At 40.4% G+C, this 110613-nt stretch overlaps 2 protein-coding genes across 3 annotated transcripts; both read right to left on the reverse strand.

Annotated features, from left to right (window-relative positions):
- Positions 1-21019: 21019 nt before the first annotated feature.
- Positions 21020-26804, reverse strand: CFL2 (cofilin 2). The gene is given in 5 exon segments (XM_050897500.1): positions 21020-24613; positions 24705-24781; positions 24882-25125; positions 25128-25188; positions 26722-26804. Coding segments are annotated over 5 exon segments (498 nt in total). The 5' UTR covers positions 26725-26804; the 3' UTR covers positions 21020-24500.
- Positions 26805-40895: 14091 nt separating this feature from the next.
- On the reverse strand, positions 40896-106048 carry BAZ1A (bromodomain adjacent to zinc finger domain 1A). Of its 2 annotated transcripts, XM_050897004.1 has the most exons (26): positions 105821-106048; positions 98266-98544; positions 86361-86504; positions 80205-80306; positions 78907-78994; positions 76910-77044; positions 76140-76242; positions 73266-73432; positions 72339-72434; positions 70319-70457; positions 69716-69862; positions 67207-67302; positions 66854-67078; positions 66024-66189; positions 65638-65751; positions 64317-64441; positions 62090-62698; positions 59003-59166; positions 58662-58816; positions 56184-56332; positions 48040-48287; positions 47702-47928; positions 45942-46426; positions 44661-44806; positions 42471-42558; positions 40896-41912 (listed from the first exon to the last, which is right to left on the reverse strand). In XM_050897004.1, exons 1-26 carry the CDS (start codon positions 105931-105933, stop codon positions 41722-41724), a joined length of 4701 nt encoding a protein of 1566 aa, XP_050752961.1. In that variant the 5' UTR covers positions 105934-106048; the 3' UTR covers positions 40896-41721. The 2 variants fall into 2 exon arrangements, with proteins under 2 accessions (XP_050752961.1, XP_050752962.1); XM_050897005.1 differs by lacking the exon at positions 67207-67302.
- Positions 106049-110613: the final 4565 nt, after the last annotated feature.

Here is a 110613-nt window from a genome sequence, read left to right on the forward strand (position 1 = left end):
GCCGCCTCGGTTTTCGCCTTTGCTCCGTGGGTGTACGCTGGCCCGTGCTGCAGGAGCAGCGCTTCCGGGGGTTACTGGCGACCTGCGAGACCCTGGCGCTCAAAGTGCGTCCACGCTTCGATGGTGAATGTTCCCCGTGCGCGGCGTGCAGAAGCGAGACTGGCTTTGTTCATGCGTTCAAAACTCGAATGCTTGGCACGCTGGGAGCAAGTGTGCAAAACCTTTGAAAATGTGCGTAACAGGCGGAACTCTGCTGCCATCCCTGACCTTTATTCATAACCAATCGCGTTCATGCTGTCCTGCTCATCTTTCCATCATTTCTGTGAGAGATGGGCTTTGCAGAACCAGCCCTTCACCACATGCATTTTTTACAAGCGCATGTGTGAAGCAGGCTATGCAATTAACACGGTGCTAGAAATTAAGTGGCTTATAATATGCCTTTGATTTATGGGCAGTTATGTGACTAAGATTGATGACTGCCTTTCATTCGGACTAAGAAATGGAGCCGTTAAATGCCCCTTTGTCTAATGACAGTGGAAAACATCAGTATCCGCAGACTAAACCGAATACAAGTGGAGAGGGTAGGGAGTCCATGCCTGGGACTGCATTTTTCTGTGAATAGGGGCTAGAACAGCCAAGAAACAGCCTCAGGGTGGGGTTTCATGATCAGCATAAACCGATGTAAGTGTGTGCCGTTGCTGAGAGAGGGTGGCAGGTGTGGAAATTAGCACTCCCATGGGCGTACAGTCAGTCAGATGACGGCATTGATCCAGCTGCAAATTAATCTTGCAACAAATGATTATTTTCCATCTGAGTCAGCTCCATAATCCAGCCAAGCCCATAGTTACACAAGCACTAGTGGGACAGGACCACCGCTTGCCACAGTAGCACCATGGATTTAGACAGGACTAAGCCGATCAGGAAACTACACCTTGAGAAATGCTACTACTGCAGCCCCAAGATAAGTGAAGAGAAAGCTTTTTGAGCTCTGTACTGCTTAGAGGTGTGCTTTGGAATTCAGAAATGGAAATTGTGTCTTGGAAATTGTTCGTAGTATGGCTGTGGAAAAGGCCTTTGAATATGCATTTTGTAAATAATTAAAAAAGCCTGTTCTTTACACAATTTTCATGTACACAGTCTGTTTCTGTCTTGATACAGACACATGCAACATCATCCAAAGTACTGACTTACTACTCGGGTCAAGAGAAGTAAAAATATTTTACAAGATACTGAGAAAGAGTATGTGACCTCTGTTTAAACAGCGACCTTGTCATGCTGAAGGGGTAAAGACAAAGTCACACAGGAAACTGATTTCTGGGGGTTCACCTGCATGTGTTAGCATCCTGTTCCATGCACAGCCTGGGCTTAGTACCATACTACCACTCTACCTAGCAAACATCTATTTTTCTGGAAAAACTAAAATTAGTGACAGAACAAGCTTTTTTTTTTTAATGTTTATTATTTATTGTTAATACATTTTTGTAGGACCAAAGAACCCAAGTCAAAGAGTTGAGAAAAGGCTTCACAAGTAATGAAGACACAATTCCCGCTTCCAAGGGGCAGCTAAGTAGTCCAACTGACTGGCATGAATCCGGCAGGATGACCATCTCAGATGCATCTACAAAAAATAAGGTTATATGGCTTTCCAGTGTGGCTCTGGGAGCAGTTCAGTCACATTTTGGATGGCACAGAGGCTCTTGAGGGACATATTTGAAAACAACAGCAGTACTGCGGCTCTAAAGGTGCTCTGTACCAAATGATACCGAAACTGCTAAGCAGCAATACTATCCATGATACTAATCTTTCGTCCTGCCCTGATCAACTTATCCCAGCTCCATGTCCTGCCCTACTTTTGTTCCCATGCTCCTCCCCGCTGGCAGAGCAATGCTTGCTGCGTGCTGTTCCTGCTTCAGCGGCTGAGAGACAGTTCATATATGCCATGGGCACATCCTAGCTCGTAGGTGGGAGAAGTGCACTACCTCTTCTCAGTGCTCTTCTGTCAAGACTCAGTTTAATAAGCCTGCTCTGAGGCTGCAGGATCACGTTCAGTTTCCTCTAACAGCTGAGCTCACCCCACCCAAGGAGTTTCCATCTTGGCTGTTTGCACATTCTCCTCTATGTCTACATAACAATAATAAACCAGATCGATGAACTAAATATAACCCGGCAAGAGTGAAATTACACGTTGTAACTGAGGCAATCTGACAGCCGTTTGGTACCATCGCATTCCTCCCCTCCTTCTCCACACACCTGGCTGTCTACACCAACTCTGGTCGTCAGCAGGCCCTGACTCCAGTCAACCTGTCTCACCAGCAGAAAAATTACACAGGATAAAGGAAGGGAAAACGGTTTTGATGGGTTAGTGGCATTGACTCTGACAAGCTGTATGGATGGCCCAGAGGAGGATGCAGGAGTTTGAAGCCAGAAAAAAGGAAAGTCTTGGGCCTCTCAAACGACATCTTGCGAAATTATTCCCTTTACCAACAGCATCTCACTTTTGCTCAAGGACACGCTCTGACTCACTCAGCTACTCATTTTTTGTCTCATTTTTCCTCCCTTTTTTCCTCATTTTTTCTTTGCAGCTACAGTGTTTTATTTTGTCTCATTTTTAGCTGCTAAACTCTTGAGGCAAGGATCATCATCATTATTCTGAGTTTACAGAGCCATAAGTAGAAAGAGGGACCGATCCTGCACCAATTAGGGGAAAACTGCTGCATTATTGTAATCCATAGGTCTTCAGATTTTTTAAAAACTTTCCCCTGCAAAGACTCATAATGTCAGTAGATGGTGCTATGTACATATTTTTAGGAATGCTTTTCGGCCGAGGTTTACCCAACCAATAACATTTGCTTTGTGTTTGAGTGTGATATCCCTGGAAAGCTAGAAGCCTCACAACTTCAGAAATATTTGGCTTTTATCAGGAAACCACTGCAGAGATTTAAAGGCTTTCCACTCCATGGCATCATGTCATATAGTACTACCTGTACTGTATGACTAATCATGGAGTGATTCAATGAATGCAGGCGTTTGATGTCTGCAAGTGCTGTAGTTCTGATACTTCATTAGCTGATACATGTTTCTAAAAAGTGTGAGGAACTATTCTTCATGCACTTTTCTCTTTTGAGAAGTCTCTCGACTTCCCTCTCTAAACCTAATTGCTCTCAGTTTCCTTCAAACAACCTCATGTATTGTTCATGTGGAGCTCAAATACAACATCTTGCAGACAAACTGTGGTCATCAGGACCAGCTTTCCTGTATCTCAGTGCTAGATTGATTCCTCCTTTCATTTCATCTTTGAGATGAAAATATTTTATTCCCTTACATACTTGATTTGAATTTTCTCTACTGTTGCTAACTGAAACTGTATTAAGGAACCACATCATTAAAGCTATATTGCAAGGCTTTTTTGTGGCAGAGCAGATAATTACATTTGAAAAAGATGAATCAATATCTACCTTTTATTTCTGTGGAAAACTAGAGCTTTTAAGTGTAATGTTTTCAGAAGGTTAAGGCTGAAGGAGAAAAAGGCTTCAAAATCTTATTATAAAACCAGTCTAAAAAGCTCAGTTAGCAATAGAGGCTTTTTACCTGTTATGGAGATATAGATCACTTTACAGCGAATGATGACTATCAAACTGATCATATTCCTTTAGGAACACAAAGAGGACGTGAGCTGTAGGATTAAAAGAATAGAGAGGGAAAAAAATGTATAATATTCTAGACAAGAAAGCGAAATACAGCTTAGTACAGTATGTGCCTAGTAACTTCTAGCCACTCTGAAGAACAAAAATTTCCATCAGAAAAAAAAAAATCTGTTTCTCAGTGTGGAATAGACTTCTGTGAATTCCGAAGCATAATGGGGCCATATGCAAATAATAAGGATGTGTGGGTTTCTATTCAGGCTGCAGGGACCCTGAAAAGGCTCACTCTGCAGTTTTAAAAATCCTGGCCTCCTTGTGCCAGATGCTGACTATATGTATGCATATACATTGTAATGCAAGTCAGCACACTTCTTCCGTAGCAAAGAATCAGATTTTTTCTTTTTGCCTTTTTAAAATTCATTTACATGGCATTATAGACACATTCTGTCTTTGTCTGCCATGAATGACTTAATGCCCGTATACAGCTACACCAATGCAGAAAGTTGATCTAAAGCCTCATTTTTCACCAGTGCCATGAACTAATGCCAAGAAGCTATAAGGGGAAGAATATATTATCCAGTAAACAGAGGTAAAAATCACTTATTCTGAGCTCTGAACCTTTTGAAGGTTTTTCTCTTCTTTGGATTGCATACTGTTATTAACCTAATCGTCATATTTCTATAACAGATTGTAGGCAATCATTGCTCTACACAAATACTTCATTGCAAACGGATGCACAAGGAGACTGCATCTCCCGTAGCTCCTGTAGGATTGTCTAGGAAAGAGCCTATGAAGAAACTCTCTCCTTCCCTGGCACACAGGGATGCATAGAAATGTTTATAAATAAAATCACAGACTGATTAGCATTTCAGCTGCCTACTCTGGACTTAAAGCCATTGAACTCATCTCTTTTCCTAAACTTCAGTCCCTTCTCCTTTTTAAACCAGCTGAAACACGGAGCACTTCAGAGAATATTCTGAGAGAATCCTTTTTTATCACTCTTCCCAATTCTTAATATGTCTTTCTTTAAAAGAAAGCCAGAATTTCTGGCCTCACCTTTGCTCCAGACTACGGGTTTTACTTGCACCAAGTACTGGCACAAAATTCTTTAAATTATTGTAACAGAATTTATTATTATAACAGAAACAGAAAAACCTTTTTGTTGACATCACAGCTGAAACCAGGGAGATTCTTTTCCCATGTTGCTTCTCAGGTTTTTAACTTTAGAGCTGCCTGGTTTAATCCCTGGGTTGTGGAGGGCAATAGGAATGCTTTGGCATGTATCAGCCTCACAGTAGAGTCTTAACACTATCAATCAGTAACTGCAATGGTAGGAGCATTATGGGAGACTTCTCCGAAGCAGTTTTATTACTCTTTTCACGTCAGATGTTGACAAGTCTGAGGTAAAAATACCAGGCGGCCATTTACAGTAGTGCTTTCATCAGGGCTAGCACTGATGATTCTTGTCAGGGCTAGGGAATAGTAAAATAGATTCAGAAAATACCCTCAGTATAAATAAGGCCTTGTTGATGAAAGTGTGACCAAGAAGGCTAAAAAGCAGATTTGCTAACACTGACCTCATACACATCATTCCTCAAAGGCCAGCTCTGCCCCAGCAGGGCAGCACCAGGCGGGGCAGACAAAGCAGCTCTTGTCATGTCTTGTCACTGGTACAATAATGGGTATCAGGAAGGACTGCACAATGCTGCTTATTTTGCCAGAGCAGACTGAATGACACTTTCTGCCTAATTCAGGAGATACCTATTGTTGGGGACTATTAGTCATTATTCTTTGTCTTTTGCTCCCTGTTATCTTATTTCCTTTTCTCCTAATACTTTTTTGTTTGCTTTTCAATTATTTTTCCCTTTTTTTTAATATTTAGCATTTTTCCTTCCTAATCTGTCATTCCCCTTCCAACCTGTCTCTTCCTTTCTCTTTGGTGGACCACCCCGTTCAGTGCCCCAATTTCCTTTGGTCTTGCCTGAGGGCAACTGTCTGTTCTCTCTCTCCAGCTCATCGCAAAGTGACACCTCTCCCCTGACTCCCAAGCCTTCAGGTCCTCTCTGTAATCAGTCCCAGCTCATTCCACTTTTGTCTCTTTTTACATTCAGTCTTCTGTTCTCCTAATGTACTCCTCACTGGCTTCTTGCTCACTTGAATTTCATTGTTGCTCTCTTTCATGTCTGGCAGGTAGCCACTTCTGAGTTCTCCCCTGAAAACCTTGGATGTCTCCTCGCACGTCCTGTGAACGCCAGTAGTATTAGAGCATCACTTGCAGCATGAGAGAATGTGAGGACCACTAACCTGGTCTGCTTGAGGCAACATTCACAAGCTTGCCAAACAATAACCGGGTATCCTTTGTCTTCCTACACATATCAGGTGAGCCTTAGCTGACCAGCATCCTGAAGACTTTCTGACCAAAGGAGTCTCATTCAAAATGATCAAAGATAAGTCAAGAAAAAAAACCAAACCATGTTATTTGTGATATATGTTTACCAAAGAAAAAGCTGAGTTTGATAGATGCCATCAACCAGCATTAAAACAACAATCAGCTGAGGCATTATTTAATGGCCAGGGGCAGCTCTTCAAACACGGTGATGTCTGACTCAAAACCAAAGCTGCTTCCATCTCCAGGTGAATCTGTTGTGACACTCATATTACAGCACAGCTGCATGGGAGCAGCCACCCTAAGACACATCCCATGTTTCATTCACAGTCTCAAATGCCTGCTTGCCCAGTGGCCCAGCCAAAAAAAAAATAAATTCTATGCTGCGTCCAAATGTGTTCCTTTCTATATAGTATCTTCAGGGCCAGAGGCCTTAGGACTGACTTGAGGAATAGTCAGAAAAAAAAAAATAAAACAGGCCACATCATAGACGTTGGCTGGCCAAGCATGTCACCCTCTTGGTTCTCTTTTCCTGACTTAACAGCTATGGAGATGCAGATGCTTGTTAATTTTAAATCGTGTTCGATAGCCAGTTGCAATAAGAGGCATGGGTTAAGATGCAGCTGCACAGAGCACTCACCATTAGGCTTCACTGCAGTTTTACTTCCAGCTGCCTGCTTTTGAGTTAACATCTCCTGAGACAGCTTGGCTTGACTGATGGTGCTCACTGCAAAACAGCCAAGATGTGCAGGGCAATTGTAATAGCTGCACTGAATAACTGATTCCCACAGTGTGACTGCCAGCGCTTGAGCTGCAGCCCATGCTTCCAGACAGGCCATTTCTGTCTGGTTCATCACACTGTCTCTCTGGATCTGGAGATGCTGAACGTGAAACAACCATAGAGCGCAGTTTGGATTAAGCCCATGAAAGGCCATGCTGCTGCTGGAGGGGAAGTCACACCTCCCCCTGTACCCCTACTCCCTCTGCTGTCCCAGCGCTCCCTCAGTGCAGCCCCAGGGGCAGACAGATGAGGGAGCTGCCCCAATTTACCTATTTTCCTTGCAGGATCAGTTTCCTCACTTGAGCCAGCACGACAGGAACATAGGGAGAGTATGAAGGGTAGCACCCCGCTTTTCAGCAGCAGTGCAGTTTTAGATTGGCTTAAACCAATCAGGAAACCTCTTGTGGCATTACTAATGAATTATTTCAACCTGCACTTCAGCAAAGATGATCCCACAGGTACACTACAATAAAGCACCCTGCTGTGAAAACCCAGTGGGCACACCAGGAAAAATTCATGTGGCTCCTGCTATAGTGTTTTAGAGTGGTGCGGTGGTTTTCACTGATGGACAGGATGTGCCACCGGGCAAACGCACAGAGCCTGTCTCAGCGCAAATGCAGCTGGCATAGCTTGCATCACAACAGAGGTCTGCACAGAGCATGCGTGGCTGCAGATAACAAAAGCACTTGTCCATCAGCCTCTAGCCAGCACAACTTGATGAAGTTGACCAGGCCAGGCTGGAACGAAGGCTAATGGAATAGCATTTGGATCTCCATTAGCACTTCATTGAGTTGCAATAGTCCCATGGTCAAGGCAAAGCTAATATGATACTATGAGAGGTTTTATCTTTGTAGGCAGAAATTAGAACTGTAATTCAGTATTTGAGAGCAAACAAGCCTTGTGTTGCAACGTGGGGAGCTGAAGCATTCGGTGTTTGAGACACTGACCTGTACTGCATGTGGTCAGAAAGAGAGATACTTGTAATGTTCATGAGCAGGTCCAGGATCAGCTCTTCAGAGAAGACCTGAGCACTGTTACAGGATCAGGTCTTCAGAGAAGAACCAAGCAGTGTTACAGAAGCTTTTTGTCCCAGCTGGTCAATGTATGGTGGAGGGAAGAAAGGAAAGCACTGGGGGTTTGACTTTGTTTTTTCTTTTTCCACACCCGTGCCTTTTGACTTACGGATTTTTGCACCTGAGTAGGTGGATCTGATGGTGAACAGGTGAACCAGCCTCACTGAGTATTTTACACGTGGCCAAAGGGAATGCTGGGCCACATGGGTGGCTCTGCAAATGGGAACTGAGCAATGGGAACCAGCCTAGAAAATGCTTTTTCTAGTCCTCCCGCTGGGATCAAGCTCTGTCCTTCCCAAGACACAAAACCAAATCTGGAACATTAGTTTGGGTTTGGGAAGGTCAGCTGTGTTATCGTAACTGCTGTGTTCAGATCTGTCCACAATTATCACAGCAACTGTGACATGTAGGGCCAAATCCTGCTGATACATGGAATAACATGGGCACCAAAAGTTCTTCTATTAGGGCAGTGTTTGACTCCATGCAAAAGGCAGGGGGTTCAGTGTCCCGTTCATTGCTGCTGAGTTCCCAGGCGTCCCTGTTAGCTCTCTGCCCCTGTGGTAGACACTGTACAAGTTCACAAAGCAATACATACCAGGAGCGGAGCAGGGAGCCGTGCCTCAGGACTGGTGAGGCATCCTCATCCAGGCCAGGGAAAAAAAGGGAATAAATTCAGACCCTCCTCTGGAGTGGGTTCCTTGTACTTTGTGCACTAGGCTGTTACAGACAGCTTTGGCACTGAAAGTATAAGGACCTGCAGAATGGAGCTACAAAAGAAACACAGACCCTTAATAATCTTTATTTCTGAGAATTGTTTCAGGGAGATTACCCACATGAGCAAGACAGTCAGGAATGCACCTCCTTCCACTCAGCTGTTCTGCTAGTGCAAATCAATGTTTTTCCATTAAAGTCAGTGGAGCTTTGCTGATTACATGAAGGCAAGATCATTATGTCCAATTTATTGGCTCTAGTCATTTGATAATACTCTACAATGGGAAATCTTTTACCTCTGCTTCTTTTAGAAAACACAAAGGACCCATACAGTTTCAGACCATTATAATTTGCTCTAGTCCCACCTTCTCAAAAAAATTCCTTTTGTTATTTCTCACTTGAGGGGGCAGCTCTGACTAAGTGGCTGAACAAAACCTTCAGATTTACCAAACCTGCAAGGCAGCTCATTTCCCACCGTTTAAGGCAATGCTATTCTTGGAATTTGCACTTCGAAATCTCCCCACCCAGAGAATCAGTGCTTTAGGACAAAGGTAGGCACCAGCGTAAAGCCCAATTGCAAATGCACCAAATAAAAGTTTTAGGTTAAATTTTGCCTTTCACATCTCACAGAAAAAGAGTTTCTTTGCTGTATTTCTTATTTTACATCTCCATATAATCACTCAACTGTAGCACTGAAGACTGCGGAGTTCCAGTAATACATCCTGGCAATGGATTCCCCCTCCAGTCTGGGCTGACCTTTCTTAGCTCTGGACTTCATGTAATCCTGTCTCCCAGTCATACAGTCACAAAATCAGCTCTGAGTCACCAACAGCTAAGACTTTTGCTTAATCATGACTACTTTATCTTAGAATGTACCTTAATTTCTGGTCCACAAAACACCCCAGTGTGCTGTAGTGGTACAATACTGTATCACATCCTGCAAGCACAACAGAATTGCGTTACACCAAGTCTGTACCTGTGGGACAAGCTTGTGGGAAAGGACAGCAAAAAGTGTCATACTGGTGATTCATTAGGTGATGCTCTTCCCTCTGCAACGATTCTGAACCAATGCCCTAAGGTACACGGGGCTCTGATTTCCACATGAATCATAAAATGTTTTGGCTGCTTGAGATGTGATTGTGTGTGACATGCGTAATCTTTGCGATGAGCTAAAGCAAGTAACAAGAGCAAGTAAGGTTCAATCAGGTTCACTAAGGCTCTTTGTTAAAGCTACACATTTTCAGCTCAAGTCCCCTCCTAGCATTCTAGCAATTCTTCTAACCCCCTCCTCTTTGGGTGACCTGCAGTTCACATCTGGTTCTGAATCTAGAACACAACAATGCTGAAATCTATTTTAAGGTTGTGCAACGTCACAGCTTAGTCTGAAGTGCTGCCACCTATTGATTCATATGGGGCAACAAGGCTATCGTGGGGCTCCACAGTAAGGTAACAGCATGCCCCATAGTTGAAAGTTGGCTAAATGACGCTTATAGAATTTGTGAATGCCACCCACAATAAAGTTTATAGCTGTTTCATTGTTTTCATATTTCCCCTCTTTCGTACATTTCTGAGACGCTGTTTTGTAATTATTAATAGAATATTAGAAAATCACTTAATTTGTTCTAATTCTTAGCATTTTTATTTTGAATGAAGTACCAAATATTTGGGGCTTAATTTATTAACAATAAAAGTGAGATACCGATCTCTTAATATTCATTTTTAGATATATTCAGGAAACGGAATAAGTGAACTAGGCAGCTGCCAAAGCATGTACGCCTGAGCTGAATAATGATCAGGATTTTATGACACATTTGGAAGGGAAACGTAATAAAAGATAAAGAGGGATACGGAAGTGGGATAAAAATACCCACTTATCATTGATAAATTATTCTAGACTTGTTTGATATATTTATTTGATAAAATGATTGCCTGTTCTTTACAGAGATACACAGTAGACCTAATCTTGCTGGACTCCTGAATGTATTTTGTATAACATTAATTAAGATGAAAATCAAGACTAACATATGAACTGTAAAGCATATAAGAAACTGACTGAAGAGGAATCTTCCGTCAGGAGAAAGGAGAATTATTAATGGAGTTCCCTAGATTCACCCTGGGAACAATCTTATTTAATCTTCTCATTAATGACCTTGGCACAAAAAATAGGAAGTAAATGAGCTAATGAAATCTGCTGACGACACAAAACTGGAAGGTACTACTTATACAGAAGAGGACTGGAGTATCGTGCAGGAAGACCTTCATGACCTTGAGGACTGCAGTAACAAATAGGATGGAATTTCGTAGTGAATAATGCAAAGTGATGATCTTAGGGGCCAAAAGAAATTTCTATAAGCGTGAGGGAAGAGCAGAGGAGGAGAAAGAAGTAGATGTATCAGTCACATGATATATATCTGACTTTAATGGAAGAAGGCATAGGATCCTACAAGGCAGAGAAAGCAATGCATTAATATCTTCATAACATGTAGTGATAAGGCCTGGTCAAACATGTTCAGAAAAGATAGATTCAAACTGGACCAGGTACTAAGAGGTGCTGCTAGGACAATTAAGGGGATCAAGAAGGCTATCTTAACAGAAATATCTTGGTGTGAACAAATAAAAGAAGAGAATATAACATCAGGGGATAAAAAAAGGGAAAGGGAAGGCTATTCAAAGTAAAGAACAATACAGGTACAAAATAAAATGCCTAAGAATATATTTAGGCTGCAATTAAAATAAGGTTTCAAAACATCAAAGCAGGATTCTCAACATCATCTCCATCATAGTAGTAGAAAGAAAAAAATAAATTAATTTTAAGGTGAACTTGCTAAATTTGGGGGGAAAAAAGGCGGGGGGGGGGCTATATGGCTTGATAGCTGGCAATAGCAGATAGTTAGAATGAAAGCCCCATTGGTTGGCATCAGATTCTCCATTCCCTGTCAGCCGGATTTGCATAGAAAAATGATGTGCAAACTTTCACGTGCCCAGCATGGAGTCCTGACCTGTACCACAACTGCTTACTGCAGGTTTGGAGCTCTGTGATCAGACTCGCAGACATTTCAGGTGCTGTGGAACATCATATGGCCAGAATATGGGTAGGGGAAGTCTATGTTCCTTCGGCTGTGGCAGCCCTATGCTTCAGCAATGCACAAGACCAAACAATTCCCACTTGAGAAAAAGTGAACAAAATAGCTTTGACCTGTTCAGTGAGTCCACTCTGCAAGCCCTGGCAACACGGGTAGTGCTGTATTTGTAGCAGGAACTGATTTTTACAGAAGTAGCTTACAGGGACACCTCTCTCACTGCCCAGACTATGAGCGTGTGGAAATATTTCTTGGCATCTCATCATTGGAGCTTAGGCTGAGAAAAACGCATTCACCTCTGATCAAAGACAGTGATCGAGAGATGATTTCTGGAGGAAGTAAATTAAACACACAATGATGTTATGCCATAAAAATAAAGAATTCTTCTGACAACTGAAACTGATTCTTCAAAAAAACCCCACCAGGCTTATTAAAGAGAAGTACTAAACAGACAAACATCAGTGAGGCCTGTGTTAGATGTGGAGATGTTCATGTTATAATCTCTAAGAGCTGAATCTACGAAGTGCAAAGTGAGCTGGACGTGATGATACATCATCAGCACAATGATACAGACATCACCATGTCTGATTTCTACATGTCTGCTCCCTAATCACTAACTAGTGACTTCTTCATATAAAACATTTGTACAGTTCTGGAGGCAGAAATGAGGCAAACAAGACCCTAACCAGAAACCAGTGTTCTTCAAGATGTAAAGTTCTGCTGCCTTCAGTGTGAGGGTGACTGTGTGTAAAGCACTTGAGAGGGTGACGTTTGTACCTTGGCAGCGTCAAAGGATGAGTCTTGGCCATCAGGCCAGGCTGACACACAGGAGTACCAGTGAAACCCCTAACCTGCAGTTCAAACAGAGACTGGAGTTCACAGACCTGGTTAGGGCACTAATATGTGAATCAGAATCATAACTAGTCAAGAGAAAGGTGAATTCAGGCTTCTTCCATAATGGGTGGATTTTCTAATAGTTTTTCTTATGGTTTTGTATAAAAAATGAAGGGGACTCACCCATTTTCTAATTAATATGGCAATAAGACTGGGCTGTGGAATGTTTGTGCTGAATCCAGTGCTGTCAGTGTATGCTAGTCACATTTAAAGTACCCTTACTACACTGGGCCACCGGGGAGACTCAGACAGGAGAGCCCAGCTTCTGCCTTACAAACGGGCCTTGATGTCAATGCTGTTTTCTGAACTTAAATTCACAAAAATGAGGTGCGCTTCTGTGCACATACAGAACACAAGGAGACAGTACGTGGGTGCTGATCCAAAAAGGTCATAATAGATATAAATGGCCACATGATAAAACAACAGCATTTATCATTGCACTTCATGCATTTAAAAAGTGAGTGCTATTAGGTTAAATTAATAATGCATATCTAAAATAACCTTTTGATTAAAAGAATCATGGCTGCATTTCTTGTATATATTGAGACCCATCACATTTCAGTCTGGACTATATTATCTTTGTTGTCTGAAACTGCAAAACTGTGATGCATGCTCTGAAATATGCATAATGCTGGTAAAACATTTCTCTTCATCTACTGTACACCCAGAGCATTCCCCTGCTGCCATTAACATCACACCATACTGTTCTAATGATTCCAGACACTAATGAACTTGTAATAAGCATTTCTAACTTCCACTGATTTTAATGGAGCTACCCCTGATTATGCCTGGATTACATCAATCCTGACAAAAAAAACCCAACTTCGTATATACTTGACACATGCATGCACCGGTTGAATTCCAAATACACATCAGGTGAGCTATTTTGCCTGTTACTCTTGTTTTCTGACTAGTCTGTAGTGAACTCATAATTTACTTTTCCACTCAAAACACCACTAGATACAATTCACCTGGAATGCTAACAGAGAGCTGAAGTTGAGCAAACAAAGTTTGTCTCACTAACTAAATGAACAAAGCAAAACCCAAACTCTCTAGAAGTGCTGGCCCTTGGGTATTCACAGCTCTGTGCCGTGCTGTACATGGAGCATGCTTGCCTACACCCTTAGGAATACTATGGCATGGCAGGACTCCCAGTCTCTGAAAGGCTTGTAGTCAGGACTTCAGAATCTGAGGAATTCAGTTAATTCATATCATGGATCTTCATGGGGGAAGGGTGGCCAGAACACTGTTAAAAGGAGTGAAGAGAGGAAGCGAGAGCTGGAGTCAGGCATGCACATGTCTGATGTAGTGTAACTCCAAGTTTCACCTTAAGTTAAACATTAAAATGCCTTTACATGTCTTGTGCGGCATTATCAGCAGCTGAGATTTGATGGACCAAATTTCACCGCTGCTGTATATATGGTCAGGAGTCAGAGTGCTGAAGAATATGCTGTTTAAAGTATGTACATGACAAGAAGATGAGATGCAAGTGATCATCGGGCTTTCCAGATTTTTGCCTGAGATTTGCCAGCAGAGACAGATATGACTGTGTCACGATCGTTCTCTACCTACCAGAGACCTAAACATCTGATGCTTCTAATCTATGTTAAATATATTATAAGCGTACATATCTGCTGTGTAATATACAGACAGAGAACGTCCAATTCTTCCTGGAAGAGCTGGACTTACTGTACAAGATGTATGTAATACAATAGCCCGGCGTTGCCTGGAAATGCACAGAGCAACACGCAGGAGCACAGCGGCTGTCATGAACACAAAGTAAGTTTGGCTCCTCCACAGACACCCTGCATACCATATACTGAACGACCAAGACCCAGGCAATTCTCAGAAACATCTGAAACATTTCAGGCATCGTGCCTTTCTAAACAAGGGAAAAAATAACCTTTCCCAAAATAAGTGAGAAGTGTAGATTCCTAAATTCACTGCCTAGCGAAGCAGGGTTAAGCAGCAGTAGAGAAAAGGGGGAGCATTCAACCCAGATTCTGCAGGAATCCCCTTCTCATCCCACACGTGTCATTAGATTGTCTTCGCTATGTTGTCGAACAGCACCCTCAGATGGCCCTACTTCATATATCTCTTCATCACAGACTTTTTTCCTTTTCTTTTTAAGATCAGGAAAAGGAAGTAAATCCTCACAGCAATGCTGTCAGTTTCTAGTGCTCGAGACTGCAGAGAAAAGCTTGAGGAGGTGAATTAAGCATAATACAAGGTTTCAGAAAAGGAAGTAGATTAAAACTCTTAAAAGATATTATATTAATATAACTTCTCATTATACAAAAGGCTACTTCTTGCCTTTTTTTAATTTTCTGAACACATAAAGTTGGTAATATGGCCTGTAATCCTTGTGGCAGTTTTCTATACATTTGATAATACAGAGATTTTCTTGATTTGACTATGGCGTCTTAACCAATGAGCCATGCAATTAACTTGCAGCTTTCTACGTTGATACACAGTTTATTTCACACTATTTCTACAGCTTCAGTTTTCAATATACCATAAATTCATGCATCCATAGCATCTCCCCACGTTGTAAGTACTGTAAGTACTTACCACTTTTGTGGAAGTTAACAGCTGAAACCAGATGCTTTAATGACTGCAAAAAAGGACAGCTCAGGCTTCTGGCACCGAGGAAAGCATAAAATAACCCAATACGGCAATTTCCCATCTAAATGGTGGAGCCTGGATTTCAGAGTAAAACTCCATGAGTGGAATGGAACTGTTCAAACATCTCGAGAGATTATTTCAAACTCTTTGCCACTTTGGTAAACTGTAGCCAAGTTTACTCTTCGAACAATTTCTTCATAAGGCTACATACTTTTAACAAGAGAAACCAGTAAATGGATCAAAAGTGGTTTGGTTTTTTTTCTTGTTTGCTCTATGTTTACGATAAAGACTAAAGCACACTGCTATTAGGATGGAACAGGACCAGAGGAGAATCAGAGCTAGCAGGGAGCGAAAAGGACGGTGATGAGAGGAGGTGAAACCGAGGTAACTGAGATAAATGGGAGGACTGGAGGAAGTGGGTGAGCAATTTCTGCATGTAGGCCAGAAGGGGGGGAAATGCTTTGGAGGAGAAGGGACACAGAAAGCAAGTCAAAAAGGGAGGGGAAAGCCTCAATTTTGTCATTTTCCGCTTTAAGGAAACAAAGACACAGAAGGACACTTACACCTGTTCAAAGGGAACAAAATGTTACTGTCTATGAAAATGACAAATTCTGATCTGAGAATATTTTTTTTTCCTTTTGCATACAGCATGACTTGTAACTTCACTACCATTAAATGCATTTAGTGTCAGTGATAACAGATACTATGGCACCACAACACCCTTTCTATGCACTCTGTCACACTGTGCCCAACAGATGGAAAAGCAAGTCTGATAACATTATAGCAATTCCCCAAAATAGATTAAGTGAACTGGTTGCTTCTATAACATTCACTTTAATTTTCAGCCCCTTAAAAGATGTTGAAGAACTGCATTTCCACTAATTATGAATCATCTTTTTAAAAACATAACATACGTGAAAACATTGAAACATTCATCACAGGTATAAATATTCTATTCTATATTTATCTGGAGAGCTCCAAGTTTGTAACAATGGAAAATGATCTCAAACTAATATCATAAAGTAGCTAGAATATTCATCTCTCAAATGCTGGTGCAAGGTTGATGAGATGGTCTATGATTATTTCAGGATTAAGCACTACTTATTTGTGTTGTTATTACAAAATAATCTCATTCCCACTGAGTGCTCCTAAATACTCTCAGCAAACCCATTCGTTCCTTTTCCTTAACTGTGATCCCATCCCTGTAGAAAGAAATAGCTCCATAAAACTGGGTCAAGCAAAGAGTTTATCTTTCCTACAGTAACTGTATATTTTATACACATATTATATACGTAATACCTCCTTCCTTTGATAACAATTTAATCCAGTCCATATTAGACTGAAACACGATGCAGTGTGGGGAAAGTGAGAACACCAAAACCCAGTAACTAACAAAACAGAAAGAACAAAACTTTGTGGGCAACTTACAGCATAAAAAACTTGTTAGCAGAGAAAAATATAAGCTTTAAAAAGTTACTAATTTTTTTTCCCCAAATATGCCCTTTGGTAATTAAAAGTTTTCATCTCATAGCTCAAAAACTTGTGCATGTTCATATTAATACTGTAAAATGTGACTTACAAAAATCCTATGTTCTTGTCTGTTAACCACTGAACGTGATCCAAACACTACTTTAAGAAGAAACTGAGAGGATCTGTATTTGCACACAACGTAAGATGCTGATGCAAAGAGAAATAACTCTTCTCATCTTCCCACAGTTTGCTATTACAGCAGAAAGACTGGTTATTAACACCATTTCTACAAAAAAAGGAAGAGGTAAAAGCAGGAAATTCCAGGTTCCTTAAGTATCTAGACAAAAAATACCTAAAACACAAACATGAAAATATGTTATTCCATTTCTGGATATTAATTAGTAAACCTTTGGAAAAATCTTATCCTCACTGTTTTCCAAAGAAAACAGCTGTTAAATTAAAGTAAGATTCTGAATTACTATCGGTGTTAAATATATTTTTATGTATCGTTATTACTTTGTGCACAGGATAACTGCAGATAAACAGAGAGTCATGTGCTTCTTGAATCTGGTGTGCGCAAAGCTGTTACTGGAAATATCTTGACTTTGTATTTCACTATTAGAGCAACAGCAGTCCTACTGTTCCTGAAGATGTCTTGAGCTATCAGTCACTCTGACTTCTGAAGTAGGGTAGCGCAGTAACGTATGATTCCTGAAAGAGAAGTTCTAGATTAGGCATAGCCTCGTGATGTTACAGAGATGTTGCAGGGACGGAGCTAGAGTGCCAGATACTCGGACTCTCACCACAGCTCTTTTCTGGAGTCTACCAAGACATGTGCACAAGTCAACTTTGACAAGATCACGTTTTGTACCTGCTGCAACAGCCACAATAGCTGAAAACAATTATGATGCCCGCATGTAATTCCGGTGCTGTATTTTGGCCTTATGCTGCACAGTGCTATGAGAAGCATTCTCTTCTCCCTTCTGGTAATCAGGAAAAAATAAAATTCATAGCTGAGATGGTTGACTGTATTACCGTAAGAAAAAGCTATAATTGCAGTCTGTCCATTCTATTCAGAATGAAAAAGGAGGTGAAATGCTTTAGACATTGATACCACAGTAATCTCAACGTATCCCAGGATAGGAAATTTATCCAGCTATGCAAGAAAGCACAGCAAACTGCTCTGATGTGGATGCTCCAACACTTCTTCAACCCTATCATGAAGATTCATGGCAGGTGTGTTCAGTCAGGAGCACACTTGAAGACCATTTGATTTTTAAGAGAGTTGTCATCCTCCTTGCAAAACTGAGACCCGGCTATAGAAATAAAATTGATTTAAATTATTACTAATTTTGACGATAATGACTTTTAAATGTTGTTTATGCTGTGTTGTGAGCATTATATTGGCAATGCTGAACTCCAGCCAGTTAAAATTGTAATGGAGTTGAAGTGACTGAATTAAAATAATAATGAGACCCAAGCAACTACCAGAATTATCAGAAGGTTATATATCTAAATATAGCTTGTCCTGGAGATACTTCCAACCGTTGCACCTGTCGAAGTAAATCTATAAAACTGGGTAGAATCAAAGCCAGGTGTTTTTGTCAGAACAGGTAAAAAAATTTTTAGAAAAAGTGGTTATCACTGTGACCCTGATAGCTGTTTCACTCAGCCTTACGAGTTCAGCCAGCTTGTAAAGTCTGTATCTGAGAAAAATTAAGACATTCTTTTCTGTTTCCACCAATTTTCTGGGTTGGGCTGTTGCACACAAACCTGAATGGGCTGACAGTATGACCCAACAGTCAGAGATGGCATGCAGGGCCAAACATGTTCAGTGGCCACGTAGGCTAATGCCACGCATTTGTTTCCTATGGGTGTTCTACAAGATGCCTTTCTACTTTAGTCACGCAGAATAAATATTGTTTAGGAATTCTGGTTACTTGGAAGGAGAGTTCTGGGAACTGATTTTGAAGTATGGATGCAGAGAAATAATGCAACACTACAAAGGGAATTCACCAACGCAGAAGAATAAAAACCTTCAGGTGACAGATTCTGCATCAGTATAGTCAACGAAGAGCTAAAATTATGCTACTGCTTCTTAAAAGAATTTATGCAGGCAATGAATTCTGTGGACTGGGAAGTATTTCATCTCTAAGTCACGCTTAAATAACAGGGCTAAGACTCTAAAATATGACCATAAATTATATTTGTCACTTGCATTCACCTAATTAAGAACTATACCCGTTCATCCTCACTCCCAATGTAACAGCTTAATTATTGTATTTGGTGTAATCAAAAAGTACACATTTTTAAAGGGTTGTTCAAATGCAGCTTAGGTGCATCACCTATATGATACTGCTAACCAAGAGCCCCATTATAGCACGGCTTCGTGTTTGTAGGAGGAAAACAAATTTCACCGATACAGAGCTGTATGTTCACATTTCATTGCTTAGAAGCATTGAGACATGTTCAGGCAGAGCAAAAGATAACATAAGCTCAGTCTTTACAGCTGCAAGCTCATGCTGAAATTAAAAGGAAACTAAATCCTCTGCTGTAACCCTTCGCCTACCCCCTCCCCTTCCCCCCCCCCCGATGTACAGGTCTCTATGAAAAACTGCTTCTTCTAAACCTTCCTCTGCTTCGCTGCACCTTGTTTGCTATATGGACATTCAATTTTCTGTTGAAACAGCCAAAATGGAAGAAAAGCTTAGTTCTCACATTAGCCTTAATAGAAGGTCACAGATGAAAGCAGTGCTGCCACTAAGAGGAAGCAGACACAAATAAGGCTCTCTAAACTGGTTCTCAAAATCACATCTCTTTTTTCAAGCCAATGTATACCCTGCAGCTGTGCTCACCAGAGAGTAACTGATGCTTTTAACTTTCTGCATAACAGAAAAGCTTTTGAGGAGCATAATATTACAGCATTTAGTTTTTCTAAATCAAATCCCTACAATCACAAACAAGAGGGGGGGGGAAATAGATACCAAAAGGTACAAGTGGAGATTGTCCGTAAAGCTTTACAGAAGATGGCGGACAGATGGTAGGGATTTGCAGTGACACAGCTGTTTTTAAAAATAAAAGAGGTGGAAGAGGAGAGGCACGATTACAGCTACACACACATTCCTCAGCCTGTTCACACAAGAATAAAAATTAAGCTAGCAGCGGGAAATTGAAGGTTTAATTTTTTTTTTTTAATAATCTGAATTGACATTTAGAAACTTTTTAAAATAATCAGCAGCACCTTCAAGTTTCTTTTCCAATCATTAGTTTTCTAAGTAACTACGAAGTAAAGCTGACAACAGAAATATTAACCTACAATGAGATACTAAAAAGACAATGTCAAAATTACTTTCAGTGCCTCCAAATAGCACACGTTTTTGCCGCAAGCTTTACAATACAAAAAGACAATTCTATCAAATCACCAAATAAAATAAATTATGTTACCTGTTTGAATTTCCTATGAAAGGCTTTAATTTTTCACTTTAGTATTTTTTTTCAGATGTTATTAGTAGATTGCATAGATAGGCAATGCAAGGAATAGTAAGATGTGGGGGGGTTATTGTAGATTTAACAGCATGGGAGGTGAGGCAGGGAAATGCCCAAATTCAACAGGGTATCAAGCACTGGATATGAATACAGTAAGAACAGAATATCTTTAAACTAAGCAGTAATTTGTATAAAAATATTTCATTTCATAAAGAGACCTTTCACTCATTTTTAATGCCTACTCTTATATATGTCCTTTACAGCCACATAGAAAGCTTATGTTAGGTAAACACTAAAAAGATTTGTTAATCTACAGTGTAAAAGCCTGTCTCCTCCAGAGAATCCAAGGAAGCTGTTTGACAGCTTTGTTTACAAAATTAACTCTCTTCCAGTTAAGCTATTCCTAGATCCAAGAAATTTTACATTAAGAGGAGAGATACCACTGATACCAAACAGATAATCATTCTTCATGGAGTCACCCTTTTCACACTGCATCACCTCACTTTCTTCTGAGTATTAAAAATGACTTGTCAGTGTAAACATACTTTTTGCTACCTTTTTTAAAAAAAAAAAAAATATCTAATTTTCTGAACATATGAGCTGGGACCCAACACAAGAAAAAGATTATCCAGCGCCAACCCACTAAAAACTTCTTTATACCTATCTCCAGAGCCACCGGTGCTGGCTTTTGCTACAGCTGGGTATTGAGCCGAATGGGCTGTAGGTGAAATCCATTACAAAAACGCACGTATTCCACGCATTTACTCCACGCTCTCTCCTTTCTCAGTGTCTGGGCTGCTCTCAATCCAAAGACAACAGCAAAGCGATTAGTGTAAGTGCTGCCTAGCACACAAACAAACTCAACATCTGAAGACATTTAAATTAATTTTATTTATACCAGGTTTTCAAAATCAGAAATATTTCAAAGAAATTCAATACTTAATAGACAGGTGCTACATTGATGATCGTTCATCCACCATTAGTGCCATGTTTTCACTCTACAATCATTAACTCGCCACCACAAACTAAGGGGAACTTACAGAAGTTTATAAATAATAGCCAGACATGAAAATTTGGTTTATACTGGAATTGGCATAAGAGAGTAAAGCTTATTATCAAATTGTGGCAATTGCTGTATTCCATCACTCGTTCTGAGGGAATGGTACAGCAGAAAAAGACTCTTCCACTTAGAGAAACACTTTGGGTTCTAAATGAACATACTCAAAATCCATTTAATGATCTGACTAGGAGTGATTCTTACACTCAAGTCTGTATAAATTTAAGCTTTGCATTTCTAAAATCGCCACAAGCATAAACCTCACCTACGCACCCTAGTCTTGGACTGATTTCTTTTTTTGGAGAAATCAAACCCGTATGTCTATACCTCTTCCAGGATTTACCAAATCAAACAAAACAACTGCTGAAGTTTTTTTTTTTAGAAGAAAAATGCCATTTCTGCACAAGCTACTCTCATGGAAATTTTATTTAACATTTCTTTATCAATCAAATAACTGAAGCCAAGATACCCAAGTCACGTCTACACGGAGATACACAGAAGATATTCAACTCGAGAGGATTTTCCTCTACTTCTTGATCACAATGAGGCCCTCACCATTTTGCATAATGACAGAAAACAACAGCTGACAAACCATTTTGGAACAGATGCCAGCTGCCTCTCATTTGTTTTATAATTCAAACAGCAACAGTTCTGTAGCACTTTATTGTTTTTTTTTTTTTAAAAGCAAGCCATCTGAATTGGACCTCACATCAGTCAGTCAGTCAGTCATTTCAAGAACAAACTGAAGGCAGGCTGATCCTTTTGGATCCAAAACTTGTTTTGGTATGAATCTTACATAAATGCAGTTTGTGCTTCAATTTTATATCTACTTGGACTGAGTGAATTTACACCTAAGCTAGTTTAAAAAAAAAAAAAAGTAACCTTTAATACTCAACTTAGAAGCCACAGACATCTTTCCAGACTGTTTGCAGCAGAGACAAACAATAAATTTAAACACGATACTGCTTAAAAAAGTTTACTGTCTAAAATGAAATTCAAATGGTTTATTAAAATTTAACATTTTCAGTTTTGGCTTTTTCTAAAGAAAACATTTATACTTTGTGAAAAATCAGTTAAAAGATCATTTCATTATACTGCACTGAACTCAAGTCAAACATAAAGCACAAAGTAGATCTTTACATTAAACTGGGCTTTGCACACAACATGAATAATCAGAAATAGACTATTTTAAGGAATAAAAAGATATTTTTTTTTTAATCTAGACAACATGCATACCATCAGTTACTTCTCAACCTTAAAAGGTACCTGAAAGGAGAGTTTTGTAAAACAAAACCAAGACTCATTAATACACTTAGTAAGTCAGTGGTCATCATGCCTTTTTAGTTAAATTCTAGCAAAGTTTAGTCTACATAGAACAGCTAACACAATGAGGTGTGCAAGTCATAGGGATAGCCAGAAGCCTGAAACAAAGTCTTAAAGTTCTACAGGCCAAGAGAGCCTAAAGACAGTACCACTAGGTTATTTAAACTACTAAAAAAAAAAAAAACCAAAAAAACCAGAAAAAATATTTTAATTATTATTTGCTTCCTTGTTGAAAAAGGGCTATGGACTGAACATAGAGCGCCCGTATTTAAAAGCCCCCCAGTTCTACTCTACCAACGTTTTAAAACAAGGTAATGATAAAGAGCATTCCTTCTCGCAGCATGTACAGTTCAGCTGCAAGTGGCTGCCTAACAGCGCTCCTTTATGCATACCAGGAGAATCATGTCCAGTTTTGCCATTTGTGGGTAACGATGACAAGATACAAAAGCATGTGTTTGCCATAAATAGCTCTGGCTAACGGAGGATTGCTCACACAGAGCAGATCAAATTCTCTATAAGGAGAGCACTATTTGGCTCCCAGCCAAAACATGTCCCCGATGCAAGCCTCGGTAGTGGCAAACACTTTCCAGTTCTATTTACATAGAAGCTAACAAGTAGAACGGTTCATTTAGGCTATTTCTTGTACCAAGTCCGTCTTAACTGCAACGCTCAAGAAACAAAAATTATTTACCAGCTTCATATTCTGCATATAACTGCCATTACACATCATCCTACCGAAAAAGACGGCGAGCTGTAAGATGTTGTGCAAGGTTTTACTCTGACATGTAGAACTTTAAGAACATTCAGGTACGAAACACGCTGCATGGTTAATAATGTCGTATTTGTACGTTTCGGACACAAGTGTTTCATGGAACTAATGGTCTCTAGTAGTGGTAGCTTCTTTACTTTAACAGTAAACTAGGATCAGGTCCTTTATCGAATGATCAGAACAGAGCCACGAAGTATTGTAAAGCAGTGCCTAAATCATGATTAGGAATGAAAAACTTGCATTATTTAAGATGAGATTAATGATTGTTTATCTTTACAATACTTTCCACAGAAGTTATTTGAAATATGCTTAAATTAAACATACTTAAAAACTGTATTTTCCAATGAAAACAAGGCAACGTTCTGTAATAAGCCACAAGTTTTATTGCAACGTGGCCAGTTTTTGATCTCAAAAAACAATGTTCCATTTAAGGCTCTTTTTAATACAGAAATTGCCACCATGACCGATGTTTTACAAAACTTTAGTGTTTCAAGACTCACATGGTAAACAGATAACTTCTACTCCTGTTCAGTAGTGTACATTCAATGGAAAACAAAAGGCATCATAACAGCTACTTCATTTATAAAGATATGCATGTAACAGGAATGAAACTGAGGTACTACAATAATTTGATGACACAGTTACAGCAACTTAATTGGCATTCCTTTGGGGGGGGGGGCAGGTCAAACATATTACAAAAAAGTGCTTTAAATGCATAGTGTTGTGTGCTGCCATGTCACAAAAATAGGCTTGTCAAGGCAGGTGAGGTGTATGAATGCACAAGAGCCTCATGGAACTGCAACCAAGTGCAACTGTAAGTAATACTGTATAGAGTCTACCATCCGACCAGTGGACAATACTTTCAAGGCATTCAATTAGCTTACCCTTTGCTGTCTGCTAGACTATTCACATTAACTATCACATTCATTGTACATGTTGCAAGGAATGCCTGCAACGCCAGTTTTGGCTAAGAGTATGACGTGAAAGCATTCCTTGGATCCTACATAAAACTACCAGGATTAAACAGTCTAATGGCAATCACTGGTAGACTGCTTAACAATGACATCTCCTTCAGGGGCATTAGGGAAGGGACTTTTTTTTTTTTTGAGGAGGAGGGAAAGGGACGGGGAGACTAATACTATTCCAATTGAACGAGCTGCAGAAATGGAAGCTCCTTAGATCCAGATGGCACTTGTCTGTCTTTTTATAAGGGTTTTCCTTCAAGTGAAACTACCACGTTGCCTCCCAATTTCTCTCCAAGTGTTGAACGGTCCTTAATATCATCCAAACCATTTACTTGCCACTCATGTTTAATACCTGAAAGACAGACGGACAACAATGTACTTGTGAGAACCTCAACATCTAAACGGCACCATAATTAATGAGCAAAACCTTTTTAGGTCCGTACCTGTAAATTTCTTTTTAATGGCATCTTTAGAGCTTGCGTAGATCATCTTGCTTTTTAAAGGTGCACTTTCAGGAGCCCTTTAAAGGAAAGAAGAAAACCACAACAAAACAGTTATTCAGTCATCCAGTGTTAACTCCAGAATATTCAATTTTAACAGCAAGCTTTGCTTTTACACACCAGAATATAAATACCAGGTCTTCTTTCTTAGATTCCTTTGTCTCGTATGTGGCATCATACAAAGCGTATCGGCAATCATTCAAAGGTAGCAACTTCACAAAGGCTGTATAGGGGTCCTCCACAGTATCTCCAATGTCACCAACCAATATCTGCTTTGACTCCTCTACAATTATTTGTTTTTTGTCATCACTTAAGCAGAAGAGAACAGCTTTCTTTCTTTTTTTAATCTCTTCTGGGTTGAAGATTTCCTTACTTTCATGTCATTAAAAACCTTTATGACTTCATCATTCACTGTTACTCCAGAAGCCTGTAAAATGAGATCAAAGGAACAACAAAAATTAACACTCACTAGAAAAGATGATAGCCCACAGCGCTAGATAAAGACGTCTGCCTGCCCCTGTAAGAATAAAAATACTATACTCAACCTGAACACACTATGAATTAGTAATCTTTGCAGGACTGGAGCAGAAAATGTAAGGGAGGTATAAATTCTATACTCTCTTGTTGCAGATCTCAGCATCTTCAGCTGTGATTCTGGAGAGCAGTTTATACAACTAGGCACACAACTGTACTACTCAAGCAGTTTTCCATTACCCTATCATGCATTTGGCTTATTTGGGGGGAGGGGGAGAGCGGGGGGAGGGGTGGGAACTGAACATAGGAGAGGAGTTTGTAGTTTTGGGTTGGGATGGGGGGGGGGGGTGTGTTTTGTTCGAGGTTTTTTTTTAGTGGAACAAACGCTACAGCAGCAGCTCACATCCAGCACTGTCATGACTCTCATTTTGTTGGGTGATGTAAGGCTCTACAAGCAGCACAAATGTTTTCTGCATTGTGTCAGCTCCAACACCGCGCTTTAAAAACTGAATTTTACTTCGTACTGCTGGACGAGTATTATTTGATTGCTCTTCCTTCATACAAAAATACCAGTTACAATGTGTACAGCTCCCCCCCATAAGGCTCGCAAGCCGTTCAAAACCCGAATCTAAAACAGCAAGAAAACAAAACACTGACAGGGCAAACGGGGAGCTCACGGCAAAAAGAAAATAATTTAGCAAACCCCACTGCGAGCGAGCGAGCGAGCGAGCTAAACCCATCTGCAGCGCCCTTGCTCTCGGTCCAACAATTACATCTGAAGAGGCGGCCGCTGCCAGAGCAGGCTGTTTGGGGAAGGCAGGTGCACGGCTCGCTGGGAGCCGCCGGCTTTGTCCCCGAGGGAGCCCGCCTGCCCCCTTTCCCCGCTTTGTTCGCGGGGACGGCGTTCGCCTCCGGGGAACGGGCGTCCCGCCGCCCCGCGTCCTCCAGCCCTGCTCTCGGCCACGCTCGCTCCGGCCCCAGCGGCACCGGCGCCTCCAGCCGATCGCTCCCCCGCCGGCCGGGGACGCTCCTCGGGCCCGAGCCCCGGGCGGGCCGCAGCACCGGCTCCCCCGAGGGGGCGCCGGCAGCCCCTCTCCCCGCGCCCGCCGGCGGCGGCCGGCCCCCCGCCCCTCACACACACACACACACACACACACACACACAGACGGGCACTCGCACGCCCGGGCGATGCCGCAGGGAGCGCTACACCGCCCGCCCGGCCCCAACCGCCGGCCCCCGGCCCCGCCGCGGCCACCGCGGCCCGCCCCGCCGCCCGCTCCTGCCCCGCGGCCGCTCCCACCGCCCCTTCCCCCCGCACCCGGCTAAAATTAGACTAAAATGGCCGCCGGAGGCCGCAGGGCCGGGCCGCGCCGCGCCGGGCCTGTTCAGCTCAGCTCAGCCCCGCGCCCCGCCGGGCCGCGCTGCCGCTGCCCCCGCCGGCCACCCCCACCGCCCTCCCCGCTCGGCCGCGCCGCGCCGCCCTTACCATGGCGCCGGGTCCCGGGGCGGCGGCGGCTGCCTGCGGTGCGGGGCTGCTGCACGCAGGAGAGCGCTGCGCTGCGCTGCGCTGCGCTGGGGGCGAGGCGGGCGGGGACTCGGGCCGGGCGGGGGATGAGCCGCGGCGGCCGGGGAGGGCCGGTCACATGGGCCGCGCCGCCACCACGTGCCGCCGGGCCGGGCCGCGCCGCGCCGGGCCGCGCCGCCCCCCGCGGGTCAGGGCAGGGCCGGGCCGGGCCGGGCCTGCAGGCGGCGGAGCCCGGCCGCCCTCCCACCGCCCCGCGGCGGGGCCCGGCCGCCCGCCCGGCGCGGTGAGGCGCCGCTGCTGGCCCGCGGGTGCGGCTGGCAGCGCCCGGGCGGCCGCCTCGGCCTCGCGGCCCCTAGCGTGCCCCCTCGGCCGGCCCCAGGCCTACCCCGGCGGGTCGGTGGCTGTTGAGGGGGCGACGCAGCCCCTCCGCCTGGCGTAGAGCACACGCAGCCGGTAGTCGCGTCGGGTCGGGGCACGATGGCGGCACCACTCCTGGAGCCAGCCACGACTGCCCAGAGGGCGGCTGCTCCCTGCCCTGCCCTGCCCCGCACCTCCTGCCCAGTGCTGCTCCCTTTGCCGAGGTGCTTTCTACTGCTCTACAGCCGCGATTTTGGCATCGCCCCCCTGTTCACGCTTCATGGTCAAGCGCTGTCTGTCTGTCTGTCTGTCTGTCCGCGCCTGACAGGCCAGCATCGGGGGCATTTTGCAGTTGATGTGTGCCACGACTCCTTGTCGCCCCTTGAAGAGGAGCTGTGCTGCTGCTGCTGCCACGGCTGCCCTCGGTGTCTGTAGGGAAAGGCCCCGGGGGCCTGGCGCAGAGACAGCACCTGTGTTTTTGAAAGAGCTGCTCAGACGATGGGGCAGGACCCAACATGTAAGGCGGCAGGAGCAGCATTAAAAAAGAGGAAGATGACTTACAGGAAAACAAGGAAGGATAACCCTCCCGAGAGTGTTTCACTTGTCCATACTGAGCTGGACGGAGGTTCAGGCACAGGACACCAAACATGCAGCATTTTATCTCTAGCCCACCCAAGTGGACGAGAGGATTGTCAGTACTGTGCGGCTTTCTGCTCCCCAAACTGGTGTGTCTGAAAACCAAGAGATTCTAAACATGGAGGGTCTCAAACAGCTGTACGTGTGAGCACCCAGCCTGCGTTGTGGCCAGTCAGCCGTCTCTCCCCAAAACACCTGAATTGCTAATAGTACCTTGGTGGAAACCAGCAAACTAGTGTTTGTCAGCATGTATGTATGTATATACATACGTACATATATACATTCATACTGCATTGCGTGACGGATGTGGGTTTTTTTGGCCTTTCTCCATTACTATATGCCACCATGTTGACCAGATGAGGCTCTATGTTTCCAGTCTCCTTTTTGAGTTACATCCCGCCCTCTCTGTACGCAGAATTCAAGACTGAATTGCATTCATCAATATTCAAAATTTGGCCCATCAGCCTTGAAATCACTGACCTGGAGCTATATGACCCCTCAGCTCCTTACAGCCACACATTCAGGACTCCCCATTGCCACTGAGCTGAAAATGGCAAGTCTGTTTTAGACTCAACTTTTTTCCAGCTGATGGCCACGCGTTTGCTCTTACTGCCTCTTCAGTGCCAGCAATGTGGGACCCAGGAAAGAGCACCTTTATTGCATATTTGCATTTATTAAGTCTGCCATTACCCAATTCAGTTTTCAAATACAATATGTGCTACTTTTTGATCAAACCAGTAACTAGTTAGGATAGGTGAAAATCGTTATGGGAATTAATAGCACAAATCCTAAACCGGCTAACTCTCAAGACACAGTTTTATGGTTGGCTTAAACCAACACAAGTCCACAGGAATGTCTTGACAGCCCCATTTCTGGGCATCTGCTGCTCTTGCACAGCTTCATGGACTAGGGTGGACTTAGGCGGTCTCAGATCCTCATCGTCAGGGTGGTTTAATGTATCCCAAAACAGCCTTCATGACACTGCAGCCTGTCATGGCACGCTGTGCATGACACATGCCCTTCTCAGTGTCTCAAACGGAGGTCTGCGTCCTTGCAGCCATACACCATGTCGGGAGGGCGCTGTGGCAAATAGCAGCATGGGGATCCCTTCGCCTTTGCAAGGAGATGTAGCCGTGCACGTGTGCAGTACCATCCTCCAGTGCCAGTGACTGCTGTCACTGCCATGGGCTCAGCAGGCTTCTTCTAACACTTAATACCATGAAACTGCTGTGTGAGTGCCCTAATCTCATGCTCTTGCAGGGCACCCTCAGCCACCCACGCAGGGCCTCTGCACTGCACATCCCAGGCTCGTAAAACGAAAGGTGGAGAAAGAGTTATCATCTCCGGAGTTGCATGGCTGGGTAGATGCTCCAGGGATGACAACTCCAAAAGTGTGCATGACTCACCCTCTGTCTTTACTACCATGGAAACTGAATAATGAATCAGAAGTGCTTGTTATTCTCTTCACCTCGCAAGGTGCACACCTGAGGCACCCAGGCACGCAGGGCTGCTGCTGCACATCACTGACTGGTACCTGGCAGTCGTCAGAGTACAGAAGACGCAAGGGCTGAAGAAGGAGTATTTTATGACTTTCTAGAAATCTCTGAGAAAGAAACGAGTTTACCAGAATTGGAGAGCATTTCTCAGGGGTGAAAAACAGGTCACAGGTAAACAGAAAGGAGCTTCTCATTTTCAAGAAAATGAACGATGGACTCCCGGTGACTGCAGCGATCAGAGAAGGAACTTGTGATAGAGCCCAGTGGTGACCTTGGAGGCCACAGAAATGGCCAGTATCCAGCCAAGAGCAATAATGACCAAGCAAATCTTATTGCTGGAGCACACTCAGACAAAGCTGGTTCCCCACCTTGGCATCTTGCTGCACTCGGGAAGCATCGAGTTTCACTACCCATGTGCCACAAGACCTGCATCCCACCAGGCACCACCGAAATAGCCCTATGATTCAGAGAGCCCAGCAGCAGCAGCACTAAAAGCTTTGTGAATGATACCCTATGCGGAGCACATGCCTCTGAGGAAGCCCTCCAAGCCTCCCCTCACCCTCCGTGGATGGAAGCAATGACTCACCGTGAAGCAGAAGGCACTGTTTGTTTGGATTCAACTCCTGGATGCTCATTAGTGCGAAGTGATTATAATGGACTAAGTTGCCTTATGCATTGAAGCTCTCTGAAATCATAGTCCTTTCCTTTTGTATGCTGTACGTCCTCTTTGCTTCTCTGTCAACGTCACTAAACTCAACGTTACCATTTCAGCCTCATTTCCCATGGAAGCACAAGGCCTCTGCTTGGCCTCCTCGGGCATCCCCTCTCTCACTTGGGCTAGTCCTTGTCCCAGTGACTTTTTAACTTGTTATCTTATTTGAGTTAAAGCTGGCAGAAGGATAGAGGTCACAAAAGTAATTAAGATCCTTAAATTAAGTAATTAAGTTTCATAAAATAATTCATTTGAGATAGAAGAAAGTGGGGCTGTACATCTACCAGTTCAACTCAGGAACTTGTTTGTTTCTGCTAGGAGACATCAGATCTCCTATGGTGTAGCCAGATTACCTTCAGGAAGAGGACTACAAAGGGAAAGCAGAGGAACTGGTGTAGGTGTACACTGAAATAACAGGAGGTCTTAATACCGTTCAGTTAAAAAGATTGATCTGTCAAGAGAGAGAAATCCATAGGAAACTGCATTTGATGAGATCCGTTGGTCAGGGCACTTCCTTTCCCCCTTTGCTCTCCTGCGTACGTCTGGAAAATGTCCAGTTTCCCTCCAACAATTCTGTATTTTCAGTGGGAGTGCAAAGAATGCCAGATAAAATCTAACTTCTTGTAATGTAAGAGAGTATTAGAGAAAACCCCAGTGAAAGGCAAACACTGAGTTTTTATGTCTTTCCTTACACTGCGGATACGTTTCTTTTAAAAAATTACACAGTAAATATATTTGACTGTAAGTGGTGGATCCTAGCATGATTTTGCTGCAAGTCAGCAAGACTTGCAGTGTCTCCCATGTCCACTAATCCTGGGAGCCTGCAGCGAGGGGCAGGATGCGTGTGCTGGTGTGGAGCACGGATCCCCAGCAAGGCCTGCTGTCGGACCAGGAGATAGATTTCCCCCTAAGGGAAGCTCCGGCTCCACCGTCCTTGGCAGGGTCACTTCTGCTGGCTTAAGCAGCCTCTTCCACCGGTGTGGTCCCAAAATCCCTCTGGGGCTCCAAGCTATCAGTCAACTTCTTAATGGCTTGGGCAGGGCTGAGGACGAGCGAGGTGCTGGCCGCCACTCCCTGAGGACTCGGGCCATGCCTGCTGGCCTCTGCCCACCGCGGGGACGGGAGCGAGCCGTGCCCGTTGCGTCACACTCGCTGGGCGCCCCGGCCTCCCGTGCCAGGACATTCCTCCGGCTGAGTCACGGTCCAGGCTGCCGCCCCGCTCCCGCCACGCTCGGCAGCCCCAGCGTGGCCCCGCGGGTGCTGCCTGCCTGCCTGCCAGCTGCTGCCCCCAGCGTGGGAGGGCTGCCTGCCTTCCCCATCGCCTTCCCCGGCCACCACCCAGGACTCCAGGAGTCCTCCTCCCCTCTGACCCTCTCGCTGCAGCAAGGAGATAGAGCTGTAAGAGGTGGGGTAAGATTTCCTCGAGCTGCGATGCCGGCTTAAGTGCTGTGATACTTCAGTTGGTTTAAGCAGCCCCTTTCCCCGCCAAGTGGAGCTGCTTTTCTGACCGTGCAGCGATGTGGCTGAAGAAAAGCCCCCCTTTTTTTTTTCCCTTGGAAAGCTCTTCAACCGTCTGCGTTCCCTGGCTGAGTTCGCCTTATGGCCGTACGCCAGGAGAGCAGGCAGAGGGAGGCAGGAGGAAGCAGCAGCAGCAGCGTAAGCTCGGCACGGCCGGCGCGGATGCTCGAGGAGCAGCAGCCACGTGTTTTCTGGGCCAGGGTGGAATTCCCCCCTCTCCCCCCGTGACTCTCAGCGCTGTGCTAGTAAGTCACACGTGCCGGTGAATCATAACGCCAGGCAGCCATGGGCCTGTCATTGGTCAATGGACAATAAAAGAGAGATTTAATTAAAATGTTATGTCTTGTAATGACATCATTTTAGGGATGGTATTTAAACATAACAAAAAAGGAAATAAAAATTCCTCCTATGAGAGAAGCATGGAAACTAATGGCAGAAAAATGGCTAAATGGAACAAAAAATTCCCCTGAGGTCTAAAATACAGGGAAACTTTGCTCAGCCTTACTAATAAAAACAGAAGATAAAAATTAAGTAATTAGCACATATTCAACATTCACAAAGGTTTGCACATTTATAGCACTAGAAAAAGTAACTACTATTTACCCTGCTAGCCTTCATAAATTCCTGTATGCCCTGCAAAATGCATTTTCCCCATGAGCAGTTTTTTCCCGAGTCTCTCTTCTTGCTGCCTCTTGTTCACAGCTGAGATAAATTTACAGCATAACCTCAGGTAAGGAAGGATGTGTAAGATCAGCCACTGACTATATCAATTATTTCATTTACTCACTTTTTTCCCAGACAACTTTCACTTCCATGGTAAAGACAGTATTTTTTTTTTCACTTGTAGCATTTTTATTCCAAGGTCTCAAAGCTCTTTATTAAAATTATTAATGAAGTATCCCTGCCTGATGAGTATTATTTATGCCGTTCGATGGGTTGCCTGGGGTCACCCAGGAAGGCTGTGGTGAGCCCAGGTGCAGGGCATGGACGGTTGGATCCCCGTCCCTGCTTTGAACTCCAGACCGTCCCTCCTCCTAAGGAAGGAAATGTAGTCAGGCAGAACAATTATTTTCTTGAAACCTCTGTTTCAAGCAAACAGCAAAGTCAGACTTTGCTTCTCAGTAAGCATCCTCTGACAACACTAGGTTCGAGGAGTTTGATGTTGGCTGTTATCTCCAACTACCGATGTGTCAGAGAGACACATATAGTGAAGCAGTACATACAGTGAAGCAGAACACCGGCTATAGAGCAGACATGGATGCAATATGGTAAATCCTATCTAAAGAGAGGAAATGTAAAAAGCAGCATCATTTTCTGGGAGCACGGTAGTTTCTGTGCATCACAGAATAATGCTTATTACAGTGAAACGGCAAGAAGGGAGCCAAAGTGACCTTTAGAAAACCAGGCGTATATAGCTGACCTATACGCTGGGTAGGTGGATTAGGGCAAGAGCTGCCAGAGTGCTTTGGAAGAATAGCCTATAACACTAAACAAGATATAGATTGTATTAATTATTCTAATAAAATAAAGTCCAGAAATGTTATTCAAGCAGCCAAAAACAATGGCGTAATTTGCTAGATGTATCGGTCACCTGGAAAAACCTCTTCTGGATAATCCATTCCCTTTGTGTTCTTGTTTTGTATATGTAACTTTTTCCTATAAAATGAGCCAATGGCAGAGTCCCCTAAAGTGAAAATCTCTCACACTAAAAGCATGCCAGCTGTGAAACCAGTATGAAGAAAAACCAAAAAGTTTTCAGGTACTGCCAGCTTGTTTTCAGCTGAAATGCACGACTTCTAGTTTGAAATACGTTATTCTCGCTATCTGCGTCTGCAGCAGAGGAGCTGCTGCACAGAGAAGGGTAACGCATGGGAAGTCACGCCTGGGAGCTGCTGTTTAAGCGCCTTTCCCCCAGCCCACGGCAGCCACTCACAGCTGCAGGCGAGTCCAACAGCCTCATGCTCCTTCCCGGCACTATTCAAGGACACGTGTACGAGTAACACAGAGGAGATGCCATTAATAGTTTTGCTGGTTTCTGTCAGGAATTTCTAGCGGAGCTATAAAACTGGCATGCCTAAGGTTAGCGGGGATGTTAATCGACGCGATGGTCCCAAGGAGGCGATTCTTCAATAGCAATTTCACCCCTCGCTAACCTCTTCAAGTTTATGGCAAAAATTCCCTGCCTTTGCCACCAGAAGCAAGTTGTCTCTTATTACAGCGGGTGTTCAGCACTGTCATACGCCTCGCTCGAGCCATGTGTCTCTTACTGCTGTAATGTCCTTTTGCTATGCACGTGCCTCAGCAGCATTCAGCAATTTTTGCTCTTTCTCCCATGTCTGACAATTTAAGTGATAGTCCTTATGCTGGCAGCCTCCAAGTTTCTCCCTCCAAGCTTAGGAAGTCAAATTCTGCTGCCTCTTACACTAGGATTTCAATAGACTTGCCATAGCACAGAAGCAGAATTTTTTGTTTCTTTTTAAAATCAGAATGGAGATTAAAATGTGGTCTTTTTACTTACTCTGTGCTGTGGCTCAACAGTTGGTTCTTCGCTTGCTTGCAGTATGTAAAATTTAGTACATAAATACAATGAAACTTACACAAAGAAGGAGTAAGGACAACAGTAGTGTCACCAAAATAAAGTTCACATCTACAACTTCCCTAACAGTGGTTCCATCTTGTTTAGGTTTCTGAAAACTTGTTCAGCCGCAGAGCAGCGACTCCTCTCAGCGGAGGAGCAGGACAGCTGGAAGGGGTAATTTCTTGAACAGCTTCAGCCTGGTTCGCGAGAGGACGACTGCCAAAAGTTAGGATGCAGTCAGACGTCTCAGCAGATGACACAATTTAAATTGGTGCACCTCCAGGAAAAGGTGGCAGTGATTTCAGAAAGCTCTTTCCCTTCCGGATAGATACATGCAGACCTTTGAGAGGCTGGGGCTGGCTGGCAGCTAAGGAATATAATGATTCACCTTTGTTATGCTCTTCTTTACAGAAGAGCCCCCAAAAAGTAGGCCCCCCTGAGACAGCCAGGGTTCCTGGTGGGACAAGGAATCCTTGTTTTCCTGTGGCTGGACAAGTGCAGAGCAGCACTGTACACAGATTGCACACAGATTTCGGGCACTAATCCCAAGTCTTGCAGCCTTGGCCTGATTCTGCTACTAACCTTCATCGCTTTGTGCTTCCCCTCCTACTGGGGTTATGTCATCGCGTTGGAATAAGGTCCTTTGAAAATGGACTGTTTCTAATCATGATCAGCACTTCTATGACATTGCAGGTCTGATTTAAGGAGACATCTTTGCAATACAAAAAATAATTACCAGGAAAGGATTACCAGGAAAGGATCAAATCCTCTCCAGGAGATGGAGGAAGCCATCACAAAAGTGCCAAGACAGGGGAAATTAATTCATCTGGCCTGTTTAGATTGGAAGTTGCAAAGGCCAGACAAAAAGGAGGACAAACACTTTGGGTTCTGAAGTTTTAATACTATTAAAATTGCTCCAGACAGACCTAGGAGTCAGTTTGAAGCATTGCATCTGAATGGAAGGAAATTCTGTTTGATGAAGGTTGAACCCAAGGGCTTGTTCTACAAAACCTCTTAGAAGCAAAGATGGACAACTATGGAAACAAAAGATGCACGGACTAAACCTACTCAAGCATTGCAAAGCCCCTTCACGAAGTACGTTGCTTAAAAAGTTGATCTTGCCTTTTAAAACTGCTAAGTTTTTCTTTTTCAGATAGCACTCTAAAAATAAAACATTACCTAAGCCTAACATGCTAAATACATGAGTTGAGATCACTTTCCGGTGGGTGAGGATGGGCTTTAGGATGACTGGGGCACAGGAATATTTATAACCGTTGCTGGGTCGTGGGACCTGTCAGTCAGTGCGAAAGTGTCCTCCAGTGACAGCAGCGCGCTCGAGTGGTGCCAGGACTGCAGAGCCCAGCATGTGACTGATGGTGGGATCTGCACAGGAATGCTCGCGAAAGGCAGCTATGAAGCCCTGATCCCCCAGGCAGATCCCCACGCTGCCCAGAACTCAAACGTTTCAGCATCCTGGCTCACATTTCTGCCATTTTGAACGCATGATTCACAGCAGCCACGCCACAGCACAGCCCGTCTCTTCAAAGTCCTTTCCTCTCCAAACTAATTTCACCTCTAAGGCGCTCGGAGAAGAAAAATTGGAAAGCACATAGATTATCATATACCTTCTTATAGGACTGTTAATCTAGGAAATAGCTATATAAAGCCTAAATAAATTGGTAAGCTAAGAACAGCAAATTGACAAAACTCAAGTTGGACTGCGTATTACCGTAGCAGAGCAGGAATATCCTCTATGAGACAACTTTGTTACAAGGGAAATTATGGCACGAGCATGCCATTTTCAGTTCCTCCACGTGGCACTGTTAAACCAGGCTGTACACAGTGCTGCGCTGCGACACGATGCGAGCGCAGTGGCACTCCGTTACTCGAATAAAGACCCTTTCTTTCCTGCTTCTTTGAAACAAATCTAAGAAAGGAAAGGCGAGAGACCGTAGAGAAGAATAAGTGAAAGCTGATCTGCTGCGGGCAGTGGCCAGCGCTTTGGAGAGTATGCTGTCACGTAACATCCTTGTAGGAAACTTGGCCCAATCAAACATTTCTATCATCAAAAGCGAGTGACCTGAACAGCTGGATATACTCTGCGAGCGGGCGCCGGCAGCGCGCCGGTGCTTGCTGCCTTCTCCCCCTTCTGGCAGAGGGTGAGGGGATCTCACATGGGGCCGAGCACCTCCGGCCCCGGCCAGCCGCCTGCGATACGAGGCAACGGCTGATACGCTCCTGGGTTTGGAGGCCCAGAAAACAGTTTGTTTTTTTTTTCCTTCTTCTTTCATACCTAAAAAATTTTAAAGATGGAATTGCACCTAAAAAAAAGTAATTTAAAATTACTTCCAGCAATTTTCCAGAAAAGAAGCACTACAAACCCAGGAAATTGATACATTACGGTAGAGAAACAAACCCAAAGTTGGCCTCAGTGCACTTCTTGGAAAACACATGCAGCTTGTGGCCTTCTGCCACTGAAAACATCTCAGGTGTAGTTCGTATTGATGTTTAGCATTTTAATGCACTCCAAATATTAAAAAGCATTGGTTTGTAAAAGTATCTGTTTGCCAGAATGCAGCTGCAGGTGCGTGGCTGAGGGTGGAGTGTTTCATCAACAGCAGATCAGATTTGTTTGATTACTTAAAAAAATATAACCAAGTTTAAACACACCCCCAGCCGCACATTGTCGCTGAAGCTCAGGCTAGCGGATGCTGCTGGGAGCAGGGGGAGGCAGGAGGAAGCTGGGCTTTGCTCCCAGCACCACTCATGGTCTGAGTAAATCACAGTTTTACCAGCACTTTCCCAGGTACTGGAGATGAACCTTTTAAAGGCACAGAAGTACAACATTCATGAATGATAACCATTATTTTAATAGTCAGTGGCTTACAGCAGTTAAAAATACAAAACTTTGCACAAGTATACACACATACATCCACAAATACACAGACACGTTTCAGGGATGGTGCTACTTCAGCATCCCTATTAGGAAAAGGATGGGAAACAAGGTGATGGCTTTCCTTATCGGTCTTTATAATTCTTTTGATTTGCAGCACAAGTCATTTTACCTTTTGCATTGGACTTAATCCACACATCTTCAAACCTGAGTGCCCCAAAATGGGAAACTTTGTTATCGGTGGTAACTGGAGATTCTCCAAGAGGGGTTGTTATACGGGCCTGATACTGGACATATATACAATCGAGTACTTAAAGGCAAAGTTTTAATAGAGCGCTGTTTAAGGAAGCACCAAATTAAGGGAAGTATTTGCTGATGAAGGGCACGACGAAGAAGACGTCACTTGGTCCGATGGCAGCAGGCTGAGAAATCTCAGAATGTCCCCTTGCAGCAAGCTGGGTAAAGCACAAGGAGCACCTCTGCAGAACTAGACCACAAAGTCACTGCTGTGAAGATCAAGGCGGCAGTTTAGCAGTGCAGGGGAGAGATCTCCTGGAGTTACAGCAGGCAAGCCAAATGCCATACAGAAAACTACCTGCAGTCATCTGGACACTGGCAGTTTTTTTTAAGAGTGAGAAGGTTCTTGCAGGGTAGAAATAGTCCTTGGTAGCCTCAAGAAGTGTTAGCTGGAATTGTTGCAATCAGTTATGACAGTGATCCACACTAGGCAACGTGACCAGTGTTAGATATTATTTATTTGCATACAAACGGGTAAAACCTAGAAGATACAAGATTGATGCAGGATAAGGGTTAATTCAGTGGTTACATCAATGACTCAAAAAATCAAACACCACACGTGTAATCTCCTAAATCCTAAAGTACTAGATTACCAGTTCAGCAGCAACATCATGTTGCGCAGAACTCCGGCATGGTCTGGTGTCCCCAGAGATCTGCGCCCTGCACACATCCATAGCAGAATCTCCACTTTTGGACTGTGATAGTTTCAGAGATAGCTGGTTGTGGGGCAGCTGGTGACTGCAGCAAGTCGGGCTGTTCAGGGTCTGGCAATCTCTGCCTCCCTATAATTATACATCTAAGTTGGGGCTGGTTTTCAGCTGCTTCTTGCTGGTTTCTAATGCCCATATTTGCTAAGACTATGCTAAGGTCATCTTCCTTTACTGTTAATACTAACATTTATGTGCTCTCTCCTACAATACTTAAAACTTCACCCTCCACACAAGAGCCATCCAACACTGGGCGCAGGGGTGGTAGCCCCAGCCCAAACCCTTCACAAAGAAGGGTGCTGGCTCACATCTGTCATGCAGTCTGCCAGACCAAAGCAACTCAAGCTTTGTACCATTGTTCAAGGTTTCCAGAAGTTAAACTTCCAAGCAGGTGAATCTGACACTGGATATGCCAGTGAAGGTGATCACCTGCCTCCTAATACAGATGAAAGGACCTGGCACAACAGCTTCGCTACATTGGTGCTGCTAGCTGACACCTAAGCATGAGCAGCCAGTATCAGCTTGACTGCAAGCACCACACAAGACTACATTGAGCATTTGAACAGGCCTCCTCCTTTTGCCCTTGTCCTGCTTGGGTAGGAAGGGCAGCTTCCAATAACGGCAGCTACTGTAGGGATTTGTCTTCCCCATCTTTGGCAGTCTGCGCTGGCCAGGAGGTGAGCAAGTTGTCTTTGAGGAAACGCTGAGATTTCCTGGAAGAGGGAGTCCTTTGGGTTGGAGCCCAGTTCCTCCAAAGGAACTGGCCTCACTGTTACAAAAGCGTTACATACAAAAAGCATCAGAAGCAGTTACCTAGGGTGGTTACTCAGTAATTCCTAGCCCTGACGTGAATGGAAGGGGCAGAATTTGCACAGCAGGAAAAACAGCCGGTATAGCAGTCTCTGGATACCTGCCAGGGCTAAGTATTGGAGCTACCAAGAAGGGAAAGACTTTCACTATTGGATCTTGTCAAAATGCTGCTTGGAGGACAGATGACAGACGCTGGACTGTAAGCTCAAGGAAGCCTACTGCCTGTTTCCCTGAAGAGTCTGGTACAGCTTGATTAGTCAGGGCCTCCGAATTGGAGATGAAGCCCTTGACCCTATCCATTTCTGCACCTTTGTGAAGCTTTGGCTTGGAGCCCCCTGCAGATACTGCACATCCCCTACCCTGGGGGTAACAGCACACGGGATGGCTGATCACGGTAAGACACCGGTTTGTCTGGGGGGAAGGTGGACAATGAGCATGAATATCTCAGCCCTTAAGACAAGGCAGAAGATAGGAAGCAATTCCCCTTTTTCCAAAGGGGTATGCGTGGGGGAAATAAACAGCCATAAGACGACATCTTGACGTAACTCTGAAAAAGCATAGCTTAAGTTTGAAAAAGCTGGAATGAAAGTACCAACTCGGGTACCTCTACTGCCAGGAATAGAGGGCTTGGTTCATGCCCTGTGAGCACCACTGAAGCCAAGGACAGTCAGATCTGTGTCACACATGCAGCATATGAGAATATTTTAAGCACAGCTGCTCAAAGGAGCAGTGGGCACTTTTTCTGCACTTTTTCACCTTCAGCATGTTTAAGTAAGGCCTTAGGTTTGCAAACTTAATGACAAATTGATAACTTACCTCATAGCACAAGCATACAAACACCACCGTCACAAGCAGAGATTTGGGTTAAACTGTTCCCACCTGCTCTACCCAAAAATTATAGTTGTGTTGCTGAGGGGAAGCTATTGAAGGAAATAACCTTGGAGAAAGAGCGATAGGAATGAACAGCTGGGAGTAGGTTGGGGGCAGTAACAATTTAAATTGCATCTGCCACAGACGGACTTGTTCAGCTCACTGTGCCCACCCACCCCCCACAGTATTCACATTTAAGACAATAGGGACTATTCATGTGAACAAGAACTTGCACAACTGTTTGTGCAACCTGCTAGTCAGGATGTTCACATCCTCTTGGGACTAGACAGATGCAGGGATATCAAGTACAACCTACACCCTGCAAAGAAGTCTTCTGCTGCTCACATTCCTTACAGAATTTAGCATTCTTTGTGGTGGGAACAAGAAATGTGTCTTTGATCTGGACAGGAGAGACATGTCAGCTCTGAACAAGGAAAAACTCACATAGAAACTCTGAAGTATTAACAGTATATATATTATCATATATAATATAATAATATCCCCCACTGTTCTCATTCTTAGATTATTTTTTTTAAAGAAAAAACCCACAAAATCCAACACTTCAAACTGATCAGGCTCCTATCTATCACCATCCATTACCTAGGCTCAAGGGAATGCCCATTCCTGCCACCTCCAAGGCAAGATAAGCCCTGCAGCAGCAAAGAAAACCCACAACTACATAGCAAGTAATTGTTCAGGTCTGTAGCATATACAGGTCTTAATGCTACAACATAAGCTAGCACAAACACAGGCAGAAAAGTTGCTGCAGCAGCAAGCCTCATGTTTCAGTTTTTCCTACCCTCTTCACTCCTACCCCCAAACTTCTGCTCCATGCTGTTTTCTCGGAGTATGGCAAAAAATCAGGTGGGCAAAACTGGTTTTAAAAGGGTGTTAGAGCTATTGACTCAAACTGAGTTTAATAAATTTAAATAAATAAATACTGAAAGTAAAACTATCAAGGACAGTAAGGATAGTTTAAAGAAGCTGAACAACACTGAGGTTTTACACTGTTAGAATAAAGATCCTAATTAAAGAACCATACAACTTACACACATACTTCTTACGTTACTCCTTACATGCTGAGGAACATTTGCATCACTCAGACCAGGTATCACACTGGCTGCAGCTGCCGAAAATGCTGGTTGGGGTACTCACATTGAAACCAAATTCTGCTGTGTTGTCTCCAGCAACTTGTCCTAGTAAGTTAATGGGGAAGACGGTGTAGCAGTATAACTCAAAAGGAAATGCCAGAAGCTCAAAATACTTTGAAAAATGTGTCGTTTTATTTGTACACTTCCAAAGTTGTACGTAGAAACTTATAGTACAGTCCTGTAAATTTACGCATTGCTAGAAGAACTGCCAGGGACATGGAAAGGTATTTATTGATTGATCATCAAGTTAGAGGGGAATAAACAAAACAAAAAAAAAAAGGAAAAAATTAAAAAAGTTATGGAACTCTCTTTTTTTTTTTGTTTTTATTCCCCAAGTACAAATTTTATAAATACAAAACAAATTCACAAATTACTTTGAATGCTAAATAAATATCTACTTAATAAACTCAGACTGAATACCTCCAGCCAGCACTGGTACAGTACTTAAAAGATATGCAGTTGTACTCATTCATGTGTAGTGTTGAGAAGATATGCTCAAGGTTTTAAACATACACACAGTTTCTTCAACTGTGCTACAGCAGAAGATTTTATCTGAGTTGATAAAGCCCTCAATACCACAGCTCCTACAAAATCTAGAGGATGAAACAAGGTCATTTGGTGCAGGAAAAAACAATGTACTTCTGGAAGATATTTGGGACACATGAATGTATTAAAAATGTACAAAACCTCTGTAAACCAGTACTGTATCCAGTACATCTATCAAAATTATTAGACACTGAATAAAACTGTAGCAAAGGTAATCTTTCCTACGTTCTCCTGAGTGCTTAATATTACATTGAGAATATAGTGCAGGCCACACTTCAAGGTGGTTAAACAGTTGTTATTGCTTTATACAGGTATGACGACTGCGTGATTTAACATTTCATTTTAATGAACATAACAGATTCCCTCAAAAAATCCTTTGGAAGGCAGAGGTTAGATTCGTGACTTCTTTGCCGCAGGAGCGGCATGGTCCACATTACCAGATGTGATCGGAAGTCCAAGCTTTTGAGCCTGAATGTGGAAGAAAGCTTGAAGTCTAGTTCCAGCTTTTGCTTCACTTGTGTTACGAGGGTTGTATTCAAAGCAGTTTGAAAACATCAGCTCAATGTCTTCAATGAATTCCGCTAGTAAATACAAAGTAAATAAATTTAGCGTGTCTCAAGTCACCAGAGAGCAGTATGATAAAGCAGTATGACACCACTGAATTAGTACAGTGATCCTACACAGAGTTGCAACACAAAAATGTCTTTACATATGTGTCAAGTTTCTATCATTATATTAGTGAAGTGCCATGTAAACATTCTTAAATTTCTCTGATTATCAATAAAGGCAATACAAATCAAGCAGTAACAACAGTACCTTTTCTAAATATTTAATCTGTGTCATTCACTGACATCAAAGGCTAGATAAATTACCAGCAATTTCTCAGCTGTTCATTTCTTATCTATCTGTACATCACATATTTTGGTAGTAAAAGAACTATGTTCAACAAATCTTATTTAAAAAATATTAGTAAATGCTCTTTAAAAAAACAAAAACAACAAAACAAAAACCACCACAAAACCCCAAACCAAACACAATTTCAGCTTTCTAATCCTCTGACACAGGTCTATTTTAGGACAAGAATTTATTTTAAAGAGAGAGAACAGGGTTCATTACCTCTTTCAATAAATAATACTTACATGCTAACTTATATTCACATTTATTCACTTTTTCACGGATTATATTTAAGGCAATAGGTTTTTTGATGATATCATAGTAGTCTGGTACCTTTAAAAAAAAAAAAAAGAATGATTCATAGACAAAATGTAAAAAATTAAGCAAATCATGCATTAGCAGAAAGCATTTTGGTTTTGTTTTTAAATAAACAGAGGAGTCCCAAGCAACCACCTCCATTTCCTGAACTGAATATTAGTTTTCAGGTATTGCTTTTCCATTTTTTTGTATCATTAAAGTAGCAGACCACAACAAACATTAGCCAGCAATTCAATGAATAAATCTAATCCTAAATACCCTGTGAACAACTGTAAGAAAATTGCATGAGCAGATAAGCATTACAGTGTTCCAGCTACTCCCATCTGTCAAGCGCAAAAATTATTTCCAAGATTTTAAAACTTTTCATTTTCCTGTAACATATTACGATATTAAAAACTCCTTAATCATGAGTAATGACCGTTTTCACTCCACTACTATTCACCGTCTTGCAAGAGAAATGAAATCCTGAGATTCCATTTAGTTATGTTGAAGAGAAGGTAGTAAACCTTTCTGTAGCAAGCAGGACACAGTATGCAAGTACCAGAGATAAACAGCCACTCAGAACAGTGTTTATGTGATAAAAGTGAGGGGAGGAAAAGGATTGCCTAACCCTTAAGGGCACCGATCATTTGGATCACAGATTTTGAATTCCAGGTAAGCACCAAGCTTAGGGTGATTCTGTCTCACTCTCAAAGCTGGGCGGAGGGGGGCAAAAGAAAAAGGTATCTGATCCAAATTTGACCTTTTTTTACAAGAAAAGATACCCACATGCACCATCATGTATGTTTTAAAACTAAGTTCTTGGTTACAGCCTGTAACTTTACCATGTCAAGTGCAACCTGCAAACGAACCTAGAGAAACAGAATTAGATTGACACATTTTTCATTCCTTTCCCTTTAGGAGTGCTGTTTACGTAAGTACTAAAAAGAAAGTTAATTTTCTTTCTGGCTTGCTGTGCACTGATCATTCAATGTATTCTTTACATTGTCTTAAAGGTAGCAAAAAATTTAAACGAAAATTTCTATCATGATGAAGAAAATTTGGGTCACTCGGGTATGGATTTTTCTTTCCGAACTATACAGAGACTATCCCTTAGTGAGGGAAACCGGAATGCACTGAGTTCCTTTTCAGGAACTCCTCTAGTTTCTTTTCAGGATCAAAATTAAGTTGAATTCTCCATCCCTCCTTAAGAAGCTTCCTTGCAATTCACCAGATTCTTGCGCTTTCCAGTGTAATTCCTGTACTCCAGTAGGCAGACACTAGTCTCATTCAAAATTCCTCTCCTCCTCCTCCACACTTACATCTTTCATTCATGGTTGTACATCACTCTTTTTGTCCAGATACACTAATCCTTCCAGCTATCTGTGACTCTGAATTCAGAGTTTCAAGTCTTCATTTAACAGCGATAGCTGTTAATTTTAATAGAGCACTTAAACACCGAGCTCTAGATGCCGCAAGAATGTTTGTGCAGAGTTGCTCCAGAGGGCTTGGAGAGGACAGGCACTTTGTTACAGCAGGATAGTTCCAGCAGTGCCTTACTACTGACAAGCCAGTGCAGCCTGCAGAAACACAGACATGCTTTGGGAACTTTTATTGTAATACAAACCTCTAAAGCAGCGCTTACTTTGAGTACCTACTTTACCATCAAGTATTTTAAAATCTAAACAAGAGGGAAATTAAATTAAGAACTAAGCTAAGAAATTATCTTTTTACGGCATTATAGTTAACATCAGAGTGAAGTTGTTCCTACCTTGTTATTTTATTGCAGGTCTGTTCTCAAAATACCTTTGCATAAATTGAAGATTAATTCAACTAATTAATTAATAACCATAAGCGTCCCTTTAGCAGTCCTGTGCTCTGTTTTGTTTTTTTTCAAATCAAAGCATTTCACATTTTTAAATACCTGATGGCAAGCATATTTAAAATTTTCCCAATAACACGTCAATTGTAGAAGTTATTTCTGACACCAAATACTTGAGCTGAAATATGAGAGTTCTTCTGAATCCCATTGCTTAGCTGTATCCCCCTGTTTGGGCAATGCTTTAAAATCCCAAGTTTTACTGGCAGCAAACAGGATTCTCAACCGTTATCATTCCTTCTACAGTTCTATCAGTTACCTGGATTTTGGAAACCAGTTTCATGAAAGGCCAGCTGTCATCATGTCGTACCAGTTCCACTACAAGTTGCTCAAAAGCTGAGAGTTCATGGACTCCCCCTTGGCGTCCTGAACTTCTCCTGTTCAATGAGGTTTGAGGAGATGATTCTGGGAAAAAAAAAAAACCACAACACCCCACCAGGTAAAAATAAAAACATGACAAGTAGAATTAAAAAAAAAAAAAAAAAAAAAAAAAAAAAGAAAAAGTGAAACACCATTATTCTTGGGTACTAAAACTGTAGTTTCAGGGCACAGCTCATGTAGTTTGGCTTCAGGTATTAACTGTACTACAGCCTTGTTATTTACCACTAAATGTCTCTCTTGCCGTACAAAATGCTAAGTACCAGGACTTAGCTGGGTTCCTCCTCCATTCTCCTTCATCACATTAATTTTGGAAAGGATTTTTTCACTGATTTCAATTTTAAAACAATTTGTTAAACACTTAAAGAAAAGCCCTATTAGAGAAAAACAGAATAAGCCGCCTGCTCATAACTTCTACTTCCACAAAAACTCTATTCAGACTGGTTTTATCTGCTTTCAAGAGTAGTCAGCAGGGTGGTTAGAGGATAAGCCCAGAAACTCCCAATGGTGAAGGACAGAAATGGTGCAGAATACAAGGCTGCCACACTGGAGTGCAAGCTCTTTGACACTCTTCAGTCTCACACTGGGTCCTTTTTTTTTTTTTTTTTTTTTTTTAAAAAGGTTATTGTAGCTTTCCAAGTATTTCCCTACCATCAAATACTTGGTATTAGCTTAACAAGCAAGGACACTGTTAGCCCTACACCAGACAGACAACATTTTTCTTCTGGTAGCAGTTTCTTGTTGTACATGTATATTCCCAATTTCACTACCTTGCCTACATCTGCATTCTTCACTGTTTAACTCTTTAATAAAACAAAACCATAAAAGCAATAAGTAAACATTTGCATTTGCATGGGTTAAGGCATAAATATCACTTTCACATTTTCTATCCACTTATTAGCAACTGCTCCATATTGTGTGCAAATATGAAATTTCAAATATGGATATAATAAATCTCCTTGGCAAATTAAGTATTTGTTCTTTAGGTGACTGAAGCTTTTTTTAAGGTTCACTTCTGTCACTGCAAAAGAAGGGAATTGTCTTGTTGGAAGTGGTAAAAATGCCTTCAACCACCACTTCTAGTCTCCTTGCTCTACCACACAAATATTTTTAGCAAGGAACAGAACGTGGTTTTCGTTCTGGACAAACACATTTCTCTAACCTGTGGATTGTCGTTTCCTGCCTCTTCTCTTGGGTTCAGTAACAGGAAGAGAAAGCTTTGAAGCAGAAACTGGGTACTTCCTAAGCCGTTCGTTTGAGTCTGCAGTATCAACAATTCTAAATCCGAGAGAATCGGTAGGGCTGTTTTCCAGTGTGTTATCAGCACTCTTTCTTCCTCTCCGTCTTCTTCGAGGACCGAGTAATTCCACGAATACATCTGCTTGTAATGAACTTTGGCTCTGACGAGTGGTCCGGCTATTAAGTCTTAAAGAAGGCTTTGTCACTGATGGAGGGGCTGATTTTACCTTTCTTAAACCCCTTCTGGTAACTTTAGATGAAGATTCAGTTTGCTTAGGTGTGTTTTGCTGACTCCGAGAAGCATATCTTGCCTGACGTTGGCTGTTCTGACTTGAGAATGGATTGTTGAGTTTGGCTGCTCTCATTTTTAATGGAAACTTGACCTGGGGTCTTCCCTGCTTTGCTGGGCTACAAAAAGTGAACAATTATGTTTATTTATCCCAAAATTCCATTCCTCTCTTTTCCCTCAGTTTTCTAATTCAGCATTTAAAAAACCCAACCATTCAAGGTTGGGCTGGTAAGCAGCTGGCTTTCGAGCCAATGCAGTCATCCAATTACCATTATCTTAAATACTGCTCTGAAGTATCTTAATTAAACATTTAAGTGGAGCACATACTTTAAAGAAATGCTCAGAATTCTGATCACCCTTGCAGCTTGTGCAATACGAATGCATTAACTGGAGCACCAGCTATCAATGTCTTTAAATCACTTACTTCTCACAGCAACTGTACTACTAGGATTTTTGAACAATATTATCAGCTACATAAGTAAACTGCAGTTTTAAAACACTAAGTATAAAAGTTATGCTCTAGTCAGGGTTTATAACTAATACTCAAGACTCTCCTTCCATTACAGGAGAGAAGGAAAATCCCAGAGATAAATTTACTTCTCAAGGAGATGCAAGTTCTGTTCAACTATGGAATCCCAACTGTCAGAGCCACAAATAGTCTTGCTTCAGTCAATTCAAAAGACCGTACCAAAAAGAAGAAAAATACTCCGAGATCAGGAAAGTTTCCTTCAACTTTTACGCTCTTGACATGTGTATCAAATCCATCACTTTACTGAAATTATTACATTGGATTATTTAGTAGTTTGGGGGTTTTTTTGTTTGGTTGGTTTTGGTGGGAGGTTTCTTGGTGTGTTGTTTTGTGGGGTTTTTTGGGGGGATTTTGGGGGTTTTTTTTGTTTGGGTTTTTTTTTTTTTTTTCTAAGACCAGCTACTGCAGAAGTCCTCAAGTCCTCCCAATGTCACATAGCCTCCGACGGATGACCTTGTCTTCCCTAATGTTCCAATACTTACTGTATGCATCTAGTCCCCCAAAATTCAAAACTGGACAAAAACAACTCCAGGTTTTCTCCAGAAAATCTTTACTGTTTGAAAGTCTCTCTACTTTATATATTCAAACAGTAGCTGTACAGAACTGCAGCTCTGATGGCCATCTCTCACCCATGCATCCAAGGCTGGAATTTTCATCCTGAAAAGTGAGTCTAAGTCCAGTGGACCTAACTTTTGTTAATATTAAACCCATCAGTAAAAGCCACATTCATAACAAGCTGCCTTTTTTTTAAAAAACATCTTTTTCAGACTGGATTTTCAAGATACGTGCTTATGTGAACAATTATTCCACCTAATAATCAAGATGATATTTCAGTAGGAAACCACTTTAACATATGTCTATTTACCTTATCTCTTCTTCTTCTTGATATTCATCCTCCTCATCTGGCTCTTCTTCATAACGCTCTTCCTCGCTTTGTCCCATTTCATCATAGTTTGCTTCTTCTTCCCCTTCTCCTAGTCGTTCAGCAGTCTCTTCATCACTTTCCACAGAAGGCCTCTGTCTGGAGGAGAGGCGTCTAGAGCGCTGTTTTGGTCGGCACTCTGGACAAAACCAGTCTCCTTCAGGAATGACCTAGAAACAGAAGAAGAGGGGAAAAAAAGAAAGCAGTAGTAATATGCAATTAAGTCGTAAGAACTACTCAAGTTTTGTGTGAAAAGGAAGCACTTCTTTTTCCTCAGATACCTTCAGCTTGGGCCTGATACAGTAAGTATGATAGCCTCGATCGCAGCCATCACACAGCACCATGCTTTCTGCATCGCCTTTCTTTCGGCACACTTTACAGCGAGCATTGAGGATGGACTTGGACCAGATGACACTTCGATCCAACGTAGACAGATGAAGGAAGACTTGGGACAAGCTGGTAGAAGAAAGAAGTGACTCTCTCCAGCGATCCAAAACTGTTTTATAGGACCGTCCACCATCACTGGCATCTTCCATTAAGTAAGGGGATTTAAAAAACAAAAACAACAAAAAAAAAAAGCAGAATGATCAAACTACTTTTTCAAACATCCAGGTTATTCTAGACTATGAGGTAAGGCTCTGACTTTCAAACAGATAGCAGAAGTAAACTGGGATAATACTATAACCTTTGTCTTATCTCTTCAATATTTCCTCCTTAGTTTCCAAGCTGCTGAAGCTGTAAGATTTTACTCTTCCATACCAATTCAACTTAGAACTTTCACATACATAGGACATGAGTAAGACATGAAAAACCTGGAAACCTAACAACTTGATTTAATTTATAAAGTATAAATGAAGATTACTTAAGATTTAAAAAAAAAAAAAAATTAAAATCACACTCCCAATTTACTTTCCTTTGTATGTACATTTTGAAATCCCAAAATACTTACATTTAAAGAAAGTACCTGGCATTAAACAGAGACTTCACTGGCAAAAAACAGCTTAAAGGGCTCTTCTCACCTGCACTTGCCCCACTATAGTCTAGCAGACAATCTTTCAGTCCTCTCTCCACACCTCAATGCCTTTATTCCTGCCCTGCACTCTGCCTTCACAAGAACCTGCACGTCTGTGTGGTTATCCAGACTGGGTGACTGGTCTGGTTGAAATATAACTGTTTTCCTGATATTTTATAAGCAATGTAGCACACATGAATATGTGGTACACACCTAGTGGCAAACCAAGTAAGACCTGGGATCCTAATTAAGTTAGAAATAAATGGGGAGGGGGGCAGGGGTGAGAAATTATATTGTATTTTCAAACAGGTTTGGTTCGCAATCCAGGCCACCGAAGCGGCCACACAAATACACATGCAGAGTAGTGAAGGGGGTGGTACTGAACAGGAATGAGCAGCTGGGAATTACAGAAGCAAATGGGCTGTTTGACGAGCTAGAGAAACAAGAAGGTATAAATGACACCCTGCACTGCTGCTGCTGAGCAGAAAGGGAATTTCTTTATGAATGTTGAAAGCTATTTCTTGCATTTTAAAGCAAGACGGTTTAAGGAGAGGAAAAGACAACATAGCAGTACTTTTGATTATGGAAATGTCCACAGATTTCCCTTCTAAAGGTGATAGTCCAGTAATTACTGTGTGATCTCTAGCTGATTAATGATGCACTCCAGTATAAAATGCCACCTTGCCTGCTGCCCTAGTTACAGTGGGCACAGGAATGGCCTACAATCTACCTGTTTGCCAAATGATTTCTCCTCAGGAAAAGGAAGAGAAAATATCTAATAACAAATAAAATGAAAGAACAAAAATGAGACTAATTGCTCTCCTGGCAAGGCCTTTCTGCCTTCTCATCAACTGGCTGCCAGGATTTGCCTAATCTTGCATACATTTGCATTAGCAGCAAGCAGCACAAGAGAAGTGATGGGAGAAGGCAGAGGATAAACAGGCAACACAGCTTCATAAATAAAATATAGCCACTCCTGAACTGCAAATACAAATTTGGATTTCCTAAAACTTCCTATTACTTCGTCCTTAGGTTTCCTCTCTCAAGTTCAGTCTTACTAAGGATAGTGGACAAGGTCCTTTTCACAGCACTGCAGTGTATCTCTCGATGTATTTTTTAAAATTCAGCAAGAAGAAAATTAAAACTGCTTTTCAGGACACTAGATGCTAACGTAAGACCCGCTTCAGTTCTGCTGCAGATTTCTACTATAACTCTGGCAAAGACACTTTATCTTAAGCATATATATAGTGTGGCAAGCATTTCTTTTGCTGACAATGACAGCTTGAGCATTGCTACTTTTTTTTGGTGGTTATTTTTAGCCTGGATTGGTTCACCAATGTAGTTCATCACATAACACAACAAATATTTGCACTGCAAAACTACAGTTACAATATAGACACAGAAATTACTGGCCACGACCTGCTTCAGCACATCTTGCTGCTGAAAGAAACATGCCAAATGACACCCGCTGTTTCAGATCCCAATTTGTAAAATAAGAATAACACTTTTTTCTTCCATCCATCATCTTTCTCATTTATATTGTTAACTTGGAGGGAGAAACGGCCTCTTCCTTTGTGTCTGAGCAGCTCTACATTGCGCAGTGGGATACCCCTCTGTCAGCTAAGCCCTCCAACCCTTGCAACAATGCAAATGAAGTTGTTTGACAGATCTATGCACTCATCTATCAATAGCTAATTGAGTTCAGGGAAGGGTTTTCCATTTTAGTATTTCTAGAAAGGATACGCAGTTGCACAATGCTGCGAAGTTTCAAAAAAAAAAAAAAAAACAAAACAAAAAACCAACCCAGGGGCATTAAAAGGAAGCGGGGGTGGGGGGTGGGGGGGTGGGGATTATGTGAACATGCAGATTTCTGTCCCAAAGTGATAAAAAGAAAATACAGTTCTTTATCTCTGATTGCAGAAACTTAAAAAAAAGCCAATTTTTTTTTTTTTTTTTTTTTTAAATCTTTGAGCTGTATTTGTTTTACTACCCATGTTTAAACCTTTGGCTTCAATACCACAATTCCTTCAATGTAAGGAACTGGCTATGAAATTATTAAAGTAAAAAAAAAAAAGAAACCTGATAGGATATTCAATACTTTCTAATTCTTACCAATACAAGTAACATTTAAAATTTACCATCTCTCTGACTAGTCTTGTCTTCCACTCCCTTCCTCTTTTTATCCCCCCAGTGGTTCCTGTTACCATCTTCTGCATTACCTAACATTAAATTCATAAAGTTATTTCAAATATAAATATGTTCAGTCTAGAATAGTGGTTCCCAACATGTGCACGCGTCAAAAGGTAGGCAGAGAAGGGTAAGAGAATAGTGTGCATCGAGGAATTGCACATCCCAGGATTTACTTTGACCCCCACTACAAACAGAAGGCTTAAACTGAAAGCTCTTAAACCTACCCTCCCTTACCTTTCTGTCCATCTCTGGTACAAATGGCTACAGGAGCAGCTCACTGACCACAGGTTTCTCTCTCAGCAAACAACTTGTCTGGTCTACGCTACCACGAACCTCCTAACATCTCAAAAATATAGCCAGTTTATGGGCACAGTCCTCAAGGACCAAGAGAACTGGCTTGTCTGTCCATGTGAAACGACATACTTAAGATATTTTTGTGCAGAAGTGTTCTTGAGTATTAAAATGATGAAATTACTCTCCCAGGAAGTAAGAGCCATAGTAAACCTCATCTGCTCCAAATGCAAGGTACCTTCTTTGACTGCCTTCTCTGAAGGGTAAACAAAAACTTTTCATCATAAAAAAAGCCCACTTCCACCTTTGCTGCCTCTGCTCATGAAACTCTGCAGGGAAGTAATGAAAGCATGAGAACAAAGCATGTGTATATACTAATCCTATCCCAGTTCACTGCTGGAAGATGTCTGATGCTATTATGAGGAGGACAATTATAAATAGAAAAGGAAACAACTTTGGGAGTAGAGGGGAAAAAAAAAAAAATCAAAATCTAGAAAGAAAGGAATGGAATAAAAACAAGCAAAAAGGAGCGAAAAAGCTGTATTTTTCTTTTTGTCCCGCAAGAAGTGCATGGCACAAGTTAAAAAGGAGGTAAATGGTTCCCAATATCAGTCACAAAGGTGCTCCCATGAATTAGAATCCAACCTTTCGTATGGAAATCTGAAGGATGCTTAATGACTGAAGTCCTGCACTAGTGCAGGAGGCAGGGTTTTTTTAGTGGCTGCCTCACTGAACTCCAGGGCAACTAAATCCCTTCATCATTTTATACCTCAATTTTCACATCTATGTAATAGGAATTATGAGACCTATGCTTCTCCACTGCAAAGTATTTTAAAATGTAAGGAAAGTAATTTATACCAAAAAAGACGCAAAATCCACAATAAAAATCGTTTGTATTTCTTCCCCCTCAAACATATTTTTTATTTGAGAAGTAGCACTTCAGAGTTTCCATCAAACAGCTATTTAAAAAAAAAAAAAAAAGCAGCTTTTTTACATCTTAACTCAGAATTTTTGCAGGAAAAACCACGTAGTGCAAGCTGCACCTCCCTTTTTGTGATTCTCCCCAAGCATTACCTTGGGCTGGACTGAAGGATGAAAATCCAAATTTTCGTAGCTAATGTGTAATGAAAGGATTTCTAAAACACAATTCATAATTAAGAAATGCATACAATTCAAGTCATTTTACATTTAATCACCAGACAACAGAAGATCAGCGGCCATCTAGCAGCTCTGCAAGGCAGAGGGTGCTGTTTCTGGGGTTGCTAGATCTCCTTTTGCCTTGCTATCTTCTGTGTCAGTCTTTTCTTGCTCTTCCACTTGAATATTTGGTATGCACCTCAACTCTAAACTTATCAGAATCACCAGTGAGGCTCTTGGCAGCCTGATAGAGCCTCAGAACAAAAACAGAGCAGAGAGAAGCAGCTGGTCCTTTTATTGCTGTGCTGGGTCCCTTTGTCTGCTCTGCACCCTGGAGGCCACCGGGATAAGCTTGCCAGTGACTGCAGTGAATTTCACTGCACCGTCTTTAGTACTAGAAGCTGTAAACAGAGTGAAAACTAAAAATTGTTAAGTATGGCTCCATTCCCTAACAGGAACAGAGCACAGTGAAGAGGGGGCGGAGAGGGAAAAGAAACTTTGCAGTGAAGGCAACAACTGAAATAATGACAGAGACAAAGCACGTTCAGTTTGGTTTAAAGCAGAAATGCAGGGGTACTCTTTTTACCAGAAGTGTTCCCCTGTACTTCTACTAAAACAGAACTCCTAGCACTTGCTTGGCTTCCAGTGTTTTTACTTCAGTGGTAATTAAATCCACCTAAGAAGTTCGGTTTGTCAGGTTTAACGTTAGAAACAGATATGCAGGCATTTTGTCTAGGGGACGGTTCCATTAAATAGTTGGAACAACTATAAAAAACACTCCTGTTAGAAGAAAAAAAAAGTGAGTGTATGGACACAATGATCTAGATAAGAACAGGCAAACAAAAACAAAAAAACCACAAACCAAAACCCAGTGGTTACAAACTAAAAGCTAATTTTTATTGTCAGAGTAATGTTGGCCACTTTCTAGAGGGGTCAATGAAAGAGGGCATCACAGTTCTGAGCACAAGGCAGTCCCCAAGCAAGAAGCAGTGTCCACTTTTTATTAAAAGGTTTAGTAACACTTCTAACACCTCCTTTTCAAGCTAAGTAGAGAACTTTTCTTTGCCTGTTATACTTACGCAAGTTGCAAACTAAGAAACAGAACTTGCTGTGGTAGCATGCAAAGGCATTGTTTCCAACTGGGGAGCTTAAGCTTAATATAAGATTATGCAAGTTTTACACTCTTGTGTTTTAAAACATGTCTGAAACACTGTAGAGTTAATGTCCGGAAAAGGCTGCATCCAGAACTGCTGCTTGACCTCTAAAGTGCCTAAGTTTGCCAGATGCCTCTCAAACACACAGGTTTCCTTGACACTTTGCAGATGCGCCTTCTGGTCACGTCCAGAAGCTCCCAAGTCAGAGCACCTTTCATGTAACTAACTGCCTAGAGGTCAGAAAATCATCAGCGAATATGCACGTGTTTTAAGCTTTCTTTACTACAGAGCCGCTCAAAGCTGTGGCTCCTCCAAGAGCTCTCTAGTGACAAAACTAAGATCTTGCCTTCATTCAGACTCATCTCCTGCTAAAAGCAGCCCATTACGCAACCAAAAACATGAGATGCTTGCACCAAAGGTAAAGCAAGGAAGAGGGAACCCGACACTGTCGCTTAATGGTTAGGGCAGTAAGCCAGAGCAGAGGAGACCTGGGATCCTTCCTGCTCCCTCAGCTATATAGGTTACTCTATACATTACAGTAATCTTACAGCGGTACCATTTTTCAGAGCAGAAGGACGCACAGGCACAGTATGGTAAACCAACATATGAGATTTAAGACATGCAAATCACTAAGGCTGCTTTCCCTATATACTTTCTTTGCCACACAGTATAAAGCATCCCAAGGAAAACAGGATTCCCAAGTTAAAAAACAAACAAGAAACCCCACCATCATTCAAAAGGTCAGGCAAAAACATGAACCATCATTAGATTATGGCAGAGTTGGGACCACTGAAAAAAAGACACAGGATGATTGCTAAAAAACTTTCTCTCCAATACTTCAGGGACACACTTCTTCTTTTAGTCCTTTTCCTCTAACTCAGGATGCCCGATCTATGGCCATAACCTACTAATAGCCATGTTTTTCCCCTTAAGGGCACACTGTGGTAAACTTACAGCTGTCAGCAAGATGCTGTTGCCAAAATACTCTCAGAGGGAGCTTGGAAATGGAGGCATATACTGCACATGCAGAGTAAATACAACAAACACTAGTTGTACTGTCAATTAACTGTCCCATGTGCATGTTGTAAATCTAGTCATATAGCAGGAAATAAGCCATATCATGCCTGGCTTGGAAAGGGCTGACATACTTGAACTGACCAAACAGCCAAGTAAAGCTTTTAAACAGCTGCAGTTTAAACTACTCCTATGCTCTCCCTTTTCATCTTAATCATTTGCTGCATTTCCCTCTTCTAGAGGTCATCACACTGATAACAAAAGCTTGTGGAAGGGAACCCATGCCTGCATGTCAGAGTCTCTGGCACAAACCTAGCTCAAACTCATCTGCAGCGGTAACTGATATCCAGACACCAGACTCCGTGCAGGAGCAGCCGAGATGCAGAAACAGTTTCAGGTCAACTGTGCCATGGGGCACTAACGTCTAGTGTTAATACACCAAAACCTGCATTGTCATCTTAAACTACTGCAGCAAAATCTGCCAAAGCCTAAGGATTTTGTACGCAGTCATTATCAGAGGAGAGTATCAATTTAATAGGATGTGTAGCAGTTCATGCTCTGGAGCACCCCTGGTATGTGTTGCACTGGTAAACCATGCTGCACTCTTGCAGGTGAGAAGTAAAGCAGTCCAGCCGAGCACAAAGCACAGCTCATCCTCAGTGCAGCATCCAGAAGGGAAGCCTGGCTGAGATAGCTGCCTTGGGAAGGATAAACCACCTTTGCACACTTCTCCAAGACAAAAACCCCAGTTTTGAATTGCAAAAGGAACATAAGGAATCCAGACCTGAGGGATCACTGGAAAACAAAGTGACTTTACGCACTTTGGATCCCCTCTCTCACCCCTAGAGCAGGTTAGAGGAATTCAAGGAAGGAATATGTGTTAAAGTCAAGCTATAATCATGCTTTGGTTTAAATTTTTCTTGCAACCCTTTATTTCCAAGTTTTACAGCATAAATGCAAAACCTGAGGATCTGAAAGTTTGCAATGTAAATCTTTACTATGTTTTACTGTAAATATTCTGTTATTGCTGAACAAGGTGATCCAGATAAGCCAGGCCTATATTGCTTTCACAGAAACAGTATAAAAAGGAGCATACATTTTTACAACCTAAAAAACACACAGAAGAAACTCACTGTATAGTTGCATGATACATTGGCCTCAACGGTAATGCTGAATTACAGAGTATTCCCCCAGAAAGCTCACTCATTTCTGCCTAAGGGTACAATTTGTCTCCCAATGCATCAGTATAATTGTAGGGCCACATAAACAAGATCACTGAAATGATCCAGGTTAAATAGGCACATATTTAAGAGTAAAATATGCTGTTACTTAATTAATACATGTAATTCAGGACATGCAGAATAATAAGAAAAATATTAGTATTTCCTCATGATCTATGGCCTTGTAAACTGACAATCTAACGTTTTGTAATTTTACAATGGTACATAGCAATAGTTTAGGTTATTTGTTATTTTCCCCAACACGTCCCTCTAAAGCATCCAGTCTTACAAAAGCAGCAAGTGGGTTCGGGGCGGGGGGGGGGGGTGGTGGTGGTGGTGGTGGTGTTAGTTTGTTACAACATCTTACATGATATTAGAGACATACAGTTTCAATTCTGAAAGCTTACCAAGAGGTGCTTTGAGAAACCTGCGCTCAATTCCTTGCTCTATCTGAAGCAGTGCAGATGCCAAGTAGTGGACAACATTATTAACTGGCTGAGGAGTACTTGTACTTGTTGATGCAGCACTTGGAGCTTCAGTTTTTAACCCAACAAGTCTAGAATAGAAATGTATTAAATGATCTTTATTTTTTTAAACATACTTTGAATTTAACACCATAGATATTTGTACAGGTCTGTATCCACAGTAGATTTTTATTTTCACTTCATTTACATGCATGGACTATGGACATGAACAGATACTGCACAGGTATAATTAGTTATCCCAGTTCTCGAGTTTGCTTAATTAGTCTAGTTAATCTAGATAAGTCATCTTTATGTAACAAAGTTATCTAAATTTCAAGAAATGTGGATGGCAAATTTCACTACAATTAATAAGATTTCCAGAAGATTTGATGCAACATCCATCAGCTGGTTTATGAGAGGTTTCTGTGAAGAGTACAGTCCCAATAATTCTTCAGTGAAAACACTTCCAGTGGTGAGGTGTAGCTTTTTAGAATACTACCATTTGTGGAAGTTCAACTACATATATCCCCACAATTAATACCAGAAAGTAATTTTAGAATGTTAAATCAAGAATTGTTGACTTGTATGTTCTCATCCTTGGAGGATTTTTCTAAAATACTCTTTGGGGGTGGGGGGGTGGTAGGTTTCCAATAAAACAGCCTTCTTTGACCAAGGACTAATCAATCAAAGTGTAGTTAATCTTCCCGAACCACAAACATTAAGTATAACGTAGGAGAGCAACTCACACTAATGAAAATAAAATTCAATTTCTACTTGGGGTTTATATATAAAAAAAAAAAAAAAAAACAACAAAAAAACAAAAAACCCCAACTAATTAAGACTTTCTGGATTCTGCTTTATTCTGGTGAATGAGCAATACTTTTGGTTGTCCCTGTTCTTTTTTCACACTTAAAAGCTGTTCATTATATTTTGCAGTCACACACATTTTGAGAGCCTGAAAGCAAACAGAAAAAAAGCTGCATAGTTATTTACATTTCACTAGTCAAACTCCAAGGTCTTAATGAGATGTCACTCGCTCTGAGGTGGATAAAAAGCCCAGCATCAAAAGCAATCTGTCACATGATTTCAGAATCCCATAGTCTCTGTTTTAATATGCAAGACTTTATTAAAGTAGACTTTACTCAGAAACTTTGACGGAGTCAGTATCAAACGGAAAAAAATGAAGCAACAAGCTTCTGCAGTTGAATTGAGAGTTGGCAATGGAGCAAGTGCCCAAGGTAACCGGAGACAGATAAATTTTAGCTTCTTAATTAAAACAGCGGAGTATTTCTATGTTGTGGTTTGCAGTAAGCAAATGTCTGTAAATGGTGTCATTAATATAACGAAGGATGACCCTATCCACTTTGCACGCAACTAGAGAACTCAGATCTGAAGGGCAGTCTTATATGAAAATACTCATTCAGCGAACTGAAATAAAAAGGGAAAAACCTTAAAGAACTTTAAATTTCTACATCCAACACAGCATTCAAGAATCCACCCAGAAATACAGCTTTCATAAGTCTAATTGTTTATGTATTCTGTGAGGTTTTCTGCAAACAGTATGTTAGTACAATGATCGCGTCCAATTAATCTTTTTTCCTGCAATATTTCAACATTCACATCCTAGCAAGACATAAAATTTTATACGTATTAAGAATCTACCTTAATTTACTTATTTCTGAAAAGTATGTAACTTCTGAGAATTAAATATTTAGAAATCTTCAGTTTCTATAGTTTGATTTACAAAAAACACCGATACAGTGTGGAGTCCCACATCTGTTGCAAGCTTTTGTTTAAAAAACAAACAAAAAACCAACAAAACACTTTTACAGTTGCAACACTATGATTTGAGGTTTCCTCTCTTCTACTACGTTGCAGCTTGCTCTTCAGAAGAATCATAATTCATGAAGTTATAAGATTATATCTCTGTTTTGCTGCAGTGCTAAAGGTTAATTCAGACCATGGCCTGTTGCACTGATGGTTCAACCAGCAATTTGTTGTTATTACCATTTTCCCTTTTAAACACTCCTACTCTTTCCACAGAGTAGGGTTCCTCCCCCCCCCCCCCTTTTTTTTTTCTTCTGGAAAACAAACCAGAAATTGCCAGATTAATTTTTCTCTGCATTTTGAATGATTTTAAAATGAATTCACTTATTCCTTATTTGATAATTAATGTTCACTTTGAACAGTGTAACATCTGAATAGTAGAAGTTGTAAAAATTGGTGTCTTAGGCTTATATGGTAATAGAACAGTGTCATTTAGAAAATATAAACCAATGCAAAAATCTCACATTTTACAACTCAAATCTTAAAAATACCATTCCAAAGAATTTGAGGGTAAAAACAATTTGAGGGTTAAAAAAACAGAGCACTGCTATAAAACTCACAGGGAAGAGCCATTATTTAAACCACAGCTCTTACCTGTCTTTCACAATAAACTTATCTTGATCATCAGTTTCCATTTCTTCAGAGTCTTCATTCACAGTTTTAATTATACCATTTTCTTTGTTTTCATCATTCAGAAACTCATACCGCCCATGTTCTAAGGCTACTCTCCAAGACTGTCTGTCTGTAACCTGAAGCAAACATAAAAATTTGAAGTTTCTAAAGAATCAAAAGGCCACAAACTTTTAGTGCCAATTACTGTCTACACTTAATTTAATTATGCTTTCAGTAAGAGCCATAGCATGCAAGAGTTCTCATTTAAGTTACAGACTTGACGGCACCACTGTGCTCCTAGGTATTCTACAATTCACAAATACCTTAATAGCCCCCAGTGTTCCTTGGTAGATCCTGTCTTCAATGTCCAAAAGAAAGTCTCTAAGTCTCAGTTCAAGCTGCTTCTCTGCAGACACGTGAGATCCATCATGAGCACTCTGCATCCTTCCGCGTCCTGAAGGAGGTCTGATGTCACTTTGAGGTTTGTCTGCAAGAATACCAAGTAACTTCGTGTTAGCGGACTTTGTTCCTTAAAGTAGCCACTGGTGGAGGGAACAAAAGCAGTACAGGGCAGAACAAACTGAACACACAGGTTCAAAACTCCCTTCCTATAGTGACAGTTGCCAACACCAACATCTCCATGCCAACTAAGGCATCCGATCCAACCAAGCGGAGTATACTTTTAAAGGGAAGACCTATAGAGTAGCATCCGCTCATCCGAACACACAGAATGAGAAATTCTTGTCAATTTAAAAGTCATTCTTTTGTCTTAAAATGTTTTCTAAAGCAGTAGATAATCAACAACTTTCTGCCGTAAGTGCAAGAAGGAAAAAAAAACAAACCCAAGAAAAAGAATAAAGTAATATTTCTAGTATTTTTCATATTTGATGGCCCTTACTTTACAGGAGAACTCCTCAGTTGTCTTTCCTGCATGGATCTTTATTGTGGCAACATTTAAAACAAGCATGTGCAACTGATAATCGCAAAAACTAACAGAACAAGATATAATCCCTTTTAAAAATTTAACTTTAAACCAAAACAAACAGATAAAGATAAGATGACACAGGCACAGAGTAGACTGACTGTGCCCTCTAATTAAAGGCAGGGGAAAAAAGGAACAAGACAGAAAGATAATTTATGAAAAAGGAGGGAAGGGCTGATGATGTGCTGTCAAGCAAAAACCTCTTCATAAGAGAACTGCAAATTCATGCAAAAAAATCAAAAGCCACAGGAAAGAGCTGAAAGTATTGCCCAGATCCTAAATTAGTGCTTGCAAATCTGCATAGGTGGCAAACGTTTCTGTTCACAGGATTTACCTTAAATCCTATGAGTGCAGTGATGAGGAGGTATATGCAAGACCTTAGAGGTATTTAATCAAAAAATACCATAAAGCTGTTGTTAAGGAAGTACAGGATGAATTTCTAAGATGCTCTCAACTGCAGAAACAATTCCCTGTAACTGAAAGTAACTATGCAAATATTCTCAAAACGTGTACTATCATACTCTGATGTCTGGATGGGGGAAACGTCCTTTTTGGTTTAAAAGAAAAAGAAGAAATGAAATGTTTTTTTCTTGAGCAGAACTGAAACAGCAGCAACTAGCTCGCAAATAACTGATGAGGAAAAGTTAATGGATACTGGAATAAAATCAAGTAACAGCACATATCAATTTTATTTCCATGCTCTTTTGAGTGGGATTTAGAAAATGGAGAAGGGCAATCTACAGCACAAGAGAATCACAGACTAGTTCTCACTTGTCCTGCAAGTCATTTAAGTGAAGGCAATAGGGCAGCAGCTAAAGTCCACTACAGTAAAACTCCCTGCAAAGTACAGCTACACATGGCCACTTATCACCGCTTGCTACACACGGCCACTTACCACTGCTTGCTACACAGGGGAGGCGGTATTGTTATTGGACCATTGCATTTGAATTTTCTTTATCTCTATTAAAGTGAAGTTCAAAGCTGCCTTTTTTTTTTTTTTTTAAATCAACGTTATTCTACAATTCTAACATAGAAAGAGAAGAAAAGTCTATGATTGTGGAAATCAAGTTGCTTCAGGGCAGAAAGCAACACACAAAATACAGATAAAGGTGCAGCAACTAGGAAAATAAGGAACTACACTCACAAACGTATCAGAAAATGATAGAGATTTTCTCACCAAAACACACAAACATAGCCATAAGGCCTCCAAATAAAGCTTAATTACTATGCAGAAACTCTGTCCTGTGCTAGTTTCCACCAAAAGAAATAGTAGATCAGTTATGGATGTAGTAGTATTTGATGTGTTCGCAGCATGTCCTGGCATACACAGTCCAGTAAAACAGAACTCAGCTCTGCTGTGAATAATTCTCCCTTGTCCCAATACAGATACACCGAAATCCTCACAATAATTTGGCATAATTCAAAACAAAATGCAACTTCTTAAACATTACCCTAAGGAGCTTCATTTTGGTAACATCCTCTACCCACCAACATGGCACAAACAAGCCAGCTGCAAGCTTGCGTACGCAGAACTTTATCAGTGATTGGAGCTAATGCCTTGCCAATAAATGGCAAAATACTTGGCTAGGAGAAAAGGGGAAAAAAAAAAAACCCTAAATCCTACGTCTAGGATGGGTTTAAGTATACTCCTACATTTTGAAACCCATAAAAAACAATACTGCTCTGCAGATGTCTCCTCCTCCTGTAACGAGCCTCTGCCAAAAGAAGAAAAGGGAAAAAAAAAAAATAGAGAATAATATCACAGAATCCACTGCACTGGCGTTAACCCACATAACAACCACCACAGCTACGCTATTATTGTCCTCCCAAAGGTTTTAGTATGACCCTGCAATATGCTATCATTCCCTTGTTCACAATAGGCCAGTAAAGTCTTTTGAATAATTTCATGCATTATAATGTTATGAAAGAACATATCCTACTCAACAAATCAAGGTAATAGTAATTGCCTCCCTTTGCAATGTTTCTGTCTCCAGTGTCATATCTTGTGTCTCCTTTCATCATAACTGGAAATGAGGACATCAGATGATCAATACTATGATTTACCTTTAGCAGATATTAATCTTTATTCCCCAGTTAATCTTTTCCCAAAGCTCAAATTACTTCCTAAAGATGTTTGTTTAAAAGCCAATCCCGTTTTACTAAGCAGTGAGATAACAGAAAAATTATTGCTTTTTTTAGCATAAAACACCAGAAAAAACACCAGAAAAAACACTACAAAGATCCATCGGGGGAAAAAAAAAAAAAAACAAAACACAACACCAAACCTGTTTTCCATAGAGTGAAACAATGCTTAAGAATAATTCTTATTTCTTAGGAATTACAATTAAATCAGAATTAAAGGTTTCTAGAATATTATATAGAAATTACAGCTGTGGAAGCAAATTAATATCAGGATCCTTTCATTTACCTGGAATATGGAATTTTTCCACAGGAAAGCTGCTTAGTTGTTCATATATTCTACTTTTCTCTTGTAAAAGAGTTTCTTTTAAGGCACTCTCCCTATGTCCTCGGGAATTGAGAGCCTCTAGGAGTTGGTCCAGTTGTTCCCGAGAATTGTAAAAGCACCAACGGTTTGGTTTATATACTGGCCTTGGCACCTCTACGACAACACTGGTGTGTGAATCTTGGTCAATATTGGAGGTAGTTTCACAGGATTTCAAAGACTCTCCAGTTTTACTGAATACCTGAGGTTCATTTGTGCAAGACTGTACACTATTCTGAAAGGAAGAGGTTCGAGGCAACAACATGTCTTCTGTGAGACCAGAATAGTCCTCTTCTATAAACAATCCAGGAACAGAGGGGAAAATCCAGTAGCGTCGGTACAGACGGTCACGACCTAACGGGGTGATATTTGTGCAGGCTGTGGCATTCTGAATCTTTTCTAACAGTTCCTTCTCTTTCTTTTGTTGCTCTTGTTTTAAAGCTTCTTCATCTTCAGCAGTAAGAGGTTCACTCTTTTCACAAGTGGTCTCTTCTTGTCTTGTAAATTCTTTATATCCATTTTGCCCTCTCCTTCCTAAAAGTTAAAGGAAGAAGAATGATAGCAACATGCTTATAAATTCTTTCTTTAACCAAAAACTCAAGTAAAGGGCAGGTTTTGGTTCTGTCCCTTTCTGATTATCTAAACTTACGCTGTCAAGGACCATCAGCTCAGTCAAGAAACAATACTAGTTTTATTAAAGAAAAATGCAAGTGATTAACCCCCTTCCCTCGATGAAAAGGAAGCCATCTTTAGTGTACTTTCACTTTCCAGAAACTAGACCAAGTCTCGTTTACTGACATTGTCATTTTTAACATCATAAAAAAGAAAAAAACCAAAATTTTAAGAACTTGTGTTATAAAAGTATCTTATAATGATAAAGTAAAATTCTAGCAATTTCATTACTGAATATAAACTATGTTTTGGACTTAATTTATCATACTCAAAATGATCAACTTAAACCCCCCAAAGACCTCAAGCAAAACCAGAATCCCTATATAAGAGCTTTTATTGCAAACTCAGTTACGTTACTTTATCCAATTTTTTTTTTTTTTAATATATATACACTACTATTTTTTCCCCTCAACTTGTACCAGCTGAAAGTATTCCAGTTCACATCTTAGTTTACCAAAGAATCAGGTCCTGATAGTCATCTAGAAAAGCATATCTTGTAATTAGCACATGCAACAGTGAAAGATGCTGTCAGCACTCAATTTCTACCGATTTCCAGTGTGACCTTCAGCTTCTCCAGTTGCGGGAATGAAATAACACTTGTTTGCTCTCCAGGCACAATGTCCCAAACACTGACATTCGAGAAACTTGAAGTTCTGTTTAAGACCTCATTGTTTTGCCATCATAAAGCTGTAGTAAACATGCAAACCTGTATTACTGAATAATTCAGAATTTCTATCCCAGGTACTGTTAGAAACCGTACAAGTTTGCAACCTTAAGTCCACAATCATCCAGGACTTTCACTGGCACAGACGCTTGCACAAAGCCTTCACGGGAGAAAGAGAGATGAGGCAGCAGCCCAAAGCCATCAACAAGTCATCCTCCTGTGGTGATATCTATGTCTAGTTAGAAATACCAGGCTGTGCTGTTTACTGCACTGCAGCTCCTACTAGCACCCTGCTATGGAAATTAAATCTAGGGATAAGTCTGGTTGCATTCTTGTATAGAAGGCATGCTGCTTCATTAACAAAGGCAAACTAAACCCAACCACTCAATATAACATTTTCTTTTAAAATAGCTGTTGTTTCTGCAGCTTCCTAATAAAAAGAATCAAAACCACACCATATCCTATTAGATGAGACTCCTACAACTCTCTATGAGTGCACTATTCATAACTGTAGCGGTTTGTTAGGCAATAGCCTGGGGTTTTTTAGGCAAAAGAGGAATCCAGATAGCAAATACGGAAGACAAGAAGAAACAGAAGTGTGAAAGAACATACAGCTGACTACATCAGGCCAGCTCAATGCACCTAATAACCCATTATGATCATCTTTGGGTGGGTTTTTTTGATTTTCCTTTAAAAATCTGCAGAAAAGATTGATACTTTATAAAAATTTACTATAAACCCCAAGAACTTCCCAGGTGCATGCATGCGTGTGTGTGCATACATGTACACAAATGAACAAATACATTATAGTATTACCTCTTCCTCGTTTTTTGTTTGGTCCCAGCTCTTCTTCATCCTCTGTCACTGTGTCCATGTCTTGCTCTTTACGTTCAATTTCTTTACTCTCTGTACTAGTATCAAGGTCTTCCCGTTCCTCCTCCCTGACACAATAAAATACACAAAAGTGACTAACTGACCAACCATGTATTAAAAGCTGAATGGAATAAAAAAAAAAAAAAAAATACACAATAGCGTATGGCATCTTCAACACAAACAGTATTTTCCTCTCAAAAGTAGTTAAGCTAGTCAGAGACCCATAATGCTTTTTAAAAATAAACTTTAAGTCAGAGAATATATTAAAATGCAGAAGCAACCCACTGAACTGTAAATGGAAAGTTCCACGTTAAAGACTAAAACCTGCTCTTTGGTATTCACTCTTTCATTTGAAGAGTATTATTATAATCAGATCCTTTTTGGAGACATCTTAGTGTAGTTCTACTGACTTGAATTTTTTTTCATGACAAAAAAAATGTTTCCTCATCAAAATGTATACTGTTTTAAAAAAATGCTTGTTACACATTCTTCCCTCATCTAGCAAATATAATTAAAAACCTACAGAACTACATGCAACCATTACAGGATAACATTTATTTTATTATTTTTTTTCAATTATAGTTTCAAAAACATAGCACAAATCTGTCTTTGGCCCATGCTCACCTTTTGCAAGCAGATTTATTTAACTAACTCCCTTCCTCAAGCAGGTAAAGATATAGTGTTGTATATACACTTTGCTTTTTTTCTGGAATCCTATACAGCTGCATGTGCATGAATCTTACCACCTGAAACCATACAGTTTTATTAATAGAACAAAAAGCCTTGGTTTTACGGAAATCACCTGGGATAGCACAGCATTTTTTTAAAAAATGCTACTAAATTTGATTCATAAACTGTTATGTGAGGTCAGTATTATCTGGCTCAGATCAGACCAATTCCTCAAATCAGAAAACAAACTAGAATGGCCTATTATGAAGATATTCATAGATATGAAATCAATGCAAGACAAAAAGTAATGCAAAAAAATACAAACTAGATTTTGCAAGTTTCTCTTGTCAGTAGGCAACACTGTCAAGCTTTCCATAGAAAGTGTAATAAAAGTTGATTTTAAAAATAAAATCACTTTCATAAAGCAATTCTAGAGCACTAGGAAGAAAAATAAAGTCAACATTAAGGGCTATATACTTAAATTAAAATATACCTTTGTATATGATCAAATCAATGAAAACTACATAGCTAAGGTCTGGCCACACAACTGAAAAGTACTGTATCATAGGTATCACAGTAATACCACATATCATACCCAACAGATACTTCTACAGCAGGATTTCTTTGCTCCTCTTCCTTCAGCTTTTCTTGTTTCTCTTTCATTTTTAACTCTTGTTCTTTTAACCTTTCTTCTTTCCTCTTACGTATCCTAATAAGAAGAAGAATATAGAAAACCAGTTGCAATTAATCTAGTGTCTGATCTGGCCACATCTTTTTTCTTTTATGCTACAGCATCATCTAAAAACAACAGTAACATGGGAAAGGACAATGCTTAGAACAATAAAGTTTCACTCCTGTCTATGGTCTCAAGAAACCAGTATAAAACACAAATGCTACTACTGTTTCTCATACGGCTTTTGCAATCAAGGAATTAATCTAATTTGTAGCAACAAAATTTGGCTTTCCATATCCTAGTCTTACCTTGCTGCTGCCGCCTCTCGTTCTTTGCGATGCTGTTCTGCCTTTAATTCTCTGAACTCCTGTTTTGCCTGTCGTAACACATCAACAGAGTCCTCAATGAAGTCTCGAGTGGAGACGAGAGTCAGAAGTTTCCCACAGAGGGCATGAAGGATCTTCATCTTTTCTCCTAATAAAATTCAGACCAATTTTTATATTTCATTATACAACTGATAAACAGGCCTTACTCTTACACACTCCAGACTGAAGACTGGTTCTCACTCAAGAAAAAGTGAACAGTCAAACATTTGTAGTGCACCAGCTGCACTTGCAAAGAGGCATTTCCTGAAATACCTGCTTTGCTCAGAGATGCGAGCCTTTATTTTTAAATTTATTAACTTTTAGCACCAAAAGAACAACTAAAATGCAACATTATCTTCAAAACGGAGATAAAGGAACAGTAGACAGTCATTTTTTTCTCCATTTCCAAGTAACAAAGAAAAGACTCAAACCAGAACAGCAATAAAAAGCAGGGGCTGAATCAAACATTCAGATGCTTCTCCCAGAGAGATACTCTTCGGCAAGTAAAACTAACATTTTTTTAACGGGATTTAAAAAAGCTACTCAGAAGTAATGAGACTGCCTAGCTCTGCAATCTCTGATCTGGTGGGACCTGCTTGTGGGGGCTGGAGCATAGGGGGTGGGTGTTGGTCTAGGTGACCTCCAGAGGTCCTTTCCAACCTAAATTATTCTATGATAAAGTAAATTTTGACCATTATTGATCTGAAGCAGTTACAAAACCGATCACTTGATGAGCAATCTAATAATCTCTAACATTTATTGTCTTTTATTACCTGGCAACAAATCATACACTGAGGTACTTGAAAGTTTCTTCAAGAGGCCAGGATTACTTAATCTCAGCTCCATGCAAGCATCATCAGTAGCATCAAACCCTCCTCGTTTCTGGTAACGGTATTTTGCATTGGCTGATGTTACATCAGCGCCTGATGCTAAAATGTGAAGTCTGAGAATCTCAGAAAGAGTGCAGCTATCAAGATCCAAGCTTTTCAAATTGCAGCCTACAGTTGAGAAGAATGAACAGTTATTTTATATAGACATTTAAATGTATATAAATATAAAAAATGTGCTTTATAATACAGAGCAAAATAAGAAGAGTAACAAAACAAGAAGTGAAACCCACACATACCCTGATGTAACTGGGGCCATGCAGCTGCCAAAGTTGCAACTGCAGACAGTGCAGATTTTGTAGGGTCTGCATCTTCATCCAAAGCCTCTGTTAAATCTTTAAGGAAATAAACACTTTATTCTAGTGCAAATTAAAACTTGTACTGTGGAGGGGAGGAAAGCAAGCCGTTTTTTAAAAGTTGCAGAAAAAGCAAAAAGAGGGCCGATATTTACAAAAGCATCAGTGTATTCAAAACACAATTCAACATCCAAATTAAAATTTATGTATCTTTAAATGCAACTAAAAATCCAACTAAAAGCTAAAGACATGCACCACATGCTATACGCTGTTCTCCCTATATATAAGCTGTTAAAGCAACCCCAATGCACAAAACATGCACAATGGCAACATAAAAGGCAGCAAAACCAAATCCATAAACACACCTGAAAGCAAAAACAACTAACAATGCAAGAACACCTGTATTTCATTCCCTCAAATGAACTGTTATTTCCTATCATCATTTTGTTTTTAGGAAAGACTATCCAAACATTTTGATACTGGTTATCACCACTCACTGTATACTTTTAATCTGTAGCTTAGATATAACCTTACTGTTCTGCACAAATACAATTACTAAGGCACTACAAAGAAACCATATTTCACCAAAACAAGCATCTGCACTCAATAAGGACCATCACACATTAGCAAACTGACCAGGAAAGCGAGGCAGTGAAAGGCAGAAGCAGCAAAATTCCTGTTTCTTAGACAAAAGTTTCCTTAGCACTTACAGGTATTTCTCCAGAGGGTTGGCAGAATTTTTTCAGCCTTGTATGCTGTTTCAACAATTTCACTTTATTCAAGTCCAAATCATTAAGCAGTTACAAAGTCATCAAGTCAATAAAGAGCCACAAATCCAAACTAAGACTACATAAAAAGCAAATCCACAACAGAGTCTTGTATGATGACTGATGCTGTTTGAAAACTGTCGCCCAAACATTGCAAAATTGATCTCTGCACCTCCCCTCTCACTGTATCTGTATAACAGGGTTTGAGAAAGTACTGTACACACCAAACCCCGACACTCATGGTGTTTTCTGTTGCAGAAACACTGCCTGTACAGAATTTAAGTGAGCAAACACGCCGACTACTACTAGTTTGGTTAGTCAGAATTACAAAGCCGAGAACACGTAATTCTTTTACGGGAAAGATGATGTCTAAACAAGAGTGACAAGATATGAAAGTTCAAAGGCAAGTAAAAGATAATACATAGAAGTGCCCTGCCCACAGCTCTGCTAAACTAGAAGTGAAACGGCAGATTTTTGTAATTGCCAGGTCCATATAGTCAAATTAAAATATGAAAGTTACATCACATTTTTTCTGGTCAGTCCTATGAATAAAGAATCTAATCAACTATTCTACAATTACCTGATAATGGAATCCTTGCTTATGTTGCTCAAGCAATGCTCTCAGTAGTTAAAAGATACAGTTTAATTGCTAAATTCAACAGTAATTAAAATACAGTCTAAATTTGTAAATTGAATAAAGTTATAGATTTGATACGGTGTTAACAAGAGCAGCCCCTACTGCTGAAGATAGTGCCCATGTTTTATATAAAGACACTTTATAGATTGGACATAAATCTTAAGCATGAGAATACACAGTCTTCAAGGGAAGAATTAAAGGAACCTTCCTGTACCTCACACATCTGTCTTACGAGGGAAACACAGGATTCACTTGACCTCAAACAGGGAGTGCTCTTATGTTCCTATCTGCCTCTAATGAAATAAAGACTAGCAGGAAGGGTCAAAGCTTCTCCTTTAACTAGTCAGCAAATTTGGCAGTCCATAAACACAGGACCTCATAAATTCAGAACAAAGCCTACACTTCCTTCTGATCAGTGGTTAGCGTATACCAAATGCCTCTGAAAACGTGGGCAACTTCAGCCTTAGAGTGAAGACCAAAGGTAGAGTGACTGTGAGATCCTTTACTGGAAAAGCAAAGAGACATGGTAGTATCTAGGAGTTGTGGATGCATACTTCTAAGTCTTGAAGGACAACGAATATTGAATTGTCCATTATAGTTGTGCTGGGGAGTTTTAGTTTTTAATCTAGTTAGGTCCAGAATTTTTTTTTTTTATAGCTACAGATAAAGACCTTTGAGAAGATTTAGGAAAAAGCCTTGTTTCCTGACCCTCAGGAGAAACATCTAACAGTGCTGAAGGAAGAGGAGGAAGGTGAAGACAAGTTTCCCTCACCTCCAAAACATAAGCAGTGCTGTTAAAAGCTTATTATGCTTTGCTGGATACAATCGTAGTAACAATGAGCTTGCTTTTTCTCTATTCCCCCCAGACCCACCCTCCGTGCCCAGTTTAAAGCTTTGATTTCAGATAAAAGAGAAAAAACAAGTCTATTTACATACAATATCCATGCATAATAAGACAATGTTAAACAAAGGAATGCCATAAATCATGCAGTTTAAAGTTAATTCCAGTGGAATTTCAGTTTTTCAGCAGTAAAATTACGGATCTGACCTTTGGTCTCAGCATCAGCTATTTGATCTTTGGCCACTTCCTCTTCCTCTTCGGCCATTGCCTGAAAGATGGCAGTCAGGAAGAAAAACAGCAATTCACATAGTGGGCCTTCAGTGTCATTTCCTACAAGAGCTTCCTCTAAAACTTCTGTGAATAAAGTTTAAGAAGCGTCACTTTTGCCGCAAAGCTGATAAACGATTATGTACTGAAGAATGAAAACATTTTTTTTCCCTTCAGGTATGATAATCAAGTTACTTTTCCATAATTTACTGCAAATATTCCTAAGGTGATGGTGTCAGAAAGAGTGCTGACAAAACAACATTATTTTCTTAATATATAACTGCAAGAGTAAAGTACAAGTAGACATTTTAATAAGTAGATTAACAGCTTCTACAATAAAATTAATTTTGATTTTATAAACACTGCAGAAATTGACTGTGAAGAGAAAACTGGATTGATATGCACGTGTAAGCACTGACATATTAAAGCTGCACAGGAAATTTTGTTGCACTGGTACTTGGGTGCATTTAAGATGTTTGGTTGTTTGGTAGGAGAAGGGACACCACAAAACTGGGGCACCTTGCCACATAAACGACAACTTGCCTAAAGTCACTCCTTCAGGAAATTCATCTTGAAGATCAAAAAGTTCCCCAAAAGCATATAAAAACTCCAAAACCATCAGAGCATCACCAAAGATCTCAGGAGGAAGTCTCGTCTTCACTGGCATTGGAACGGGAAGTTCCTGCAATGCAAATGGGACAACTTAATGTTGTATTTGGTTTCTGCAGAGTACACAAGTGATTAAAACCAAACAGTCAATGATTCTAAGAAGTGTATCTGTTGGGTTTCTTTAAATTTTACTGAAAATAGTTCTGCAAGACACATAATCAATTATCACAGTAACCTCCGTGGTAGTACTAACTTTAAAAACTGAAGCGCATGCAACTTGGATGTAAATCTTTTGAGATAGAAGTTTATTCATGTTCATGAAATTGAATGATTTTGTATCTTTGTTTAAAGGAACTCAAACCCACTACAAGTTAAGAACACTAGCTGTCAAGATTTCTCCTTTAAACCTGTATTATTTTACAAGAGTTTTGAGTTTAAGTTTGGTGGAACTGTCCAGACAAGCAAAAATAAACATATTCTTAAAAAGTTACTCATTACTGCTTGCAAAGACAAGCAAACAAAAACTCAACACATTCACATAAAAACACACCCATCTAATACTAGGATATGCAAGATCATGTCTAATGACTGAGTGTTCTCGTATTTGGGTTTTTGTGTTGGCAAGGCAGTTACGATAGCTGAAGACATTTTAAAGGGAGCTGATGTAACCATGTAACAAGACCCCTTAACAGAGACACCACCTCCAAATCACAGATGACAGTGTCTAACACTGAGTTTGACTTTCAAATTAACATCTTGATGTAACTCTTCAAGATTTGTCTTCACTTAATGTTTCTTAGTAGACAGTCAAACAATTTCCAGAAAGATGGCTCCTTTCCACAAGGCGGCAGTTCACAAACATTAATGAGAAGAATGCCGAATACTATGCTTTCAGAAGAACACACGTACTTCGTGTATTTCCTGAGAAGGGAATTTTTTGAAAAGCAGTCCTCACCTGAACTCATCTTTATTCATATTCTTGTCAATTTTCACTGTAGTGATGATACTACTTCCCACCCCTCCCTTTTTCTTTTCCAATTGAAACACAGCAGCACTGTTTTGCACAGCTTCCTCTCGTTTTGAAAATGCTTTTCCCTTTCTTCAGTTTCTTCTCCCTTTCTGTACACAGCTAAGAGTTTTCACTCTCATCTTCAAGGGCCTATACAGCTCTCCTTACAAATATATTCAATTCTTATACTCCTCCCAACCAGTGCTATCACTTCAATTTATTTAACACTCTCCTCTATTCCCACTTGTCCTCTTTGGGCTTCTGTCATGTTTCCCTGTGTATCTCAAATAAACCCCCGTCCTTGTGTTTCTGACAATTTTGCCTCCTTTCGCTATCCCCTGCCAAAATTAATCATAATAAAGTGTACATACATGTATAACAGTAGACAATCTTTCATTATGTACAGCCACACTATATTCTTGTTTAGAACACTAAGTTCTTTGGGAGGTAAATTATTGTTACTTTCTATAGGCTTCCAGGATCATCCAGAAAGATGCTCGTTAAGCAAGGATACTGCTAGAGTTTAAAATCAAAAGAATGCCACAGGGAGTAACAAGCTCATGTCCTTTCTACTTTCTGCAGCCAAAAACTTGGTTTCTTCATTACTCAAATCTTTTAAGTAACTCAGGTTTATTCTAGGTGAGTTCATCTTGTATACTTAACAGAAAAGTCAGGCATACTCAATACCCTCCACTCAGTAAGGTCAGCGCTTTAAAAATACATCTGTTTCACGTTAAGACTGAGAACAGCCTGTAAAGTTTTTCTGGAGGGTGAAAATGCAGATGCAGACGATCCTATTAGCATCACCACTGGGAAATATTACGTGACTAAAGGTGATTCACAACCCCTAGCATTCAGATCAGATCTATATCTGCCTCTGCATTAGGGAATCTAGCTTGGGGACGCTGTAAAGTACAAGCTTGAGCTATTCAAATTCAATCATACCTTAAGATCATCACACTCCATATCTTCTCTAGGCTTACTCCACTGTTTCAGGTATTCCACATATTTTCTTTTTTCTTCACGCAGCTTCTCTCTTTCCTGAAAAAGTGTCACAATTGTATATAAAATATGGTCAGATCACCCTATTATAGTTCCTAGGACTGCACCACTTACTATTTCAATCACACTGAAAAATAAAACATATTTAATTAGAATGAAATAATCTAATAATTTTTATTTTGTGTAAGATGATATTGGCAAAAATGTTTAAAAGTAAACTGTGGTGATACTTTGTTGGATTAGACACGGGGTTTTGCTGGGGTTTGTTTGGGGGGTTTTTGTGGTTTTTTTTTTTGTTTGGTTTGGGTTTTTTGGTTTTGGGTTTTTTTTAAATGAAAGTGGCTGAGGAAAAAATATCTGAAAATAAGAGTATTTATGAAAGTTGCCACAAAAAAAGACCATCAAAATAGATAGTGGATGTGCCTGTGGTAAAATATAGTGGAATAAATAATTTCTTCACTTTCAGAGTGACAAAAAGTTATTTAGCAATTTCCATCCAAAGAGAAACCACAAGGAAACCAACAACCATTTAATAAGCTGTGAATCTGATGCAGTACAGTGTCTTTAACACTTAAATAGAAGACAACCATCAAATCGAATACTGTCATGCATTATTGGCAACCTCCCCCCCCATTACTTCAGAAGTAAGTTCAATGTGAACTTTTTGTGAACTGAAATTGTAATATAGAGAATGTTATCCAGAAATACAAATACATAACCGTATCTTATAACTGCCTATTCTTCTGAAGTTCGTTTCTATGAACTGAAAACAGTTAATGGAAAATAATTTGAAGCAGATAGCAACTAAGAAACAACTAGAAAGCCATTATACTGTTCCTATATGAAACACATATACTGCAAATGCATTACTTTTTCCTTTTCTATTTTGAGTCTCTCTTTCTCTTCTTTCTTCTTCATCCTTTCTTCTTCCACAATCTTCTTTAATTCTTCTCTCTTTTTTTCCTTATCTTCTTTCTCCTTTTTCTTAGCTTCTATAGCATTTGCCTTCTCTCGTTTTAATTTAGCTTTTTCAAAAGCTATAAAGGAAAAAACCAAACTTATTTTTTCTTAAATAAAATTAACATTTTGTAAAACTGTGCTAAATAGACTGATCTTTTTATAATTATCATATGAAAAAGATATTGTTATGAAGACTGAATTGTTTCTATGCCAACCAGAAATTCAATCACTTGAAAGTTCTTCAGAGAATCAGAATTTTAACCCTAAGTATTATACATGTTTTACAAGGTTGTCATCGCTGTAATAAAGTCAAATTTCTACATTTTTATGAGTATACAGAAGTTTATTACTTGTTTATTGGTTCCTATCAAGTGACATATGAAGATGAGAACTGATTCCAACAGCATATAATTACAGCAACATATTTAGTAATGACTGCTTAATAAAAGCATGTCACAACTAGGTGTGACATATAATCACGAAATATTTGTGATAGTAAAAACCTTTAAATAAGTGATCTTTAAATGTTTAATTATTCCTGAATTACTGAAAAGTCAATACATTTGAAAACTACTTAGTATTGCAGTGGGCTTTGTGCAAGTTTTACTTGTTACACAGTTTAAGCTGAACTTTAATTGGTAATAAATGTTATTGCCTGAGGAGATCCAGATTACTTTGTAGCTGTCTGCAGAAGAACAGCAGGATACAAATTTCCACTTTCTGTGGACAGACAATGTCTGTCAACCCACACACAGGCTAACAAATAAAAGGGGGTCAGGGGGCTTACCATTTTAATTGAATAAACAAGAAAGCTAGAATCACAAGTGGAGAAAATGAAAAAAGATCCTTCTATTACCAAGTGGATGGCACTCAAAAAAAGTTTTTGATTACATTTTCCTATAAAATTCTGAAAGTGAGCTAGACTGCTTTTACAGATAGCCACTACACATACCAGCAATGTCTCTCACCTAGCAAACAAAAGCAGTGAAGCGGATCCCCCAGAGTCTTCTACATACTGAGAAGTCTGGTTTTTCAAAGTACTTGGTATTTTGCTACCTTTTCACATCATTAGTAAAGTTCTATAGCAGCTCTTTATAAGAGACTTCATGAATGTCAGTAATTGCCATTCCAATTAAACATTATTTACAGGTAAAATATTTGATTACATTAATATAGTATATTTGAAAGTGTGCTTTTAAGCTTATTGTATGGATGGAATCACATTTTTCAAACCACCAGTGTAATTTGTTGCCTGTTTCAAATTAAAGAACTGCATCTTTAAAAAAGTTGTTTATAATCATGGGCCAACATTGGGCCAAAAATGAACACACCGAACAAGTGTGACACACAGTATTTTTTTTTATTATTATTACTTATTTGATGCATTCATCATCATCATTTTGTGTCCTCAACAAAGAACAGAAAGCATTTACAAAGTCTGAATATCAGCATGCTGTGACAGCTTTCTAGTAAGGTAGCAGAAAATATAAACAATACATTTGGATCTCCATGTTACACAACTCATTTCAAGGCTGATTGCTCTTTCATTGTTTGAAACTATATGTTTCAAGGGCATTGGGTTTTGGGGTGCAATAGGTTAAACACAAAGATAAAATTAAGCCAGAATGTATCTTAACTAGCCTTCTGGAAGCTGTAGTTAACACCACACAAGAAAGGAAACAGCTTTGATGTTGATCAGCTGTTACCTTGTTCTGTGCTCTCATTTCCAGCACATAAACAAATAGACACTAGTTGTGCAAAAAAGTGGACACACAAGTTTAATGGAGCCCGTTAAACCCTAGTGTCCCGATCTCCTATGAAGAAAAGGACCTAAGCAGCCTCAGACAACTTTGCAGTTATTTAAGCAGATGTTGGACTAGATAATTTACAGACATCCCTGCCATCCTAAAACATTCTACGATAATGGAAACGAGAGGTAGAAACCAGAAGTTCACTGAAATATTTCCACAGATATTCCTTCATATAAAGATAAGCCTTTCCTTAGGAAGGACATCAGTCCTTACAATCCAGAAGAACATCTCCTTATGTGAGCTTTGTCTCCTCAAGAAGACACACCAGTTTATCTAGTTAAACCCATTCAGAAGGCACGTGGGTCCCCTTATTTTACTTGAAATCAAGTTTAAATAGATCAGAAACAGGTCAAAACTAAGCCAAAATAATTCAATCAGTCCGAAATAAAAATCTCTTAAGTGATTTGTGCTTTTTTAATTAGAAAAATTTGTAAACATACTGTAATTAATCTTGCAGAACATTTAGACATACCTTAAATATCTACACACAGAAATCTTCAGAAAGACTCAAGACTTTCTTAAGGATTATTAGAGGTTTAGAAAGCATTGCAGTTCTTTTAAATTTTGAGGTAGTTTTTCCATTTACGGATTTTCCTCATACAACAGATTGATTTGCGTTAAATGTCCATGTTTTGAGATACCTTCAGTTGGTAAAATTTATACATGACTGCACAATCCAGACTTCTGCAAAAATTTATTTTGCTCTTTATTTATCCGAGATAGAAATCAATACAGCTGGACCGCAAGCTTCCTACATTTCCCCAGTTTAGTAAAATTTAAAAAAAAAAAAAAAATTTTTTTCAGGAAACAACCATTCTAACCACTGAAAGGAGCACTTCGCAACAGTGCTGTGGCAGTGCACTCATTACATTTTCCTTTCGAAAGGTACAACCCCAAAAATACTCTAATTATGGCCTGCTCTCAGACCTGCAAAAACTGGTTCTACTAGTCACAGGACTAAACCTCAACTTACCCATGGCCTGCATATCTTCTTTTTGCTTCTGGAACCTTGTCTTTTCCCTTGCTACTTTACTTTTGTTTCCTTGGGTATTTTGTTTAGCAGTCATCTCGTCGTCCTGATAGAGAATTTGGAGGGGGAGTGGAAAAAAAAAGAACATAATATCTACAGTGAAATGACCGGCAACAGATATTCCAAATTTTTCAACAGTTCTCTAAAACAAGAATAAAAACAGGCTGTAAGAGTTTCCCCACAAACATACTAAGCACTCAGAGATCCTGCCTAATAGTTGAGGGGGACGGGGCGAGGGGAGAAAACGCAAAACTTTTTCTTCCAGTTTTCTTTTCACATAAAGTAGTTTAGAGCACTAAGCTTTGCTGTGTTTAAATACAGGCAAGTGACATAACTGTATCTGAGGGCAAGTGATATAATTGTATCTAAGAGTACAAATTAAAGTTTTTTAGCAAATTATTTATTAATCATTCCCAGAAGGGACAAGTACTCTATGCACCTTCACAACACACTGAAAAGCTAGTTTCTTGGTGGGATTACACAAATGAAATAAAAATAAGAAAACAATGTATCAAGTATGGTCCCTTTTACCAGCTTAACTATAAAGCAATCTACTAATAGCTATTATGTAATATATCCCAATTCATCCTCAAAGAAAAAAAAAAGCACATCAACCTTGCATTCCAACTGTTCTGAAAGTTCAGAGAAAAATGGAAGAACTTAAAGACTATGCTGATGTGTCTTTATCTGGAATTAAACATGTTAGTACTTACAAGACTAGCAGATGCCCTCTTTGGAGGTCTCCCTCGCCGTCTGCTTGCAGGACTGAAGATAAATGTGGGTGGGTCATCAGGAAAGAAGTAGGAGAAATTTTGTTCTGCTAGATTATATTTTGCAATTGATGTTGCCTTAGTAAGAAAGATGAAAACAGATATTAATTGTGAAATTCTTACCTTTTCATAAATATAAGATAATTAATGAATCATTAATTCACAAAAAAGACAGTAAAAGTAACTAGATTCACAACTGGTTAGCTTAGGATAAGAAATAAAACTCTGAAATAGTGTAAGTGTAGAGTTAATCCACCAAGCGGATAATAATATAAGCAGCACGCATCTGAAAATACAATTTGGCCTCATTTGCTAAGATTTTATTTCTTTAGATGCCTTTTAGCAAACACAGCTGGACAGAGTCTTTCTCGCAAGTTACTGAAACTTGTTGAGAATGACTTCTGACAGAGAAAGCCGGAAAATTAATTTACTGAAGAATCACATAATTCTCTATCATACTTAAACATTTCTGGAGAAGGAGAAAATTTTTTACTTCTCTCATTCTGAATTGTCAAAGTTTCTTTTCAAGTCAGCTTTCTCAACCTGGTGACTTCAAGAAGTCTGCCCTTATCAACTGATACAGATGAGGATACAAAGGAGACTCTCCAAATAGGACACGTTCACATAATTGCTGAAATGCAAGGCAATCAGCAAGGGAACAAGGAGATGCTCCACAAAAAGCCCAAACAAAGAGAAGATGGCAAATGCACGCATATACAGAATATAACAATTTTCCTGAGGCACCAGAAAGCATCGCTAATAGACCACTAGACCCAGCTCACTGTATCACATCAAGGACAACATGATTGCTAACAAGCCCAAGGAAGGGTGTGATTTATCCCTTTCAGCTCTATTTTCTTGTATTTCCATTTCTTTAAGAGACAGACTTTAAAGTTAAAAACTTCTTTAGAAATTAGTTGCCTTTGTTATTTTCCACAACTTTCAGAGGCAGGCCTCTCATTGATGCTCTCGTCTCTCAGAGCCTTCCTGTACATAATGAGCAGTTACACAGCTGTATGAGGATTCCTCTTAAACACACACACAAAATACAAGACATAATAAACAAACATGCTACTTTCTAAAAACAAGATGAAGATAAGAAGGATTTCAGGGTCAAGGCTGCAATATGCAGTGAAAGAGTCCAGGATCTCTTGCGGCACAGCAAGCAAGGCAAGGGAAATTGCTGCCTACTTGGTAAGTGTGGGAAAAGCTACTCAATTCCTTGAGCACAAGGAAACAGAAATTCTCAGAGTCACCCTGCACAGACTAGGACGTGAAGTTTAGTCTGAACTTGTACTAAGTATCACCATATATCTCCACATAAGATGAAAAAATATGCATATTCAACATTTAAGGCCTCATCAAAAGCCCACTCCAGCCACCTGAACTCTTTGGTACTTCTGTCTCACTGAAGAACAGGAGACTGAATTCAATCTATAATAAAATATTTTCCAGCTAAAAGCATTACAACAGAACAATATTAGCCTACTGTACCAAAACAGTTAATTTTTATTTGACTTAGAAATACCAGCTGCATACCTTGAAGAATGAAAACAACTCATGTGTTAGACTAAGCAAAAATATACTATGTTTTAATAAATAACATCTTTCTAGGTAAAAGCTCCCATTTTTATTTTGGGGACTTTTCTAAACTGGTAGCTGAAGAAGAAATTAGAGAATTAATTTCTGCTTCATGTACAGAAAAACTACCATCTTGTTTACAAGCAAAAGTTAACAAAAATCTGTTTTTACAGAAAAAGTTGCAGTATTCATCCTTTTATTTTGGAAAAGTCAACTACTAACTCAATATATTATACTTACAAAAAACTAAACTTGATTTAGTTTAAAAAAGCAGCTCTGAGCCGCTAGTAGAGAAGAGCGAAAAAAAAAGATTTAGTAAGGTCAATATTCTATCCCACAAATTATTCCTTCTTACTTACCTTAGTTTTAATGACTCCATCATGTGGTTCACAGTGTTGTTTCAGAAAAAGTTTAAGTCTATCACGAGAAAAGAGATGTTTCCTCCGGCTGTTTTAGGAAAGAAAGGTAGCATTATCAACTAACATCTCTTAATTATTCTTTAAGTACAGCCAACAATATGTGCAAAACACATGTAACAGATCATATGATTGACCTTTTTCTCATTTTCTTAATTACAAATTACACCCTTAGTATTGTAACAGCCATTCTTTGCAACCCCAATTCAATTAAAAATTTCCTTATGAACAAAACAAAACCCAAGTAATACTTAAACAGTTGTTTTATGCATCTGTAATTTTTATTTTGAAGATCCTGGTATCTGCTAGATCCTCCAAACATTCCTTTCTATCACAGTAGCTTTTAAAATCCCCAAATAAAACTAAAATCCAATTGTTCTAGAAGAGGGTGAAAATAAACAAGCAAACAAGGACAGCATGAAAGCAGCATTCGCATCTCTCAAACAGGGAAGTAAGGCACAGAAGTCTCAAGCCAACAAGCGAGATGGGTGAACTCACACACTGCTTGGTCAGGCTGTGGCACTCCTCGCTACAGGACAGTGTGCGCTCTAAATGCTTCCTGGCATCCCAGGGAACCCGCACTACTTCATGGCACAGAGAAAGCCAACTACACAGGACTCATTAATAAAAAAAACTAATCTTGGTTCATGCTGGAACTAAATGACTTGAAATCACTGAAGTTTTTTTCCAAAGTATCCAGTTTGTAAAGCTCTGATGCACAACCTACTCTAAAAAAATGTTTTAACTAAATTGTAGACAAAAGTGTGTTATTTAAGAAGCAAAAACTCTTTGCAGCTTTCTATTTTAAAGCAGTAAAGCAGTCTGATTGCCAATGTCTGCTCCAACATTTCAAACCAGTAATGCTACCACACAGAGAGAGAGCTCACAATGCCAATAGTTCATCAATATTATAGAATAGGGTTCTCAAACTTTTTTTCACCTACTCCATCAGTCACAGCAGTAGGCACAGGTATCAGAAGCAACAGCAGGTCTCATCTGTGTGCCAATGAAAGCAGACTTGTACGGAGTTGGTATCTGTGTTAATACTAGTAAAGCTTGGAACCCTTGCTACTGAAAGCCTGTGAAACACAGTATTTTGTTCCAGTGCCTCTAATTAGTAGTGCTAACATATTATTTTAAAATGCCATTTTATATCAAAAACATCTTACAGTGACTTGCACAACTCACACAGTTATAAAGTACAATTTTAACTTTCATATTAATTTCATACTAATTTTTACCTTAGTTGAGATGCTTTAACGATAACAGTTTCATATAGGTCTTTTTTAATAGGTTGGACTTTGTATTTGAACAAAGAAGGATCAATTATGGCTTTCTTCTCCCTAAAAAAATTTTAAAAATTTAAAAAGTTAACAACTATCACAAAACATCAGTCTTATATTGTACATGTTTAATATATTTATACACATACACAATGGACCTCTTGAAAATACCCAGCCATATTTAATACAGGCTGTAACTTCCACTGGTACCAAAGAGGACCTATTCACTTCTTCCAACTTTTCTGCCACTAGATTTAGATCTGCATCAAAGCAAGTTCCTGCAAGGAACAGGAAAAGGGATCAGCGATGTTGGTTTTCTTAGCAGGGAGATGGGAGATGAGAAGGGAAGGAAGAAGAAAGAGGGAGACAAGTAATGATACATCCCTATCCCTCAGAAAATCATCTCCTGTCCAAAAGACAGAGTTAAATAACATGAATAAAAATAGTAGACCCAGAGCTACAGATCACATCTCAAAATGAACAAAAACACCCCAGGTAGAATATTTTTTTGAAATATCAATTTAGAAAAAACACCCTCACCAACAACATTCTGAAACTAACAGGAATCATAAGGCAATGCATCTACACTTTAAAATAAATGCTCATCAAGTTACATGTTTTTTTCCCCCCAAAGTGTGCTTCCCTTTTACAGCTATCAGCTACAGAGAACCAGATTTTTTTCCCCCATGGAAAATATTTCTTCAGTTTTAACATAATAGTAACTGTTTTCTTACACCTCTTCATAGGAGAATAACCACCCACGTCTGGTGTGCTACCAAAACAAAATTCACTCCTTTAAAAAACAAAGAGAGAGTTTTCGCCATTGACAATATACTTTAAATAGTGTGGTATATTTATGGACAGACTTCATGAGCAGAGTTAAAGTACTGAGATTTTCTTTAAATAATGTTGCATGTTGCTATTAAACAACAGAACTAACTTCTCCTAGGGTGGTATTTGTAATCAAAAGTCGTATTGCTTTATCAGGAAGTATTCAACCATCATCTTATTTCATCAGCAAGGGAAGGTGAAGAAGTTATGTGGATGAACTAGGAGATTTACAGCTATGCATTTCATTATCATTGTCAGTCCTTCTGGCATTTACAAAATGCTTGAAGGTGGAGTCTGTGACAAAACAAAATAAATCAATATATCACTTGCTATTCTTTACTCCTATGAAGAATACACACAAGATGTAGTGAACTGTACTTTGCAAGGTTGTTGAATATGAAATTTGCTCCAATTCTTATTTTTCCCGCACGAACTCTGTGAAATAGAAGTCCAAAGAAATGCAACATTCAGATGCCTAATAATAAATACATTAATACATACAAATGAAGTGTAAAAGAAACAGTACTTATCCACAGTTAGTGTCATTTTAGGTGAGAATAATTTGCAAATTTCTGGAGAAAAATAGTTTACAATGATTAAATGATCAACATAGTTAAAAACAAATGAAGGGACAGAAAAGAAGATTTAGACTTGGAAACAGCAACAAGTCTACTGGACCTACAGATAAGCACTATGATACATCCTGTCTGCCTTGCACGATGCTATCCAAGTTAAAGTGTCAAGTCGGGTCACTCAGACCAACTCCAATTTAAGAAAAATAATAAAAAACCCCACCCAGGTAGTCATATTAGCAAAACAGAGATAAACTGTATAAACAAAGTAATTCAGTATACCCACTGACAAGATTTTAACATCGCTGCCTATAATTTTAAGTTTGTTAAAAGAGGCTTCATATTTTGGTCATACTGTGGTCTTCCACGATCATCTTCAGTCTCAAGATAGGAAAGCTAAAGTAATGAAGGCTGTCGCTAGGAATTTCTGGACAGTATCAAATACAAACTTGTTCCCTCACCACACACCCCTGTTTCCAGCCCTTTAGTCTAACAAGCTAAAGAAGGATCCAAACAGATAACGTTCAGATATAAAATAGAAGGCAGAGTGCCAATGTTATATCAAAAGTATATTAGCTTATTTATACATTTTGAATAGATTCTAAGCTCTGATACTGTCTGTAATCAAAAGCAGGGCCCAAAGAATAATCAAATGGTTAACTCTTGTATCCTTAACCTTTAATTTTTAGTTTGAGTAAATCCTTCTCTCATCTTCAGTGGATCATATATAATAGCCTCAACCTAACTGCCAAACACACTAAAGTTTTTTCTGCTTCGTTTCTGTGTTTCCAATGATTATCCTAAGAAGTTAACATATTCCTGAAATCCTCCTCCATAAATCCGAATTTAAAGTCAAAATTTTGCTTAGTGCAGAAGAGGAAGAAAAAGGTAATTCCGTACATGTAGAAAGCTTTAAAAATTACATAGATTATCTAGTCGCTTTGGTATAAAAGTCATAATATTATTTTTTGTTATATTTTACTTTATAAAGCATTGTACAAAACACATAAGAGTTAGCAAAGGTTAGACCCATTTCACAGCAGAGATCCCCTACAGCAAGTCTTCACAGTACAGCTCTGACAGACCACCAGATCCAGAGGACAGAATACAGAATATCTTGTAATTTAGTAGGTGAAAACTGGAACTGACTCACCCATATTACACTAGTTTCTACTGCACTCAAGTAAACATGCCTAGCACCTGGCAGAGTCTTGCATTTTTTGAATGAGGTTATTCTGAACCACCAACAGATAATAATCTCATCAGCCCTTCAACTACTTCGGCACAGTGACCACATGACCTGGATATAAATTTCTGTTTACAGCCCTGCTGTATTATATTCAGAGAGCATGGTCTTAAGGTAGCTTTACTAAGAAACTTCTGAGGCCTCGTCCTTTTGAGTTACCTTGTCCAGGACATGACTATCTATACTATCTGGTCTGAGTCTTGCTGGAGCTACCTATATCTTGCAGTATTAACAGAACTAGAAAAATTGCACAGAAAATACTGAGGGTTAAAGGACCAGGAATGCATCTAAAATGAATGCTGTTCTGCTTTTCCGAAAAGAGGCAGTGGCTTTTCTTCTTCTCTTCAACTAAGCCTGCGAATGGAAAAAGCTCACTCGAAGAATGCTAGCTAAATAACGCAATCATTTATGGTCTCCTTATGCTCCAGTGCAAGCCTTGCACAGAGGTAACCTGTCAGTATATTGATCCTGATAGAAAAGCTGGCCTCTGCACACCGTTGAAGGTTGCCACTGACAAGCTACTCTATACTGAGCAACTACAACTGCCCATCTGGAACTGCAAATATTTTCTGGAATCCGACTAAAACTTCAGGGAAATAGAGCAACCTGAAGACTGTTAACAGCTTGCTGGTTATACTGCTCTAGGGACAAGACAACAGCACTTTGCAACAAAATCCTGACATTGAACCTTTTGATGAAGATTTTAAGCTGCCTTTGATCCAGTACTTTGGTCTTCCCTTACAACAAAGTGGACTAAGACCTACCATCATTATTATTAGATTCAGGGGATGGAGGGATAAGAGAGGAAGAAAGGAAAGAGGAAAGATAAGAATTAAAGATGAGGAAAGATTTGTTTACTGAAGACCTTGTATAGCTTTAACGACAAGCTATGACCACACTTTTCGACATATCCTGTTCAGTTTCTTCTCCAAATAGAGGCAGAAAACTAGGTTGAAGATGGCAAAAAATCTGGATGGTAAGGTTCCACTGGTATTATTTCCAAAAACTTGCATCCTAAAGTTTGCAGAAACAATTAACCCTTCCCCAAAATAAAGATGATACTTCACTTCAAATTGAACACACACCCAAATTTACTGCCACGAACCAGCCAGCAAGCCAAGAAGAAATTTTTCTTCTAGTATTTCTGATGTGGTTGATGGTTCACATTACTCACAGCCCTGGCAGGAAGAATGCCATGAATTAAGTTGCAGCTAGTGTTGTATATATTTGGCAGTACAAGCCCTCAATCTCCAGTCTGCTGCTGAGTGCTAAAACAAATACAAGAGTTCAACCTTACCCTAAATCTAGCAGTTTAAGGTATGAACAGTGCTATTCTCTGATGACCACTATTCTATGGTACCAGAGGGTCCCAGGGCATAGTATCAATGGTTTAAGATCTTGGAAGATTGCTACCTTTTGCTTCGTAACCCAGGCATTACAAGATAGTCTGTTTTTCTGAGGGAGTGCACGCGTGTGAGCATCCTGGCCTCTTTCTCCCTGTACAACCTCAGCTTTTACCGCAGAACACAATAAAAAAGGTCAGCAGGAACACTTGTACAGAATGTGTGGCTATTTCTGCCCCACATAGACAGGAGTAGGGTCAGAGAAGGGTTGGGATCTCTAATGACATCTATTTTCAGTTAAGATTCTCTAGCCTTACAGATTCTTTAGGAAAAATATTTGCAGATGGCCCATCAATCTGTGCTGTGCTTCCCTCCCCCTCTCTCACAAACACACCGAGCATCTGCTGTACCATTGTTTAACGGCACTGCAGCTTTGCATGAAGGCTGGGTCTCAAAACCTGGAGATTTGTGTGCAGACGGAGGCAGAACTGTGGTTCTGCGCACGTCAACTTGACATTGGTCCCAAGGCGAATAACATCCATACTCTCTACATCCAAGTTTCTCCATAAAAAGGAAAATATAGTCCCTGAAGGATTAGGGCTGCAAAACGATGTCATTCAGTTCAGTGGGATTTCTTATTGTTATAAGTAAGGGTATAAAGAACCTTAGATGCCAATATACAAAAACTGACAACAATGCTCTACTTTCAGATAGGTTTTACAGGTACAGCAAATAATATTTTCCAAGTTTGCATGTACCCAGAATATACTGAAGTGTTATTACACTCTTGCATTTGTTATAAAAAGACTCACTTAAAACTTGTAGTAAGCATTTTAAAGCTGTAAGAGGTTTGCAATTTAAGCTTGTAGCATAAATGTTAGTTAGGTATGCCACAGAACAGTGCTTCAAAAATTCGTATATTCTCACAAGATTTCTCTAAGAGAAAGAAATTACTTTCCCTCCCTTCTCTGCATTGTCAAAATAAGTAATCAGCTCAGAACCACCACAGACTGACTGGGAGTGTAAGACTCAGTCTTTCTACCAGCTCTGCATGCGTGGAAGTGACAGCAATATAAAGGGATCTATCCCACAGTCAGCTCTGTGCACACTTGCATAATTCCAAGAACAACCTCCTTTCAAATGCCATATGCCTTGTGGAATACAAGAAAATGCATTTATTTTCTCAAAGACAGAGGACCTCTTCATGAACAACTTGCACACTACCTTCAAGAGACAGCAGAGAATTTTAAAAATTATTTATCCCATGTTATTTTCTTAGCCAAGAGAGGAGCTCCACCCTAGTTATTCAAGGCATGTCAGGACATGGAAGTCCTCACGCAGCAATCAATAAGACTAACTTCTGCATCCACTTGACATCTCAAAGTCAATGACAGTTCATGCGAAGCCTGTATGTTGCTAGATACAAGATTGGGTCCCACTTCAAACCCTCTTTCATCAACGTTGTGCTCGCGAAGCACAGAAATCTTTCTTCTCATTATAATGCTAGGATAAGCTGCATATACAAGCTCAATTACTGGTCGGTAAAGGGATACTCCAAATTAAACACCACAACTGTAGTCAAGAAGCTCTCTTATTCAATGTTACTAAGCTACTCCAGCCTATAGGCAGTTCCTTAAGACAAGACACGCACTGTTTCACTGCACCTAAAATCATAATCAAATCCATTAAATACAATGGTATATATTTATATGGACACATGCACAATAAAGAAAGCTTTGTACATTTTTATGTTTTGGACACAAACACATTAAGTTTCTGGAAAGACTTTTCAGAGACTTCCAGCACAGGTTCCTGCAGCACAGAGAGGACTAGTGATAGGCATACATGGCTCTTCCACCATCTCTCAACAGAAACACTGTCATTCCAAACAGATTAACAATGATTATTCTGTAGGTATACCATTTCTCGTAACACACAGTTCTCTGGTGGATTACACATAGCATAACTGGCACCTATGAATATTCAGCTTGTCACCTTCAGCTGGCTGAACACTCACCATCCATACAGATCAAGTAATTTGTTTCGGTCAGACCCTGCCACGTCTGCTTTAGTCTCATTTCCACCCAGCCCAAGTGCTTTATACTGTAAAAGTATCATTTACCCATTTTGTGCAGAGCTATTGTGCGTTTCTGAGTCGTCACTGTCGCTGATGACAATTGTGTCTCCATCAGTGCTGCTGGCGTGGCCGTTCGCCATTCCATTGTGATGGGCTGGAGCTATGACTTCCAAAATCTTACACTGCAACCTGAAATAAAACACAGACATTTATTACCATCAAAGTCTTTCACTAGTGCAAGGAGTCTAAAGTTGTAGCAGATGTATATTTAAGAATATTTTAAGAATATAACTGAACATTGTATTGTCTACTAAATAATACCTAAGAGCCTTGCACTGAAATACTAGGTAAAATATTAATTTTATGAGTTCCAGCTAATAAATGAACAAATTCATCTGCTTACACAGCTATCAGCTTCACTACTCAGGACAACAAATCAAGTCACTGGTAAAATTATTTGTGGTTGTAAATTTTTTTTTCAGTTCTCACTTAAGTAAACTAAAAAGTTAACTTAATGTGTTACTTTAAAACCAGACACCAGACCTTTTACATTTATTTTGATAGCAGCCTAAGAAAAGCAAAAGATTTTCAGATCCCAAAGTATTTTTACTTATAAGAGATCATCTTCTACTGCTGTCGATGACCTAAATAAACAAGGCTGAAATGATCATTATGCATCTAATCTTAATAATGGCCCATTTATCTGCTGACACATATTAAGGCTCCATCTGGCATGCACACAATTGACAAAACAAGTCTATCCCTTTGCCATCCTGAATGCTAGTTATAAAAGGCAGAATTAACTACATATTAAAAAGTATAATTAATCGACACTTCATGCTGGGTTACTGTATTATAGCTCGTTCTTAACCACTAACATTCACCCCTTTCTGGAATTCCATGGTTCATATTTTTTTGTTCAATCTCCTAAACCCTCGTCTGCTTCATGAAAATTAACTGTTGCAGTCAATGGATGCTGTCACATTCTACCAATAAAAGCTCAAAGGGCAGGGGGAGAAAGAACACATAATAATTCTCTTCTCTGGGCACCAAACACTGTCACTTGAAATGAATAAAATGGAGAATACATGAAGCACAGGGCTTGAATTAGTGTGGCATCATGCCTAAGTTAAAAACAAACAAAAAACCCCCAACAAATGTATGACAGACAAATCTTAAGTGTTCTTCTATCTGAACTGAACACTGGCAAAAAGGAAACAATGTCAAAATATTTCTTAAACACCTCTTTCTGCAAGCAGACAGTACTATCCAAAATCTGCACACACTAAGGGGAAAAAACAAAAAGAGGGGGACAGAGGGTGAAAAGTTGAAAACATTAAAATATCCTAGGTCATATTCACTTGTTAATTTAGCTAGGACCAGTAACGCAGTTAGTGCCTGTAGCTGTCCTCCCCAAGCCTCTCTCCAACAGGGAGAGCGCTCCAGGACACTCCAACGGGATATGTTATTTAAAAAACATATGAAAATAATTAAGAAAAACCCAACAAACAATATGACCAATGCTTAATTATCCACGAGGACACCAGAGCTGCCTGCATGCAGAGGCAGCCTGAGTCTGCTGGACTCACTGACCACAGGCACGCTGCCATTCCAATGCAGCCAGTCCCATTTCCAAAGCTGGTCTGGGGCTGGAAGACACGTTTTCCTGGTGGGTGGAGCCCAAGCTAATTAACTGTGCAAATCTAAATAGACTCTATGTAAAGAACCAAGAGCACCCAAGTATGTAATGGAGACAGAGCCTAGTGGCTGTTCACAAAATAAGTCCAAGTCCAACGATGCTTATTAAGGTCTGGCCCAGCACCAGACTCCGGCTAAGTCCTAAGAGAAAAGTCTATCATTACAGTATCTTGGTTTTCCAATATTCAGAACATCACAGCATCCCCTTCATACTAAATAATATGGAGCTGACTGCATGGCAGAATGTGTATTATTAGGCTGTTTCTTTAAATCCAACAAAGATCACCTGCTAAAAAAGACTTCTTAGTAGAATTATTTGTGTTTCAGATTATAAAATATATTTCCTAGAGAGTTCAATTCAATTTAAAAAACACTTTTAAATTAATTTCTAACGGAAAATAATCAAAAGCACCAATGCGTAAGGCTACTGACACTTTTCCTGATTTGTTTACTATTTGCAGACCACTAGAGGGAGCGCATATACACCAAACTTGCAATCACAGTAAAACAGCCACACGAAAGCCAAATCGCAACCTACGCTACCCAATGCTATGAAAGGACAAAGAGGCTAAAACACACACACACGAATCAACCCTCCTGGACAAAAAAAACTTGAATATTTAGTCAGCGAGTATTTTACCAACACTTAATTTATCTGCTTATCCATCGGACAGCCCTGTAATTTACAGCGTATCACATCTCCTGCTGCAAGAACAGAAATTATATATTCTATACACTTGATTCAGTAAGTAGCAAAATCCCCAATACGGCTGCCTTTTTTTTGTTTTCCCCTTTTTATTATTAAACAGGGAGAATGACCAATGGAATAAGCTATCACAGAAAGCAAGTGATTCTCCATCCTCTATGCCTTCATTCAAATCATTACCAGAAATCTTTGGGGAAGGAATCAAGTAAAACACACATTACCTGGCTCAATAAAAGCATGATCCAATGAAATTTAATGGTTACTGATAGACAGGAGATTAAAGAAAGTGATGCAACCATTCCTTCTGGCATTAAAGAAATACTAATCTACGAATGACTTTTTTTTTAGCCTTGCTACAGTCAAGTCATGGCTAGTAGCAGCCAGTTCCCTGGGCTAAGAGAGGCAAAGACACTCTGCTTCTAGTGTGAATGAAGGTCTGCTCTTCTCAATAACCTAATCATTCCCTGAGTTCACTTATTACAAGTCTTATTTTATATCATAAGGCACATAAAACAGCAGAGCTGAAAGCTGAAGCAAGACACTCAAATGAAGCATACTACTTGAAATACTTTCTAAAAAGGATACCTTAAGATCTTTACAGAGCTTATGTCAAAGTCAAACCATGCTCACTCACTATTTCCCATAGAATAAGAACTGGGGGCACCTCAATCTAAAAAGACAGCAGCATTAAAGTAAATAAATAAATACGTACCCTGATATCCCCCTCAGTCAGGAAGCACTGTCTTCAAATAACAATAACTATTGTGAAAAAGCTTACAGCCACACTAAGTGAATCCCAAAGGTATTCAGAAAAGGATCAGATAAATTGAGAATAGAGCCATCATGAACTTTTACACAATAGTCCCAGCAACTCTAGCTCAGGCACGGAGAGCCAAAAGCTAGAACAGTAAACCTGCAAAAGGATTACCCTATACTCAAACAGTTTTGCATACCTCTTTCTGTACTACAGGCTGCTATCAACAACAGGGTACTGGTCCTCTGACCTGTCCCAAGAATGGCTTTTATGCTTACAGCTTCATTTTTTTCTACGCTCAGAAACCAAGCTCTTTGAGGTCTCTTACGTTATGGGAAAGGTTCCAAGGAGTGCTTGACCTATATGGTTAAATCTGGGGGGTTTTTTGAAGAAAGAGAAGAACAACACAGGAGCCCAGAAGTTTTAAACACAAAGCCAGAGGAGATATCACCAATGTAATTTTTTTCAAAATACCAGTGCACATCTCCTCCTCTCTCAAAAGGAAAAAAATGAGATCTTCCATTGATTTTCATGAATTTTGGATAGGGCTGGTCAGCTGCACAGGTGAAAGAACATAACTGACTCCAGCACCCTAAGGGCAAGAGACACTGACTAGAGGCTGTGGCACAGGACATAGTTTCTCTGGAAACGCAACTCCATCAGTCTTTCTCTAGAAGAACAATTCTGGGCTGTGCTTTGAAGAGCAGCTTAACACAACTAGCAGAAATCTTTAAGGTCGGACTGAACCTTGTCACTCCCAGAAGAACGGTAAGGAAGCAGCAGGCTGAAGGTGTACAAAAGCAAACTGCACCTGCAGCCTCAGGCTGCTGCTCTGTGAGATGCAATGATGACTTAACAGTTCAACACTGCCAAAGGGAGAATCTTCCCTTGCCATTCCTCCTTCCAGCCACATACTTGGTGTGGTGCTTGCTTTTTGTAGCTCTGGCGCTCAGTATCATTTACTGATTGCCATTAAATTGAATTCAACTACCTGACCAAAAAAAAAAAACCCAAAAAAACACACAACAAAAAAACCCAACCAACCAACCAAACAAAAAACAAAAAAAACTCCACAACTAACCCAACATGAAGAACTGGGTAAGTTTGTGTCATATCAGCTACTTCAGGTGCCTCACTGAAGGATCTGACGAGAACTAGAGCATGTGCAAGAGGCAAATATTGGCCACAGACAAAAGCAGAGGAGGAAGGAGAAGCAGTAAGACCTCCCTCATTTAGAGCCCCTGAGACACTATAATTTCTTGAGTAGCTCAGTGATCTCAGTAGCTTATCCTTCCTAATTGAAAAGTGACATCTAGGCAAGTGAACACTGGGATACTAGGAAAGTCTGTTCCAGGGAAACCACACACCTAACAAGGTAGCTGGACAAGACATGGTACATGCTTCAAACTCACCAGTAGTCTGCAATGAATGAGAGTGATTCAGGAAAACCCAGAACAAAGGGTAAGTATAACTTACTTGCCAAATTTTCATTCAGCTCAGCAACTCAAAGGCATGTACACAAGCTATTGCGAGTTGCGGGACAAACAGGTAATCTCCATCTACCTCTGCTGAAGCAGTGGAATAACACAATTTGAAGAAGAGAAAGAGAAGCTGCACTGCACTATGTAAAAGCCACACAGGACATCAAGCGGAAACCTTGACCCTGCAATTATCGGCACTTTCACTTACTCAGAGAAGTTCTTCCCAAATGGCAAGTAGGCCTTTACATCCAACCAAAGCTGAAGTTACAAGCTGTGAGAGGAGAGACCGTTTCTCACTGCCCGTCAATTGAGCGTTCTGCACAACAGCTTTTGATCTGGCTGGCACTAACTACTGTGATAGAAGTAATAGTCTGGCACTCTGCTATGTCCTCATTTCAAGTCAAAAAACAAGATCCCTTGGAGGCCCAGGTGAATTATAATGTGCCTTTGTATGCTTTACAATAAGCAGAAAAAAAAAAAACATCCCTTGGATGCAGAAGGCTGTTTCAAATGGAGTGGTGGGGGAATATTGCAATACTTTGAGGCCAACTTTTAACATAAAGAAAACCATGATCAGTGAGTCAGAAGCAAAAGGAAATTCACTTTTTAAAACAGACACCCAAACGAAAGCAAAGTTTTTCAAATGCCAAAATTAAAAAAGCACACCTTTTCTAATAGTATGTAAAGTTAGCTGAATACAGAAAACCCCAAAAGAGTAATACAAGAAGCTATAGTAGCAAGTACCGAGAAGTACCAAAAAGTACCAAAAAGCTGTAGCCTCATTCTGTTTTGTCAGCTTTTAATAAGTTTTTAAGAAGTAAATGTCAGATAAGTGCAGTAACTCAGATCCTTGTCCTAACAGTTCTCATACACTTGAAAGTAATTAGAGAGATAAAAGCGAGACAAGATCTGAAGGAATAAGTGACATCTTTTACTAAGCTAACTGGTACAGTTTAATGCACACACAAAACAAAAGCACACAACAAGGAGACAAGTTTTATGCACATAATGGCTTCCTGAAGTACAGTAAGAGCTGCTCATTTTGAGTTTTAGCATCATTTGTCTGTCAAGTTAGAGGTAAGATTGTATGCTTCAAAGAAACTAGTAAGAAGCATGTTTTTGATTAGGACAAGAGAATCCTATATACACAGTAGCTGCATCAGCTGTCTCCTGTGGAATTAGGACAGCACTTACAGTAACACCAGTATATGCATTGTTTTGACTGCTCAGCCTTCGGTTTGTAGTATTGTACTGATAAAAAAAAAATCATAAAACAAACAAACCAAACCCCATACCTTTAAAGTTATAGTTATAAAAGTAGAGAGTGTGCACAGAAATGAGAGCTAACAGAGATTGGCAGTGCCCAAAAATAGTTGTAACAGCTGTTCAACAATTTATAAGAAAGGAGTTGCAGGTTCTCTCCCAGACATCATCATCTCATAGCTTCCATTAGTCAAACACAAATATATTTATTAGTCAACAAATACAAATACATTTATATCCCAAAGGACTTAAGGGCAGTGGAAAGTGAATTCCTTAAACGTGATTTTTCCAGGCCAGGAGTTGACTGATCCTTAAATGGAAATGCTGGAAGAATGCAAACTGTACTTGCTCTATGAATAGGTAAGCTGCTCTCCAGTACTGTCAGCTATGCTGTTTCATAAGCACCACACTAACTTTGCTACTGGAATTCAAATTCACCTTTCAAAATAAAGTAGGAAACTTTCTTTGTATGCAGGAACTTATGCCTAAGCCTTATCACTACAAAAACACACTATAACTTTCTGATTCTGTAGACATTAGCTTCAGTGCATCTGCATCCAGTCAGCTTTGAAGCCTACATGTCAAAGGGGAAAATTTGTTGGTGGACCAGAAGATAATTTAAATTCACTGTAACTTGTTAGAGTCTAAACATGGAAGACACTTTGCCTTTTACTACCTAGTGGTCTTACATTAACTTATCGTAGTGCTCAGAAGACAACTATATCTATATAACCAAGTAATACCTCGTTGCCAGTTTGAATGAAAAAGTTGAAAAATTAGCTATAACCTTATCTCTTACAAGGATTATCTTCTACCATCCTAACTCCATATCAGCTAGGCGTAGTCATGACCAGCAACAGGCTTCCTGTGCCCCAGTTAAGACTTACAGAGATGAAAACAGCATGCAAATCTTTTAATTGGCCTAATGCAGTGGTTAATCCACTATGAACAGTCCTAAAGCACTGGGACACCAGCCAAACAATTGATGAGTTAAAAAAAGAAGTTTCACTTACAGAAAAGGTTGCTCTGTGATTATCTATGTTTCCTACAGCTTGGCAATGGTCAACATCAGATCACTGAGAGCCAAGAAAGGATGTTAACCTATACCGAATGTATGATCAGATGCAGGAATCTTCTTAACAGAGAACTTGGTCTACTACTTCTGTAAGTAGGTTCATTTTAAAAACACTGCGTTCTCTGAAAGCATTCTGGTGTTGCTTGCTCACAGACATTAGGTAAGTATTCTTTTGCAGTGGTGTCATCTAGTGGTCAAATTCAATGAAAAAAGATAGTCCTTTTTTATATCTGCCACATTCTGTACAATTTCTTCTTTCTTATACACTTCGTAAGTGTAAGTTATACACCTTTAAGCAACCTATTTTAGTCTGCAGGTGGTTGACTTTTTAATTAAGTTCCATACTAACTGATGGACAACAATTGGTTGTCCCCCAGCCTCCGTGGGGAAGGGAAGGCATCGTCACAAAAGCTATTTTTAAGGGAGGGGGAGCTGAAGAGCTAGTAGAGCTGTACAACCTAAAACCTCAGATCTCTTCACTGCTCAAGTCAGACTGCAAGCTTATAGATTAACTAACTAATTATCACACTGCTCACTTGTATACCCTAATAAAGACAGCCATTATTGCTTGTGATAGCGCCCAGACTCAGAACACTGATGACAAATCACAACTGGTTGTTTACACGTGCTTTAAATCTAGTTTTTCCTCCAACAAATTAAAATAATTACCAAAAAAAAAAAGCACACTGCTGACCTCAAGCAGAAAAGAACAGGTCCTACAGCTGAGTGAGTTAGGCTGTTGAAGGTTTTATTTGGTGTGTCTGAGGCATTCACTGAGGTTATTTCAGGCAGGCCTTCCACACCACATAGTTCCAACTTTCAGGTAACTGACTTCAGATGCCAAGATGCTGAAAAATCTATTTCGCAAGTTTTAAGTATCAATAACACAACACAGTACTAAGCGATAAACAGACAGGTTACTGCAAGACATGCCATTCCTTATGGAAAAACAAAAGGCCAACTAGCACGTTATGGGTCTTAAACTTTCAGTTCTGAAGCGCAAATATAGGAAGCAATTCCAGTGATGTGGTCAACATTTTTCCTCTGCTTCAATAAAGTGTGAGCTAAAACATTAGCTGCCTATTTTACATCTTAACTGACCATGGTTAACATGAAATATTGCTCTAATTTTCCCCCCCAACAAAATCTCAAACAATTTCTGTGCCTTTTTCAATAAATTACTTTCCATAAACAGCAATCTGACATTCTAAGTAACAGTACTTAGTGTCAGCTATTTTCAATTCCTTGGCAACTCAAACAAACTTAATTTGAGATTAAGTTTTCTGTCTGTATTATATGATGTTTCTGATCGATGTTTCAAATAGTAATTTTGTCTTTTATGAAGGCAGTACTAGGAAAACATTGTTACACAACTCCTACAGTTCTTTAACTGGGAATCCAAGCACCTCATGTTTTAAAGCATAGCACAGCTGCCACTTTGGAGAAAAGTCAGCCCCAGTTTGGCCAGAAAAGCTGGACACATACAAACCAAAAAAGCTGGCTATTTTTAATCAATACATCATCTGAAAGAGTTAAAGAGCAAGCAGAATTATCTCCTTGTTGCTTCTACTAGATTACCAAATTGCATGCATCATTTTCAAAGACTGCCTGAACAAGCCACATCATAGGACTGGGGGGCTTTCTCTGCTATTTTTCTGGTTGATAAGGGCTGTTAAGACACCAGACATACCAAACCAACAGGAAGACATAGTATCTCCCAAACTCTCTGAGTTCCTCCTAACAGACCTCAGCAACAAGGCAGAAGCAGCCAAATTCAAAACTGAGCAGCACAACAAAAGGCTAGAAACCCCAAGAGCCCGATAGGGACATAAGACCAGAAAAAGCAATGGGGCATCAGATTCTGCAACAACCAGAACACACGGGTTGGACACAAGAACCATGGGTCTCAAGAAAATCTTTTTCTGCCTAGCCTCTGCGCAAAGCATTTGTCCTCTTGCTCTTTCTAGATCACCTGTCCATTGCTTACAGTACTATAGACTACTTCATATGCTCAAGATAAAAACATTTACGTTAAGCCAAAATGCTAACCCTTCTAGTGTTTGGGTTCCCTCCCATTTACTTTGTTCAAAATCTGGAAAGCTGCATCAAAGCAATCTACCCTACAAGAATATTACATGTGCAAAGTTAGGAGTTATAAAATATCAATACTTAAATTGCTTGAGCAACTCCTGGTTACACATGCATTATGTTGTAGGCTTCGTATTAAATGATGCACGGAGATCAGATAACAAACAATCCTGCTGACATTACATGTGCAAAAAACTTCATACATAAATGCAGTGGAAGAGTTTACAACACCATGACACAACTGGGTTTTCATGATCTGCCAAATTCTGTTGGTCTCATAGGATGCTATTACACTATAGATGGACTGTGATCATTTTTGCTAGAAAAGATCACAAAAACATAGCTGCACATGAAAAACACATGCAAATAGCTCTGTTGAACAGCCGTGTTATTTACAAGTAACATGAGTTGGTATACTTAATCCCCAATGTAGTACTTCAAAATACAGGTCAAAGTCAACTGTTAATTGGACAGAAGAATAACTATGCCTCACCTCCTCCCACTTTGCATTCTTTAATTATGTATCTCTAAGCATAAAAATCCTTCTGCATTACCCTGTTATTTGCACTGTTTCCTGCATTTAATATTAAAGGTCTGAACTAGCTCTCTGCTATACATTTGTCTAGAATATCAGTGGCATACAATCAGCTAAGGTGAATTTTTCATGCTTCATTTTACCAGACACAAATTTATACTTATGTACTTTAAAACATACAATCTGTAGCAGGTTAATTTTCAATGGCAATAGATTTTATCTGAATCTTCGGTATTTTGAATGGTATCTAGCCCACCCCAAAGGCTTAAGAAATTTAGCTTATATCCTATTAATATATTGATCTGTGAAAGTGGAACATAAACACAAAATTGTTAGATATTATCTCAACACAACTTTGAATAACCAAGAAGACTGAATTAAAGGCTGGTAAAAAAATGATAGCGCTATCTTGACAAGATATAATCATACCACAACTTTATCTGAACAGAATTTAGCTTACATGGTAAGTAGAAACCATTTTGCTAGGGAAAACAAACTGATTTATGATGGCATAAAAAGAAAAAAGTGAAAAGGATTCTGAATTTCAAAAGACAAAAAAAACAAGACAGACTTGTATTTATCGCATATAAGCCTACTTTTCCTTTAAGCTTTGAAAAGCTAAGATGTACATGCATAAATATTTTAGCAAAGAGTTTAGAAAAGTAATAGAAAGACAGGAGGGTTGTTCTTCGGGAAAAAAGGTTGTTCTTCTAAAGCATTCTTTTTGCTATTAGTTTGGAAACTGACAGTACCTTCAAAGATTGAAAACAAAGGCATTTCATTGAGCAAATGAAAATCAACACCTGAACTACACTGACAGTTCATAATATTCATGTTTCTAGTTAAAAAAAGAAAAAAATTATTCTGTGAGCAAAATGACTGTAATGCTAGTGTTAACCCGAGTCTAGTCATTAGACAAGCATAAAGATGAGAAAGACAGAAACAAACTTTGGATATAGGTTTTCCGTACAGAAAGCAGCAACTCTACTGAAATTGTTCTTGTCCTGGCTTTGCAGACTGGGACTTCACTGGTTGAAAGGAACAGAGCAGAGAAGAGATTGAAAGCTTTTCTATTAAGCACTGACCTTATGTACATAGCCATACAAATGTCCTTACAACGTATCTCCTGCAGCGCATCAACAGATTTTTATTCCTGGTGTAGTACAAAATTTGCCTTAAATAAGATCTGGATCAGCCACTAAAAAAACTCAAACAGAATAACTATGTTCTCCAATGACTGTTTTGAACCATCCCACTCCAATCACCCAATATACACCAGACTACGCGCTGAAACCTCAGGCTACCCACAGAAGCCCCATCTACTCTGCAGTGTAAGCTGGCACCTTCCTCCTGAAAAAAAGCAAAACAAAACAACCCCACAAACAAACAATAAAAAACCCAGCAACCGCTGAATCCACAAAGGCTTTAGCACACGTACTGCAGGTATTTCCAAGTTGAGCATGTTTAAGTCTTTCCCATTTTAAACTTCAGTTAGGTGAAACTGCAAACTCACTCAGACAAAACATGGACCTTTTCTAGCCCTCTCCCAGAAGCTGCTTTAAAGAAAGACTCAAGCTAGCTATGTGTTGTAAAACAACTTACTTATACTACAGAGCATATGTACCAATGAGAGGAAAAACAAAGCATCTGAAGCTCAAAATTCTTCCAGGTTTTTAATCAGCCTAAGATAACAATAAAAATGCTTACAATATATACATCAGTATAAAAGTAAGCATAACATTAACTCTGAGTGGGGGAAAAAACCCATCACACTAAATCCCAGATAATCACCTATTACAAACACTTTACGATTAATTCCCAACTTCTCTGAGAATGCGGTCACAATTTTCGCCACTACCCGACAAGCAAAAATCCAACTTTCATTGATTCTTTAAGCTTTCAATAGTTTGGCCATTCTGAGTACACAAAACACCACGTGATGAATTATATTCTGGATGATTCATCAAAACTTTCATAAGATTTTTAATTCTTGGCTTCCCCCAGTTTCTCATTAAATTTCATTCTACAAACAACCCACCTTTCTCACACCAGGGGACTGACATTCCTTTGCAAATGCACCAAAAAACTGCAGTGTCAAGATCTGAGAGAGCTATCCTGCCTCCACAGCTGCTTCTAAGCTAAGGAAAGAGATACTGAGCCCAGCAATACAATCCTACTCATAATTAAAGTAGGGAGGAGCAGCAACAGTATCCCTAGCTTAAGCATCACACCTTACTTTGGGCATGTTTGATGAGTTTATTATCCTGATTTTTGGTTTTAAAAAAAGCACACACAAAACCCATCCACACCAAACAAAAAGAAACACGTATTTATTTTTAAATATACTTACCTTGCACCATTATTTCTAACTACTTCCACTGTTTCACCAACAAAATACCGATCCTTGACATAAGCAAAGATTTCATCACAGATCTCATGAAGTCGGGAGCGATGGGTAAGGGTGGCCAAGTAGAGAACTGGAATGATGAGTGCCTCTGGAAAACTTTGAAGATTATGTCTGGCTTTCTTCTCTGATTCCAGTGCTTCCTGATATGTGAGTCCTGGTTTACCTGTGACAGCACAGCTCCACACGAGGCTGTTGCACAGAATGGTGCGTTCAAAAAAATCACTGAAAAGAAAGGCAGGGGGAGGAGAGAGAAAGAAAATGGTTGAGTTCTGACTAACACTTTCAATTTGCTCACCATTAATACTGCAGCAAATTTCTTTTACAAGCCTGAAATGCAAAGGCAGCTCTACTCCTGTACAGGTTGTAGATAATCGAGGGTTATTTACCACTTTTTAGCCATGGCCTGGTAAATTGCTATTGTAAAACCAAAAAGTCTCCTCTCACTATAGACTACAGTAACAACATCAAGACCTAGAACTGCTGCAAACAAATATTCACATGTAAGAAGCTTTATGCATAAGAATAATCACACTGAGTTTAATAGGTGTCATATCCTCCTCACATCCCCCACATTTCCACAAATATTTGCAAGAGGAGGGTCTAAAACTGTACAAACATAAAATAACCTTAAGATCACAGAAACATGTTGAAACTTGACTAAGTTTCAGATTTTGAGTGCCCTAGCTAACAAATGAAAAGATGGGAGAGGTAAAAAGTTAATGTCAAGTAGTTCTCTAAATAGTTTTTATTCCTTCACTGTTTGCATTGCTCTTAGAAAAAGCATTAAACTATTTTTTCCTACAGATTCTTCTCCTCCCTTTTTCCAGTAGCAAATACTGATTCTCCTCCTTCCCTGCATTTCCAATTAACGCTAAAATTACATTGTCGTTATTGCTTGCTTACTAGTTATTATATTGGAATCAAGAAAGAGCAGCTTTCATTAGTCAATATCTGTCAATTTTTGACAGGTATCAGAAAAACAGCAGTTTGTTAAAACACTTTCTAGGTGAAGCAGATGATGTAGCTATTCACAAAACTATGTTAAAACGTATCATATACTACGGATTCCGTGATCGGACAGCAGAGCAATCTTTCAATATGCCCCAGTTCAGACAATGATTTTTATTTGCTTTCCTTTAAAAATCTTAACAGACTAGTGTTAGTAAGTATGCAACACACATGACAAATTGAGTTTTGTTTTGCCTTGTATCAGTTCAACACAGCCATTTCAAGGCAGACACACAGTATTCAGAACACTGCATGCTACATGAAATACCTATACCGAAGTTCCATTCCTTTAAAAAAAATTACGCTGCACAGTGTTCCCATTTTTAAAAGGGTAGAACTGTTCAAATCATTTCTAGTAATGGAGTTAAAGAATTGGACAGTTCACACTTCGAGTTTTTTCTTGCAGGCGCCCTGCAAACTCAAGCTGGCAAACGTGCATCAGTTAGACTGATGCAGATGACTATGTTCACTGCAGATGGGCAGATGAACCACAACATTTTGTAAATGAAAATGGAAATTCCAGATTGAGGACAATGGAGGGTCCTGGCTCAGATAATCCTTTCTGTATGAACACAGGATTCCTCTGAGTGAGAGAAAGATGCTTTAGAAAGAACATCAGCCATAAGAAGGGGAAAAGGACAGAAGAGGAAGAGATTATTATCTGAGTAATATTTAATAGCTACAAAATTTCAGATTTTTATATCACCTGCATCTACTTAATATATTTGACAGTACATGGGTCTAACACTCATAATAAGGAATAATTTGGGTTTGCTTACTCTGAACAAGAAAAGGAGAAGAACAAAGGAGAGAGAATGAGATAAATTATTCTTCAATATATGAAGACTGGATGGCTGTCAGTCATTCTTTGTGCATAGGACAGAATATTCTTTTTTTGCTGTCAACCATGGTGAATCAGTATCTTTAAGGTATAGAATAGCTACTTAAACACTTTAAAAAACAGGTTAGACTAAAAAAAAAAAAAAAGGACAGATTTTTAAGGTGATGGAATACATAAAACATGATGTCTTCAGGTCTCTTCCTGCCCTGCATTTCAATACTTCTGTATTAGATTCACAATTTTTAGTAGTCATACTGACTTCAATAAACAAACATTTACTCAAATCTTCATGCAGCTGTGTGTCTCTACATATATTTTTGTGTCTCACCGAAGAGGTTCTAGATAATTATCTTTAGCCAGGAAAGAGAAAACCACCCTAAGAGTTATTAAAAAATGTACCAGAACATAATTTTCAAAAATTATGAAAGTAAAAGGGGGAAAAAAGGGAAGAGAGAGGAGAGAAGGAGGGAGAGACCGAGGTTGACGCTGACAGTGTCCCTTTAAGAGCTGCTGTTATTCTTTGTGAGGGGACACCGGGCAGTCATGCTATTTAAAGCAACAGCATTGAACTTACAGGGAAAAAAACTAAAAAAAACCCAAACCAACAAACTGCTCTCTAAAAATTTTTAATCCATGATTATTACAAGTGCAAAATTCTAAGATTACTTTAACTGAAACATATTTGAGGAAAACATTTTTTCATTTGCATACAAGAGTAGGTTGGGTATCTAGTTTCATTCTCCCTCATTTCCTCTTTTGTTTTGTGTGGATTTTTCCCCCCGTGAACTTACAGGGAAGAAAAAAAATTGTGTGAAAATAAAGTTACATTCGATTTGAAAAGCATTATTTGTCTTCAGCTAGTCATTACCTATAGCACATCAAAACCATCTGTGGCTTAGTCTGTTAACACAGTTTTATTGCAATGTTTTAACGATCTCACTTTAACTTGGTTTGAGAGAGAGGAGAAAAAATCCTAACAGTATAGCAGTAGATGTTATTCGTAGTACTCTTTCAGTCCCTGTCTCTCTCTGGTGCACGTCAGTTATCACAAAAAGATTTACAAAGAGCAGACACAACAGCTACCAAACCAAGAGAACGGTAGCAGCACCAGTGATACCCATTCTCTGTACTTAAAAGAGTAATAATGCACTTGATCACGTTCTACATTCAACTTAAATTCAGAACAGCAAGTGCATCTGCTGCTACATCACATCTGAAGCCTTATCTACACCGTTACCTAGGGTATTACAGTCTCTGGGGCTTCCTCACTGGTTCAAGATCTCTGTAACTCCTGACAACATGGAGAAGGAAGTTCTTACAAAACACGTCCACAAAGCTCACTCGCATGGTCCTATCTGCCTGCGAGAAGTCAAACAGGACTGCAGCGCCCTGGTGAAGATGTCCACATCAGCTCAACTACTCGAGGAGCAGGGACTAAAAACCGAGTTGTCTTTGTAGTAGTAATTAATGCTGACTTCTCAGCGGGATGTCTTTTTTCATTTGCATTATATAGTTAGTTTTCCATGCAAGGTAAGGTAAACAGCAAAATTATCAGCAAATCATTGAGAAGTAGTTTACTACTGCTAATTGGTAGGTATTTGATAGGAGGCCATTCATTAACAGAAGCTAGAAATAAATTACTTGCAATCTCTGTGCTGACTGCACTTGCAATCGATATAAAAATCCAGCCTAGAAATGACAGATGCCTTTTTCTTGAACTTACCAAGTATTACCATTGAGTCCAAGATCTACTGTATTTTTAGTGTGTTTCAGGAACATGTTTGTTTCAAACCATTTACTATCATTCATTTTCTTAGCATATATTAAAAAGTTGGGGGGTGTTCGTTTTTTAAACAGAAGGATTATATATCGGCTAATGTAAAATATGAGAAAGTCATGTTAAGTAAGTGAAATTTAAGAGAGCGGAAAAAGCAGGGAAAAAAGAAATCTATGGAATGGCTAATTTGTAATAATTGTTATTTTTAATCCTGAAGCCCCTATGAGCCTCTAATATATAATCTATTTAGTCTATGGTAGGAGTGTAGTCACGGAAGACCAACTCTGCCATTCTGGATCACAAAAGCATTCTTATATTCTGCTTTGTCTCCAGAAGTGGTCAATAATACATATTACAAAATAATGCACAAAAGAAAGAAACAAACAAACAAAAAACTGAGAAGAGACATTTATTCCTTAATATCTACAGGTTAATTATGCATTAAGGAATATATTTCAACTTATGAGTTTCTCTTCAACAAAGCAGAAAAATCCACCTAATTTAACTAAGGACACTTTAAAAAAACCTTTTGAACAGATCTCTTTTTGACTGTAACCAAGAATTCCACAGGCCAATCTATAAAGAAGTTTCAGTAAGTTCTGAAGATGCAAAACTGCTCTTTCCCCCCGTGTTTTAGAATGAGGAACATTCCTACCACTGTATCTATACTACTCATAGTCTTCTTTTTCAGGCTGTCTTCACAAGCAAGACTTCCCATGCTTTAATAGTAGCTTTCACCGCACATCTATATCAGCTATTAACTTTCACAGGCAAGGTGTCAAAGACTGGTGGTAACATCCCACTGGTTTAATCTGTTTCTCATACAGCCCCTGCACCCCCGTACTTGCTTTTCCAGCTGCTACTATGGCTCCAGAGACTCTTGTGTTGGTCTGTCCCCAGGTCTGTCCCTCTAACCAGAAGTACAACCAAGCACGAAGAACATCAGTTCCCCCAGTTCCTGTTACTCATGATAAATACAATCGAACACTGCCACCTCACTGCACCCCCTTTCAAAGGGTTACAAAACTATGCAATGGTATTTCAGATTAAAAAGGAAATACATTCTTAACGGGAAAGTCACTTTACAAAATACTAGTCTTGCCAAATTCTCCTCGCATTAGCATAAAGATTTCTTATATCGAGAGAGTAATACTAATGTATGAGTTGTATTCATCTCTACTAAAGCATGGGCATGAAAGAAGCTTTTCAACACTAAGTTTGTTTTTGTTGCTGTTTTTCTTTTTACAGAGCACAAACAAGAAAACAACTGAAGTCTTAACCGTTTGTAGTAATTAAAAGCATTCATACAGTTGAGGAAGGGGGTGAATTCAGGTTACCATATGTATCTATACAGCCCGCTTGATCTAGTCAGACTCTGTAATTTTTAAATTCTCTCCTCAAAAAATTCAAGTTGCTATTGCAAAAGTAGATTCAGAGAAGCCTGATCTAGACAATGGTTTTCTTTCATGAAACAGCTAATACAATTTTTAAGAAGTGGGCCCTCCCTATCAATCTAATTGCTCTGGCTTAGGCAAAGAAATGGGAAATGTTGTTTTCAGAAGACATTAGCTATTTGAAGCATCACTTTGCAACCAGCAGAGACAAGGATCAGCATCTTTAAAACTTGCTGAAAGATGACCCTACATTCTCCAGTAGGTTATGCCAGAAACAACTAACCTTAATCTAAACTTACTCATCTGTGCCAGGACACCTTGCTAAGTAAAAAATACTAAACTTTTCAATCCAAAGTACCAGTTTTACTCAACCTAACAAAAAAGCCAGAAGAGAATTAAAGGGGGGGTCGGGGGACAACGGGGACCAAACCAAAAAAAACCCCCCACCCCACATACACAAAAACCAAGCATAGCAGAGTTGTCCCAAATACCATATTCTAAGCCCTGACCTCTGAGCTAACCACCCACTGACATTTCTAGGGATCACCTGCGTGAACACAAGTCTAAATTTATCCCTTAATTCGTGAACTTTGGTTAAATATGGAATTTGGTCTTTCATACTTTTTCTAGTGACAACATCCTCGCAGTGTAAATAAGCCTGTCAGAGTACTTAAAATATTCACCAAACCCTTTGAGAGTAGAAAGATGTTTTAAAAGGATACTTTTCACGCTGAAATTTTAGCAAAACTACACGTACCTGAAACGTATTTCAGTGCAGTGTCAACAAATACATGAGAGTCATCTAATTATGTGATAATAATAATTGTAACCAGAAAAGCAGCTTTCAAAATATTGGAAGCTGGGGGAAGGGGACTTAATTCCTACAGAAACAGAAGGCTGTCAGCTCTTGCTCGTTAGGTTCTTATACGCCCTATAATGAAAACACTCCTTACAAAACTTCCAACAAAACATTCAACACCCCCCCATCCCCCCCGAGTATATCATCCAGGAAACAGTAAGGCATTACCCTCCAAAGTTACCTAATCCAACTTCTTTAAAATTTTATTAGGTGAAGTGTATTTGAGTAAGAAAAACAAGTCTAAACACGAAAAAGATTTAGGTGTGCTCTAATTTCATATGCTGCAAATGAAAAGTATTTCAGATTTAATCTCATCAGTCTGCATGTCTTTAAAAAAAAAAATAAAAAGAGAGTTTGGATGTGGGGGCCTTTTTGTAGGCGGGGATGGTGCTGGATCAGACTGGGGGGGTGAATACACATACATTTATCAGCTTTTGAAAAACGTCTCGCTAAATAGTTTCTGTCCATTGTTCTTACAAGCGATAAAGTAAGCGGCAGCAAGTTCGGGACTATCCGTGCAATACGCTTTCAACGGTTAACGGCAATTTCACAATTTCCATTGGTCTTTTTACACACGGAGAAGAAAAAAAAAGAAAAAGGAAAAAGGGGAGGGAAGGAAGGGACGAAAAGAGGGAAAAAAACCTCACGAGAAAGAGAGATCCTGAGGGGACAGGTGTGCCCGCTCGGTTTCAGGCCGGGTTTAACCTCTGGCGGTGCCGCCCGGCCGGGAAGGGAGGGCTCCGGCTGCGGGACTCACACCCCGCCGGACAGGTGCAGCGACCCCCGCGCCCGGGTCGGGCTCTCCCCCGGTCGGGCCGCCGGGCGGCAGGGCCCGCCAGCCATTTCCAACCGGGTCAGCCGGCGGCTCCCCGCGGAGGCGGGGCGAGCGCGGCCCTGGGCGGCGCGGCGGCTCCGACACCCCGGCCCGGCGGAGGGCCGGCAACAAGGGGTTAACCGCGGCGGGAGCCGGCCGGGGAGCCGAGCCCAGCGGGCTCCGCAGGCGGCGCCCCCGCCCGGCCGTTACCACAACAATAGGGCGGCCGGCACATACCGAGCGGGCGGTCCCGCTGCCCCGCGGCGCCGGCTGAAGCCGGGCACGGCGCGGCCCCTTCCGCGGGGCGGCCTAGCGCCGTCCGCCGCCGACACGCGGCTGCCGGCGGGGGCGGAGGGGAGGGGGAGAGCCCGGGCCCGGCAGACGCTCGTTACCGCCCGCCGCCTCCCACAGGCGCAACTTTCACTTCCCCGGCGGGGGCAGGGGCGAGGGCGACAGTGCGGAAGGAGCGGGGGGGGAGGAAGGAGCCGGCTGCCCTCCTTCCCCGCGAGGGGAGGGGGCCGCGGGATACCCCCGCCGAGGAGGGGCAGGGATTCCCCTTGCCCCGGGCGAGAGATCCGCCCTCTCCCCCCACCCCTCTCGGGAGGGCACGGGCTCGGCGCCAGCCGCGCCCCCCCCCCCCCCCCCGGCAGGCCTCCCCGCGGCGCTGCCGGGGAATCCCCTCCCCGCCCGCCCAGGTGTCAACCGTTCGGGGGGTTAAACCGCTCCCTGCCCGCCGCCGTAGGGCGGCGGGGGGGGCCAGGACGGACACGAAGACGGGGACACAGACACAGGGGTTGTCTCTTACTCGTAGTTCCTGAAGATCTCGTTAGTGACCCTGCAGTAGAAAACGCGCTCGTCCGGCCGAAGGTCGGCGGGGGGCTTCTCCCTCACGAAGGGCTTTCGGTGCAGCAGCGGCATCGCCCCGCTCCGCTCTCTCTTCCTGCCCAGGACCCGCTTCGAGGGGGAGGGAAAAAAAAAAAAAATTTAAAAAATACGGAGGGAGGGAGTCCGGGCAGCGGCCCCCCCCGGCCCGGGGAGGAGGGAGCGGGCCCGGCGTGTCCCTCCCCCCGGGGGAGCCGGAGAAGGAGCGGGAGAAAGCGGCGGCGGCACGGCGGCCTTTTGTGTGCCTGACACGCCGCTGCCTGCCTGGGACTGCGCGCGGAGCGAGCGGCGGATCCTTCCTCCCGCCTCCGCCTCCCTCTGCCTCACAATGGGGCCGTGACGCCGAGCGGCGGGCGGGGGCGGCGCCCCCCGCCCCAGCCGCGCAACGTGCTCGGCTCGGGGATACCCTGGCCGCCGCCGCCGCGCTTTGTCTCCTCCGGCTCCCCTGCCCCCGGGTCACCCCCTTCCCCCGCCTCTGACCCACACACGCCGGGCCGGACACCAACTTCCACTCCCCCGCCGCCTCCGCCTCCTCCTCCTCCCCGCAAAGCAAACACCCAGGAGGGGCAGCGCCGACCACTGATCTTCTTCCTTCCCGTCCTGCCGGGACGCTGCCTAATGGGGGTCCTCGCCCTTCCCGCTCCGCGCCTCGCCCCGGCCCGGCCGCCGCTGCGGGACAGCGCGGCCGCGGCGCGGGGGGCTGCCCGCCCTCCGGCCTGCCGCAGCGGGGGGCTCGGGGGGCTCCCTCCCCTCCTGCCCACCTGGTGCGGCCGCAGAGCTGCCCTTGCTGCTCGGCCGGTGCGAAGCGCGGTCCCCCTCGCCGCGTTTCTCCCCTTTCCTCTGCCCCCCCGGCTCCTGGGAAGTTTTTGATCTACTTCTTCAAGCCCTCAATCAGGAAGAGCTGCGGGGAGGAGCCTTCCCCTGCTCTCCCCTACATCTTTATTGGCCGCTCGGTGCCTTCCAGCGTGTGTCACACAGGAAGACAGCGAGCTACATTATTAATTAATGGCTGAGAGGGCGCATCCTCCATTTTTGAATTATCAGCCGGAGATCTCCGGTGCGGGCGGTGGGCCCAGGCCGGCTGACCACGGGGGGGAAGGCGGCTCTTTCTGCGCGGTGCTGCCGGCCGGGCCGGGCCGGGCTGCGGGCGGCACGGCGCGGCACGGAGGGGCGGCCGAGCCTGCGGCGTGCGGCGCTGCCCGCCCGCGCCTCCTGCCACCGGCATTACCAGCGTTTCCGAAACCGGCGCCGGGCGCCGAGGAGCCGCCGAGCAGCTGGGAGACCACCAGCCCCTGGGAGACCACCAGCCGCTCGGTCCCGGAGCGATCCACTCTCCTCAGTACCTGCAGGCGCTCCTCTTGCAGGGCTATTCCCTTCGGCTGACCCACAGCGGTTTTGGCGTTTGACAGTGCAATCCCGGAGACGTTTCTTTCTCAGTTACAGTCCAAAAGCCAAGGAGTATATAGCTATCAGAGCCCACAGGGGCATAGGGATATATTTTGCTGAAAGTGAGATGATATACAATTAAGATGAGCATAAGAGTTGTACGTGGGCCCCTTAACATTGCCTCATTTTTTTCCAGTTCACCGAAAATGTCACTGCATGGTTTTGCTAGTGTATTAATTTTTCACCACTTGTTTTTTTTTACTCTAATGCATTTACAGTGCCATTGGTAATTAAAACTGGGGTGTTAAGTCAATTGTGTTCTTAAGAGAGCTAGCCAGCTAAAAAAAGACAGAAAGTCCACATCCATTATAGTTCATCATTGCAAGGTCCAGCACTTACATGAAAAATCTAGAGAATAATTGTAGAAACTCCATAGAACTATTGAGGTGAATAATATCTGAAGGCTGATACCTAAATAGTTTAAGTTTACAACTTAAAATGCTGTTCCTGCAAATAAAGGTCCCGTGCTGTTTCCTGCACCTGTGCATAGGTTGTTTTCTCTGCCTCTGCAAGTAAAGGCAACGATCGGCACTGCTGTAGCCTGCGTGACTAAAACCTAAAAGAATGTTTACATCCAATCCATTAATTACTTTGTTTAAAAAGTGATCAGGTTTTAATCAAAAGCACTGAGAAATGTTAATGCTTGCTTCTTCTAGTTAAGTTTACAAAATATGAAGCTTGAGCTACAAAACAGGTTAACTCCTGAGTCCTACCAGTTTATTTTCATTTGCCAGCTGGCTTCACTTTCAGTTTTTAATTACTTTCTAGCAAAGGGCACAAATGTAACATGAGTTAATCCACTTGTATCTAACATCTGGTAATTTTTAGTTCGTTTTGCATCAAAACTGTACAGTATGCCATGGTTGGTTATGACATATAGTGTTGCCAGCTCTTATGATTACAGTGAGACTTCGCAACACTTAGCTTTGTTTTAAGCTCTAGCTCTTCAGCAGATGTGATTAAATTGGAACCTCAGGTCTCCTTAAAAATAATTACATTTCTAAATCTCAGGTTTGAGAGAAAAGCTTGAATATGCAAACCCAAAAGGCTTACAAATTAGAAGGGAAAGAAAAGCTTTGAGTTTTGAATTTTTGTAAATCTCATTATTTTTAAGCCAGTATCATGATGTTTGGCAACTTGGCTGATTTTTTTCATGCTCGGATTGTCAGCACAGCATTATTTTAGCACTAGTTGGTACCCATGAAAAATGCATGAGTTGATAGAACTGTGACATCAAAAGCAAATTCCCTTTTCCTTTTTGCTCTCTCTTGCCCCCTTTCTCTTTTCTTCTCACCTTTTCCTCCTCCTCTTGTTCTTCCCCCCTCATTATTCCCTCGGTGATTTTCCAGTGAACAGATCCTCACTGACTAATAGGGTTGCACTGTGTTTTCATGTTCTTAGGATACCGAGGAGCAGTTCATTTAGTTTTCACCTCTGAATCCAGCTCTGTTCTTTAAAATCCACGAATCCAGGCTCTGATTCTGCTCCCAATAAGGTCAGCATGAACTAGAACAATTTTTTATGACACCAGCTAATGTCTACTAAGTGGGCATTGAGAATTCAATGGAAATTAATTCTGAGAAATTAGAAAAAGGTTACTTTCCTTCGATGGGAATATTTATTGTATTTTTACACTGTGTTTAATTTTTGCAATAATTTGGGTTTTTTAACACATCACTGAAAGTTTAGTTTTGATTCAAGATACAAGAATGGGATTACTGATGACATTCAGTGGGGTTGTTGATGTGGATTTTGCCACAAAGCGGCAAAAAAGAAGCTGCTTGCTTTTTAAAAGATGACTTATACACTAACAGCCATAGTAAACGGAGCTCCCTAGCCAGGGAGGTTGCAGTTCTCATTCACAGAACTTTAAAAATAGTTGTATTGGGAACATAAAAGCTTATAAAACACTTGGTCTCTGTGCTTTACAAGGGTGGAACAATTTCCTAGGGACAGTGTCGGCCCAGGCTCGGGGCAGCCCCCCAGCTGCTCCTTCAAAGCTCCCCACAATTTGCAAATTTTTTATTTCTTTTCACTTGCTCCCTGCTTTATCACAGATTTCTTTCCTTGTCCTATTCTATTTCTTCCTGTCTTTAAACCACCAAGAACTGCTTTACACAAAGATACTCCAAGATATCTATTCAGATATTCCAAAATATCTATTCAGCTATATCCATTACCAAATAATTCCACATGTGACTATTGTTATTCTGGAACAAGTAGAGCACATGGAATTATTTTACTAGAGCGTTGCCACTTTAAATTCACACCTAACTTTATATTGGAATAACTAATGTTTAGCCAAATCATATACTTGGAACCATGCAAAAGCAAAAATTTTACTCAGTTTTACCTGTATTATCATGCAATTGGGAGAATTTTTTCTGTAGAGTATGTTTAGCCATTTGCTTGCTTGCCTTTTTGTTCCTTTTATTTTTCCCCCAAAGTTGCCACTTTGTTTTCTCAGGGTTTGGCTGAAGTCAGAGAAAAAAATTCACTGGATTTCCTCATGAAAACTTCCTTGGACTTTGAATGGCATGCTAGGTTCTCAACTCTAATTTCTGTAAAAAACATATGGTTGAAAATATAAATGTGAAAAATGCACTTATTTGGGTAAATGATAGATTGCTCGTGAGTTGTTCAGTCCAATGACATAATATCAATAATTTCTACCTTTTTCTCAGTTGAGTGGAGCATGTAAAAAAGAAGTATAACATATATGTGAGCATTGACTCATTTTAATGCACTGAGCAGGTTTTTGAGGGATAGTATCATCCCTTTTCCTTCCAAACGCTGTTTTGAAAATCCTTCATTTCCGTAATGCAAACAAACAGCAGAGAACTTTTTTAAAGCTTGCAGCACCCAGCAAAAACACCTTATTTATCCGATTCGGCATTTTATAACTTACCAATATAACTTTTTTTCACCTTTTGCCCTTTCTCCGCCACCTTGCTGAGCCAATTTACTCTTTTGATCATATATCTTTATTTAGACTTTAAACTATGTGAGCAAAGACAATGTGCTGGTTTTATCAATCCACTCCAGCTGTGGGTAAGAGTAACATTTGGTCTATTGTCTTTTACTGGCTGTAAAGCGCTATGGTCAGTTTTTAATAACATACTCACTTATAAATAACATACTTCAGTCAAAAAAAAAAGGAAGAGATACGCAGATGATTTTTCACAACGCATTTCATTTTTCTTTCATTCTAGCTCAGTTGTATTTCAACATGCTTTGAAAACAGTTCTGTAATCACAAGGGTAGGAGGTT

This window comes from Gymnogyps californianus, chromosome 5 (genome assembly GCF_018139145.2).
Source record: "Gymnogyps californianus isolate 813 chromosome 5, ASM1813914v2, whole genome shotgun sequence".
Taxonomy (NCBI): Eukaryota; Metazoa; Chordata; class Aves; order Accipitriformes; family Cathartidae; genus Gymnogyps; species Gymnogyps californianus.

Coding starts and splice junctions, on each gene's coding strand:
- BAZ1A (XM_050897004.1), bottom strand. CDS start 105,933: ATGCCGCTGCTGCACCGAAAGCCCTTCGTGAGGGAGAAGCCCCCCGCC. Junction 69,863..70,318: donor TCCTGAAGGAGTGACTTTAG/GCAAGTTGTCGT, acceptor CTTTATTCACAG/AAGTTTTAGAGGAAGCTCTT. Junction 59,167..62,089: donor GGAAAAATTCCATATTCCAG/GTAAATGAAAGG, acceptor GTATTCTTGCAG/ACAAACCTCAAAGTGACATC.